The 133,032-nt window shown below is 48.7% G+C and overlaps 3 protein-coding genes across 6 annotated transcripts in view; 1 reads left to right on the top strand and 2 right to left on the bottom strand.

Moving 5' to 3' along the window:
• Window positions 1-13,198: 13,198 nt before the first annotated feature.
• On the top strand, window positions 13,199-47,238 carry BMERB1 (bMERB domain containing 1). The gene is made up of 6 exons (XM_044433748.1): window positions 13,199-13,304; window positions 35,985-36,108; window positions 42,176-42,249; window positions 44,102-44,216; window positions 46,799-46,881; window positions 47,117-47,238. The coding sequence occupies exons 1-6, from the start codon at window positions 13,199-13,201 to the stop codon at window positions 47,236-47,238; spliced, it is 624 nt and encodes a 207-aa protein (XP_044289683.1).
• Window positions 47,239-55,436: 8,198 nt separating this feature from the next.
• On the bottom strand, window positions 55,437-90,318 carry MARF1 (meiosis regulator and mRNA stability factor 1). 4 transcript variants are annotated; one of them, XM_044433305.1, is made up of 27 exons: window positions 90,188-90,318; window positions 87,508-87,709; window positions 85,366-86,037; window positions 83,895-84,069; window positions 82,667-82,893; window positions 81,899-82,016; window positions 80,178-80,350; window positions 77,938-78,372; window positions 77,119-77,291; window positions 76,876-77,034; window positions 75,859-76,048; window positions 75,003-75,181; window positions 74,300-74,380; window positions 73,902-74,138; window positions 73,003-73,122; window positions 71,101-71,276; window positions 69,762-69,982; window positions 68,867-69,009; window positions 68,128-68,261; window positions 66,635-66,837; window positions 65,884-66,111; window positions 64,760-64,990; window positions 63,090-63,299; window positions 61,492-61,552; window positions 61,258-61,392; window positions 58,541-58,717; window positions 55,437-57,926 (listed from the first exon to the last, which is right to left on the bottom strand). In XM_044433305.1, exons 2-27 carry the CDS (start codon window positions 87,649-87,651, stop codon window positions 57,706-57,708), a joined length of 5,223 nt encoding a protein of 1,740 aa, XP_044289240.1. In that variant the 5' UTR covers window positions 87,652-87,709; window positions 90,188-90,318; the 3' UTR covers window positions 55,437-57,705. The 4 variants fall into 4 exon arrangements, with proteins under 4 accessions (XP_044289240.1, XP_044289241.1, XP_044289242.1 ...); XM_044433306.1 differs by lacking the exon at window positions 90,188-90,318 and having other exon boundaries at window positions 58,547-58,717; XM_044433307.1 differs by lacking the exons at window positions 87,508-87,709; window positions 90,188-90,318 and adding an exon at window positions 86,655-87,479.
• Window positions 90,319-95,941: 5,623 nt separating this feature from the next.
• The window catches only part of LOC123025172, a 91,899-nt gene continuing 54,808 nt past the window's right edge, over window positions 95,942-133,032 (bottom strand). Inside the window, exons 41-70 of the mRNA XM_044433686.1 lie at window positions 133,020-133,032; window positions 131,663-131,794; window positions 130,079-130,228; window positions 128,366-128,482; window positions 125,839-126,012; window positions 124,690-124,894; window positions 124,143-124,303; window positions 122,910-123,022; window positions 121,183-121,264; window positions 120,075-120,212; window positions 118,782-118,944; window positions 117,469-117,590; window positions 116,521-116,661; window positions 115,630-115,743; window positions 114,018-114,146; window positions 112,601-112,762; window positions 111,483-111,638; window positions 110,308-110,473; window positions 109,804-109,988; window positions 108,226-108,318; window positions 106,061-106,265; window positions 104,111-104,298; window positions 103,758-103,855; window positions 103,456-103,640; window positions 100,428-100,630; window positions 99,835-100,027; window positions 99,350-99,459; window positions 97,639-97,761; window positions 96,655-96,796; window positions 95,942-96,018 (exon numbers count right to left, since the gene is read on the bottom strand). The exon at window positions 133,020-133,032 is cut by the window's right edge and continues 347 nt beyond it. Of these exons, the coding sequence (XP_044289621.1) occupies window positions 95,942-96,018; window positions 96,655-96,796; window positions 97,639-97,761; window positions 99,350-99,459; window positions 99,835-100,027; window positions 100,428-100,630; window positions 103,456-103,640; window positions 103,758-103,855; window positions 104,111-104,298; window positions 106,061-106,265; window positions 108,226-108,318; window positions 109,804-109,988; window positions 110,308-110,473; window positions 111,483-111,638; window positions 112,601-112,762; window positions 114,018-114,146; window positions 115,630-115,743; window positions 116,521-116,661; window positions 117,469-117,590; window positions 118,782-118,944; window positions 120,075-120,212; window positions 121,183-121,264; window positions 122,910-123,022; window positions 124,143-124,303; window positions 124,690-124,894; window positions 125,839-126,012; window positions 128,366-128,482; window positions 130,079-130,228; window positions 131,663-131,794; window positions 133,020-133,032 (4,240 nt within the window). The remainder of the gene's footprint in view (window positions 96,019-96,654; window positions 96,797-97,638; window positions 97,762-99,349; window positions 99,460-99,834; window positions 100,028-100,427; window positions 100,631-103,455; window positions 103,641-103,757; window positions 103,856-104,110; window positions 104,299-106,060; window positions 106,266-108,225; window positions 108,319-109,803; window positions 109,989-110,307; window positions 110,474-111,482; window positions 111,639-112,600; window positions 112,763-114,017; window positions 114,147-115,629; window positions 115,744-116,520; window positions 116,662-117,468; window positions 117,591-118,781; window positions 118,945-120,074; window positions 120,213-121,182; window positions 121,265-122,909; window positions 123,023-124,142; window positions 124,304-124,689; window positions 124,895-125,838; window positions 126,013-128,365; window positions 128,483-130,078; window positions 130,229-131,662; window positions 131,795-133,019) is intronic.

The following is a 133,032-nucleotide window of genomic DNA, read 5'->3' as shown; positions in this document are numbered from 1 at the left end:
GAGGAGGCCGTGCCTTTCGGAAGAGGCCACCCGCACGAGGAGGCCCATGGATCCTGCACGTGTCCCCAGGTCTCTGCAGGCCTTCCCAGTGCAAAGGCTCCCGGGCTGGGAAGCGCCTCTGCCTTGGACGCCACGGCCTTTCCGAAGAGCGTGGGTGGATGATCAGACTGGGCATAAAGCCAGTGTGGTGCAGTGGTTAAGAGCATGGAACTGGGACTCAGACAAGCTGGGTTCTAGTCCCCGCTCAGCCATGGAGCCAAATGGGTGACTTTGGACCAGTCACAGACTCTCAGCCCAACCTACCTCGCAGGGTGGTTGTTGTGGGGATAAGCTGGAGGAAGAGAATGATGTAAGCTGCCTTGAGCCCTTTGAGGAAAAAGGCAGGATATAAATCCATAAATCAAGCAAGCAAGCAAGCAAGCAGCTTTACGGCAGGGTGCCGAGCCTTTTTCAGCCCAAGGGCCACATTCTGTGTGTCTCTTGTGTTTGCAAATACGTAGCTGGGCTGTCACGAAAGTCCCCAAGCCACGCCTGGTAGGGGAGTCCACAACTGCATAGAGTGACGGACTGTTTGGGGCTGCATCCCCATGGTGGGATGGCGACAGTGCATGGGGCAAGGCCAGACAAGCCCACATGCTTTTGCTTGCAGTGCTCATGGCCAGCAACTAAGCCTTGGGACAGTGTGGGGGATTGCCCACCCTCCCAAATCCCTAATTCCTAAATCAAATACACACATTCCTTGGGTGAACCGACATTTAAGAGCAGGATTTTAATTGACATATTAAATGTCTGGCTCACATGTGAGTGACTGATGAGGCAATTTGGGGTCATTCTATTGAGCAAGATACGCAAGTTTTGTTTCTTTGATTACTGTGCGACGGAGGCCAGTTTTCAGTCTTTTCCATGCAGCTGGGGGATTTCTCATGGGACCAAAGAGGGTGCTCATTACAGGGCAATGCAAACATTTGCCCATCGCAAGCAGCCAGCCTCACTGTGGAGAAGTATTAACTGTATAATTTAATTTTCTGGCGATGTTTAATTGCTAGAGAGGCGGGGGAGGGATGGAATATGAGGAATCAGTGACTGTGCTTGTTAATGATTATTAAAATTCTTTATGGGTTCTGTTTCCTGTATCCTGTTATGCTTACACAGGCGGGGGGGGGGGGGGGAGAAGACAGCACTGATGGTGTGCAAAACTTTTGAGAGCATTTTGTGTGGGCTAAGAAGTTGTTTACTCTAAATCTGCCTCTGACAAATCCAGTGTGTGGTGCGGTGGAATGAGAGAAGAGGGACTGGCTGGTTGTAGCCCAGGATCTTCCATGCGTCCAAAAATGGTAGCCAACATAATAGCTTGATACATGACCCCTGCCCTCCTGTGGATGGATCAAGCCAGTGCTGAAGCAAATGAATCTACCTAGACTAGTCCTGAGTTTTGTAAAAGGATTAAGAGGGGCGGGTTTGGCTTTCATTACGATGCAGCATTTCTACAGCATGGTCACATCGACTCAGGTGGCACCTGAAACGGCCATTCCGTCAGGTTGCCCGCACGGTTTCCACCTCCACTGCCCTTTACAGCTTTCAGAACGGGTGCCTGCGTTTACGTTTCTTTCCCCAACTCCACTTCCCTTTTGTGATCTCTTTGCAATAGCAGCCCGAGAACTGTGACTGCCACATTGTTTTTTAAGGACAGAAAAGCCACTCTGGAAGCCCTTTGGGGTTGAAAATGGGATGAAAATGCTTTAAATAACTCCTAAATACTAGGTAGAGTGCTCAGCCAGACCTTGGGCTAATTCTCCCTGTGCATGAATAGATGCTCAGAAATGTTCCTCCTTGGAAAGAGGTGCTTTGCTGTAACTTAAGACAGGAGGCTGCATAAGATGAGGAAATCTTTAGAAAATACAAACAGCCTGTAGTTATATCGATTCCAAAGAATTGTTCCCCTTAACAACAATGCACGGAGAAAAGAGAGCAGCAAAGAGAAGAGCCCAGAATGAGATGTATACTTATTAGTGGCATTTACGTATCGTTTTTCAGACTGACTTCCCAAAGCAATTCACATGAAATCAACAGAAGAATAAAAATCCATGAAACGATGCGATGAAGGAAAAACAGCCCCTTGTCCTGGAGAAGCCAGTTCTGGTTCTTCTCTCAGGGCATGATGAGGGCTTGCTTGCCAGTGGCACCATGCTCGAATGGCACATGGGACCTGGGGCTGATCTGCAGTGTCCATAAAATCCCCACAGCCTGGGGATTTGACCAGTAAAACCAGTGAGACCCTCCATCCTGCACTGGTGGGCTGGAACAAGCTACCCTGGCTGGGCAGGAAGCCCAGGTGAGGTGAGCTGCACACAGTGTTCACCCCCCTTTCTGGGCCATACCCAGCGAGGCAGGATCCAGAGACGAGAGGGGTGAGGTTGGAGTTTGGAGAGAGTATTGCATGGAGTGCAGCCTTCAGTAGAAGGTTCTCCCACCAGGATCGCTTGTTCTCCTGAAGGTCTGCAGCCAACAAAAGCCTTAAGGTGGCTCATCCTTTCTGGCCTCACCGCAGCCCCATCCCTTTGTCCCCAAAGGGCGGGCATTTCTGTCTTCCTGTGAAGAGCAGGGGTCATGTCAGATCCAGAAGATGGGGCCTTCCATCCTCTGGCTGAGAAAGTATAAAAGGGGGTGCTGCGGCCTCCCTCCAGAGTTGGATGACCCATGACCTGGCTGAATCCAAATCCCCAGAAACAACTCTTAGCTGCAGAAACGGAGGACTTGGCAGCACGAGGGAGATGTTCATGTCTCGGCAAACATGCTTTGCATCACTGGCTGGCTGGGTTTGGATTTCTTCCACACTCAGGGCTGCAGAAGATGACTCAGCCCATGATGCTGAGCTGACACATGTAGGAAGCAGCACTCCGCGATCCCAAGAGGGCTTGTTGCCAGCTCAGGAGCTTCCTGGGGAAATGTGTCAGCAAGCGGGTGGAGATGGACCTGCCATCAGCAGCCTGGTGAGCAGGAGCCTTGGGCTTCAGGCAGACGGAAGGCTGAAGGAATCATGGCACATCTGCGGAGGAGTCTGAGCCATGCATATACCCCTGTGTGAACCTGGGCAGGGGACTCGGGCCCTGATCCACAGCTGGCGCGGCGTCTCTGGTTTGCACCTCCCTTTCGTTCAAGGTCACAGCTAAGGGTGTCCTGTTGTTTCATCTCTGGATGGTCCTGGATGAGGCACATGAGAAAGAGGCCGAAACCAGACCAGGGCATAACTTTCTGGGTGTCCTGCCAAGACTTTTCTGCACAATTTCAAGTGCTGGAGTGAGTGAAGGCAGGATACTATGCAAGACAGGCTCGGTTTGCCTTCTACTGTTCTCGCTGCCCCCTGAACTGATCTCCAGAGAGCCAGCTCAAGCTTGCTTCCCAGCAGATGTGGAAATCTTTGATTCTGAAGCATGTCGGGTTGCTAGCAAAGCAACTGATCTCTCAGTGGTGCGTGCCAGTCCCTGCTGTGTGAACCAGGCCATTTTGTGTGTGTGTGCCTGTGTGCGTGCATTTAATGGTCTGAAATACTTCCAAAATTGCTTTATTTATGGAACGATGGCTGGATTTCACATGAACTGTTTTTCTGCTACTGTGTGGCTGCAGATACTCATAGTGATTACAGAATACTTAAGTTAAAATGATGTTGTGAATCATTTTAATGGTTTTATGAATGGTTTATTAATTGTGTGTGTGTGTGTGTGTTAAATCCCATGTGCCTTATATGTACTGTGATTAATTGTATTCATTTTAAAATAAACTAGGGAGGTGGTGTCGAAAATGGCAAGGAAAATAACCCCTTTGGATGACCTGTATATTAGAAAAAATTTGGATAATCACCCAAAGAGATACAGCACTGATATAGAAAGGAACCGTGTGAGCAGGTTGACCAAAGTGTTTTCATCTGACATGACAGCCCAATAATTGAGAATTAGTATGGTCCAGTGGTTGGAGTGTTGGACTGGATCTGGGTTCAGGTCCTGACCCAACCATGAAGCTTACTGGGTTATTGTGAGCCAGTTTCTTACTCACAGCCTAAACAACCTCACAGTGTTGTTGTGAAGATAAGGCGGAGAGGAGGAGAGCATCAGGGAAACAGCCCTGGTGGAAAAGGCAGGATATGCATGCAAGGAAGCGAGAAACCAGTGAGAAGCCATTTTCAGCCACTCTTGTGCTCCGCCAGTGATGTCAAAATGCAACCTTTGTTTCATACATGAGAAGCTGTTGTGCAAATGTGCCCTAGAACGATGCAGGCATCGCATTGTGGAGCAAAACTTACCTTAGGGAGTCGCACCATTGGTGAAGGTCAGAGTGTTGGAAAGGAGGTATCAGCAGGCCTTTGATGCACTACAAAGGCCATGCCCAAAGGTAATGTGTAAAATTCCTCTTCCCACACCTAAAGAAGCTACTATTCACAGGGTCTATTCACTGTTCACAGTCTGGGTGGCACATGCCTCCAAAAGAGTGAGCCCGGAATTCATGAGATCCCAGGCGGGCCTGTTTTGTTTCTGTCATTTTCACAATTTCTTCACAAATTAGGCGACTCTTAAGAATGCCTGACGGAGAGCAATCCGAGGAAGTGTGACACACCCGAGGCTTCCCTCTGAGCTCGTGGCTGAGGTAAGATTTGAACTCTGCTCTTTCGGACCCAATGGCTTTCTACCCACTGGGACACACTGCCTCCTTCTTACGGTAGTGACTCTTGCAAAGGGAAAATGAGCAGTGCGATGGGATGGGGATGCCCACAGCCCTTTGAACTTGGAGGCTTAGGGGCATCCTATGGAGGGCAGGCGGGTGTGGAGGCAAAGGCCTCGTCTGCACTTCATTCCTACAAAAGGTTGCGACAGCTAATTTCAAGAGACAGCAGATGTCTTTTGCCCAAGAGCATGAAGAGGGGCTGCAGAAACACTTCCGGGATGATGTATAAGACCAGTAATGACGAGAAATTCCAGAAAACACTGGCACATTCTTTGCACCCTGGCTACAAAAGGACGCGCTAGCTGTGGAGTCTAACAGCTCTAACCTCTGAGCACATCTCTGTGGTCAGGGGTGAGATGTGAATTTGCCCTTGGCTATCTAGACCAGACTTCCCCAACCTGGGGGCCTTCAGAGGTATTTGGATGGCAGCTCCCAGCATTCCCACCCAGCAGAGCCACTGCTAGGGAATTCTGGGTGTTGCAGTTCAAGTGTGTCTGAGGAAGGCAGGTCTAGACTCTGTCCAGCAATCATAGGATCGCAGTCAAAGAGTTTTATGACATTTAAAAAAGTAAGAAATCTATTATAATGTCCACTTGTGTTGTCTATAGCATCCTTGACCAAATCTATGAAGAGTTATCTTGCAAATAAAAAGCTGGTAACATGCTGCGAAGGGAAATCATTGATTTCAGAGAAAGGGAAAAATAGAAACTACAGCCAGGGACAATCCAATTATTGACTGCAGCCATCCACAAAACAGTTGCTGCCGATCAAAGACAGACATCCTGGTGTTAAGAAACTTCCGAGGGAGATGCAAATGAGAGACCTCCGAGATGTTTCAGCTACAGGTTTCATTTGGTGTTCTGTGGTTTGAATTGGGGCACAGGCATTATGTGTTTTTAATTGTTTTGTTTGTTTTTAACGGAAATCACAGTATATGTGTTCATCGTCTTATCCAGCCCCAGAGTATGTGTGTTACCCACAGCGACTATTCAGTGCATTCAAGTGTGTGTACTTTCTGCATTTCATAGCCTTCTGACCTCAGTGACTCCTATTTCTGCCACAGAGACCCCTGAGTGTGCATTTAGCCGTAACTCAAGAGAACATTTCGTGTATCTGAGAAAATGGACTTCATTCCGCGAAAGCAATAATGCCAGGATTCTCGGCCTTTAAGGCAGCATAAGCCTTTCTGCTGCGGTTTTCACTGCCAGACTAACATGGCTACCCACCTGGACACGCTTCCGATACAGGAAGGAAAACGGTCCTCCTTGATATCAAATTATGTGTTGCTCAGAGTTTGGGAGAGAGAACCGCCGCTGTGTGTTGCTTGTGGGTCGATGTTATCGTCCCTGCAAATGAATCTGCCCCGCAGCATGGGCTGGAGCCAGGCTGGTACTGGATCAAGCCTGCTGATGGGGGTGGGTGTCTGGCCTCCCCCTACAAGTAAATGCGGCACTGAGGATCAGGCAACCTGGATGGATGGAGGGGACGGAGTGATGGCTGGGGGCCTCCTCCAAATCAGGCAGCGGGACCTTAGGTGAGCTCACCCCTCTTTCTAGCGGAAGGCAGATCCCAAACGAAGGAGGCTTTCCCAAACAGCAGTGGTGGTGGTGGTAGGAGGTTCCAACTCTGCCATCGAGGCAGGACTTGCGGGGGATGTGTGGGCCCCCTCTGCAAAATGAGCGTGAGGCCCTCCTGCCTCGAAAGCAGGGCACCCCCTCTCATTTGGAAGACAGAGAAGGAGCACCCCTTATCGGCTAAAGTGGGGAAGGGGGGGGGGCATGAAATCCAGAGTCTCTCATTACCTAACTGCAGCACAGAGCTAATGACAATCAGCAAAACCTGCCAGGCAATTTTAGAGCCCTCCAGCTCAGGAACATTTAACAACTGTGCAAAATTATCGTCCTCACGCCTGGTGTCTCGAGTGCTGCTAATATGGAAGGCGTTGTACTTCTGGGAGCCTGCAGAGCTGAGCGGTTTGCTTCTACCCCAGTATTGCCTCCGGCTTCCCCTCTGGTCTGGGCCTGGGCAAATGATCAGTCCGGGGCAGGAGAGCTTTCTGTGCAGAAAGTCCTAGATCCCTGACCAGAAGGATGAGAGCGCAGGCCATGGGAGAGACCACCCTGGGGCAGTTCAGGGCTCCCTCTGCTGGGCAAGGGCCAGCACAGCAGCCCTGGTAGTTGCAGGACCACTGCCCCAGTTTCCTGCAGCCTCCCGGACCCTTGTGAGCCCCGCCTGGGAGCCCTGAGAGAAGCGCTGTAGAAGGACCGGCTCTTCCCTCCGGAACGTGCCTCAGCAATGAAGGCCTTCTGAAGTGCTCCTTGTTTGCTGGACTTCCTCCTGGACTCTGCCCGGCTTCCCGGCCCTTGCTCCTGCTCGTGCTCCAGCTCTCAGGGACCTGCTCCCCTCGGCATCGTCCCCCCGGTTTCCTGACTCCTGGCTCGTCCGGCCACGCTTGCCTTGGACTGACTCTCCGTTGCTCCCCTACTCCTGGCTCTGACCTCCGACTGCTCGACTGTGGCTGGACTGAGCCGTGGGCCCTCCCCTGGTTGCCTGCGTCCTGCAGTCCCCCCCGTTAGTCAGCCACCCATGTTCTGGACACTGACGCTGGGGAACCACTGCCAGCCAGAGGAGGCCGGGTTCAAATGCTCGCTCAGCCATGGGGCTCACTGGGGTGCAGCCCTTTCGATCGTGCTTGTCAGTTTGCAAACCAAGAGGCCTCGGAGCATCCAGCCCAAAGCGGAGGGAGCAGTGACGGTCAGCGGTGGCGGTGTGCTGCTTGATCAGCGATCCTTCAGAGGGGCAGAAAAGGAAGCTGGAACCCCCACAGATTGACTTGCATCCTCGGGAGCCCCGTGTCCCCTCTCTCTCCCCCAGTCTCTGGGAGCTAAGCCGCCGTCTTGGAGATGTGGGGTGGGTTGGACAAGCGACCCCTGCCTAGGGGTGACCTCCGACTAAACTACCTCTCCGGGTTGCTGCGAGGGTGAAATGGAGAGGACCACACAAGCCACAAGAGTTCCTTGCAAAGGTGGGATATAAGAAGACATGTGGGGAAGAGCGGGTGGCCTTTCCTTGCCCCATCCAGGTGCTGTCTGCACCAACCGATCTGGCCTGGATAGATACGGCTTCTCAGTTTGTCCAACAGCAATCACTCACCCCGTTGACACGAGCAAGCGCCATTTGTTCTCCTTATAACTTACCCAGGGCATCTGCGCTGTAAACAGTTCAACCTGGTGCCAGAATGTTGACAAACAGCCTTCTGATTCATCTGCAGGAATCCTGCAGGTCAGCTTAGTCCTTGCTGCTTTCTGTTGCTCAGCGAAGGCTCAAAAGAAGGGGTTATCCAAGGAAATGTATTCAGCCAAGTCCATTTCGCGCATCACCTCCTTTTATATCTACAGCCAAAGCCCAGCAGGGAAATTAGTGGCAGAGCTGCCCTGGGAAGCCCGTGACGTTGAATGATGCACACGCGTCACAGAGAGTGGCCAAAGTGTGCCATGAATGGTCCTGCTTGTACGCAGAGAGCCGTTATTCTGCCTTTCCGCTGATTGATTGGACAGGACATAAATACAGGGTAGAGGGCAGCCTGAGAGAGAGAGACGAGGATGAAGGGAACTAAGGCATGAGACCAGGCAGGATCTTGGCCACTTCGGCTGTGAGCGCTTCCCTCTGGGCCAGGGACGGATCCTCCTTCTGGGCAAGGGCTGGATTCCTTTCCTGAAATGCCCTTGGAGGCCACATCCTAATGTCGCTTGGGACCAGAGGGAAAAGAGAGCGGTGCCATGGCAAAGGGGTGGAGCCTCAGCATAACAGCATAAAGCTCTTCCTACCAGCGGCCGAGGCCTAGGAGAAACATCTCAGCCCTTTAGAAGGAGGAAAATGTGGGAAAACCAGAAAAGCACCAAACAACTAGAGCTGGGACAGGTGGTGCAGCCATGAGAGGGACTTCAGAGGACCGAGGTGGCCAGTTTCGGCCAGAGGCTGGAGGTTCAACCCCCTGGCCTTGTCCTGCAACAGCCTTCCCAGCTTGGTGCCTTCCAGAGGTTTGGGAGCTTCAACCCACATCAGTCCCAGCCAAGCCCAGGGGGCACTGGTGACACCCCTGTCTGAGGGACTCCTTCCCATTGCAACTTTCATTCTGAGCTTTATCGGAGCTCTCAGTGGTACTCCATGTTGGTGAAGTAGTTTGGGGATGAATACAGGACCATGGACAGCCCTCCCCAACCCTGAAGCTATACAGAGCAGGTCGCAGCAATTTGGAGCATAACCCTGTACAGGTCTGTCTGCAAACAGTCCCGTTCAAACGTTTGCAGCGCTGAACCCCAAGCACAGGAGAGAGCTCTCAGCAAGCCTGAGGGTGCCCACAGTTTGCAAGGGTGCAAAAAACTTTTAAGGGAAAAAACATGTGGCGGGTGAACCCCACAATTGCCCAGTAGAGCCTGAACATACCCAGCAGATACAGAATACTGACTGCCTGCTGGCATTGTGGGAATTGCAAAAGGAAACCAGGGAGACAGACAGAATGGCATGGAAGGACAGGAATCCGGACGTGCGCCGCTCACTCCGTGCTGCAACATTTCATTACAGCTCTGCCTCGCACGCACGGTTGCATTGCTATTTGTGAACTCCCTGCAGGGAGTTTGACAAATTATTCTGTTCTGTTTTTAAAATTATTTTCAGTGAGGGAACTTTTAAGCCATCTGTTTTTATTATTGCTTAATTATACAATGGTTATTATTTCCTTTGGGAACAGCTTTTACAGTTTTTGATGCTGGGCTGCTCAAAGGGCAACGAACACTGAACACTCAAATGAATAAATTCAAAAGCAGCCTCCTACACTGAAATCTTGGTGCCTCAGCTCCTAGAAATACTCCTGTTGAGGGTTCCTGCCAGCTAGTTGTGCCAGCATTCTGACCAATGACCTTCCCCAGCCTCATGACCTCCAGAGGCGTTGAACTACAGCTCCCAGAATCCTCTGGCCAACAGAACTGATTGGGGGATTCTGGGGGTAAGAGCCAAATACCTCTGGCTAGTTTTCTTTTCCGGTGGATGCTCCTCATTCCTTGTCCGCTGAGCAAGCTCTGCCCATTTTGGGACGGTCCTGGTGCATGCGTGCTCTCTGTCTGGGTCCCAGCTTTTTGCTTTCCCTCTTCTATTTCTACAAAGGCCATTGTTTCCCAGTAGTGCCTCCTCCAGGCTCAGTAGCCCCATTGCGGCCCCATTCCTCACAGCCCCATTCCTGCCACTGAGTTCACTGTTGGCAGGAGAGAGACAAGTCGCTAGTCCATAACATCATCCATTCCAGCCAGTTCTGACGGCACGTTTTGTGGAGCATCGGGGAGCCTTGCGGCTCTTCAAGGCAGCACTCGCCACCCCCCATCCTGTCTCAGATGGGCTCACGTTTGTCCTCCCACTCCCGGGCTCTCGGTTGCTCCCTGTGAATCAGCCCAGCCCTTTCCAGCAACTCACCGCAGCGTCATCACCCCCAAATTAGCAGTGAAACTGCACTTGCCACCTGCTACTTCGGCTCGTGAGTCATCGCGCTGTCTGGCCTTTTCCTTCTGGATGTACAGCAGCAACCGCGAAGTTATCATTATCGTGTCTCTTGTCCTCTGTGATGCCCAGAGGAAGCTCCATGGCCGGCAGAGCAGGCGAGCAGCCCAGGCGCAAAAGAGTGGCCGAGCTCCCCACTGTGGCCAGTGACGCGAGAGCTTGGCCTTTCCCCATGTCAAGAAACAGTGGCTTCATCCGGCAGCAAGTAGATTGCTTACCAGTTCGCCGATGCGGAGAGCAATTTTATTCTCTTTAGATGCATTCCAGAGACCCTGGACGGGCACGCAGAGCCCTCTCTGTCGGCGCACGAGCCAAGTCGCCCCAGCAGCACCCCAGCAGCCGAGCATCGGATAACAGCGCACGCGGGGGCCACGCGCATGCTCATTAGCTGTGACTCGCCCGAGCTTTCGCATGGCCATCCGTGCGCTGCCAAGGAGATATATATGTTTGTATCACTTAAAGCCCTGCTATTGTGCTTTTCTTTTAAGACAAAAGATGTTAATGTATGAGTTGTTTTTCCTAAACTAAAACCTCAGTATTCAGGTTTTATTGCAGAGTTGCGATAAAGAAGTGGGTTTGGGGTTACAGTTTGGGCACGCGGTCTCTCAAAGGTTTGCCATCACAGGCCTAGGAGCACCCTTTGGAGGCTGCAGCTCAGGAGAACAGAGGCTCTTATAGTCCGCGGGCCTCCTGCCATTTTGGGGAAGCTCTCAGGGGGCATGTCCCAACCATGGGCAGGGCTGAAGCCCACAAGGGGCAGCTCAGCACATATCCCTTCCTGCAAGTAACTCAGGCTTGGGGAGAGCAAGCTACCTTTTAGGATTGGGGGGGGGGGGGATGCACAGGTGCTGGCGAAGCGTGGCATGATGGGTGGCTGGTGGGAAGACTTCCAGGCCTCCCGGAGGGGTCGAATACGACCCCCGATTTCTGAATTTGGTCTCTGGGCCTCAGTTCCTGCACTCCTGCCGTAGAGATGGTGAGGACCTCAGAGATTCCTTTTAATAAAATTGGAGCCCTCTTTCTGGCTCTTTGTAGCCAGGAAACGACAGAGGCCTATATAAGTCCAGAAACTGGGAATTCTGGGGCTGTGCCAATAAGCAGGCAGGAGAAACTGAAGATCTAAGGGGTCATTAGCCTTCCTATCCCTCTCAATCAAACCCTGACCCAGAAGCTATTGCAATGCTCCAGTGTCATGTCTGTCTTGGCCTCACTCTTCCTGGCCTGTAAAATGGGAGTATTAAACAATCATCATGGCTTTCAGTCTTTATGCAGCTCTGCGGCTCAGTTTAGAGTTTGGTGTTCACGTCATGGATTTAGATTAAACTCAGATTTGTTATGGATGTGCAGGGCTTGGCCCCAGGTTGTTCCTGTGTCTCGTTCAAGGATGGATGGTTCCTAGCAACAAAAGCAGATTCCACAGGCCTGACATTTGTCTAGCCCTGATCTGCCTCAGCCAGACTGCAGTATCTTGTCCAGGTACTTCAGAGCAAGCCCCTTTGAATTGAGTGCAATCTGCACATACCCGTAGGAGTAATTGGCACATCTGAGCTGCATCCGCCACGGGCTGAGACCGCAGATCTGAGAGAGAAGGTGAGCGAGCGAGTCTGACCCACGGAGCTGCTACTTGTGTGCTCAGCCTCAGACGGCTCCGGACATGCGCACTTGGCCGGCCATCTCCCACAGCACTGACCGAACTGGGTTTCATGATCAGCAGGGTGGGCTCTGCGAGGATGTGGCTTGCACGGCTGAGGCATGAGGGGCTTCTTGGAGGCAGCCCCCCATCGGTGCGTTCAGTCCCCTCCCCACTTTTGCCCTGAATGTGGCCTCGGGGTTCTTTTCCATTAGTCTCGCCAGACTGCTTTCTAGCACCTTCCATCACTGTTTTGGGACCAATCCTGCCTGCCCTGGCAGCCTCCAACCCACAGAAGCCATGTTGTGAGGGTGCCTACGAGACACTCTGCGAGAACTCCAGGGGTGCCCAGGGGTGCAAAACGTCTGAGGACCCTGGTGTGATGCTTTGCATTCTGGAATCTGCTCCAAATCTAAGTGTTTTTGCAGGCTGATGGAGCTAAGGAGTGGAGGACAGACAGAAGGACAGACCGGTGGCAGCCGAACATTCGTTATCCTCCCAGCGTCTGCAAAATCAGCGCAGAGGCCACTCACCGCAGCAGTAGCTGGTGCTCCGACGATCACCAAACTCATGCCAGGCAATCTGCAAGCCTCTGCGCATATGCAGAGTGATTTCCTCACCCACGCAGTTTGAACCACAGCAAGTGCTCCACATCCGGAGAGCTGTGGGAGACAGAAGACCACACGGCCTATCCCTGCACCCCTGCTAGCTGGCGCGCCTACATCCCTCATGGCAGAAATTCGCACCCACTTACGGCCACCCATGAGACAACCTCGGGCAACCAGAAGGGTGTGTAGTTCTTATTTCCAGCAGCAGCGCAGAGAAGCGGGAGGGTCGGCCACGGAGCAGAGCTGTGCAAGTGCCGAGTGCCATTTCTGTAGGAGTCTTCCTCCCACCGCCCCCGTGCGCTCCCCGCGGGGCCGGCGCCCTCCCCCACTCCCTCCCCACTACGGCATGTTTGTCCCCATTGTTTGCCTGCCTCCCCTTCTCTCGCCCTCCCCTGCGCTCCCTCGGGCGCTCCTCTCAAGGAGCGTCTCCACACCGAGCATGCGCGCTGCATCCCGTTCCATCTTCCTCCCTCTCCTTCCTCGGTGGGTACCAGCGCAGCGGAGGGATGCGGTGAGGACCTCGCTGCGCTTGCCAGTCCAGCGGCAGAGCCAGGAAAAGGCTGAGCCGAAAGTCCTGCCCCCCCCCCCCGCGCTCCGTCCCTTTCTGCTTCGCTTCATCTGGGATGGAATAAAAGGAGCGGGGAGCCGCGGAAAAAGGAGTAGCGCGGCCCAGGCGGAGATCCGCGCGGAAAGGATGGAGTTGAAGCGCTCCATCTCGGCCAGCATGGAAGCGGAAAAGCCCCCGAGGCGCTACGGGGCTGTGGAGGAGACGGAATGGCGAGCGGACGGGCTGGGGAGAAGTGAGTACTGAGGGCCAGCCTTGTCCCACCCGCCTCCCTTCCAGAAGTCTGGGGCTGAATCCCCTGGCATCGCCAGCCAGGGGATGATGGGGTCTGTGGTCCGACACAAGTGGTCAGGGCGCCAGCTGCCCTAAGGGTTCTTTTGTTTGCCTTCCCTGGCAGGGATTGTGCGTGTGTGCATGTGGGTGTGAGAGGGGGCTCTTCCTATCCGGATTCTGGCACTAGCACTTTAAAAGGACAGGAGCTGGGCAGCTATCAGTTAGCCCTTGACACGTGTGCTCGGACACACACGCTCTCTCTTCATTCAGTCTTCCAGGATAGCCATGCTGGCAGGAAGAGGCTGCAGCTGCTTCCAGCCGACCGAGGGGAGCTGGCCTGTGCTTGTGCTGGGGCTGCCCTGGGCCAGAGAGCTCAGGGATCGCGACCTGCCAATTCGCGCCCCTTCTTTTGTAGGATGGAAATGGGGGGGAGAGGCAGTGGTTCCTTTGTTTTGTCTTTTTGCTTTCTCCAATGGTGACTCAAGTTACTTCATCCAAGCCTTGCAAAAGCCAAGCCTTGGATCAGCACAACTAATTTCCCTGGAAAGGTTGAGCGGGGGGGGGGGTTGGTTGGGGGGTTGGGATGCCACTTGGAAAAGATTAGCCCTTTGTTATCTCTAAGGTGGCTTTGCCCAAGCATTTGCCTTCGAGGGGAAAACAGTCCTGAATGTCACATCGTGTTTTGGTAAACAGGATGTGTGTGGAGATGTCTAGTTCACTTTATGTATTCCGGCGGGTTGGAAGGTGTTCCCCCCAACCCCCCCCCCCATGGTCACATGCCCAGTTGCTTTAAGCTGAACCGCCTGGCTTAACAAAGGCTCCGGAGTGGCAAGTCTGTTGCCAATTCAGCCCCTTTTGCTCCTCCCCAAAATACGGCCATTGACAACCAGGGCTCTGAAAACATCAATGGGAAGTAGCTTGCATTTCTGCCGCAGCCTGCAAGGCGGCCATCCGTGCTGGCCGAGCACCTGCCTCCCCACGCAGACAGCAGCGGTGGCCCTTTTGCCGGGAGGAAGAGCGCATTTTAGCGGATTCCATACCAACCTCTGCGCTCTCTGTCACTGTCCGAGGAAACCAAGGTGTGCCCAGAATCCCTTGCGAAGTCTCTCTGAAGCCGTGGCCGAGGAGGAAGAGCCGCATCTGTGGGGAGTGGGACAGCTCCCGGGGAGGGGGCAAGGCTTTCCTCCTTCCAGGACTGTTATCAGAGGATGCTTCACAAGGACACCGGCTCCACAGACGGCCAGAATGAGGCAGTCTCTCTAGGTGCCAAATGGTGGGAGGTTGCCACCAGGCACGCCGAAAGAGGGACCAGTGCGCCACGTGCCTTGATTTGCACTCCTTGAGCCAATTCACTTGCCATTTCCAGGTGCAGAGAAGTCCAGCTGGCTCTTGTGCACAGCACGGAGGGAGTGGCGGCCCTTGCCTCCCTTGCTTGGGCAGCAAAGTGTCTCGGCCCGGCAGAGCCATGCGCCGCACGGCTCGTCGCCTTCCCGTGTCGCCTTTGTCCCGGCTGAGAGGCAGGACTTTGCTTATCGGCCTCGCGCCCCGTGACTCGGTGTCGCCCCATTTCCAGGTGTGCTGTGGCACTTGGATCGAACCCTCCCACAGACCTGGTGTTGCCGTTGCAGTCGCGGTTTTGTTGCAGTGCTTGGCATCGGTTCAGAACCCGGCTGGCTCCGGCTTCCCAGCAGAGATGAATGAACGAGCAGCAGGACCCTTGGCATGTCCCGTCCAAAGGGAGAACCACTGAGTTCTGCGGGGTTTGCTCCCTGGTAGATGGAAACCAGACTGCAGTCTGAGGCCACAGTGGTGAATGCTGCACATACCCGGAGTAACGGCTCTTGCTGAACTCAGCGGGACTTACTTCTGAACAGAGATTGGGCTGTAAACACCTTGCGCTCAGCTCGGACCAGCATTTCCCGCTTCTGTGCCATGTAGCTGTGCTCCTCGTTGCACAAGTCGGTTTCCCTGCTATTTGCTGAAAACCCAGAACCGATTTTTCTCACCAGCGACTTAGTGGTCAGCGTGGGTGTCTCTCTTTGGACACATGGATAGCTGCTGGAGGAGCAGCATTTTAAATTACAGAATTGCAACCTGTTTGGAAGTTCGATCCCATTTAAATGGTTCCTTGTCCCACTACGGGTGGTGGCTAGAGCATTTTAGGATGACCTGCTGTTGTGAACGGGTATTGGGCTTATTTTGTACTAAAGTTTAAGCTTTAATGGAATCATCATGAGCTATTGTCCTGGCACGTTTGCCCTTTCACTCCACATAATGGTTCTCCGTGTGTATACATACCTATCGATTGAAGGTTATTTTCATTACACTGCATTTATACCCCAGCTCTTACGGGGAACTCAGGGTGGCTTATTTAGGCCCCCTCCCCCCATGGTAGCCTCACAACAACCTTGTGAGGTAGGCTAGGCTGAAAGTGAGAGACTGGCCCAAAGGCATCCAGAGAGCTCCATGACTGCATGGGACGCTAACCTGGATCTCTCAGGTCCACAATCCAACACTCACCACCACGCCACACTAGCTCTCCCCCACCCCCTCTTCACAGCAACCCTGTGAGGTAGGCTCAGCCGAGAGAAAGCAACTGGCCTGGAGTCACTCACTCACACTGTGCTGAGTAGGGGCTTGAACCCTGATCTCCCCGGTCCCCAGGCCAGACGCCCACACCGCTGCACCACACTGGCCCTCCACTCGTACACTCGCCTCGCGTTCACAAGAGTGTGACTGCTGCTCACTTGCTTGGTCTTTGAAGGGGGAGGAGGATGCAGAAAGGGGGCAGGCAGAAGCAGGGGCCACCCTGAAAGGGAAGGATCGGAGAGAAGGTTCCCGTTTGGGTTCAGCTCTGGCTCACACAGCGGAGGCGACGGCTCAGCTCGCTGGAGGGCCTTGAGCGTCTTCTTGCCTTGCTTGCTGTGAAGTGGCAACAAAGATTTGCGTGGGAAAGGACTGCCTGGCGGCGGACGAGAAAGGAAGGCTCTGGCCTTCTCAGTGGGAAAGGCCTTCTCGGCTTCAGCTCTTGTTCAGTGGAAATCGGGTTGCCTCCTGGAGCTGTAATCTGGTACAAACCTTTCAGTCTCATGGAACCCAGTGTCCAGTCGGTGAGGGTGATGGCTTTGCGTCCGCCGAAGTCTAGGGACCTTTGGGAAAAACATGCATCCAACTGTCCTTAGACTGATCCATGTTGCACACCATGTTGCAAACTAACACACTGGATACTGCCCACGAGGGATGTCCATGAAATCCAGGCTGGATCCCACAGCTGAGCATTTTTTCCGCAGGTCACATGAACTGTGCAAACGTGAGGATAGGTTATTATTTACTTTGCGATGGAGGGGGACTTTACATTAATTCTCATATGCACTGATGCACATTAATTAATGCATGCTGGTTAATGTGTGAATGGGTGCTTGTGCTATTGTGCATTGGAATGACTGCATGAATGTACAAAATGTGCATTCTGAATAATCGGTCACTTTTCAATAATCTACTTCAGTAGATTAACCCAGCTGAAAACCTCTGACGTAAGCAGAACGTAATGCTGATCAAAACCTGAATAAATTCAGTTCCATCAACAAGCAGATGATGAAACAAAAGGTGCTTGACAATCCTGGAAAGACAAGGGAAAATGGATTGTATAAAATCTGCCCGTCTCTACTCAATATATTTCCACTCCACCAACACTCACATCAATTCTGATTCAAGATAGCTCATGAGTCAGAGATACCCTATTCCTGCATGTGGATAAATGCAGATGTGGATTGGTTTCCTTCACATTCTAGTTTAATTGCAAAAAGATCTTTTTATTGGATCCCAGAATAACAGGAAGTTCTGCTATTTATAAAGGACTGAGCTGTGGCCACTTGAATAACCGATCGTTGCTTTGGTAGGTTTCTAAACCGACTGCCAGCAGCCATCCCTCGAAGGCAGGGGTGGGAAACTCCTTTCAGCTGGAGGCCCAAATCCTATTTCGGACAAGCGGTCAGGGCCCATGTGCCAGTGCTAGGCAGAATCAGAACCAAATGGACTGGGGCCACGATTGCAAACAGGAAACTCTATCACCTGAACCAAGAGCAACCCATGGCAAGGAACCTATCTTTTGTTGCCAGGCTGTAAACTGTGGACTGTTTGCCACTATAATCTTGGTGGAGTTCAGATGACTTGATAACCCAGGTTCCAACGACAATGCCCTTGAGCATGGCTCTTCCTGTGGTCTGAGCCCAGTCACTGCAGGGCTTGAGGCGCCTCCGAGGACATGCCCGCCATTGTCAACCCAGTCCTTTGAACCTGCAGGGCTGTAGCAGCTGAGTTGCTGATGCAAACTGTACGCCATTCAGTGCCAGATTGGTTTGCACTCGATGCTTTGCACTGTGCAATTGCGGTTCATAAATTCCTTGGTTTTCTCTGTGGGGTGAAGAGCAGGAGCGTGTGTTCCCCTTTGCCATTTGACAAAAATTTAAAAACCCTCAGAAACTCCCCTCAGTTTGTCTGTGCTTCGCTTTCTATGGCTTGTCTGCACTGAGTTTGCTAGTAGGAGTGAAGTCTAGAAAAACAAAAGGACAAACATGATTATGAATTAGGAAGTCCCACTGCAGACCAGAAGAAACTTGGGGCACTAGGCACAGTTTTAAAAATTGCCGTGGGTGGTTATTGTACCCTGATGGGAAGGATAGCAAGATGAATTGTATTTTTTCATTATCCATCACGTTATTCCTTCCTATCCTCTCTGACCATGAGGATACTCCGAGCAGATTGTGAAGATCAGACAGGCATGAACAAGATCCAAGAAACACCGACCCAGTAGAGACATCCAAAAAGAAACCGGACAGCCCCCTGAGTGGGATGGTGTGATGTGGTGTCCTGCAACAGCAGGGGGCTGGACCCGATGGCCTGCATGGCCCCTTCCAACTCTACTATTCCAGGATTCTATGACCCTGACAGCTTAGCGGTCTCCTTGTGAACCTTCAGTGGTGTTGCAAATGAGGCATCTCTCCTAGGGAGTTTGGCTGCATTGCTGCGGAACCGGTTGGGACAGAGAAAGGCCTGCCGTCCCTGCATGCTCCAGACAACAGTCAAGCCAGCTTGCTTCCTTCATCAGGAATGAATGGGGCCTCTGTGGCAGCTGTGCTCCATGGATATCGATGGCGCTTGTGAAAGGGCAGAGTTGAGGCTCAAGGGTGGCCCATTCATCCACAGGACTGCCTCCACTTGAACCTGATGGACGTAGGGTGGCCAGGCATCTCACTTTGCAGAGGGGAATCCTCAGGGAGCAGGAAAGTAAAGACACTTCCTGCCCAGCCCGGGATAAAGACCTGTAAGGAGGAAGCTGGGTCTGGAAGCAGCACATGGGCAGTTTGCACTCTGGGAGCAGAAGGAGTGAGGCGAGCAGGTCCCGTGCTCCCCAGCATGTGGGGATGTGCTGCATTTCCATTTGAAGGATTTCCACGTGATGCTTTCCCAGTTTATGTCTCAACATGGGCATTTGCGCATGCCAATTTTTCTCGACTGGTGGCACCTTTCACCCTCTGTCTTGCGGAGCCTTCTCCCTTTTCAAAAGCTCCCTCTCCCAGTCCCCTTGCGATGTTTGATCAGCTCCGACTTGCTTCCGCAGTGATGCCTTTTTCCCGCTCCATGAGGCGCTGGGGGTGGGGAAATAGCTGTGCATGACATTTCCCAAAGTCCCTGTGGATTTTGCAGGAAAGTTCCAAGGCAGCGAGTGGGCAAGGACTTTCCTGATCTTGCCAGTAAACCCCCTGTGGATGTTGCATCCGCTAATCGTGCATGATGCCTTGTGCGTTCTTGGGTGGAGAGCAATGCCGTATTGGAACCTGTCCTTCCATGCCAGCCCTTGGAGAAGCTGGCGCTTCCCCTTAAAACGAGGACATTTCCTTGCAATCGTCAGACGCTTGGTTTCGCCCTTCACACTCCCCAAACAACAGGCCATTCTTCGGTAAGTCCTCTTATGCTCCAGTGTACATCCAGTAAGCACAGTCGGCAAAGGATGAGTCTCTGAGCATGCACAGAGTAGTTTGTTGAACACAGTCTAGCAGCTACTTCTGATAACCCTCCTTTTGAGTAACCCTGGGCCCCCTTCCTCCAGGAGCTTTTTTGGAGACTCGCAAGACTCTTCTCTGTACGCTGCCCCTCTAGTTGGCCAGCTTTTTCCTCCTGGTGGTGCTTCATGGGGCCAAGAGTGTCCCAGTTTCCCTGGCTCCTGGCTCCTGCTACTGAATGGTCAGTGGCAGATCCTGGCCATTCTCATGTCTCCCTGAACACCTGGAGAGGACGGCCTTGAGTAGCCCCTCCGCCTCTTCGTCTTGATACCTGTTTCACAGGGCCCATCCTCCCCATCGGAAGGGTCCAAATCTCCCTGACCTTGAAAGGTGCACCAAGAGCACCTGCCCCCTAATTCCCACCAGCGATACCGCGATACCGCATGGCTCACCCTAATTGTGCAGGGGTGCACAGGCACCATCTTGGGCACGTGCCCGGGTCCGGGAGCAGGTGCCTGCAGCCCAGATCTGCATCCAGGCCAGGCGTGGTGCAGCATCCCCCAAGGGCCTGGACTGGGTTTGCTGCTCCTCTTCAGCACCACGGCCCACTCGCTCACCTGCCTCCTGCTCGGCCGTCAGCACTGGCGCTGGCGGGAGCAGGAGACGCCCCAGCGGCATGCTCCCGCCTCTCTGCCCCACAAGCAAGAGACACCCATAGAAGGAAAGACACGGAGGAGCAAGGCTGGCTGGCTGGCAGTGGTGGTGGTGAGAAGCTCGATGCACCCAGGGCATGGGGCCATTCCGGGAGCTTTACTGAACGCTTCTCGAAAGCCTGGAGCTGGCACCGTCTCCAGCTCTAAAAATGAGGCTATGGGGAGAGGAAGAACAGTGCAGACCCCCAGAAAGTGTAGGCACCCCGACATCAGAGATCTTGGCATGAGGTGAGGCTGGGAGTTGGGCCAATGGGGTGTTCTCAACAGTGGCATATTTGGGGGTGAGAGAAGCCAGATGGGCTTTGGTGGCATTTTGCGTGTCAGCGTGAGTCCCATTTCCTTTAAGAAAGCTTGCAAAGTGAGCAGAGGAGTATTTCAGGGCCCAAGCCCTTGCGTACCTACACAGAAAAAGGGATCCCCACTTGGCTGGGGAAGCTGCTGTGCTTATTTGCGTTGAACTGCATCGTCTTTCTTCTGCCTGGATCTTCCTCGGATTGCGTGATGGAGCCCGTCTCTGTCTTTTGAAGGCAGGGCAGTGGCAAAGGAACTAGAAGGACAAACTCAATTTTTATCTTAAACCAAAAATAGATTTGTTATGGTGCTGGGGATGGGGCAGTGGTGGAAAGCACTTAAAAACCAGCAGAGATTTTTCAGAAAATGAAGCATACATCAATTCTAAGAGGAACAAGTTCCTTTTGCATGCTTTTAATTTTATTTTTGAAAAGCTTCAATGTGTGGCTTGTATACATTCATTCACGCCGCCTTCAGCGTGTCACAGAGTTGTTGCTGGGTAGACAAGGGTGTGTGTTTAGCTTGCAGTGAATATGTACATTTTATCACTTTATGAATTATGTTTGTATCCCACCTTTTCTCCTCTTGCAAGAAATCATGGTGCCTCACCTAATTCTTCTCCTCACCACCTTCACAACAACCCTGTGAGGTTGAGCTGAATGTCAGGGACTGGCCCAATTTCACCCAGTGGAGCCTGGAGCCTAGAACCTAGATCACCCATGTCCCAGCCCAACGCTCCAACCACTACACCACATTGCCCATCCTCCCACTCCTGCTTTGTCCTCAGAGCAACCCGATGAGGTGGCCTTAGGCTGCGAGTCAGAGACCGGCTCAGGTCCCCTGTGAGCTCTGTGGCCAAGTGAGGACTAGAACCCAGATCCCCGGGGCTCTAGTCCAACTCTAACTGCTCCAACCTCTTGGCTACACCGTGCTGCATACAGAGGAGACCCGAGGTCTTATCAGGCTCCGCAAACCGTTTGTGCACACGGCCCTAAGAATCCAGGATCATCATTTCCCTGGAGAGATCGACAAGCGGAAGCTGTGTCCTGCGTCGTGCGTTAAACTAGGAGCCAGGAAACCTGGGCTCACAGCCTTCCTTGGCCACAACACACAACCCGGAGCTCTCTGCTTCAGCCTTACCCACCTCACAGGGCTGTTGTGCTTGTTAAGTCGAGGGGAAGGGTGACTGCACTGGTTGCTAGTCCACAGTGAGACACCTGGCTCTGATGTCACATGTTGGAGCGGTGACTTTTTTATTTAAAAGTTTAGCATACCGTCCACTACCGTGTGATCTTGGGATGGTCTTACGATAAAACCAAGTGGAGCACAGCATCTATTGTATACCATAAACCCCCCACTTACATCATAATCTAAAACTTGGAAAATTAAAAGGTTTTGGCCTGGCGCCAAAAAGAATAAAGTGCTGGTGCCAGGCGGACCTCTCTGGGGAGCATATTCCGTAGCCAGGGTGCCACCACAGAGAAGACCCTTCTCCAAGAACCACCCTCTTCATCTCCTTCAAGGAGGGCTCCTGGAGAAGGGTCTCCAGCCCAGATCTTAAGAGGTGGGCAGGCACATAGGTAAGGAGACGCTCCTTCAGAGAACCAGGCCCTAAGCCGCTTAGGGCTGTAAAGGTCATCACCAGCACCTTAAATCGCACCCGGACTCCAATTGGTAGCCAATGTAGACACCAACTTGGACCCTTATGTCCGGCAGCTGTGGGAAAGCATCCCAAAAGAAAAAAATCCATAATAGCAACCCCTGGATTGTTGCAAAGTCGGTCTCTCCTAGGCACCAGCTATAAAATGCTGGCAGCCGGGTAGAGTTTATCTGCCACTCCATTTATCTCCAAGGCACTCAGCACCTGCAGTTAAATGAGCATAATTAAATCTTGCCTAACACCACCCTCAAACGGAGGCATCCGTGATGAAATGACACCAATTCATATTCCAAGGAGGCAGCCGCTGTATCAACAACACGAGTCAGAGTCTTTCTATAGCGCTAATTCCCTCACAATGCAGAAAATGGAAAAACCCACCTCGAACAAACCAGCCAAAATAACTTCTTTCTTAGGGCAAAACAGACAAAAAATAGTTTAAAAAAAGATCAAGCAAGGGCATCTCAGCAATCCATGGGATGCTCTTAATCTTATGTTACTGTTTTATAACAGGGAAGCTTTTGCGGGGAAATGTATATTTTGAGAAGTGCTCTTGAAAGAGAAAGGCTCAGTTGGCTCTCTGGAAGCCTGAGCAATTCAGAGTGGCTTGGGGAGTATTGGGGTGTCCTTGCCAATCCGTGATGATTCATTTAGGGGGCAGAACCCCAAATATTATTTTACTGGGGGTGCCACCTGTTCTATTAGCTGGGGATGTAAAAGCTCAACTACAGGCACTGATATTGTCAAAATGTCTCATTTTCCAAGTTATTTTCTGGTTGTTTGACTTCTAGCACCTTCTCATTCTTAACTTAGAAAGTGCAAGAAATTGAAGAGGGGAGACAGCCATTTGATGTTTTTCCAGAAAGGAAAACCTAGCTTTTTATTCTGGGTGCAAGTTACATTCCGGGTGCAAATCCATTGAGAAAGATTTATCAAATCCAGATCCAGGATCTTCTTTCCTTCAGTCAGTGAGACCCCCACAACAATTTATTTATCATTGTCTCACTTTCCCAAAAGTGTACAAGCAAACTCAGAGTCCCAACAGTAAGGAGAAACAACAAAGAATTCTGTGACAGCTTAAAGATGAACTAGTTTAGAGAGCCAGTGTGGTGCAGTGGTGAAGAGCATGGGACTGGGACTCAGGCAACCCGGGTTTGAGTTCCTGCAGCCATGGAGCCGACTGGGTGACTTTGGGCCAGTTGCAGGCTCTCAGCCCAGCCTACCTCGCAGGGCTGTTGTGCAGATAAGACTGAAAGCAGGAAGAGGAGAATGATGGAAGGTGCTTTGAGCTCTTGGAAAGAAAAAGACAGGCTATAAATCTAATAAATAAATAACGTGATTTATGTAGCACAGCATAAAACTGTTAGGATGCAGTTCTCCGGCCTCCCAACGTTGACTGGTTGGGATAATTTGTGAGGTACTGTGACTTCAGCTCTGGGACCCTGAAGCCCAGGCCACGCACTGTCTGTCTCCCCACAGCCAGTGTAGAAGGAAGGACTGCCTCTCCCAGGACGCAGATGTGCTTTGGCGAGGTGGAAAGGGGCATACCGGGGGGCAAGAAGGGAGGGGGCTGTGGCTGATGGATCTTGCCACTTCATAGCATGCCCTTCCCTCCCATACCTCATTCTGTGTGCTGGCTGCATGCAAGCATCCCAGGGCGGAAGCTCACATGCATCCAATTCAGAAGTCTTTATCCTTCAACATGCCAAGAGACTCTCCGTTGCTTTTCTCGATGCTGACATGCTGACGTTGGGGAGATTTTGCGGCACCTGTCTAGCACAGTCAAGCCTCTGGGCACTGTAGCAACAGGGAACAGTCTTTAAAAACCAAACAAGCATAGCCTATCGGTAACTTACCCATCCATAAAAGCAATTAAGAGACATAAAAGAGCAGACATAACCCCGCCCCCCATGTCAGAATAACATAAAAAGATGTTCCCAGGAAATAGTCCAGAACTGGGGAAGGCACCCTGGTTCTCCTCTGCTGCTTTGTATTACAATTCCCAAAATCCCTGACCATGGCAATGGGCCAATGGGATTGGTTGTTCAAAGCATCTTGACACCATCAGGTTGGGGAAGACACCTGGTAACATATTTAAATTTAATTATGCCATAGCATCCCTGAGACAACAGGAATTAAGTGGGCTTCGCTTCTGCTTCTCTGAAGCTTTTGAATAAGCAACATTTTATGAAAGGGCAGAATAGCATCTTTTGCAAAATGAATCGTAATAAAATGAACATCTGTAACTTGAGCGTGCCTGGCTTGCCACACCCGATAACATATTTTTAAAAACAATAAGAAGGATGGTTCTTTATAAACATAAGCAGCAGCACTGTCTGTTTCTGGTGGGCCACACCTGTCTGCCCATGCCGTCGGCCATGAGGGGCCTATGGCTTCCTGTGACAACTGGGCCTATTCTTCCCACCCTCTGGGTAGTCTTTTGGGAGCTCCTTCATGGCAGGGCCCTGAAGTTCAGCCCCAGGTCCAGCCCTAGCTGCTCCACTGGGAAGAGTTCGCAGCAGTGGGGAGAGGAACGTAAACGGGACCTTGGAGAGCTCCGGAGAGTCAGGCTAAGATCCCGGTGGGCACAAGCACCGCAGTTCCGGCTCGGATGCTACTCCGGATTCAGAGCTGTGCTAGGCATTTATGGAGGCACTGGAATGCATTCTGCCTGTGTTTCTTTCACTGAGGGTCAGGTGCCTCCTGTTCTGCTGGATTTTTTCCAAGCGATGGCCCAGCATTTCATCCCGCTTGTGCAGGAGGACATTGTCTTGGCCCTTTGAAGAGCACTGAACAGCCCTGCTGGAGCAGAGTCAAGGCCCACCAAGTCCAGCATTCTGGTCACACAATAGCCAATCAGCCGCCTACAGGGAACCCCAAAACAGGGCTTGAGTGTAACAGCACCCTCTTGCCCATCTTCCCCAGCAACTGGTGCCCATGGGCCCCTTGCCTCTGGGGGCAGCACAGAGCCATCAGGGCTGGTAGCTGTGGATCTCCTTAAGCTGCATGCATTTTCCGGTCCCTTGTACTGCTTTCGGGTGCATGGCCACCCCTACATTTCTGGGAGTGAACTCCACTCCTTCCATCTGCCCTAAATCTCCCCTGCATCAGGTCCATCAGATGCCCCTTTGCTTTCCAGGATTATGGAAGAGGGAGAGAAACGTCCTCCTGCCCCCTTTTGAATCTGCCCCTTCCCGCACTGGGAGGCTACTCTGGGGATTCCCACAGAATTGAATTTAGCCCTCAGGCTGAAAGAGGTTGGGCACCCCTGAACTTGAGGATTTTGACAGATGACCACTGAGGCTCTGTGTAAAAGCCTCTGATGAAGGAGAGCCCACCGCTTCCCAGGACGGTCAGTTCTACTGTCTGACAATTGACACTATTAGGGGATTTCTGCTAAAGTTTCACCAAAATCTGTTTTCCTGCCAATTCCATCGATTGGTTCTAGCCCTGTCATCCCTCCAGAGAAGAGCAGTCTCTTCTGTCCTTCTGATGACGGCTGTCATATCTCCTATTAATCCCTTAATCACCAGGCTAAAAATACCCCGCTTGTTCAACTGTTCCTCCTAGGACTAGATTTCCACAAGCATCTAGTTTCCTCTGCTCTCTTCAAAAGCTTTTGCTTTTGGGGATGCAACTGGGAAAACGTCAGGATCAATTTTCTTTATTCCTTTTTTTCTTTCCCGGAGGTCCAGCCAGAGCAAACTGCCCAGCAATTGGTCCTGAGTACTGGAGCTGAGTAGCATCCATGGCCCTTCCACAGAGAAATCCACTCAAGCCAAGCATTTTCAATTTCAGTGAGAATTCGGAGGGGTGAAAGTCCCATTTAAACCATTTGAAGTCAGCAATCCCCACCGATCCATGCATCTCTGGTGTGTTTCTGACCCCAGTTTAAAGCCCTGGTTTTAACCTTAAACACTGCAAACCGTTTGGGGCCTGATGACTCAAAGGAGCCGCTCCTGCTGCAAGAACAGCAAGTGAGGGCTCCTCGCTTGCCCAGCGGTGAGAGCAGTTGGGTGGGTCTTTTCTGCATGGACCCCACACCTGTGGAATAGGTCGCCATAGAAAGGTCATCAAGGTCCCGAAAACCAGCTTATTAAGGCTGATCGTCCCTTGACAGTGTGCATGTGTATCTTTGAGAAATTTGAACTGTTGTTGTGAAGCATTGCAAGGTTATTCCTTGCCTTGGGCTTCTGCCCCCCAGAGCAGTCTAGATATGGTTTAGCTTAGGAAGCAGCTTGCTGAAAGAGCAAGCCCTGCTTCAGCTCCAGGGCACCGGCCTCCCTAAAGGTACCAGCATCGCCACTGTACACAGGATTGCCGCAAGCAGTGAGGCAGCGGGTTCGATGGCTGGATGGAGGATCCAGGATCTGGTCTCCATGCAGCCATGAAGCTGGGTGACTTTGGTCCAGACTCTTGCCCTAACCCACCTCACAGGGTTGTTGTGAAGAGAAAAATGGCCGTAAGCTGCCTTGTGTTCCTCACAAGGGGAAAAGAGATGGGATATACGAAACGCAGTGTGACGACGACAACGACAACGACGACAACAAGAGCGTCATTTAGAGCTGCAGTGTCAGGATTCTAGCGATCGTTATTCCACTCAACCCGGTGCAGCCATGCGGATGCATAGCTTGAAGTATTTAATAGCACTGCACGAGAAATCACGATTGCAATCATCCAGTCACAGTCAAAACACCTCTTCAGATGCACTCGAGTGCACGAGAAGCCACGCGTGCTTGCACACTCCTGCGGGAGACCCTGCTGTGCATTTGCAGGATTTCATTGCCCACTCAGAATAAATGAGATCAAGGACCCCTGCTCAGAGCCACCCCGCGCTGCACCTGCCAATTTCCACCTGTGGATACTGTGCATCCTGAGCAGTCATGTGCGGCCCAGGGCCACGTGCAGAGTTCAGATGGGGTTGGGCTTTTTCTTGTGCTGCGCGCCTGCAACCCTTTCGGAATTGCATGAGGACGTGGGGAACGCCAACGCGCGTGGAAAGCTGCGTGTCACCTGGGACACTGGACCGGGAGGGGCTGAGGCTGGAAATGGCTGTGCTCACAGGATATGATGTGCGATTATCAGAACAGGCACCAATGGTGTGCGCATGGGTAGAAAGCAGGAAGAGCTTGAGGCTCTCCTGGAAATAGGCGGGTATGACCTGATGGGGGAGCACGGAAACTCGGTGGGATGAGAGGCAAGACTGGAATGCGAACACAGAAGGGTAGCACCTCTTTAGAAAGGACAGGAAGGGAAAGAGGGGTGGCGGCGTGGCTTGATACGTCAGGGAAGGGATAGGGTGCGATGTGGCACAGATGGGGATCCGGTGGAGGCCGTCTGGGTGGAAGTAAGGGGTTTTGACAGGGGGAGGGACCTGACCGTGAGGGGTGTTCTTGCCCTCCAAGTCATCTTGAGACCCCGGACGATGCCCGGACAGATCAGATTCGAAGGATATCTCAGGGGAGGGATGCAGTAATTATGGGGGATTTAAATCTCCCAGATATTAGTTGGGAGACTCACTCGGCGACCAGGTTTCTGTGTTTCCATGAACCTGCCATGCTCAAAGGACTGACTAACCAGGAGGGCTGGAAGGGCAACCCGTGCCCCTCAGCTTAGTTCCTCGGCAAGGTTCCTGGGGTGAATTTCAAAAGCCACCTGCGAAAGGCAGTGGCCCCACACAGTGATGGCTGCAACCTCACCCACTGCCTGCATGCGCCCCTGACAGATTGTCCCCAAAGGTCTTTAGGCTCTCAACATACATATTCCGCATTCTCCACCAGACACACTTATGCTTCCCCCCCCCTTTCTTTTCCTCCCTCACTTTTAAAGGAAGGGTATAGAAGACATACCAGTATAACGCTGGTATGTTTGGTCCCACCCTTCTGCCCTGCCCACCATGGGATGCAGCCTCGGAGTGTTTCTCTGAAATGGAATTTGGTCATCTGTGGAAAGACATTTGGCATCCCTAGTTTAAGTGCTACACAAGATGGAGAACTGTAGGGGTGGGTAGGAAAGAAATGGGCAAACAGAAGCAACATTTTCCTCTTCCCTCCATGTTCCTTTTTCCTTGTGTGTTGTGCCTTCTTTGATTGTATGTCTGGAGGGAGGGACTGTCTTGTTTTACTGGTTATATGTAAGCCATTTGGGGATCCTTTTTGGGCTGAAGAGCAGAATAAAAAATAAACAAATACATAAATAAATGCATTAGAAGGGTGTTTTTTTTTTTTTTTAAAGTGGCTTTCATGCCCTAGGAAATCTGAAGTGCAATTATAGAAAGTAGCAGATGAAATTACACTGTGGCTTGTCACTGAATGCTGGAACAAAATAATTTATTCCTAGCAAATGAGAACCACTAAAAGCTTTCTCCTCTTTGGCAGGAAGGTGATGGCGGGCTGTACAATTAACTACTTAGCAGAGGAAAGATGTTAAAAATTGACAAACGCACCAAGCCAGGAATAATTACATGCCAGAATGCTCTTGCAAGGAAGACAGCAGAAATTAGCAGGTAATGCCAGCAGCTTAAGAGAAAGGTGAAAAGGGATTATTTTTGACATTCCAGCAGTTGGAACAGAAATTGATTTTTTTTGTACAGTACTCAAGAGACACTCCCAGACAGGACTGAAGTCAGAGGAATGCATCAATGGGGAAAATAATTGCCTCGGGTTCTCATTCCTCGGTCCCGTCTGAGAGCATCAACCCAGGCTATGTGAGGTTGTGCCTTTACCTGCCACCCTCCTGCCCAGACCCTGAAATTGATCTCAGGTGCCCTTTGCAAGCGCTTGCCATTGAGGACGGGCATGCGCAAGAGATGGGGCCTTCTCAGTGGTGGCCCCGTCATTGTAGAACGATTGATGTGAACCGAGTCTCTTCCATACAGGCTAGAAGTGTGTGTCCTGGGGCCCTTGGCTACTCCCAATGTGGGTCCCAAAGGTGGGAAGACCCTTTCCCTTTTCCTCTGCAGTCTATTGCCATGCTGGCTGGCAATGATGGAACTTGTAGTCAATAGTGCATTTGAAGTGTACCAAGTTTTTAGGGGACATGGATGTGAGGGTGCTGTGGCACCCAAACCCTACTTGCGGGTTTCTTGTGGGCAGCTGGTTGACGACTTTGTGAACTCTGGTCTGATCCAGCCAGGTTCTTTGGATATTCTTATGCTGGGCCCAAATGACCCTCCAGGGAAAGCAGGCAAGGGAGCAGCTGAAACAAACCCTATTTCAGATCCGATCCCTGACCACAGTGGCAGTATGGTTCAAGAGAGTTTCAAAAGGGTGCCGTTTTGGGAGATCAGGAGCGCTGCTCTTCTTGTTCTAAGGTAGCAGGAAATGCAGCAGTAGTTTTAAAATAGGGAAGGACGGGGGGAGGAGTGGGAGCTGGGGTGAGACGGCCATCTAGGCCCATACGGATTTCATCAACTCCATTCCATCCAATCTATTAAATCCTCAGATCAGGATTTATTTCCCCTAGGAAGGTCGGAGAATTTTGTTCTATTTACACGAGTGTGCATTTGGATGTGTGTGTGTTTGTATAAATGCGGTTTTGTGCAGATCTCCCCAAAAGGTAAAAAAGGGCCCACTTGTCCACCTAACTGTGAAAAAGCCAGTCCACTGTCAAATCCACTGGCCAGATCCACAGATGTCTGAACTCACTGGAATCCATGGTGGATTCTCTGCCACAGTGTGCGGCCCCATTGAATCACTAAGGGCTCGGTCCTATGACCTGGTGAGGTTTTCCGGAGGCTGCAGGGCTTTCGGAGTCCCAGCACTGAGATCTTGTGATGTTCAAGCTGGGATTCCAAAAGCTGCCCCCCCACCCCACAAAGAATGATGCTGGTTCCTTCCTCGGAGGTTGAAAATGTACCTGGAGGGGGGGGGTTGCTGTGGGGCAGGGACGGCAGCACTCTGGGGTCAAGCACTCAGGCCAGTTCCTATTAACATCCAGCCCCCCCCCCCCCGAACCATTCAGGTGCAAATCTGGGTGCAAGGCATCATGATAGCATTTCCGTTCAGGGCATGGGATGCATCTAAGCTTCTGAGCTTCCAAATTTGACATCTCGCTTGCAATTCCTCGAAACCTCCAGGGGCTGGTTCTCTGCGGCTTCAGAAGTCAGGAATAGATGCTCTGGTTGAAAGCTGCAAGAAGCCTCTAGATAGAATACAAGAGGCACAAGAGAATCAATTACCTAGAGCGGTGGCGAGGTGGTTTGTCCTTGCTGCATCCCCAGAGGGATGGGATTCACCCCTAATTATCTGTCCCCCGCTGTCCTCATTTAGACAGCCATAGATTTGCCTGAGAAATCCACAGAGCTGGACGGCTGGACGTGATCTGGCCCTTCATTTTCTTACGGAGCAGTGAGCTGGTCCAGACGCTCCCCAAGAATCCTCCAGGTTTTTGACTTTGAGGAAGCAGTTTTGAATTGTTTGGTGCTGTTCTGTTCCTGCATTGTTTTTACAGTGGTGGCTTTTTTTAAAAGTATTTGTTTTAAATTTAAGATGTTGTTTGCTACTGCTGACAGCCCCGGGTGTCATTTTTGGGTGGAAAGGCATGACATAAATAAACAACAGATTTTTAAAAACTAAATACTAGGACTTTTACTCCCGCCAGTGTTGAAATGGGCAGCTGTCTGCCAGGGACTGGGTGGAGAGAATAAGGGGTCGCGGGACCACTGGGAGCAATGTAGCCTATGAACCACTGCATCTCCCCATGGTATTCCAATCCGCAGAGCGAGGTTATTAAATGATATGACTTACGTATGACATTCTGTAATTAATGCACCATGATAAATGTTCCATGGCAGGCTGAGAAACGAGCCAGAAACAGACCTGTTTCTTTGCTTGTACACACCCTGAGCAAACATTCCTTAAGGCCATGACGGGCACGGAATATTATTCCACAGAAAGCAATGATGTGTCCAGTTATTATGCACCTGTGCAATGAATTCAAGTCCTTAGCTCCACATGCATAACTGCAGAACAAAGCCCTGTGTGTGTGTGTGTGTTTGTGTGCGCATGCAGAATTTCAGCTTTCTATACAGGTGGAATGAAAGAAACAGGGTTGGCTTGACGCAACATGCAGAGGTCTAGAAGCACAGGCCCGCGGAGCCAGCCCAGCCCTGCTTGGGCCTCAGCCCAGCCTTTCTTGGTCCCTGGAATGCTTTTATGCTTTTCCGCCATTCAAAAAGGTTAAACTGCCTTTTCTAAGGCTTGGTTGGTAATAGAGGCTTTCGTCTAAAATATCCTGGGTTGCTTTGGATTTTGGGCCCCACCGCTTCAGCCGTACCAACCATGGATTTTGGCCCCAGGACCTTCTTCCCAATGGACCCCGACCCTCAGGCTGAAAGAGGTCCCACACACACACAATTTGGACTTCTGCATGAGGCACCAGAATTGCCGGCACAGCAGGATAAAGTCAGGGAAATCCTCCAGCTGGGAGACATGTGCCGTGCAGAGAAAGTGGGCAAAAGGTTTCTCGCAGAGGCCGGATCCCAGAATCAGAAAATGGCATTGATTAACGGTAGAGTCAGGCCAGGAAACATTTTTAAGTACTTTGCACAGCGCATAATCAATGAATGGGATTTCCTGTGCCAAGGCATGGCGAAGTCCATCTGCCAGCTCAGAGAGCTTTCAGAGGAGATGAAGCGTATTCATCGAGGTTCAGTCTATCAATGGCTAGTCTCACGACTGCTGTTTTGGAGACAAGATGCAGACGAAAGCAGACGGGGACGGACCTGGCTGGGCTGCTGTGCGCAGGAGCCTGAACGCCGGAAGACAGGTCTGCCCTAGCAGGGACCTTTCGACCTTCCCGTTGGGTCATGTTCTTGTCTGTGCTGTCCACTCATCGCCGACATATGGCGACCCTGCTCAGCTCTGACAGACTCAAGGCTGTGGCTGGCTTTCTTGAGCCGGTCTAGCTTGCATCTGGTCTTCCTCCTCTTCCTCTTCCTCTTTCCATAGCAGGATGATCTTCTCCAGCGAATCTTGCTTTGTCGTGATGCGACTGAAATAAATAAAACCTCCAGGTTTAGAAGCAGTATACCAGGTGGGAGCAGAGGTGAAGGGGCTGTTGCCGTGCTCACCATGTCATGAGCGTCTCAGGGACGTCCATCTGGTGGCTTGCTGGGCTGGGTGGACTCTTCGTCTTATCCCGCATTTGTCATGCTGAGAGGGAGATGAAGAAGGAGGAAGGCCAGTTGCACACATCCTCTGATGAAATGCTCCTTTTTATACCCCTCTTCCTTTCCCACTGCTTCTCCCTTGTGTGTCATCGTAGGGTAAGGACTAAGGGGGCAAGAACTGATTGTGTCCATGTCCTGGTTGGGGGGGCTGGATTTTGTTGGATAGGAGAACGTATGCAAATGTCCTTGTTAAGTGGTGACAGCTAAATCCAGGTACAGTGACGGCGTCTCCTGAAAGAGCAGGTGGTGCAGGAGAAGCAGCCATTGCCTCTCTGCCTGGCTTGTGGGCTTCCTGGGATGCATGTGGCAGACTTCTGAAGGAAACAGGCTGTGGAGTGCGATGGACGTTTGGCAGGGTCCCACAGTGCTCTTGCTAAGGTCTCTCTCTCCGCCTTCTGGCTCCTAAAGATCCAGGAAGTCTGAGCAGGCTGCAAGATCCATTTCTGCTTAGCCATGGTGTAGCGGAACTGAGATGCACAGGGATGAAGTACCAGGATTGCTTGATTAGCAGGGATGGGAGAAGCCTTCTGACACTTCCCTCCAGGTTCTCCAGTCTAGCTGCATCCTCACAGTAGCTGGTGGGGAAGTAGTTTTTCCCCCAGCAACGACACAATATTGTGAGAGATCCCTCTTAGAGTGCCAAGTATTTGGGGTTGGCTTGCTTTGGAGTGGGAAATTAAGACCCATTTGCTCTACAAAAGGCCTGCTCCTCAAGGGAGGGAGCCGCTAGAACTGGTTTGTTGATATGAATCCCCATGGATGCCTTTGGGATCTTCGGGGTGTGGCTATGGGCCTGCATTTCAGAAGCTCCCCCTGCTGAGTAGGTTAGCAATACAGACTAAGTTAGCTCTGAGTAGGACCCACTGATCTGGAAAGCCTTTTCTGAGCTCCGCCGTTTTGAACTTAGAGGCATCATTCCCCCTCTCTTTCTTCTCTTATGAAACCTTTTCTCTAAAAGGTTACTTTTGTGTTGTTCCAGGGAATACTCTCAACCATTTCTGTGTTTGACAAGCAACATGGCTTTGAATGGTACAGCTGATTCTCCTCTTTCTGCCTTTAGCCTTCCGTCTGCCCCTGCACTGACTGATCAATTATAGCTGAACTTAAAGGTCTCTGGTTTAATTCTGTCTGTGTTCAGAAATGCACAGCACCCCTGTGCTCTAGAGAAGTCTCAGAAACGTAGGTGCTGAGAGGGGCTTTGAAGCAAGTGACTGAATATTTAATTTTTTAAAAAAGGAAATAACAAGCTGGGCGGTATTTGGAAAAGGAATCTTGGCGTGATTTATAAACATTCCCCTGGGATGATCTCTTCCCATGTAAAAACAAGGAACAGGGCCTTCTCAGTCGTGGCCCCCAGTTCTGAAAAAGGTCCCCACTGGGGCCTTCCTGGTGTCAACACTGCTATCCTTTCAGCACCAGAGCAAGATTGTCCTCTGTGGTGCGCCGTTTAGCAGCCCTAAGAAGCACATGAGAGCTGGAGTTTAACTGGTCCAGTTGCATGAACCTGTGTTGGTTCTAAATTTCTGCAGTGGCATTGGATCGTTCTTCTGGCTGATGGCAATTTATACTATATTTTATTGCATTTTATGAATGGTGACCTGCCCAGACAGCTTTGACTCTTGGGTGGTATGGAGATGAATGAATGAGAGAGTGAGTGAGTGAGTGAAAACTCATCGGGATTAGAAATAGGCAGCAACAGACTTGCCGTGTCTGATAGGGGAATTGTTCGCCTCCTGGTGCCAGGTTATCTGGGAAAGCCGCATCTGTTGATAACACCCTGTCTTCTCTGCGCCAGACCTCAGTCTATCAGCCCGAGGGAGGTTGTGATGCCGTTTTATGCTTTATCTTATGAAGCTCCCGTAATTCAAAGTATAGTTAAGCTCAGTGTGCTTACTCCGTGTGTGGAGGGGTTTGTCGGATCCCCGTGGTCTGATGTTTTCCAGATGGGGCACCCTCCATCCATGCAAGAAAGCTGTCAGATCCTAAAAAGAGGGCATCCCAGAATATTCTGGCTATGAGGCTCATAAATCTTTTCAGCGTTGTTGGCATAGTCCTTTTAAAAAAGCTCTGCCTTCCCCAGCTCGAGATATGTCGGACTATGACTCCCATCACTCTGCCTGGGGATCATGGAAACTGTAGTCCAACCCATTTGGAAGTGGTGCCCAGTTGGGAAAGGCTGTTCTAACATCGGAGGATGTCAGCACACCCCGGACTGGCATTTTCTCCCATTTCTCCTTCCACTGCCTTTCCCGGCCCTCTGCTCCTGGGGTGCTTGAGCCAGGCGGCCTTTGGAGTCTCGCTGCTCCCCAGGCTTGGAATAGGCTTCCGGGCTGCCGGCGCACTCTGCTTTGACACGTGATTCCCGCACTTCTGCTCCGGGAGTGCCCCGAGGAGCAGCGCAACTTGCACGGATTTACCCTGCAGTCTTTCTTATTCTAAGCAGCAGCTTTAATTGATTGCTGTGTTTTTCTTTCTGATGAAGTAATTATTTTCCCATTAGCGCTGGGTTCCTCACATGGCATTAACGCTTTCCCCATTCTCCCCTGCTTCATGTCTCTGGATGATTCTGACTGCAGGCCAAGCAAACCATCTCACCATGTTCATTTGCACCAATTAATTTTGGCGGGGGGGAGGCGGAAGCTTGTACTTCCCCCAAGAGAGATTCCGGGAGCTCCATCCTTGGCATCTCAAGTGCATCCCCAGGTTTGGGGGGCCCCGGGCCATGGGCCTCCCTCCTCAGTGCAACACCCTTCTCACTGCCCTTGTAACCAGCCGCTCTTTCCCGTCTTGGCCACCACTGGCTTTCTTGGCTGGCAGCAGGGAGCAAGCTGGCGGGGTGGAGGGGTATCGACCGGGCCTTCCCCTCCACAGTGGAGGGAGAAGCGGGTGGAGAAGCCAGCTGCCATGGCAAAGAGGAGGCACCGCTCCAGGGGGCCCCTGCTGGAGCCTGACTCCTTGGCGGGTGCCCTATCGTGCCTACTCTTGGCACTGGCCCAGTATAGCGCCCCACAAGAGGACTGTCCTCAGACAGCCCTTCGAATGGAGGACTGCCTCTGTAAGGGTGGACACACAGCCACGTTCATCATGAGAGAAGCCCTCAGCGCAAGCCGTGCTTTGCTCCACAAGGTTTACAGCCACGGCACAAAGTTCCCGGTGCCCCGATCCAGACAGCCTTGCCTTCTTCAGGAAGAGATGGTGAAGCCCCCTTGTCCAGCATCGCTCACTCCTGGTCCATCTCTGGGGAGTGAGAAGGGCTGTTGCTCTTGGTATGCTTTCTCCAGGCCTGCTCCTTTGGATTGCGGGGGGGGGGGGGGAGGAGGAGGATGGTGCCTTGGAATGTGGGCCAGCTGCAGACACTGAGATGAGAGAGGCGGAGGTGCTGATCTCAAGGCCAGGCTCCCCAGGTGGACAGGGGAGTGACCACGATGAGCAATCAGCGGAAGGGCACTTGGGACGGGGAGCTCCCCAGACACAGATGGGGCCGACTTGGCTCCTGATCCTGCGATGCATCAGCAGCAGAGGAGGGCAGCCCAAGCAGAGGATCTGCGTGCAGAGCGGAGGCCGGCCCGTTTCCAGAGGGCCCCTGCGGAAGGATGGGGCCAGGCAAGCTCGTAAGGAGAGTTCCTGGAGGTGAATGGTAGACTGGGTTCGACAAACCAGCTCTGTGCATGCTCAGAGACCCTTTCTGGGTGTTTGTGCTTCTGGGAGAGGCTTTGGTCAATCAAGAACACTTTGCAAGGAAGGCCTGTGGCTCTGAATGTGCGGAGGGGGGAAGCCGGGCTCACGGCGTTGTCTTGTGCTTGCGCAGCTCAGCCGGACGTCGTCTCAATGGCTGAAACCACCATGATGCCGGAGGAGATAGAACTAGAGATGGCCAAGATCCAGAGGCTTCGGGAAGTCCTGGTCCGAAGAGAGTCTGAACTCAGGTTTATGTAAGTAGGAAACAGGGGGTCCTATGGGGCTGGGGGGGAGGTGGTGGGTCGGCCCTGCCATGAGGCAAAGAGAGGCGGCAGGCTCAGACACCCTTCTGGGAGAGGGCAGGGAGAGGCTGTGATGTGCGGCAGACGGAACCCGGCGGGTCACGTCGCTCGCCCTCCCTCCCCGTGCGGAGAAGGGATGCGGCTGCATGGTCAGCGGAGGGGGAGCTGTGGCTTGCCAGCCCCTGGCCCTGTGATGAGGCGCTGGGAGAGAAGAGCTGGCCCGATGGACGACTTCCGTGGGTCTTGCCAGCTGGCTGCCCACCAGTAGGGGCCACCCCAAGGTGGAGCCCACCGTGTGAATGAAGGGGGAGGCCGGGGAGAAGGTTCTTGTTTGGGCTCAGCATGCACTCTTTACATGCTCAGAGGCCTGTGGTTCAGCTTGCTAGAGGGCACTTGGAACTGCAGGTGTCTGGAGTCCCTCCCCTTAGTCCTTGGCTCCGCCCATCCCTGCCATGTGGCTGAAAGAGGTTCCGCACCCCATTCTTCCTGCTGCCGAGCCTTCTACCGGCCCAGGCTCCACGGCGTGCCGTCCCGGCCGAGCCCGGCTGCTTACGAAGGCGGCTGCAAGGGCTGCTGCTTGGGGATGAGGCACGCTTTCATCGTGCAGCAGATTTATTGCTGCTGGACCAGAAGCGTTGGGCAATTAAGCACCTTGTCAGCAGAGCCGTGACAAATGCCACGGCGGAAGAGGAGCTGGGAGGGATTGCAGGGTCTTAAGCGAGGGGGGAATTAGCGTCCTCACACCTGGCGCTGCAGAACCGAGCAAACACTTCGCTGCGTAGACTCCGAGCCAGAATCCGAGCCTTCGCCCAACCGCCCCAGATTTCCCTGGGCAGTTTTCAACGGCAAACAGCGCAAAGGCTTTGTAATAAATCCTCGCTCCCCGTTCCAGGAAAGGGTACGGAGGGCGCCATCTGCCCATCAATGCTGCTTGTCGGCTTTTTCTCCCCGGCCTGTTTGTTCCTGGTTTCCAGTTTGCCCTTTTAATTTCCCCAGTGTTTTTGGCTGTTGCAACGCCTGGTGTGGCTCAGCAGCACTTGGCTGGCCAAACTTAAGACGGACTCTCTGACGCAAACCCTCCAGGGAGAGTTTGGCTCACAGTCATCCTCTTGATGAGGGCTTTGCCTCGCTTCTCATAATTCACTCTCCCTGCGAAGATGGAGCCCTCTGCTTATTCGCTTCAAACAGCTGGAAAGCCTTGTCATCGCAAGGGGGGCACACCAGCTTATGCAGCGGCCAGAAGTGGATGAGCTGCTGGCACGGATCCTGCCACGGTCCTTCGCTGTAGCCACCCCCCACTAACATTTTCTGCCCACTCCGTTCCACTGAATGTGGGGGAAACTGTCCCAGGACAAGGCGGAGAGAGAAACCATGCGACTTGGTGACCCGCTCCGCATGCCTGTCGTAGCCCTTGGTGGCTTACGGAGGCCGTGGTCAGTTGTGGCATGACCTGGTGGCCATTTTGACTGTTCAGCCCTCGGTGGGGGATCGATCACTATGGCTTGGTCGTGTCATCTGGATGTGGGTAGCAGGGCTCCTTGAGGATATGGTATCCCTAAAATGGACCCTGGGCTGCTTGGGGGTTGTTTAACCCTCAGACAAATGTACTCCAGGTTTTGTGAGAGCTGACAACTCCGTGTCGGCATCGAATGTCCAAAATGGCCACTAGCATGGGCCAAAACCCACCTGAGGGGACGTTGTGACCTGGCCCCGTCTTTGACTCTCTTCGTCTTCCCTGGTCTCAAACTAAATCACACGCCAAGTTCTGTATCGGTTAGAGAGTCCTACCTTGTTTCTATGCGTGGCTGATGCCATTCAAGCTACATGAGAAATCTCACTCAGAGAAGAGTTTCCTGCATCGGATTTGGAACCTGCACAGATGCTGAGCCTGGAGTTGTTTCTCGCCACACCTTGGATTTCTTTCCTAAATGTTTTTGTACTTCTGTAAACTACCTGGGCTTCTCCCTTCTCAGCCTGCTGACAACATCTGTTTCTCTCTGCCCCTGCTTGGGCTTCCCAGTCAGCATCCCAGTTTGCCGCCCTCGCCACATCGCATTCCCGCCCCACCGTTTTCCCTCGTGTCGTCGCTCCCCACTCCTTTCTTAGCAGCAGCCCTGCGAGGTAGGCTTGGATGAGAGTCCACAACTGGCTCGAAGCCACCTAGTGACTTCCATGGCCAAATGGGGAGTAGAACCTGGATTTCCCAGTTCCTCAGTGCAAGGCCTGCAACGGCCTGCCCTGCCGGCTTAGAGGGCACTGTGGAAGGACGACGGGGTTGCTGATAGGAAGGCGGCTTGTGCCCGGCTGACCTGGGTTCTGCATCAGGGCTGATCATTCATCCCAAGCATCACTGATCTCCTCCCGTGTCAGGGGGTTATGTATCCACTCCATGCTTCAGCCTGAACTGTCAACAAAAACTATCCACAGTGTTGCACCTAATTTGGGAGTAGGATTTGGCACTGTGGGCCAGAAGTCCAGAGAAAAACCCAGAGTGGCTACCCCCTCCCCCCCACTGGTCATTTCAGTCTGCAGGCGGGAGTGAAGTCAGATTCCTTTGCCAAACTGCTCCTCCTTACAAGACTGCACATTGAAAATCTAGTAGGGAAGGCAAAAAGGAGTAGAACCTAGCAAGAAATGCCATATACTCACCTCCCTCCAGCCCAGATCACATATTCTGCAGTTCTGGCTACTGCCCAGGAGAAAATAAGCCTCATTTGGGTTGGGGAAGGGAAGGGGGAAGGGGGAAGGGGGAAGAAAAAGGGCAGGCTGCCAGTTCTGATCTCAGCAACTGCCTGGGTACATGATGAAGATGCTCAAACCGCCAGCTGGTGACGGCTGCTTGTAACATTGCTAGGTTTCTACTGGAACTTGCACGGAAGCTATTGGATTCCACCTTGCATTTCTGAGTTCGCCATCCAAACATTAAGCAGAAGACTCATCTGCAGAGCCGTCCTCCAGTAGGAATATTCCAGGCTGCCTTAACCTGTAAAGCGCTGGCAATGCTAATGACCTAGATTCAAAGCCGGGAAAAAGAATAAGAAAAGACAGGGAACATTAGAAGAAAGGCTTTGCACAAATGCGACATGGAAACACGCTGAGGAAAAGTGTCTGATTTCTCACATTAGGTTTAATTGGTGCCGATGATGTCTGGGAAATGAGTATTGTGAGACCAGCCCCAGCTACCCCGGCGGCCATTTTGTGAATGTGCCCATGACAGTCTCTTAAAATTCCAAATGTGCTCCGCTAGTCCCAAAGTTTCGAGATTCCATCTGCTTTTACCTCCACTTCTTCACTGAAACTATTTCTACCCACCCTCTCCTGATGCTGCTGTCACCAGAGCCGGAACAACGGAAACTCACAATCGGGACTGTGGGAAAGAGACCTGATCCTTTTCACCCCACCATCAGCCCAGAATAACTCCACCAGCAAACAGACAAACACGCACGCTGCTCTTGGGCTGCTGGAGAATCTGCAATCTATCCAGATGAGTTCAATTTTCTGTGAAGCCAGTTTGTGCCGTCTGGAACAGGCTGGCCTTTTCTGATACATGTGGGTTCACAGAATGGCAGGCTCTTCCTGTTCCCGTTCCCGTTCCTGTTCCCTCTTTCCCTTTCCAGTTCCCCCCTTCCCCTTCCCCTTTTCTTTTCTCTTGAGGGGGTGGAATCTCTGGTCATGAATATTCATGCAACGTGGAACAACATTCTCGTACATCCCCAAAAAAGGAGAACATTAAAAGATCCAATTCTGTTGATTAGGGGATGACAAAGCGAAAGATGCCTGAGGATCTGTGAAAGCAACAGGGGCTGGAAACCTGAAAAAAGAATGAAACTGGCATCACTTTTTACGCTTGCAGAGCACACGGTGTGGTCTTTTGGCCCTCGCTGACATCCTAGTATTTGTCATCACGCCGACTGCGATGACAAATCATGGCAAGGCAACATGTTCCCTTCAGGACGAGCTGCTTCTCTTAATTCAGCACTGTCACTTTGATGAATTAGCATCCCGATGTTCTTCCACGGAGCTCACAGCCACTGGGACCCTCCTATAATTTCTGCCTACAAACAAAGAGTATTGGCCCAAGCAATTCCCTGGACGTGCCTGATTCCCCAGGAAGGGAGCTCTTGCAACCATCGCTTCAAGAGTGGCCTCCATGATCTACCCTCGAATCCTGCACAGACCCTTGTGGGAGCTGTAGGTTTCTAAAAGTGGAGGACCCGAAGAGGGTCCATTGCCCTGCAAAGGCTTGAGAGCCATTTCTGGTTGCCCAGACTGGGTACATAAGAACTTTAAAACTCCCTGCTGGATCAGACCCATGGTCCATCGAGCCCAGCACTCTGCACACACAGTGGCAAGCCAGCTGCCCGCAGGATCCCTCCAGCAGGAGGGGGGCAAGGCCTCCACCTGTCCAGCAATTTAGCAATGGGTGCGTGCAAGCAGGCCGCCGCTGGTGAAGGAGGGAACACACGGCCAGCAGGGCTAGTGGCCACAGATGGCTTGTCCCGCTGGAGTCTGTGCAATCCCCCTTTTGAAGCCATCCAGAGCGGTGGCCATCACCGCCTCCCAGGGCAGTGAATTCCGCACAATTTAAGGATAAGCGGTGTGAAGAAGCACTCCCTTTTATCTGTCCTAAACCTCCCAAAACTCAGCTTCATGGGGTTTGAGTGTTACGGGAAGAGGAGCACCATGCATTATCTTAAACCCTCTGTCCTCTCAACCCTGACTCAACCTTTCTCTAAGCCGAGCAGTCCCATTCATCATCGCTGCTCCAGCCCCCCGATCGTTTCTGTGGCCGTCAAGACAACAGAGTGACACAAGCCCAGTCTTGCTGGACCGAGCTCTGCTCCTGTTCTCCCCGGGCCGGCCAGCCAGCTGCTGATGAGGACCCCATAAGGTGACTGTCATCCTCAGTGCCTTTTTTGTAAGGAAAAATGGTGCCGGAACTCACGTCTTGGGGTCACACTTTGGCACTAAAAAAGATTTTCAGCTCACCAACTCTACACACACATAAACATAATGGTCGCCGCGGCAGTAAGCACTCAGAGCGCGACCACACGACCGATCCCAAGCCGAGCAGCGTCCCGAGCCGAGCAGCGCCCTCACAATTCCGCAGGCACCATGTTAATGATTTCTGCTGCCGACCTGCTACGCCCAACAGGGCGATTCACAATCCCTTGGAAAAATGTGTCAAAAAAAGGTGCCAGAACGCCGTTCCGGTGCGTTCTGTGACAAAAACGGCCCTGGTCTTCATTCTCTCTCTCTTGCTCTTATGCTCCCATGACTGGTATTCGTGGATGCTCTGGAGCCTGGCCACCAAGACCACTAGAGTTCAGTGGGCGAGAAACACATGAACCCTCAACACTTAACGCAAGTTCTAGAACACTTACTTTTGACAAAATACACTGAGATCGCGGCTGTTCGCATTTGCTCAAACTTCCCTGCTGTTGGTGTGCTGAATCAGGAGGATCCTCTGACTGGGTATTCCAGGGGTGGGCAGAAAGTAGATCTCCAGATGTTTTGGATATCCACTCACAGCATTTCTGACCAGCAGCCATGCTGGCAAGGGCTTCTCGAAGTCCCAAACACCCACAAGTCTATCTTAAGAGCAGAAGAGCGCCAGAAAAGGCCAGCTTCTGCCCACCCTTGGGGTGCTCAGACCCAGGAGGCGGGCCGAATACCAGCAGCTTCTTTCGGATGCTCGTATCTTGCTCAGGCTACTTGAGGGGGGGCCAGAGGTGGTGGCAGGGGAACAAAATAACAGCCTGTTTTCGCTTCGAGCTCTTCCTGCCAGAACTAAGCCTTCAGAAAGGACTTTCAACCTTTAAGAATGATTTAAAAACTGCACGGAAATCGGGGAACCAACAAGGGATCTGTAGCTGGGGAAAGGGAAAGGGTGAGGCCAGCTGGGAATCCCTGGAGGGCTGGCTTTGGGCACCGGCCCTGAGATTTTGCATTGCTGAGCTTGCTGTCCGATAATGGACACATGTGATGCTCTCCCTTCTTGTTGTCCCTGGTTCCTTAGGATGGATGACATCCAGTTGTGCAAGGACATTATGAACCTTAAGAAAGAGCTGCAGAGTTTAGTAGCGGTGCCAGGTAATTTCTCTCTCATATTTCTTGCATGCAAGTCAAAATAGCATGTTCCCCCCAGCCAAAAAATAAAATAATAAAAAAAGAGAAATCTAAGAACATCCAAAATCCAAGCTGTATCCTACTGGAATGCCTTTTGAGCAGCTTGCAATCCCCCTGATCCCCTGAACAGAGGCTGTTGAAAAACGAAAATGCAACTGGATAAATCGATAGCAACGCTAAAGGAATACAGACCCCTCCCTTCCCCCAAGTCTGGGGGTCCCTTGGGGCTCTCCTAGGAATAATCACTCCCCACCCCCTCCTGCTGCAGAATCACAGAGTATCTTGGCTTTTGTGAATTTCTTTTGCCCCACTTTTGAAGCTAAGCAGATTTATTGCCAGAATGCCTGACAGGCCTTGTTGCCTCCGACCGAAAGATTAAGCTGTAATAAAACAACTCTTCCCAAAACCCTGCATTATTTAAAAGCATCTTAAAGGCTTGTAAAATTGGGCATAAAATATATACTGGTGGCATCAGTTTGCACCTTGCCTGATACTTGATTTATGCCCACCTTCCCAGCAAAAATGGGCAGCTGGGGCAGCTTACAAAAAGAACTTACGATGGATTAAAACAAAAGAAGATATTAAAAGTGCAATTCAGTTCCACAGCAGCAACCAGCATTTCATATGATTATTGTGTTGTAAGCCGCCCCGAGGCTTCGGCAAAGGGCGGCATAGAAATGTAATAATAATAATAATAATAATAATAATAATAATAATAATAATAATAATAATAATAGTGAAAAGAATGCAAGCCAACTGCAAGCACAGGATTAGGTCAAGTTGGCTGATGTCATTCATGATTTATTATTCTGTATTCAATCATACACGTTTTTAAATGTAATTTACAGTGCAAGCCAGCATCCAGAGAGCCTGGGATGGTTCTTAGGTGTAAGGTTGGAACAACACTCCCAATCTCAAGCTGGGGATTTGCGCTTAGATTCCCTCCCTTTCCAGGGAGTCAGTGTAGGAAGAAACATGTCTGCCTCTTCTCCAAGGCTGCTTGGAGAAGGGCATTTATTTATTTATTTATTTAAACATTTTTATGCCGCCCCATTCGCCGAAGCCTCAGGGCGGCTTACATCACTAAGTTAAAATAATTATAATATAAATTAAAAATATAAATATTAAATTAAAAATACAACAATACAGTATAAAATAAGCCTCCCTGGCCAGATAAAATCCAATAATATTAACAGTTAAAATGCCGCTTGAATAAAAAGGTCTTCGCCTGGCGCCGAACAACAAATAACGACGGCGCCAGGCGGACCTCTCTGGGGAGCGCGTTCCGTAACTTAGGCGCCAGGCGAACTTTTGGGACTGTCTTGTGGGATGGGGAGGGGAGGCAGCTGGCAGCTTCCAGAACTTGCCCGTGTGTCCCACACGGAGACCCGGAGCACAGCCATGAGCTGCATTGTGCTTTTCATATTATTGAAGTTCTAGTGGATTCTTTTCACGTGATTCTCCCCAGCATGCATGTGTGTCCCAGAGTGAAATCGACCTAATAAATAGTGGCAGCAGAACTGAAGGTGCCTCAGCTCCTTAGTTATTGGGAATAGAAGATTTAAGCTGAAAGAGGTGATTATTTTGGGCCCGGTTCCACTGGTGTTTGGTCTCACCCCATGCTGGAATGTGCCTGCACAACCAAGGAGCATCTCCAAGGTAGAATTTGGCTCTTTGCCCAAAAAAGATGCTTGGCAAATGTTCTGCCTTCCTCCAAGCGTTGTTGAGAAAGCCAAACTTTGCTGTAGAACCGGAAGAAAATGCATTTAACTGCTGCTAACCTGCCCACTGTTGCCTCCCCTTCTTTCTTGGACAGAAAAAGACAAGACGAAGCTGCAGAAGCAAAGGGAAGATGAATTGATTCAGAAGATTCACAAACTGGTGCAAAAAAGAGACTTTCTTGTCGATGATGCAGAAGTGGAGCGATTAAGGTAGGCAGACTGAAGGTTGCAGGGAACTGTGCCCCTCCAGATGCTTTGTTGCTGTTTACTCAGAAAGTCACACCCCACTCTTCCCGGTACTCAGAGTTGCACCCGTCTCATGGACAACATTCCTCCAGGCTCTCCTGTCCTCCGCCAACCCCTGGAGTCCACCTAATGCCACACCGACTGCTTCAGTGACTCCATCCATCCAGCCACCTCAACCTCTGCCCTCCCCTTCTCCTTTTGCCGTCAATTGTTCCCAGCATCAGGCTCTTCTCCAGGGAGTCCTTCCTTCTCATTACGTGGCCAAAGTCTTTGAGTTTCATCTTCAGGATTTGGCCTTCTAAAGAGCAGTCAGGGTTGATTTCCTTTAAGATTGACTGGTTTGATTTCCTCCAGATGCTGATGTACTTCAATTCCCATCATCCCTGACCATTGTCCATACCATCTAGACTGGGAATTGGAGATAAAGCATCAGAAGGGACACATGCTTCCCACCCCTGGCAGAGAGGGAACCTTTTATTGAAGGACAGCAAGTTTTGTTTGTGGTAAGCATTTCTTTCTTGCTGATCCAAGGCAAAGGAGAAAACAATCACAGCAGCAACCCAATGAGCTACAAACCAGAGAGGGCATCAGAGCTGGACTTCGCAAAGCGGAGACACAAGTCACAATGAAGAACTTGTCAGCATCCGGGGCAAGGGCGGCTGCCTAGCAGGGTAAAGGCACCGGGACCATAGGCAGACAGAGCACAGCAAGAGGAAGCCCGATACTCAGTCCAAGTCCAAGCCGGAGGCTGATCTACTGGGCGAGTCTGTAGAGATGGCAGTGGAGCCCAGAGCGAGCCAAGGGTCAAAGAGCCGAGGAAGGGAGAGAGACTGGCAGGGAGAGAAGAGGTGCAGGCAGGACACAGGAGCGGAGTTCCAGGTCTAACAGAGCTCCAGGTCAGCAACAACAGGAGACCCTCCTCACCGAGGCAGCTTCTGAGGGCAAGAACTGGTTCTTATATAGCTCTTGCCCAGGGCTCCCCAGGTGGACCTCATGAGCGCCCTGGCAGCTACTGTGGGCTGGGGACAGAATCCTGCAACCAACAGAGCTGCTGTGCCAGCCCTTGGCCAGCAGAGGGAGCCCTCAAGCTGCCTCGGGTCTTGACAGAACTCCATTGTAGTCATTCCAGTAATTAGCTATAAGGCTTACTGTCCTGATGAAGACCTCCAGAGAACAGATCCACCGCCTTGGCCAGAATCCATTCATGAGCATCACAACAAAAGGCCCTTTCAGCCCTGGGGAGAGCACTCGGAATAAACACCAAGTCCCTGTAAAGCTAGAACTCTTTGCAGGTTTCCAAGGCATTGCTTTTCATCGTTCTGATTCAAACAGAGGGCAGCTGAAGCTCACTGTGGGCCATTTGATCCCGGCAGGCACACCTGGCTCCAGAGTGGTTGCCATAGGCATCCATGGATGCCTTTGTAGCATCCTTTTCGGTTGATGACGCACCAAAGGAACGGCCTTTCTTCTGATGTTGTGTTCCCAGGGAAGACATCCCTGGTCCAAAGGCAGGCACCTTGCTCAAGAGCAGGTCGCAGCTGCACAAAACAGGCCGGATCTGCATCCAGAAGGAGGCTGCTTGTGTGGGACTCACCAGGAATGGAGCTCGCCAGGGATGGAGTCCCGTGTGACGACTGCCCAAGCAGCACTCCTCTTCCACCCCACCTGCAACAGCCTTTGTCTCGCTGCTCCGGATGCAGAAGAAGGTCGCCATTGTGCAGCCTTCATTCCGTGAGCACTTCCTCTCGGTTTGGTGCACTTTCCAAGACTGGGCTGAACATGAGAGGAAGCCTTCAAATGCTGGAGGGATGGGTTCCCATGAGTGCCGTCCCAACCCTAGATCCAAGTTCTCCTGGCTGCAAAGGCAGCGGGAGGCATGGGAGAACTCGGACTTCTGAACTGGACTGGTCCAGCATTACTAAAAGTTTGTTTGGATTGCAACTGTTCCCTTCACTGGACTGGCATTTTCTTTCAATCGCGAGTTTTTCTTTCCGCAATGATCATCGTTTTTGTTTTGTCTTACACATCAAGCATAGAGTGGAGGTATGGAGACAGAGCAGAAACATTGCCTGCTTTACCATGGGAGGAATACATACGAAAGCAAGAAGGGCACAGGCCTGCGTGTGGATCCATCCTGCCATCTTTCGAGGCAGACAAAGGTTCTGGGACTCTTAGCAATTCTAACTTGTGCATAGTGCTAGTGTTGCGACTTGTGTGTGATGGAAATTGTACAGCTCTGCCTAAATGTGCCTTAGGACAATTCAGTCCAGGGTCTAAAATAGCCCAATGGTGTCAAATATGAAATTGGGGATCTCTCCCCTCCCACCCTGTTTCAGGCAGCGATTCCTTCGTCCGACCCTGCGCTGAGCCTTCTGCGGACTTCGTTGAATTTAGTCACTCCTTGGGTGCAATATAAGGATACCCTTCCTTCGATTTGTCCTGCAACTTCTGCTGCTCCTCACTTCCACTCTCTCTCCGCTACGCTTTTTAAAGCTGCTGTTGTTTTCCAGGTCCCAGCTAAATTATTGTAATTTTCTTTCAAACAGGGAAAAGGAAGAAGACAAGGAGATGGCGGAGTTCCTCCGGATCAAGTTGAAAACTTTAGATAAAGTCGTTCGATCTCCTACCAGTGAGTGCTCTCTTTAAAATATCCTTGCAAAAAACACTGAATCAAACAATCCGGGGATTGCCTGAGGTTGGGCACCAACCCTGCATGAGGGTGTGACAGCTTTGGTGCAGAAGCCATGTGCATAGGACCGTTTCACCTTTACCTGCTGACAGGATGCCCGGTGTGTGCATTAAGGGCTCGGTGCCACCTTAAAACTCCGATCAAGCTATTAATGATGTTCTCCTGACCCTTGCAGGTACGCCCACAGAGAAGAAGGCGGAACCTCCTCCGCTCCCGCCCGACAAACCCACCATCGCCAAGACAGGAATCGCTCTGATCAAGGATTGCTGTGGGGCTGCCCAATGTGCCATCATGTAGCACCCCGTTCTCTGGGGCACACCTTTTTGACACACATAGCTAATGGATGAAAAACTGCAGGGGGTGTGTGTGTGTGGGGGGGAGAAAGGACGCAAGCGCATCCAAATATCTTGATAGTTGAGTTTCCCGTACAGTTTCTTACAGTAACTGTTGTAGTGCTGAATGTACCACTTGGTCAGTCCTTCACTGTTGCATGGATCACTCAGCAAGCATGCTTAGGTTAAGACAAGGAGTATATCTAAATATAACTATATCCAGGGAACAGAGAGGACTTGTAAAAAAATGTTACTCTTACACATACGAGAGGGATGACTCGCAGGGAACAGGCAGTGCCGATTTTTATCCATATTTACCTATCAAGGTTGGGACACTTCAGGCCTGTGGGCAGACCCCGCTGCCTGGGACTCTCCAAGGCCACATCTCTTCTCTCCTGCCCACCAGATATTTGGCAGTTTCCTTTGTCATGGTTTCCCTCCCTGTCCAAGATGGTTGAGCTGCCTTGTCTAAGGCACAGTTGCAGGCAGTAAGAGCTAAAATGTGCTTGCATTTTTGTCTCTTGGCCCATCCTCTTTGCCTTTGGCTCCTTCCAGCACTGGAACGTGCCCCAAGAGCTTCTCCAACATTGAATCCAACGCTCAGGGGGGAAGGCTCCACACCCCGATAGAGGTCTCTATAGATATATCGATATTAGATAGGTGTACATGGGGAGCAAACATCCCCTACCAGCTGTGAACTAGAAAATCATACTGAGTAATATATAGAATAGCAGTTTTAATAGTCTGTGTGTGTAGGATACATTCCACACTTCTTCCCTCGGCAAGCAGTGTTTGAGCGGTGGGCCAATCAAGTGGGCCGATCAAGCTGTGGGCCAATCAAGTGGGCCACTTGTTGCAACTACAGGTGTGTTAATAAAGATTGTAAATATGTGACGCAGCTAATAGCTGACCGGAAGCTGCTGAAGAATTCCCGTCTGTCTCTTGTGACTTTATTTATTAGACTTGTCATGCTTGACATGAGCAAGCCACTGGTGGGGGTGACATGCAGAACAAACGCCAGGAACCCAGGCCCAGAAGCCAAACTTTGCCCAGCTGGAGGCACATCTGGTATCTCAGCAATGTTTTAGTATCTCGGTGGTCGGTCAGTTGTCTTCTGCTAAATGCATGATGCGTCCAGCTCTGGGGGAGGACAGCCATCTGTCTGAGAGGCCCTTGGCACATGTTGCTCTCTGGGGGGGTGAACCGACAGCCAGTGGGTGGGAAGCACAAGCCAGGCGCTCATTAAATGGCACTTGTTCTTCAGCCTACTCAGGATCATGCCAGACAGATGGGAGGTACCCCAAATACTGAGATACGGATAGACCTTCATTCCAGGGGAGGGGCTTGGATTGCGGAAGGTCCCCCCACCTGATTGTTGGGGAGCTGCTTCTCCCCACAGTTCGCTTCATTCAGCAGGATCCCTGGATTCCATGTGCTGCTTTCAGGAGTTACCCTAGGAAGGCGAGGGGGCAGACGCCACCTGCACCCTCACAGCTGATCCTGCGTAAACCCGGATCTAACCTCCTGAGCAGACATCTTCACATGCTTTGTAAAGTAAGAAGGAAAATAAGCAGATGAACCATGGCCATTTTAGTTCCAAAAAGGGTAGGCAAAGATGGACACCAGCCCCCTTCCTGCATCCTTTGCTCTCTCTGATTAAACACGGCCCAACACAACTTGGAGATGGACGTGAAACGTGGAATCACCTCTTCATCTAGTGCTGAGGAATGGACTTGTGCTTGGAACGAAGGTAGCTCCAGGTCCAATCCCTGGCAGGACTGAGCAGCAAGGAGATGCTGGGAAAGGCCTCTGAAGAGCTGCTGCCAGTCAGAGCAGCCAGCACTAGACCAGGCAGACAAGCAGTCTCACGTGCCGAGAGGCCACGGGGATGCAGCTGGTGGTGGCGACGTGGTGCCCTCCGGATTCTAGCTTCCATAAGCACCAGCGATAATGGGATACGGGGAAGACAGTTCCCCTGGGGACAGAAGAGCAGGGTGCTTTCAGCTCCACAGCTGGACTTGGGCAAAGGCCCGGAGATTGGGACAAGCGAGCAGCTAGAGTCCTTAATTATGCCCCGAATCCTCATTCAGCAGAAAGGGGGTCCCTGCCTCAGCAGAAGAACTGCAGCTGGGAGCTGCACCTCCTGCTTTGTGCAGAGAAGGTCCTTGGTTTAGGCAGTGGCGTCTCCAGTTGAAAGGACCCGGCAGCGAGGAGTAGGCACATCTCCACCCGAGACTTTGGAGAACCGGGGCACGCTGGCATTCCGGGACTGCGGACTGTGCCCCAAGCAAACCTGTCCTATTTAGTTTGAATGCTAATACTGATTCAGGTTTTACTCAGCCACAGGATGTCTTGAAAAATTGCAGTTAGAACAAAAACCGTGTGGTATCAAAAATGCATGATTTGCTTTTAAATTATAGATTTGAGAAAGCCTGTAAAAAGCCACGTGCTTAAATGGGGCTTGGTGAGTCTAACATCTTCAGAGAAACAGGAACGTATCTTCGGATTCTGTACTAACATCTGGTGACCAGTAGGGAAGGTAAACATTCTAACTGGAAGGCCTGTTCCAAGTGATCTGGGAACAGAGTTCCTCCTTGACATGGTGTCTTCCAGCTGTTTTGAACTATAACTCCTAGCAGTCTGGACATCCTGGCTAAGGCTGACCATAACTGAAGTCCAAAACAGCTGAACAGAAGCCCCAAACAGCTGAAGGGCATCAGGTTAAGGAAGGTAGAGAAGGCAGTACTGGATTAGATGGACAAATTGCCTTAATTTTTAATTGTAACATTTCTACACAAGGGAAATTCTTTCTTTAAAACAGTTCTGTAAAGAGAGGGAAATTGTAGCTATGTAGATTTGAATGTATGAATTTGCTGTGAACCATGAAGAGCACTTTGGCTTTTGGACTGTATAAAATTGAAAATAACAACAGCAGCAGCTATTTCAACTCATAGATATGAAAATACAATTTTCTAAAAATGATACATACATTTCAATGAAGATGGACCTAGTATCCACCAAACTTTCCATTCATAAGCAGTGTCTGTATAAGTTCAAATGCAGAAAGTGTTGTTAGGTTCTCAATCCATTTCATTGCAAGGGTGCGTGTTTATCCTTCTGATGGTGTAAGATGGGTCTTTTGCTGATATAAAAAGACATGGCGAGCAATTTTGTGTGTTAACTTCCAGGAAACTAGCTGACAATTCAATATTTACTGAGGTACTTGTCTTCTCAAAGAGTGCTCCAATACAAAGTTTATTTGTACAATAACCTCCTTCCCCAAAGAGGCAACTATTGGGCATTGCAAAAAAATATGGTTAAAAGAATCAGTAGTCAGTCCACTTCCAAGGAGTTAATGCATCTCCAAACAGGAGGTGGAATGACTCCCTAAAGGAAGGCAGAGCCTTGAATTTACAGAAGCTCAGCAGGGCTGTGCTGGGCAGGACACTGTGGAGGGCATTCATTCATGTTGCTGTTGTTAGTCGCGAAGTCGTGCCCGACCCATCGCGACTCCATGGACAACACTCCTCCAGGCCTTCCTGTCCTCCACCATCCCCTGGAGTCCACTCAAGTTCACACCGACTGCTTCAGTGACTCCATCTTGCCACCTCATCCTCTGCCGCCCCCTTCTTCTTTTGCCACCAATTGTTCCCAGCATTAGGCTCTTCTCCAGGGAGTCCCTCCTTCTCATTAGGTGGCCAAAGTCTTTGAGTTTCATCTTCAGGATCTGGCCTTCTAAAGAGCGGTCAGGGTTAATCTCCTCTAGCACTGACTGGTTTGATAGCCTTGTGGTCCAAGGGACTCGTAGGGGTCTCCTCCAGCACCACAATTCAAAGGTCTCAATCCTTCGGTGCTCAGCCTTCTTTATAGTCCAGCTTTCACAGCCATACATTGCAACTGGGAAAGCCATGGCCTTGACTATACACACTTTTGTTGGCAGGGTGATGTCTCTGCTTTTTAGTATGCTGTCTAGATTTGCCATAGCTTTCCTCCCCAGGAGCAAGCATCTTTTTAATTTCTTGACTGCAGACCCTGTCTGCGGTGATCTTGGAGCCCAGAAAGATAAAATCTGTCACTACCTCCATTTCTTCCCCATCTATTTGCCAGGAAGTGAGAGGACTGGATGATCTTAGTTTTCTTAATGTTGAGTTTCAAGACAACTTCATTCATAGGGTTGCCTTAAGTCAGAGATGGCACGGAACAGAAACGAACATTTTGTGGTACTCCTCCAGCAATTAGTGAACTTAGACAAACCCTTATTAAAAAGACAGTGCAGCATCCACTCAAGACAGAACAAGAGTTTTTGCTGAATAAGACAGGACCTAAGATCCAGATGCTCAAACAGTAGTCCATCGATTAGACCTAATGGAACAATCGAGTTCCCTACTCTATTCCAGTAGAATATTAGTAAATAAGTATTTATTTACTTATAAGTATTTATAAACACGGATCATGGATCAACTTAATTGATCAGCCTCACTAAGTGTTTCCAACAGCAAAGGAGAATGAAGCTGAAAAAGCAACAAGGCCAAACCGGCATCTTAACAAATGTTGCAAGTCCAAATATTGGTATTCATCCGTAGCAGCCAATCATATACAGCTTGGAAAACTGAGATAGACAAAAACTCATAAACACCCATGAGCTGATCCAAGGTAAGAATTAACTTATCTATCCAGGTCCACCAGAAAAACATTTCCTTACCTGTTTTTACCACAGAGAGTCGGTTTAATGTGAGAAAATGGATAAAAATGTAATGAACTGGAGGCTATATATCATATACTGCAAACTGCTTTAACTGTGGGGAAAAAAAACAATATGCTTGATGCACTGAGAACCAAATGCCATCCAGTTAGAGAGAAGATCCAGACAGAAAGATTCGAAAACTGCCCAAGGTGGAAAACGTGATTTAAGCGGAAAAGACGGTCATTTTGTAGAGGTCAACAAATAGGCCCAACGATAAAAAGCAAGATCTGGGAATCCCACCTTTGCTGACTGGAAGTTGCAACCTTTTCAAGGAAATTCATGGTGGGGAGGAACAGCTTCCCCCCAGATTTAGGAAAGAGAGCATTGAGTTTCTGAAAATATTTGCTAGGCATAGATAGTTGAATCCCATGTGTAACAAACAATGAGAGTGCTTACCTTACCCCAGAACCTCAACCTTTAAGATGTCCATCTACCCGTACCCTGTGAGACTTCATTAATCAATCTGTTTAAATTTAGCTTGATCATTTGAGATTTGTCCCTGGAAATAAATGTTCTCAAACATCTGGGCACCACCAAAATCACCAATTAGCTAATACACCGTGACAATTGTATTAATTCAGACTTTGATCAATTAATAGGCAGACAAATCACTAAAAATATTAAATACATGCCTCAAAGCTGGAAGAGATTACTGGTGTTTCAAGATAAGCAATAAGCAGTCATCAGTATAACTGATGAATAATTTTAATTCCAAATTTTAAATGCACAGAACTGTGAACAATGCTGTATCTCTGTCTGCTAACTCTCCAATGTAAAAGAATGCAGAAAAGAGATGGTTAGTCATAAATATAGTTCTTGGGGTTGAATGTAAGATTTTGCCCAACATGACTCAATGTAGCAAAAATAAATTTTCCGTGAATTTGGCCCAAGGATTTCTCTGAGTCTAAAGAAAGAAGGGCACCTGGACCCATAAACTTTATGCCTACCCGGCAGGCAACTAATCTAACATGATCAGTGTTATCTAACCTGGCATAAGTTCTTCAGCAGTCTCTTAGAAAGAGACCTTTTGTCATACTGCCAGAAATGATGTTTGTTCACTTTGTACTAGCAGCCACAGTGCTAAGACCAAGGTCTCAAGGACCATCAGACCCAGCCAAAGTGAGTCATGATTTGGCACAGTCACAGAAACAAGACAGCATGACTGGTGAAGAGTCTTTTGGTGGACTTCCTTGATTGGTGGCATGAATATCCAGAAACGGAGAAGATGTCAGGGCCACATCAAACCCACCTCAATCCATTGGTTGTATAGACGTCACCACTCCAAACGTTGTTTTGATCTGGTTAGAATACTGGCCTTGCATCATTTCTGAGTAGGCAGTCATGAGTTTTGAACTTCCTAACGATGATGAAGGAATGGACTCCCATTTAGCCTCTTCTCATAAGACAAGGATGCAGAACTTCAGACAATGGGCCAGGTACGACTCTGACTCCTGGTTGTTTGGTTGCCTGCCTTATGCATGGTTTTGTTTCCGTTTTAAGAAGTTAAAATGCCACCCCTGAGGAGCACTGGCAGGTAGTAAGAGCTTACACAGATCCTTTGGGTACTTTAGCCGCACCCCTTTGCTTTCGGCCTTGTTCACTCTTGGAATGAGCCCTTTCCAAGAGATTCTCTGAAACTGAACTTTGCCTTCAGGTGGAAAGTTATGCAACACCCCTTTCTTAAGACGTCGTCCTCTCGACTCAGACCCCCTTCTCCTGAAGCTCTTCCTGTTTCTCCTCCAGAAGGGGGTCACCTTGCACTACCACCTCACCCAACATTTCCTGGACAGGCTGCAAGGTTCAGCTGCAGGGTTTCCTCAGCAGGACTGTCCTCTGTTTGGGTTGTTCCTCCAAACAAGGGAGAATTGTTCACAGGGAGGCTGGAAAACTCTCCCAGGTGTGGGTTCCAGAGTGGACCAACCTTTCCGGAATCATGGACTTGCAGACTTTGTCAATTTTTTGTGGGGTGGGAGGTGTTAATTGCATCTAATGTAGATTAGTTCATTTGGGACCGTGTGTATTAGCACTAATGTGAATTAGTGCAAGAAAGAAAAACTTGAGTAAAAACCCAATTCTGTCAATGAGTAGACAGCATGAAAGATGCCTGCTAATCTGTGAAATGCAAACAGAATGGATTTAACAAAATCCATACACGCTTCATTGCTCATCAAGATTAGTCCCCTGTCAAAGCCTGAGTTTACTTCCCTGACTGTTAAGGAAGGCAAGCGAGTGCACAGGGGTGGGCCTGCCACCAGCTTAGTCCTCTCTTGCTGGCCTTTCCCCACACACGGGCTCTCCAGCTTCCATCTTTCCCAGTTCTTCCAAATCTTCTCTTGGCTCCATGTCTGCCTTTTCCCTTTATCTTTTGCTCTTCTTCCAGCACTCCTCATGCCATCCCTACACCTCTCTGGCACCCTCCTGTGTGTGTGACTTCAGGGTCTGACAATTCCCACCCATCTCCATTCACTTTGCAGCTGTAACTCATCCAGGGAGTTAGAACAGGCCACAGAGGCTCATCCATCTTGCTGGTCAGATTGAACCATCCCTACCTGACCCTACTGCAGTGGGAGCCTGGGCGAAAGCGGCAGCCCAGGAAGATTCCCATAGGAGAGTTAAGAGGCTGGATGTTGCAGTGCCAGAATTTCAGCCTAGCGAGGCAGCAAGTTCCTGCTCACTAGACTCTAGACGCAGAGTCCACTCTTCCTTCTAGGAAGTGCAGACAGTCCTCATTTTATTTTGACAACCATCCTGCAGATCGGTTGGGCTGAGGCTGGTGGTGAAGCAGGCGGGAATCCAATGCGGGTCACTTCAGGACAAGCACAACAAGCTGTCCCATATACCGTGCTGGCCTTAGTCTAAGCCACTGCTGGGAGACGAGATTGTCTGCCCAGCAAGACAGAGTGCGCCCTGTGAAGAGGCCCACAGGGACATGGCATGCAAATGCAGCTGGCTCAAGTAAGCGAGCAAGGCCAGAGGCCGAATCAAAAAACAGAACAAGCTGAATGAACGCTTTCCAGAATCCATTTGGTCATGGAAGGATGGGCTGTGTTTTCAAAAGCAATCAGTTCAGATGTCTGGCAAGAGCAAATGGTCTGTACCCCATCTGTGAAGGAAGTGGTGGAGAGAGAGAGAGAACAGGGGATCAAGGGAAAAAAAAAAAAAGAGAGAGGCATGGGAGCGAATGAGGGGAGAAAGAGGCCAATTCCTAGTTTGGACCACCTGGATGTTTGTACCATGTGAGGAGGCTGAGGGGTTGGGGTAGTTTTCTGTACAAACTTTGCCAGCCTGTTACAGTGGGAAGTGTTGAAGACTTTCATTTTTATGTGGGTGGGGGTTCTAGGGCATGGACCGAACAATATGACTTTACATATAGTACATTTCGGCATGGTTATCAAAAAAAGAGGAATGCTTCTAAAAAATTTACATGCTTGCTTGAAAATTTTATTGACAACTGTTTGGTCCCAACACACAGAACAGAATTTGGAGCCACAAAGGTCATCCAAAGGAATTAGACAATGCAGGAGAAAGATGAGTGCTTGTCTCCTACTGTATCCCATCCAGACAGTACACGAGTCAGGAGCTTCAATGATACTTAAAAAAAAAAAAAAACCACACACAGCCGAGAAATCTAAATTAGCCAAGTACAAATTAAAGAATTTAATTGTCTTAATTTTCAAATCTGTCAAGTCACATTATTTCTTCAAGCCTTTGTAAAAAGAAACATTGAATTGGATGGCCTTGTTCTGTGAAAAACAAATTTCTCCCAAATCGTATTCTCACTTTCAATCAGCAATTTTGGTCAGAATTACACATGAATCCAGAAAGATTTCTCATTTTCTACAAAGGGCATAACCACATCTGTATTTCAAGTACTCGGGAGTACCATAGTTCTCTAGGTTTCACCCAAGCCTGGCCTAGCACATAATTTTAGATGACTTGCAATTCAAAATGATGACTGATTCTGCATGCCATGACGAACACAAAGTGCCCAGGTTTTCTTTTCATGCAGTCTACACATCAGGAAAATGGAAAGATGATCTCAAATAAATTTATGTAACGGCTAAAATAACTAAGCATTTATTCCTACAAACCCCATGTCTGCAGAGGAAATGTAAGGATCTGAAACACACTGTGCCTTGCCATGATATCAGAAAAACCTCCAGTATTTCCCTGCATTCACAATGGCTATATAATTTAGTACTGTTTAATACTTGCTTTGTTTAAAAGTCTTTTTTTAAACAAAATCAATTTTATTCTTTTAAAAAAGGTTGTCTATAGCCATCGAGTGGCATTTTTCAGTTGCTGACCATTGGATCCAAGCCTATTTCTCGATCTCTCATGCATTAGAAAATACGGTTGAAAAAAAATACATATCTGTCCAGCCAGTGGAAACCTGCGCTGCATAGTTTCTTTCTTTTAACAAGCGGTAACAATCCATGCCTGGCAAATACAACCCATTGTAAGTGCCAAGTTTACCCAACAGGGGTATAAAGCTTCTGAAGACGTTTTAGCTCAATAAAAAAGAAAGTTCGAGGACTCCACTGACTTGTCTCCTTCAACAAAGGCTGGCCTTTCTAAAAGCCAACAAAAATACCACCAATAGGAATTGGAAGCAAAAAAGTACACACAGAAGAGCAGCTTTGAACACTCGAAGAAAACTTCAGAATAAAAACCAGACACAGTTAAAAACATACTAACTCGAATTAAGCTTCCCATTTACTACTTTAAAAAGTTAGAAAACAAGGTTAAGTACAGTAACCTTGGCCTTTCCACTCACTGCTCTTATTTTTCTGCTAGTGGATGCAGCATTGTTACCTTCCATCTTAAAAAAGCTCCTCTAACCCCTGGTTGTGATTCATAATTTATGCACTTAAATGCATATTTCTGAAATCCCAAATACTCCTGTAATCCCATCAGCAGAGGCAGCAAGAAGCACCTGAACATCTACTTCGAAACGCATGCCATTTTTCTCAGTCCAAATCAGCATCAACTTGGAGCTCTCATAAAAGGGAAGCTTAAAATATCCTCAACTTCCTGCAAGATTCCTCAGTGGTACTAAGTTATTACAGAAGGCATTTAAAAGGGGTTTTGTAATAATCCCAACATAATCTTCTACAGTCATCTTTTGATAAGAGTTAATTACAAGTCATCTAAAAAAACCCTACATTTTGCCCGTATCAATTTAAGGCTGAAGACCCCATATTTCAGGTGTTATTCCAGCCTTACAATGACAGGTTGTAAGGTTGGAATAAAACCTTCCTGAACAAGAAGAACTCTACGGGCTGGTTCGCAGGAAAGATTCAACAGTGGGATATTATTGCCTGCAAAAAATTCAAACTAGAAACAGCCTATAGATGAATATGTTGTATGTAGGATTATATCACTTAGGAGGTTTCAGAAACTGAAGATTTATCGTTTACTTTCTGCCGGCATTCAACAGAATGAAAAGGAAATGGTAAAATGCTAAATTATCCTTGACAAACGCTTGAAGTACAAATAAAAATACCTGCCCAGCTGAATTCAGTGTAAATTGAACAAAATCCTCCCAGAAGGCAGCCAACAGTGACAAGCAGAAGAGAAGTGACCACCCTCCCGCTCCAGAATTGTGATTAAAAACAGAAAGGGTAGCCAACAGCTTCATTTTCTGTGCAGTCGAACAAGGTGTTGCCTTTCATACCACAGCAGGACTTAAAGCTTGGTTACAGGTGCAAGTGAAAATTTTGCTGCCAACTTCACCCGGTTTTTATGCTGCTTTTTGGCTGGGCTGTCCGTGGCTTCTTTGCTTGCCTGGGAATCGGGGGATGGGTAGGGACGTGTTGAAGTCTTTTCTGCAGACATGTGGCTCAGTTCTTCTTTTGCTTGTAACGAGCAACCGGCCTTCTCTTCTTCCTCCGTTAGAATCATCATCTCTAAACATGAAAGCAAGTTTAGCCTTTAAAAAATATTACTCAGACTACAGCACACATTAGTCCATTTTTTTAGAAAGCTGGGGAATGTCTGAAAACCTTCCACTTTCTCCCCCAAGGGTGCTACTGCATGTAAACTGCCCAGAGAGCCTATGGCCTGTGGGATGGGGTATCAATCAATCGATCAGTCCCAAAAGCAGTATTATTTGAGCGCTTAGGTGAGCTTTATATTTTGCTGGTCTACACATACCGAGAAAGAGGTTGTAGCTGGGGTGGGTTTAGGGTTTGTTTTTTTTTTAAGAAAAACAAGTACATTTCCTCCTGTAGAAAGCAAACAAGCTAGAAAAAAGAACAGGCCAGAATCTTGTCTGTCTGATATGCTAGCTTTCTGCTTATAAGGTTATTTATCTAGGAAAGGATTCAAAAAGCGACACCAGCAGGTTCAAGTGCCGCACTCTGTGCATGAAGACCGGGCTTCCTCATTTAGCCTTGGGGGTGGGGGGCGGGGAGTGATCGATTTTGAAGCTCATGTGATAAAGAACATCTTCTAATGAAGACACTCTTGCCCTGAACTTCTACGAGCGCCTCAAGGCAGGCATCCTTTCAGACAGACTCGCCTTTACCGGAAAGGGTTGCTGGATGTTCTTCGAACTGAATGAGGTCTGCGGATTCAAGGATGACCGGGTCTGGTCGCAGCTGCGGGGAGGGAAGGCAGGACGGGACTGGCTCACACAAGAGATCAACAGCTGACGTGTTCGTGAGGCAAAGGAGCTCTTCATCAGTTTGATTAGGAACTGCAGGAAAACAAAGGGGAAGCAAGACGATCTTTTTAAAGTACTGCACATCCCGTGATTCAGGGAGCTGTTCTAGGCACCTTGTGAGTTGCCATGGCTTCTGAATTTTCCCTGAAAGCAGAAGCCTTGCGTACGCTGCACTATTCTTGGAACTCACTGGAAATTCTCTGCCGCAGCTCAAAATAGAAACCAAGTCATCCACAAGTCCTTCTGGATCATAATCCCAGAGCTTACACTTCTATAAGGTTGTGACAACAGTGCCTGAGCGAATCTAGTTTTGCAAGTTGTCCCCGAATCATTGTGCCAAGGTACTTGTGACGCGATTTGTCGTAACAACTATGAAACCATGGAACTGCACAACTCAACAAATTTAATTCTTGAGTCATTCTAAGTAACAGGGGAGAATACATAATCTGGAAAATTCTCTGCCATACGTCCACCAAAAATACGGACTCTTAAGACCGAGTGGGATTCTTTAGGCATCGGGAACATCTCTTCAAAATAAAGACACTGGCTTAGAAGAATGCCCGTGAAGATTTCCCCCAAAGCCTTGATATGGCTGGGAGGGGGAAGCTCTAATATTAGCAGACTTAGCTAAGCCCAACCGGATAAAAACATCCTTGACCATTTTAAAAAATGCTGACATTTTGTCACCACTGAGGTCACATCAGCAAAAATAATTAGGGGATAAACCACCGTGAAAAAAGAGTAGTGATGAAAGAAATACCTCCTGTGGGTTAATTCTGAAGAAAGACTGGGTGGAGCACAAACGGTATCAAATGCAGCGATGGCAAAAGACTGCCATTTGACAGTGATGCGGTTGGAAGCCACACAAACCCAAGCAACTTGGTTGCAAATACACCTACTTTATTTATTTATTAAAACATTTTTATGCCACCTCGGGGCGGCTCACATCACTAAGTTAAAATTACTTTACAAGCAACTCCTCATCCACTTTTTGAAACAGGGCAGCAGCAACGTCTTATGAGACATGAATTTACTTCCAGCCAGAAGCAGCCACAGCCTAGCACACCGACGGCCACCTGGGTTCATGCACGCCCAAGGCCATACTCCTCGCTGAGGAGAATCGACAGCAACAAAGCTGGGGAGGTGAGAACACCCAGCAGCAGCAGAGCTGTCTCAAAGCCTGAGTGGGACCAACCAACACTGACAGAACCACTGCAGTCCCAGGGCCGCTGAGCCGAGCTGCAAGAGCATTAGATTGGGACTCGCCCCACTCGGAAAGAGGGCTCACCAGGAAACCTCAGCACAGTATTTGATTCTTAGCCTGCCATGCCTCACAGGGTTGTTGTGAAGATAAAATGGAGGATGACAAGCACAGACACTGCCTTGAGCTCCTTACAGGGAAGGCAGGGTTTTAATGTAAAATGGAGTGCCGAAATTGACGGATACGAAACCAGCAAAGGAACCTGAACGGACTACATGGGAGCAAGGAAGATACGGGTGCATCTGCCATGGGCAAGGAACGGGCACAGCAGGTTCATCAACGGCTCTTGCATCTCAAACCCACTTTTTCTTTAAGCAATTTCCATCTTGATCCAATCAGCTTCCTCTGTTTTGTAACACCGAGTTACATACTTCCTATACCTCTGACACACTTTCTTTCTCCATTTATTTTGTTGTGTATCCTAGAATTCCGCTAATTTCAAATCTTTAAGCAGAGAATGGCCAGCTGTACTTAAAAAAAAAACAACAAAAAACAAAAAACTGAGACATTTTATAAACCCGTTATAAAAAACACGGGTACAAAATTAGATCTTTAAGAATGCACATATGGTTATAGGCCAGGACATTCAATCCGGCACCCCATGTAAACCTACTCCTGTTGACTCATTTGAACAGCCAGACTTCCTGGCTTGTCATGCCAGGCAAAAAGTGGGCAGCATTTAGCACAAGGGTCTCTACACCTATGGCGGCAAGTTGTGGGTTTCCCCCAAAATAGCTGTACCAGGTCTGACAGGGACACTGAGGGAGTGGGGGGATGGATGCAGGCAGGGCTTTTTTTTGTCATAGAACGCACCGGAACGGTGTTCCGGCACCTTTTTTGACAGATTTTTCCAATGGAGTGATTTTGAATTGCCTGAGGGCTGATTGTGTGTCCGTGCTGATTGTGAGAGTGCTGCTCGGCTTGGGACACTGCTCGGCTTGGGCTTGGTGTGTGTGGTCACGTGCTGCGGCGGTGACCATTATGTTTATGTGTGTGTAGAGTGACTGGCTATGTGCAAAAGGTAATTAAGTTCTTTATTTCAAAAAAAGTTGGTGAATTGAAAATCTTTTTTCGTGTAAAAGTGTGACTCCAAGACATGAGTTCCAGCACCTTTTTTTTTTTTTTTTTAACAAAAAAAGCACTGGATGTAGGGCTGGGCGGGGAGAAGTGGTGGCAACGACAAACACAATCCTAACTGCAGTTAGCATGTGAGAGATCATAACTTCCTCAGACGGCTTGGCTCTCAACTCTCCAATTCATGTGCATTAAAACCATTTCAACATGTACAGCAAACTGGCCAACAATGTATTACCAGCAGTTGGTGTTTCCAGTTTTAATTCCAAGGATTCACTTGCTCTCGCTGCCTCTGTAGCTCGTCTGTCGCTATCGGCAAGCTGACCTCCGCGATCTTCATCGGCGAGGGGGAGACTGGGTGAGCTGAAACGAGCTGCGGGAAGACGGGGGGGTTTGCCATGTTGGTCCTTGGCCAAGAAGCCTACTAAACTTAGTGCAAAAAAACTTGGGCCAACTCAAGACTGGTACTTACTTTTCATGTCATTCTTTAGGACAACAATTCTCTTATGACCATGGCCTTTTATCCATACTACCTAATTAAAGGCAACAATGACAAGAAGTTCGAAATGAGGAAACCCAGTTAAATTCTTTCTATTTTAAAGACAGCACTCGGCTTTTTTCTCCTTCCTACATCCTTCCTTGATAATAACAACATTTAACCTTACGCTGGATTCCAGCTATTTCTTGTTTTAAAAAATCACAAGTATTCCACCCACCCCAAAGAAACCTGAATTAGGCAAAAAGTACTGCTGTCTTTTTAATCCCTTCATTGTATATCCTCTATGGCTCCATGGGACTCCCAGCAGAAATTAATGCTTATGAATGGTTATTCGAACACATTAAGACCAAGGAGGGTACTTTTGCAGGGGGCGGGATGGAGAGCACAAGAGAGAGAACTAGATTGTGAGTGTCCACAGAAATATGTTCTCAGGCATAAATCTGGGATTGCTCCTCTAGCCCAGGAGTGGACAACCTACCGCCAACTCTTGTTGCAGGTGCAGGGAAGGTGCAAGCCTGAACCAGCTGGCTGGGCATGCCAGGAGCTCTAAGCCCCTTTACTGCCTAAACTTGCACAGGGCAGTGGCCTAAAATAATAAAATTTCTCTTTTATTAAATAGCACAGATGAACCTTCCCTTATTGGAAAATTCTTTAAAAGCCTTGGGTGAGCTAAGAGATGCTTCCTACACCTGTCACCACGGACGATCTACAGGTGAGAATTTGTGCCCCCCCCCCCCCAAATACTGAGTGGGCCACGCTGCATTTATGCAAGAAAAACCAGGACGTTTTGAACAGATCAGGTACATCACAACTTAAAAGATAAATGTTCTCCCTCTAACATAACTGCCAAAGGCGTAAGAACAAAGCTGGTAATCCTAACTGGGTTGCCCAAGCTCCTAGTTCCCTACCTCTCATCAGAAAATTAGGACTTCCAGCTTGGAACCAAAAGCCATCAAGTTATTCAGCACATGCCCAGCAAAAATATCAGTGAAGAGGACACACAACTTCATCTTGATGCACTTAAACAGAACTTAAGTGGATCCAGCTTCTTTTGGGCTGCACCCATCAAGGGTAAGACAGAAGGAAGGAAGTTGCAGGCTCTCTTTCCCCAGGAGAAAGAAAAGCCTGCATATTAACTCGTGTGTCAACACAAGCGCTTTCCCAGCCTGGTACCCTTCAGTTGTTTGAGACTGCACTGCCTATGCACCCAGACCATCTACCACAGTGCTGGGGAAATTGCAGTCCAGACACCTGAAGGGTCCCCGGGTGGAGACAGCTGCGACGGATGCACTGCACTGGTTAGTGTCTGGCTGACCACAGCACTGATCCCTCAAGTTCCACCAAAAGGGGGAATAGCTTTGCATTTAGAGAGGCATGATCAAGTTTACCCATCCAAACCAAAGGGAGGTGTGCTAGTGAGTCAGCAACTTCACTCTGACAGCATCTTCCACCAATGCTGTAAGCGCTGGCACTCCACGGCATCATCCGTAATAACAACACCTCCAAAGTGACAGCTGGGAATCTCAGGATTAAATGTAATTATACTAAACACAACCACAGCAGCCACAAACCGGTGGAATTGCTCCCAGGAGTTCTTCAAGGTTATTGTAGCCATATGCTTTGGGCTGCAAAACTTCGCCTGTGTATTTGCTATAGGCAGTGGAGAACTCGTGAAGGAAGATCTGTTGATAGTGGTAGGTGTGAAGCAAAGACCTCACTTTCTTGGCAAACACGTACAGGCTTGTCAGCTTCACATATTCCGCCTCGCCATCAGTAAAAACCTGAGGGGGGAAAACAGAGGCGATCAGGTGGCATTTCCAACACCTGTGTGCAGAGGGGCATTTAAGAATGTGGATCTGCCCATGTAAGCCAGTGCTTTATGTCCCAGCAGGTGAGTCAGTAGTGTAACGTTAGACTGGGACAACCACAGACAATAGCCAGATAGGGAAAACAGTGGCCCAGAGTGGCCACAATGGCTGCTGCTGACTCTCCACAGACTCAGTTATTGGCCACTGGAAGTTTACTCCATTCCCTTCTGCTGCAGGGAATGGCCCAAATTAATTAATTAATTAATTAATTAATTAATTAATTAATTAATTAATTAAAAACATTTCTATGCCGCCCCATTCACCAAAGCCTCGGGGCGGCTCACAACAAAATTAAAATACATTCAAAATATAAAACAAATTAACAATATAAAATAAGTCGCCCTGGCCAGATGAAGACTCAATTCACCTGGTCCAGGCAATACACTGAAAGGCAAGGCAAGGGGGAACTGCCTTGAGCAACCTACTCCAAGCCGGAGGCCTTCCAATGCATTTGGGCCGCAACTCCCAGAATTCCCATCCAGCAGGGCCACTGACTGGGAATCCTGGGCGTTGCAATCCAAGTGTGTCTGGAAGGCACCGGGTTGGGGAAGGCTGGTCTTTAGAGCTGTCTCCCAAGTTGGACATGTGGCTCTGGGCTGGAAATCAAGGCAGTTTGTCCCTGCATCCTGCAGCTACCAGGAGCTGCCGAGAGAGAGACTCAGACTCACCTACCTGGATCCTTCCTTCCCTTGCTTCGACCCTGGCATCATCCATTGCTAGCCAGAAGCCGTGCCTCTACATAAATTACTGGCTAACTTTTGACATCGGTTTCATGCCTCCTCATCTTGTTTCAATGCCTCCAGGGGCTAAAGACATCATCTGCTGGGGCAAGGCTGAGTACGCCCCACTCCTGCCATGCAAAGGGCCTCACACTCAAGACCCAGCACATGCAAGTGGAAGGATCCAGTGAGTGGAAGCTGGGAAAATCCCTCTGCCTGAAACTTTGGGGCAGCCCCTGCCAGTCAGGAGAGACCATACGAGCCATATGGAGAGAATCCCTGTCTCCTGTGTCCAAAATTGCGCTTTATGGTTCGGCTGTGTGATCCCGTCCCCATGGACCATCACAGGAGGCCCTCCTCTGTATCAGGCACGGTACTGGCAAAGGAATGCTTCCTCCAGTGCTTTCTCAGCCTGTGATCTTGGCCTACCAGTCTGCAACCAGCAACTGCTCCGCCCACGGTTTCCTTGCTTTGCGTGGCGCTTATTTCACTTCAATGGGATGCCTCACTTCCGCACGTACTGCAGCGGATCTTTATTTTGAAGGGGGGGGGGGGGGAACTTAAGTCATCATCAACAACCAAACTGGAGAGAGTCACGTGGGGAGAGAGCGCGAGAGTTATGCCGGGCATTGAGAGCCACATCACCTTCCTTACCTCAATGAAGTAAGGCACACTTATCAGCAGGTCAGTAAATGTGATGAAGCCATATTCACATGGATTAAGGGCAGTCCCGTGGGTGGTTTCATAATGATTTTTAAGCTCTTCAACAGAAATAGAGGTGGTTTCATCCAAAGTCATCAGGAGGACCAGCAGCTGTGCAGTCAAGGCCCGGAGAGACTTTTTATTTATAAGCTGAAGCTGTTTCCCGGATTCTGTGTCAACAACCTGAAGAAGTTTGAATAATGGTGTTTATAAAAAAGCTGTGCCAACGTATATTCAAGGTTTCCTTAAAATACAAAATGCCTGTTCTCCCTCAGGATTTAAATGTTATACAACTGCCACAAAGAAAGGCTGTGCACCTCTAAATATGGCTGGAGTGATACCTGGTCCCCGGCAGCTCTCGGGAAACCCGGACAGCGGCTGCCCGTCAGCGTGGACCAGACAGAGCCAGGTGAATCGGTACCTTGCCTCAGTATTAAGGCTGCTTGCCATGATCCAAAGGATTCCTGGAAGCAAGAGGCAAGCTGAGGCGGATCCTTCAGGGGGGTCCAGCAGGGAGTGCAGCTGACAGTGCTGGACTTGGCTGGGCAGATACAGGATTGGATCCCCTCCAACACTATCAGGGTGGAAACAGCCACATCAGTGACCTGCTGAACACCACAGAACCCTGCAGAAGAGGCCCTTCAAAGGAGCTAATAAAAGGGCCGGTTTATTAAATTCTGCTGCAAGGTAAGCCATATATTGGACACGCTCTCCAAGGGGTTTGACAAAGAAGTATTTCTCTGCACTTAGTACAATTTCTTCCTATCCAACTGTGCACCCATGAAGCCAAGATGTTACTCATTAAGAAATCTGGAAGGAATTCATTTTAAACGAGATTCCTGGGTTTCTATGACGATCCTATTTCACGGGACGTGTGTGTTCTCACACGGGCGCACACAGACCACATACTGTGTATGCCTTAGGCTGAACAAAAGGAGAGGAACATTAACGAGCTCTTCAAATTAGCCAGCTGTTTCAGATCTTGGCACCACTTCATCATGTTCTGGAGATGGGACAGCTGTTCAACAGCCCCCTCCCCTCAAGTCCTTTTTCTTATGGGCTGCACCAAAACATACCTTGATAACATGGCACAGTTTCTGCAGCAATGCAGGGACAGAGCCAACATCATAGTCCTGGAGGCGCAACGGGTAACCAAACGTTTTAGCGTATTCTGTGAGCACATCCGCCATCATAAGGCTTTTGTCTTTCTGAGACCGGAGCAATTTAACAAACTGGGCAGCTAAAGCTTTGACCTGCTCCACATCTGTCAGCGCAAGGATCTTCTCTTCTCCACATTCCAGTACCTGGGGGTGGAAGTCAGTTCAGTTAGTGAAATTATCTCAGAAGGCCTTTTCTGGCCACCGAGGCTGGCAATACGTCGCGCTCCCCCTCACCAGTCACAAGATACAAGCTGAAAAATCACGCGCGAACCATTTCTCCCACACTGTTTACGTGAACAGTTAGTGGCCCATGAAAAGAAAACAAGAGCTCAAGGTTTGCGCATGTGGGACAGGACTATACCGCACCCTCCCTAAAACGAGGAACCGAAGGAGGCTCACACAGTCCCCCTCCTCTTCCCTATTTCATCCTCACAGCAATCTTGCAAAGTAGGTTAGGCTGAGAGCTGGGGACTGGCCTGAAGTCGCACACGGAGCTCCATGGTCGAGCAGGCACTAGCACGCGAAGCTCCCGAGTCCTGGTCCGGGGCTCTTAAACAGCCAAAGTTTTGACTAGTGCTGCTATGATGGCCACAAGTATGAGATGCCTAGCATGGAGCTTTGGGATGGCTGACGGCCCACTTCTGCCCTGAAGGACCTGCTGACTGACCTGCAAGACCTCTGGTATGGCTTCAAAGAGTTCAAGTAGTTTGGTGAATCCATAATAGGCCAGTTTGCACTGGCGCCCAAAGTGATGGTGGTAGGATGGGATAAATTTATTAAAAGACATGCGAAAATAGGGCTGGTGACGCAGCAAATCAATGACCTCCTTGGAGAACTGCTTTGTCCTTTCGATTTCCTCCTTGGTACGTTCTGAGGACAGAGAAGAGGGGTCAATAAAGAAATCACTTAGAGGGGGAAAATGGAATGTGAGGAGGAGAAAAGACAAGATGCTTGGCTCACTGTCAACTAGACCACCAAACAGCTAGTCTATCCCAATGGTCAGTGAAACACTTGCGTTGTTGTGCAGTGTTTCTGGGACTTCATCCTTGAAAAGAAAAAGCCACATCCTTTTTCCAAAGGCTCGCCTTTGGGGAATGTAACCGTTTAATTTTCCTTGTCTTCCCAGGAGCCTGGAACTGTGGTATTCTTCTGCTCACCTGTGATTTGGAAGCACAGGGAAGGCTTCACACTTGGTAGCCAGGTGATTTCCAGGTGACCACGTTGGGGGATTCTTGCCCTCTTTGATAGCCCCTCCCCACAAAAGCCTATCTAGTCCCTTCTGCTTTTTAAATATTTTTATGCAGTTGATAATCTGGAAACCTGGATGGAAGTGTCATCGGCATGCTGAGGTTTAGCTCTATTCCTCCTTAAGGACTCCATGAGATGAGGCTGATTCTGTGCCTGGACTCGTAGGTTGAATAAACTGAAGCTCAGTCCAGAGGAGACCATTCATATGTCCATGTGAACGATGTTGTCGCTACACGGGACTGCACTCCAAACTCCCCTCACCCAAAGGCTCAGGCCCACAGCTTGGGAATGCTTCTGAATGCGAGGCAGCCAAGTAAACACCAAAGCCTTTTATGAGAGGCTAGTTGGCAACCCAAGCTTCTCTTGGACAGGGGCTGCCCTGACTCTTGGGGCTGCTTTTGATGAGATTTCGGAAAGAGCAGGTAGTCCCCAATATCACTGCCTATCATCCTGTTCAGATGTGCCAATGCTCTTCTTCAGGTCTTCCTGCTGCATGCAAGAGAGGTAGAAACTAGGAGTTGGATTATCTTCAGCTACAGCGTGCTGCTTATGGAACTCCTTCCCAGAAGGGACCCACCTGGCACCAGCTCCGTTATCCTTTAGGCATTAGGGCAAAACTCTTTTGATCTCTCCCAGCATTAACTGCTCTTAATTTGATGCTTTAACTAGTGCCCTGCTGTTTTCATGCCTAACATTTTTACTTAATGTTATGGAAACCTCCCTAGACTCTGATAAAGGGCTGCATATACATTCTCTAAAGCAACAAATAAAATAAATACAGGTCATAGCTTGTAAAACAAGCCTTAATTCACTCACAAAAGTTACATGAGCCAAATGCCCATCTGGCACTGGTGCAGCAACAACCGTCAGACTGGTAAAAAGAAGCAGAGTTCTGAAAAGTGGGGACATTACCTCTTTTGGGAATACAAATTACCATCTCACTATCTTGCTGAGACAAACAGATGGTTGTGTCTGGAATTTCTGATATTAGATCTACCAGCTCGCACACTCCGTATTCAGTTACATCCCAGTCTTTCGAGAAACACCTAGGCATTGAGAGAGAAAGCAGCTGCAGAAAACATATCATCAAGAGTCCCACTATCCTAAGTGGGAGCACAAAAGGTACAAAATGAAAGTCTTTCCCACTGCCAGTATCCCCAACATGAGAACCGAGAGAAAACCAAAACATTCTCAGGGTTTAGAAACCAACACTCTGGAAGATGTTCTCCATGAGGTGACCAAAAACACCAAACTTCTCTTCTTATAGGGATTTTGCAAGAGATCTTCTGCAAAAAGACAGCACAAGGGCAAATAGCTCTCTGTGCCTGGGAGTTCTTTGCACAGGCTGTAGGACTTGAGGAATGACTGGGGTGCCAAACAGTCAACAGATTTGGTTAGTAAGACATTTGTCTACCCTTGCCTCAAGGTACCAGTCTAGGAAAGCCCCATTTCTAGTAATAAATTTTAAAAACCATCTGGTTTAAATTCTACCCTATCCCTCCATTCTGAGTAGTTTCAATTACTACTCTTCAGATGATTCTGACTCTTCTCTTCAGAATTGCCCCTCTCCTGTCTGTGGGGAAATACTTTCACTGAATCCACAAAGCATTAAATTAAAAAATCTTGAAACTTCAGTGATCATGATACATACCAGTGATAAGCGTGTAAGAAGTCTCTCACAACAACTTGCTTACTGGCTTGGGACTTGAGAAGCTTCAATAAATCTTGAGTGAATCGCTTTACTTGGGCCCTGTGTGTCAAGGTTAATAAACGCTTGGTGCCTATTCCGAGTATCTAGAAGAAAAACAAACATGCATAAAATGTGCGTTTCCTGAACGGTCCTAAGATGAAGCCACATTAGAGCTGCATAACCAGAAAGGGTACGGGGTGTGTGTGTGTGTGTGTGTGTGTGAGCACAAATGCATGAACGCAACCCAGTGAGGATCAGAACAGCCCCTTGCTGGTTCTTCACATCAGTCCTGACGCTTTTTTGACAAGCAGCCATGCAACTCAAACAGATGGAAGTGACCTGGATGCCCCTGGATCACAGTAATAGAGCTACCTACCAAGTGGCTAAGCAGCAGGCAAGGTAACAGGGGCTTTCTCCCCTCCTCTTGTCCTAAGGAAGTTCTGTGTGAATTAAATTTGGACAGCAGCTTCCTCAGAAGAAACATAAAGAAGAGTCTTGTGGCATCTTAAACACTTGCAAATTTATTCTGGCATCAACTTTCGAGGGCTCTGCCTCTGTTAATGTGCCTGTCGAAGTAGACTATGTCCACAACCTGGACACTTTTCTTAGTGTTCAAGGTGCCACACAACTCGTGGTTGTTTTTGCTGCAGCAAAATAACATGGCTACCCCTCTGGAAACCATTTCTAAGAAGGGAACCTGTAATGTTCTTGGCCAGTGAGAGGCTATGGAAGAGACTGGAGACATTTACAGGTATTAACCTTGCATGCAAAACCCCCTAGCTTGGCATCACTTGCTCACGGAAAGGCCTTCTCATTCGAAGCCAGCATCTGGACAAAATGGCGATGCTAAACTCACTTGCAGCACATGAGGCACGGCTTCCAGCAACTCCATTAACTTGGAATACCCGTAGTCAGACACACGACACTGCTTTGCAAAATGGTGATGGTATGTTGGGATGAATTTACTGACAGGTATGATACACGATGGCTGGTTTTTAAGGAGATCGATCACTTCTCTGCTGAACTGAATGAGCTGTGGGTTACCCACAGGACTTTTAGAACGTAGAAGCCAAGGTTCTAGAAAGGGAAAGAAACACACACGTGCTCGCTTAGAAGAAAGGGACACAAATGGAATGGGATGAGCACTACAGCAAAAAAGAATAAATCGGAGTAGGAACACTGTGGAATTGGGCAAGGCTATTACATTGCTGCAGACCAAAAGCCACTAAGATGAAATGATAGAAACAAGACCACCAGTAGCCTGAAGGCCGCTTTGCATCCCAGGGGAGGAAAAATATAACCGGCATATCCAGGAGCTTGCAAACACTTGGTGGGGATTGTCTTCATCTTTGAATGATGGATTCCTTATGCTTTCCTACATCCAGCTTTTGAAACTATCTCTGCTTCAAGAGAAACATTCAGATAGTGAGGGGGAAGCTGTTGTTTACTATATACAGTAAGTGCAAACCCCTTTGGGTGCACTGGATTAGTTGTTTTTTAATACCCTGAAAATGGGGAGACATTTACAGTGCAATACTAAATATGCTTCCCAAGAAGTGCCACCTGTTTTCATCCAAACTACATTCCTACACTGTAGCTTCAGAAACTTCATAATGGATGTCAGGTGACTCTAAAAGACACAAAATTAGTTTGTTGCTTAGTATTTTTAATATTAGTTTTTCCAAAACTCTAGACCCAAGCTCTCCACAGGGACCACAGTGTTCACAATTTATTGTGGAATTTATGAGTTTTGTCTCCACAAAATAAGTTCAATATAGTGTTTGGTTGATGTAACTATGTGAAAGATATAGAGAGGTTTAACATTTGCTTTCTAAAATTAATATGACTGATAAAAGATTTTGAAGAGGCTCTAAGCCACCTGAAGTTGGATCGTACAAATGTGAGTTTTGCCCTTATGGGTGCGTGTCCCAATCCTAGCATGCTGGATTGTTACTGGTTAAAATACTTCAAGGGTGTAAATCTCAGACTGGATCACTTGGCTTCATTCCAGCAGGAACAGGAAGCAAATAAAGGGAAGACAATATAATTATGTCCTGTTTTCTACATCTGGCAATCTCCAAACATCATAATTATTTAAACTATTTATACGGCACCCTTCCTTAACCACACTGTAGGTCCGGAAAAAGTTTCCAATGAAGAAACAAGTTCTTTAAAAAAAATAATGAGATACGTACCTGCAGTAGGAGGTGGTGGTTTGTTATGTATCCATTTTACAACTTTAATACCATTTTGTGCAGTGGATATATTAACACCAGGAACACAAGTGATGAGGTGTTCCAGAGGAACTCCACCCTGGCCTTCTTGCACGACTTCTAGATTGCTAAATTCAGAACCATAGCAGTCTGGAAAGCTGCAGGACCAAAACAGAAAAGTGTCTGACCAGTCTTTATAGGTGCTACTTCACAGATGGCCAATTAAGCCTCTGGTAAATAAGTAAAACAGATGCAGATATGTATTAGCAACCTTTAAAGATGTTTTGAATGTGGAGTATACTTATTTGATATCAGTCTGTCTTATTATAGTTTATGGTGGTCACAACCTTAATTTGGCATGGCCAGCAGTTAACTCCTGAGTCAACGAAAACAAGCAATTGGATAGGAATTTGGAGTCAGATGTGAATCTGCAAAAACCTAGGACAACTTTGCAACAGTTAACACAGGTCAGTATACATTTTAAGATCTAAGGACCAAAACAAAAAGCAAACAAAACTCCTACAACAAACAACAAAAAAACCCCAGTTGCTACAGATTTTCTGCACAACTTGATATGCCCAACTCATGCAGTTTTGCCATGTTGTGGATTATATATGTCCATAAGAAAACTGAGAGTTTTATTTCTATTTTCCAAACAAACTTCCTTTGCAACACCTAATGCCCATGTCTGCACTTTATCACCTGTAAGAGAACATGTGGGACCAGAACACTTAAAAGGAGTGTTTCTCCCTCACCAGTCCGCCCAGCCACTGAGGTGGCACCATCCTGGAAGCCCTCCAGAGCCCTGTGGCAAGGTGTGAGTCTACCTGGAGAAGAACCTTAAGTGCAGTGCTCCTGTTTTGTGCCCCTGGAGATCAGGCAGGTACCAGCACTGTACTATTTCAGGCACCTCCTGAAAGCATTACTTCAGGGAGCCGCCTTGCCTGGCCCACCACCACTTTTCCTGCTAGCCTGTCTCTGACAAGTTCATTCTTTTATCTGTTTGTACTGTCTATCTTTGCCCTGCTCAGGGCTCCAGGATATGTTAGCTGTGGAGCAGGATGAAGAGGATGATGCTCACAAAGCATCAGGGGTGTAAGAACGCTAGCTGGAAATGGCCTTGATGTGAACAAAAAGGAATGGGAAACCTTCATGCCTAAGTCTAGGCACAGCACAGACTATTACAGAGGAACCAACGCTCCCTGTGGCTTGCTGTTTAAACAGCACGGTCATAATGTGGAGGGAAGCACACTAAACAGGATGGGAGGTGGGAAGAGAGGATGAAAGGTCAAAGGCTTCTGGGGAAAGGTGGCAGTCTCAGAACTGTTTGAACAACTGCAGATGCAGATGCCGGGAGACAGTGAGTGCAAGGGAAAGAGTGGCACAGGCATGAAACAAAGGAAGAAACCTGGAACTCAGAAAAGAAGAAAGCACCTGCAGTGCAATTGGGATGACAAATGAAGAGAAAATCAGAGGCCGATCGAGTTTAGTCCTTCACGGTTTCTCACATGCTAAATATCAGTATCACGTTGCCCTGAACGGGGCTGCAGTACCCTGTGTTTATGTATTTATACTGTGTGAGGCCAGAATGCTCCATCTGCACTGATTAAACTGTCTTTAAAGTCTCCACCTTGTGTTTTCAAGCACACATTTCCAGCCCTTTCAGCCAAAAAGTAACCTCAAAATGTGCAAGCAAAGTTTGAGTGAGGTAAGACTGATTTTTCAGGGAAAATGTTTGCTCGAAATGAGAAGCAGAGTACCTAAGTTCAACACATACACACACACACTCAGGCCCTAAAAAAAGATGTTCTGTGGGTGGTATGATAAACGATTTCCCCCAGATGCTTACTTTGTGTGCTAGCAACGACAACGGAACCATCTTACCTAAGTAACGGCACGGTCCCTTCATGCGTTTGCAACAAGCTATGGACTTGCGGTGCGAACGTCTTCAGAGACAAAACCACAAAGGGAACTTTGTAGGAGTCGGGATCAAAGTCATGCTCGCTAGAGAAGCAACAAAACAGTAGTTAAAATTGACACCAGGCAAAGCGAAATATTTTCTCTAGCATAACTTTGGCCAGTTGGAAAAAACAGCATTGTTACGTGCCTGCCGTTGAAGAATCATCTCATGTTTACAGCCAGTGGCAGGAGGTATACGGTGCAGTATCGCTGTAGTGCGACTGCTAAGCAGACGAGTGCGCTCTGTGGTCTAGCAGGCACAAATCAGGGGGACTGTATTTAATCTGCACAGGTCTGCGCTATCCTTCATCCCATGGAAGAATTACAGTGGCTGTAGCTCGGAAGCGAGAAGCATGTTTTGCACGTGGAAAGACCCAAGCATCTTCAGCTAGGGTTGGGAAGCACCCATGTCTGAAGCCATGGAAACAAGACCAGGCAGGACAAGCCAATAGTTTGACTTAGCATAGGGCTTATTCTTAAGGACCTAACTCAGATGCGGAAGCCAAGGTCATGTTGATAGCAAACATGACAGAATAAAACTCGCCACACAGTTGTATGGGCTTGTCTTGCCACCGAACCGAGCCCACTGATTCCACAACGATAAACCCAAACAGCCTTTCCAGACTTAGGGTATGATTGCAAGCATCTTCAGACCTAAAGAATCCTGCAACTCCCAGCCTTCCTCAGCTGGCATTGGTGGCTGGGATTGTACGGCTTCTTCTGTCCAGGTAGGCCTAGGACGGCACCTTGAATTAAAGCACCGTGTGCTGGCATGCTCAACCTCAATTCCAAAGTAAGATGGAAGACCTGAAAATGCAGCTTACTTGAAGTCTTTATTCATGCAGTGCTGTTTACAAATAGGCTCATGATACTCCAGTTCTTCAAATATGATCGGACTACAATTAGCAGAAGAACCATCATGGGACTGTGAGGATCCCAAAGGGCTTTGTCTTGCTTGACTACTTGGTAAGAGACATACAAGCCGTCCATTGCCTTGATCGCGGACTGCTACAACTTCAGTTAATTTATACAAGTCAGATACATTTATCTTATGTCCAAATCTAAAAATAAATAAAACAAAGATTTTAGGAGGAGAAGAAAGGGCTAAGGCAAGCTCTATTCTTGCAAAGAAGATCTGTTTCAAAGGTACTACTAGTTGCAAAGGATTGAAATAGAAACATTTATGATTCCTTACAATTAAAGGGGCACATTTCAAACCTACTTTTTCTCATAGATCTCTGTGAACTTGAAAAGAGGGAGACAACACGCAGGAGCATCTTGAAGGATTGACATTGCTTCTGAGCTGTGGATGGAAAAGTTGTGGCATGTTAGAAAAGCACAGTGGATCATGGTATTCTCACCCTTGTTCTGGATTTACTCTGGAGTCACCAGTCTTCCCTACAAAGTCGGACCACTGCCATAGCCCAGGAAAGGCATTTAACTCTTTGAGAGTATCGATACCACGTCTTAGGAAGACAGAAAGCTCATGGATTAAGTACAGCTGAGGCCACAAGTTGAAATATTACTTTAAGGCTGCAGGAGTTCCACACGTGCAGTGGGGAATACATTTCGGTAAACCAGTCACTCTTATCTTGAGGGCTGGTTCCCGCCTAAGTTTACAGAACCAACTTGCCTGGACAGTTGCTCTAGTGCTTATGTCTGTCCTAAGTATTTTTGGCTATTCCCAGAAATCATTACTTCTCATCTTCCCTGGCATACAAAGAAAACACACCATTTTCTCCACTTTCCTTTTAGTAACTATCTGAAGACGGGTGAGGCCCCTCTCACTACCATTCTCTATGCACCCCCCCACCCCCCGCCTGGATATATCCTCTGAAAATGATCCCATTTTAAGAACGCTCCATAACCCACCTCCAGTCAAAATTACCACAAACCGACGTTTACCTTTTGCTTTTGTGCTTTACCTAATTAAAGCAAGGGATTTATTGGTCGCTCCTGTTGCTAGTGAGACCTGGATCCTCTTGCCACCAATTTTGCACCTGTGGAGGTTGTTGACGGCACTAATCGCTTCTTGCAGATTCTCCATTTGAATTATTGCCTTCAGCTGATAATCTGTATGTGGACTGAGTTCTACAGTTTTGACCTGAAAATAAGAGATTAAAAAATAATTGCAGAGCAGAAATGCTGAGCTACTCAGGACATCCAGGATACCCAAGGAGGATATGAAACATGCATTGGCCATTATATGCATTACTAAAATAATATGAAGCCCCAGCCACCACAAGCTTTGGGTCAGAGGCATGTAAATGCTTTAAGAGAGCCAGTGTGCTGTAGTGGTTAAGAGAATGGGACTGGGACTCAGACGACCTGGGTTCAAGTCCCTGCTCAGCCATGGAGCCAACTGGGTGACTCTGGGCCAGCCACAGACTCTCAGCCCAACCCACCTCACAGGGTGGTTGTTGTGGGGATAAGATGGAGGAGGAGAACGATGTAAGCTGCCTTGAGCCCTTTGTAGGAAAAAGGCAGGATATAAATCGAAAAATAAACAAATAAGTAAGAGCAACTACTTCAGAGTGCAATGCACATGTGGCTTCAGATGCTGCAAAAGGCACTGGCACAAAGCAATTCCTTGGCCCTGCATCTAAGCGTTCTATTTTTGATTTCACTGTCGCACTGGAAGTGTCACACATGCACTCTGTTCATTGGCAGCTTCCACTCCTGAGCTGTGATTACAGCGCTGCTGCCTTAGGGAAGCCGCCTGCATTCATTCCGGCGATCTCATGAACTGAAACAAGTGGGTGCACGACCGCTTTGGCTTACCTTCCCGTGCTTGGAGAAGGTTTCGTGCAAGGTCTGTTGCAGCTCTTTCCTGGATAATCTGTAGTCAATGTTGCTAATCTGAATATCCACCCCGTTTGCAAAAGGATCTGGACAGTCTGCACTGCCCGTATGATTTAGGATGTTCAAGGTGAGCGGAGAAGACCTGTTCGAAATGTTTGGAGACACACTCCTGCGGAAACAGCATGGGGAAAAAAGAGAATTTCAGAATCATTCATGGTACTGCACAATACACACATAGAGCAATGATAAACCACTTTAGGCATTTTCAGATTTGCAAGTGAAAGCATTTTTGTCCTCAGGAGAACATCTTCAATCCAGTGGAGTAACATGTCAGACATAGTCATCTACCCTCTTTGTTTTGTGCCGGATGGTTTGAGGTTGTAAATTTTGGTTGCAATGAACAGATTAAACCCTGTTTGTTTGAAGATCTTCTCGTTCTTGTGCCAGTACTATTACAATCATCATCATCATACACTGGGGTAACTCTGCCTCGCTAAACCTGTATTATGCAGGCGCAGACCACTGGTCCGTCTCGTCCAGTTTGCCAACACTGACTGCCAGCAACTCTGCAGGGTTTCAGGCAGTTTTTTCCTACACTATCTGGAAACATCGGGGAACAAGCCCGGGGTCCTGCAAATCAGGCACACTGCGACTGAACTGTGGCCCCTCCCTTGAGGGAGCAGGGAATGCGCACCAGTGCTCACAGAATCTGCTCCAAAGTGGGACATACAAGGCATTCTGTGTTGTGTTATGCCCAACACATTTCCAGTGGTGAGACAAGTTGCCTCAGGTGAAGGATATGCCCATACAAAGGAAGGAAGGAAGGAAGGAAGGAAGCATCAAATACCTCCTCTACTTTCCCAGCATCTCCTGTCCCACTGACTTTGGTGTTAGGGCAGATTCACAGCCGTGCAAAAACATTCACGTAGTGCATTCGGAGCCATTCTGGTTCCAGGCTCTTCCCCAGAGTGCTTTGGCTTGCAAAAAGCTGCTTACCTTGACGACCAACAACTCTGAGAAATCAGAACAGGGCTGAGCTGCCTTGATGCTGTGAGCATGCTGAAAGCGGACGGGTAGCTAACTTGGAACATGTCATCCTTCTCTTTTCTCTCTATTGGGGAGTTGCTGACACTTCTGGCTACAGACAAATCCTTCCTGCATAAAGGAGAATGACGGCATCATTTAGATTTGCTACTTCGGCTCCTGCTGTGACAAAATTAACTCATGCTGTTGACATACTTTGGATTGCTTTTATGAATGGCGTCTCCTCCTCCTGTTTTTCTGGTTGCCAGAGGTGCAGAACTAGCTGCATTAGAATTATTTTGCAATGGCTGGTCTTGGCAGTTCTCTCTTGACTGGTCTTGGCGGTTCTCAGAGGTTCTTGGATTTTTTGACTCCATACGACACAGTTCCTGGAAGGAACAAAAAAAATAAGAGAGAAGCAGAGAAGATGTAGGAAATGAATTCTAATTGAGGGAGCTGAAGGGCAACGAGCCATTTATAGTTTAGTGATGCAATATGCAAAAATTAAGAACATTAAACATTTCCAGTGAGTGGGATGGCACACTTGTTAAATCTAAATCTCAGATCAAATACAACCAAAGTGTAAGTTATAAATCATAAAGGCTTGGATCCAGAGAAGCACGAGTAAGAAACTTCTTGCTTGATTGTGGTTTCCTCATGTCTTCTTCCTGATGTAACAGCCTCAGCACCATTTCAAAAGTCCCAAGGAGGCACAGGAAGAATGGGGGGATGCAGCTAGAGGGAGACAGTGGGGACACACCTGCACAGAGGCCAGCAGCCTCTCTGGCTTCCATCTTCTTTTTCAGATTGCATTCCCTAGAATGTTTTCCTTTTACTTCCCAATTTCAGTGAATCTATTGGAATGTTTATGCAAAGTTAAATACATGCCTCTAATGATTAAGGAGAGCACAGAGCACACTAGTGGATTAAAAGAGATTGGTAAACCTGAATTGGTTTTAGAGCAACCTGACGATGCTGGTGAAGATCAGTAAGATCAGAAACTAACACTTTCAAAAGATGTAACAGCATTCATACCTGTAGACTCTTTATGCTTGTGTTCTTCTGAGCTGACCCATATGCTTGAGAACCTTTTCCTGAAATTGCTTTGTTGGTGGAAGATTGATCATTTGATTCTCTGTTCACGAGGCACAGCTTTGTGTTCTTGTTGACTTTTTTGGGAGACTTAACTTTTTCTGCTGCAGTAGAACTCGTATTCTTGGTTTCAGAAAGTTCTTTGTTTTTGGGGGTAAAAGACACAATGATCCTATTGCCAAAGACGTCTTCATTCTCCATTCGCTTCTGAGCACGTTCAGCACTATCTTGATTTAAGAAGCGGAGGATTGCACTGCTGCCAGAAATCGTCAGTACCTTCCCACCACAGTTGTCTGACAAACGTCGGAGTCTGTAGCAGACACTTTTGGTGTCTCGGTTTGTTGGCAGGTTGTAAACATATAACAGGGTATGGCATGCCTAATTGTTAAAACAAAAGGTTTTAGTTGGCTTCCGGAGAAGCCAGGACACAGAACCACAACTGAAGATTTTGACAAGACTTTTGTATTAGACATTAATGCAACCCATAGCTTTATGGACTTGTCATGTCATTTCTATACCACCCAATTTCCAAAGCTCTCCAGGGCATTAACAATTTATACAATATAGAAAAAAAATACAAAAACACAACACAATAAAGCACAGAATTACAATACAAAATTTAATACACGCCTTAAGAAAACAAGCAATGACAACAAATTCAGACCTCCCCCCCCCCCCGAAGCAGCTCTGACCTTTCTGAGGAGGTCTCTGGAGGGGGAGAGCAGGTGATGGGGTCACCCACGGCGGGGCAGCATTTCTCCCCTGAATTAGTGCTCAAGACAACACTAAAACCTGGCCTGTAAGGGCTCCCTGGTTTGGCCCTTCTGCAGGTACCACTCCTGCATTTGCAGGCAGGCGGCATCCTTGGGCAGCCACTGCACTGCTGCCCCGGACTGCGACAGCCACAGGTGTGGCTACCCACGCTACCTCAGGACTATCTACCTGGAATGCCCATACACTAAGACCATGGCTGGCTCAGACAGCACAAGAAGCCACAATGTTTTTGTTTACCATTGTCAGTCTGTTGTGCTGTCTCAATCCAGGTGCGGTGTTTCACCAGGGTACACCTGGTCACTAGAAACCATGAGAAACAATGGTTTGTTGTATGGTTTCTTAATACCACCATGGTCTGCTATGTTCTCTAAACCCAGGATTGATGTTTCCACAGTCTTGGTAGGCAACTAGCACAGTGTGCCCTAGAAAGAGAGGCTACTTTAGCAGCCTTTTCAGCCATACAGCCTCTATGATCTCTCTCTGCCTACAGAGATGTGGACCAATGAGGAACTGGCAGGTAATTTCAGGCATGGTGATGGTCTACATGCCACCAGTGAGAGGCCTGAGTGGGCAGGATGGAAGCCATGATAACACAGAAACTTGCTTATCTGGCAGGTTGATCATGGTAAAACTGTGGTAACCACATTTGCTGTGTTGTGTGAACCCAGTCGAGGTGGGTAATCACAATGGCACTGGCCTTGAAACTTGCTGGAACTATTTCCTCAGAATTATTAAAACTGCACATTATTCTGGATCAGATTCTATTCTATTCATTTATTTAAAACTTTTGTATACCCTTCCAACACAGACATCCCAGGATGGTTCACAACAGCAACACAACAGAATAAAAATAAAAGTAAGAGCAGTACAGCATCCAGTATTAAGTGCATATCCACAGATTAAAACAAACTGGCAATTAAAGTAGTGGGAGAATAAAAAGGGTTTTGCCTGGAATTGGCACCAAGCGAACCTCTCTGGGGAGCGTGTTCTGCAGTCGGGCTGTCACCGCAGAGAAAGCCCTCCTCCAGGAAGCCACCCTCCTGATCTCTTTCAAGGAGGGCTCCCTTGAAAGACTTGTGTGAATGCACAAGAGTTTTACGTTCAACACCTGTTTTGACAACTGACGCACTTATTTCCAGAGTAAAGCTAGTGTATGCATTTACTGGTAAATTAAAAGGATCTGGAACACCGGAGGCTTTAACTGGTAAACAGTGATATCATAATAGCAAGAAGTAAAGGGAGAAGATACCACGGTCTGTTTAATCATGGCGCAGGTAAGTGGCTAAAGAAGTTCATATTGAGTTTAGTCACAGGTGATTTAGCTAAACTGAGAAATGCCTTGTTTTGGCTGAAGGGAAACAGAGCTCCTCCAGTTTATTCACCTGAACATCTCAGAGGAAAGCACTCACCGGTTTTTTCAGTGGTAATCTTGGAGGCAAATCTGAAATAAATTCTTCAAATCTGATGAGCTCATGGGCATGATGCAAGAGCGCTTCAGAAGCTTGGTTTTTGTGCACCAGGATTATGTGGAAACCATGGCGGTGTCTCAGGTCACTGAGTTCTAGTGCAAAGTTCACATCAGCTGAAAATACAAACTCAACATCAAGAAAAACCATTGGTTTAGCAAGACTGTTTCAACAAGTTCACCCTTATGTGGGCTGTTCTCTTCAAAATTACCAGCAACTCCTGGCAAACTTCTAGCTAGATTACTTCCCAAACAGAGACTCGGCTCCAATTAAGCCGCACACTAAGCAGAAAAAACAGAAGGCACAAACGCATCACTCACTGGCTGAGCAGAGGATGCTGCAGAGAGTAAAGAAGAGCAAAGACATTATTATTGCCCGTGTGCAGTGGGTTGCAAAGACGACAAGGTGTCGGGGACTGGTCGTTATTCTCACATAACTCCAGTCCTCTATCAGCTCCATTGGCTTCCCATTGACATCCGGGCTCAATTCAAGGTGCTGGTTATCACCTATAAAGCCCTAAACGGCTTGGGACCAGGATATCCAAAGGAACACCCTTTTCCCTATATGCCCTCCTGCCCCCTAAGATCGGCAGTAGAGGCCCTCTTCCAATATTTTAAAGTTAATTAATTTTAATTGTATATTTATTCATTTAATTTATTTTTAACCATGTCATTTTATACTCAGTTGTGGTGTAGCCAATTTATTTTGTTTAGAATAATGCATTGTAAGCCGTCCAGAGACGACAGTAATGGCCGGCCTAGAAATTTCCTAAACAAACAAATTTATTTATTTTATTTTTATTTTATTAAAACATTTTTATGCCGCCCCATTCGCCGAAGCCTAAATAAATAAAAAAAAGGAAACCTGAAGAAGTCCAGTGGAGTTTCTTTAGTCCACACAGAGTTCATGTGAGGTCCCAGGTCTCTGCACGTCCGACCTCGTCTCATTCTTGTTTGCACAGCTTTGTTTTCCTATCCCATCCCATCTCCCCACCAGTAAGTCTAGTAGCAAAAGCCTTAAGAGTGACGCTACTCAGAGCATCTCCTTGTGAAAGCTCCACAGACACAGAGGCATGAGGAGTTCTAGAGAAATCCTTCCCAATGTGTGCAGACATACCAGGAGTTGTCCGAGAGGCAATGTAAGCAAGGCAGCTGCTATTACAGACAGATGCCACACAGTCCGCATTGCTCTGAACCAAGGCGCTCACAGAGGGCAAACCAGTGGGAAGGCACATGAATGGGGCATTCACACTCAAGGGCACCTGCGCAGGGCACTCTCGGCAGGCAGCACGACATCTGTCTGGAGGACAGCGCTGCTCCGCAGCCAAGCAGCTGGCTTCATTTGCTTTGTGCAGATCCACTCAAGGTGAACACAAGCAGCTTTCAGTTGATTGCATAGCCAGAAACATTTAAACCCTAAAGAAATACTCTAAATCCTGAAGAAATACTTAACTTACAATAATTTAAGCAAGGTAGAAAAAAAAAAATCCAGCATCCAGCTGATCAGACATCAGACTGAGCCAGAATTTGAGTGAAACACTCTGTTCCTGCGATTGGCGTAATTTGTCTCTGATAGCCAGGTATTAAAATGAAACTGACCTGTCTGGTCCTTAAATCTGGGCAATTAAAACTCAAAGCTATATATGAAGTATTTCTTACACATACTTGATACAAGGACCACAGTGGCTGGTGCAGCGTGTGTATCGGCAAATCTTCGAAGACTCTGTCTGAGTTTGTCATCTGCTGCATTCTTCGCTGTGGCATTTATGTGTGCCACTGTTACCTGAAGAAAAACAAGGAGTCATTTCAATTAAAGCCAATGCTGTAGGGACTTGGTCCACAGTTGGTACCTTTCGCAGAAATGCAGCCAAGCAGGAGTGTGAGGTGGGTGGAAAAAAAATGGCTGCGTTAACAGAACCAAAGCCTCCCAAGTCATGAAAAGCAGTTCTCCTATTTTATCCCACACTGGCCAGACCACATCTAGAGAACTGTGTCCAGCACTAGGCACATCATCTTGAAAACAGAGACAAGTTGCAAGAAGTTCAGAGGAAGGTCGTGAAAATGACTTTGCATATGGAAAAGAAATCATACGCAAAAAATAGAAGGAACTGGGTGGGAGGACTAGATTTAACGGGCATAACTGAGAGGAATGTAGACTGCAGTAGAGCATGAGGAAACATGTCTCAGTAAGAGAAGTTCAAACACAGAACCATTTGCTCTCCTTCATGGAAGGGTCTTCTAGTAAAGGCTTGACAGTTGTCTGTTCTGAATATTCCTGCTTTGGATTTCCCACAATACACAGAGCTTGAGCAGCTGAAACAGATAATTTGGTGGCCTACAACATCCCCTCCAACTCTATATTCTTGTCTGCACTGATCAAAATATGAACTGGAAAGAGACTTATGGAAAGGCGCTAAATCCCAAAGAGCTTACCTGGCAGTTGTTCAGTTCTTCGATAACCTCTTTATTCTCCTTACTAATATCACACACACAAATGAACTCTGCCTCTCTGTGGCCTTTAAAACACTTCTCACGAATTCGCTGTACCACTGCTACAGCCGAACGGCCGGAAGGAACAGAACAGTTTTCAATGTCCCAAAAGACTCCAATGGGAGGCAGGTTTTCTAGCACTTGGTTTGTTACGGCAACTTCTGGAGGTCCTTTAATTGGAAAAGGTTAAAGAAACAACTCATGTGAAACACTATTGTCAAACGTGCTGCAGTTTCAAATGCAAAATTAGAAGAAGCTAGAACGTTCGTAACAATTGCAAAGTAATTGTGGACATTAATTGCACGGATAAAATGCTAAAGATCATTTAGTGGGAAGCGTTCAGTTCAGCACCAGTAAGTGACAACCCCACCCCCACATGATCTATGATCCACACTCCGCTTCAGAGTGCTTTCCATGGTCAGTAGAAATGCCAGAAGGGAAAGGCACTATTGCCACCTACCTGCTGGCATTACATGTTGCTTTGCCTTGAACTAGCTCCTATTTTCAGTAAGTTGACCTGGATGAAAAATAGCTTAATGAGGTTGCTGATATTCCAGGGCCAGAAGAGAACCGAGACTGAATTCAGGTTGTAACCAAGGTCTGCTCCTCATATTATGCAAAGATAAATCCAGGTCTGCCACTGAATATACTAGCCTTCGCCCCACAGATCTTTTAAATGACAATTTCCAGTATTTCTGGCCACTGGCTACAATGAGAGTTGACACAACTAGAAGGCTTTGGGAAGGCTGGAATATGTGATAAGAGGATGATCAAAACATTTTCCCCACACGCTTACTTCATCTTCCCCCAAGAGCCTAGATCAGATCAAAGACCGAACTGATTGGCCTCGGTTTCTCTGAGTAGCCATTCAGGTGCCTCTGAGAAGACCTTCAGCAGCACTATTATCCTGCTGTTGTTTCCCACTCTGGCTAGTAGCCATTGCTAGCCTTTATCTGAAATTACTTAACCACAAGCATTATGACTGGGTGGAACATGAACACAGAATTACTGAGACATGACCTGACATGCCATCCTCTCATGGCAAGGACAATTCACTTCTAAGAAATGCAGCTCTCATGCTGTTAGATGAAAACACAACACTTAACCACTGATGCGAAAGGCTCCAACTTTCACCACTGTAAAGCTTATCTGCTAAGACAATAGACTTTACCGTATTTCTGGGGCAAGTGGCCAAAGCTGCTGGCCAAAAGTGAACTCTTCTCCTTTCTGGCTCCTTTGGTTCCGCAGCCATTACATACCGGGAGGGAGACAGGTGCAGCCGGGGCATTTGGAAGAGGAATATTTGGCCATATTTTAGCTGCATCAACCGAACTCTCTCTGGTTTGCTGTTGGGAAAATGTGCAAAACTGCTTAGTGCATTCATACACGTGAAGAAAGAAAGAGCATGTTACTGATCCAACCACATTCTCCCTGGACTAGAAGAGCTCCTCTGGTTGAGGGGGGCTATTTAGGTTGAGTGCCCACTTTTCGGCCTTGAGTTGGCATTTTTGAAATAATATGGCGCTTCCCACTTTCAGGAGGTGCAGTAAGATTCTCCATCCTGCTTCTGTAGCAGCCTCCTGGCAAAAAGAGCCGGGCGTACAGCAGAGAGGATATGCTCACCAAGGCCAAAGAACGTAATTACTTCATTGGATGCAGACCAATGTTCTTCCAGCCCGTCCTCTGTTACCGACAGGCCAGAGAAGTGCAGAAAGAGCCACATACTAAGAAAATAATCTCAATGGTGCTGTAAATAGAATTCTATGTAAAAGACAGCCTCTCGTTTTAATGGACACTTAATACCAAGATCACAGGCTGCAAATAACCGATTCCTCATGTTTGTTCTAGGGTAGTGGAGCCTGGAGAGCAAAGGAAGCAACAAACCACGAGCCTTCCCTTCTAAAGTGCTTAGTTTTCCAGATGGCCCAAGAAACCAATGCTGATTGTCTTTGTCTTTTGATGCCATCCAGGCAATGGGAGAGTAGTTAAAAGCATTTAAGAGTTATTCTCAAGTCTATGAAACTACTGTATTTCTTCAGCCTGTAACATCCCATACATGCTTAGACAGGGGGAAAAAATCCTACAACGTCCCATTTTTCAGTCAACCATGAGGAGTATTTGTTTCAGACAATCAATTTCACTTACCCTCCCTCTACTTTTTTCAGTCTACTGTTACTAATCCCTGTGATGGCCCAAACAATAATATACCCAGCAAAAAAATCTCAGAAATACCTTTGATTCAGTGATGCTGGGAGGGGAAAAGCAAACAAACAAAACCACTTGAAGAAAAATGCACATCTCTGAGTAATCTTTTGTTTTGAATTTGTCACTTAAAATCAAAACTTGGTATGGTTCCAGATAGATTGGGGTGCAAAAAGTATCTTCCCCTAAAGCAGTCAGCAGAGAGATGCTACTTCTCCATGAACTGCGGGACGTAACGAGCAGACTCAGCAGATGCCTGCTACATCACAGAGAGCCTGACCATCCAACCTGGATCCACAGAGGGCTTGCGCTACTGCTGACCCTGAGATAATTGCCAAGCTGCAGGATGAAAACCGCACGCCATCAAACTCTGCCTCTTTCCCGTCAACATCCCACTGAAAGTTCCATGAAACACATTATAAATATGCGGAGGTACAAACCTTACTTAAACACTCAGTGCAGAAGTGAGAGCCCTTTAAACAAACGGAAGGTGCTACTTTCAGGTGCGAGTTGGTGCAAACACAAGACGCTCGCTCGGATTGTGAGAGGTGTTCCTCCAGAAGCCCTGCAGCCCCACTTCTGCATTCAGAACAGGAAAAGTAGCCTGAAGTTGTGCAGCTCTGATGTGCCGGGAACTGTTGCAGTTTGTGCATGTTACTATGACAGGACTGGAAGTGGAGCTTCCCACAGCACGGGAAGTGTGGGCAGGAAGAGAGACTATTTTCCAGGCATGCTCCAGACAAGTCACTGGCAACGTTGCTTCGAGCGGGAACATTCTTGAGGGAGGATGCGGACTGGTAAGTAAAACCCGACCCTATTTGACAAGTGATTGTGTCAGTGCCTTGCGAGTCTAATACTGTGCCAGTGTGAATCAAGCTACCACCACCGCTGCCGCCACCGCCACCGAAATGCAGCTGAGGAACGCGAGTGGAAGAGTCGGGGCCATGAGGACAGCAGCTTACTTTAGAACCAGAGGGAAGTGGCATTTGCTTTTGCTGGAGAGAGTGAACATCGGAAAGGGGGAGAGCTGCAAAGGGTTTCGAAGCAGCATGGTGAGGGGATGGAAAAGCCTTCAACTCCACAGCAGGTTTCTTCTTCTCCATGGACTCGTTCTGGGGAGTAAAGAGCCAGCACAGCGATCAGTGCCATGTAATACCAAACACCTCATCAAGTTACAGCTGTGATAGATTAATCTGATGGAGTACAATGCAGCTTTGCCACGGGGCAAATACATGAAGAATGCAATTCTGTCTGTGTGTAGACAGAACAAGGGCCTAAAGCCATCACCGACTGGGACACACTGGGTTGCATTTTCAAGGGTCCCTGATGCCAAACGCGGTAATAATCTCAGTCCGTTGCAGATATTTGCTTTCTTGACTTGGGTTTCCTCTTTTTGGGATTTTTAAACAAGGCAAGAGGAGAAACAGGATGCAGCCTGGATTACAGTGGCTAGCAGCAGAGATGGCAAATGCTGCAGAATTCAGGGAAGCTCTGTGCAGCCTTGCTCTGCCCTTCTCCACGGTCTCATCTAGTCAGAAACTTCATTAGACTCTTTCTTTCTTTCTTTCTTTCTTTCTTTCTTTCTTTCTTTCTTTCTTTCTTTCTTTCTTTCTTTCTTTCTTTCTTTCTTTCTTTCCTTCCTTCCTTCCTTCCTTCCTTCCTTCCTTCCTTCCTTCCTTCCTTACTTACTTACTTACTTACTTACTTACTTACTTACTTACTTACTTACTTAGAGTATTTGTATGCCGTCCTTTCACATAACCTCAGGATGGCTTACATAAATAAGGACGGCAGGACCTTCTTTTGACAGGACTGCTCTTGCTAGAATTTCACACCAGGGAAGACAAAGGTTTCTCTAGCAAACAAGACATTAGTTTAGAGTAAGAGAATAGACAGCCAAGAGTAATCTTGTCTGTTCCTTCACAATACAGAAAGCTGTTTCAGAGTTCAGTAAAGGCATTTTAGCTTACAATTTGGCAGTCAATTACCACCATCTGGCTTTCTCATCAAGGGAGCAGTAGAAGTTGTATGTAAATAAACCAACTCTACTACCTTCCCAGTTTTCAGCTTTATTTGACCCGGAACCAAAGAACATATTAATCACGTTTATCGAACAATCTTTCTCTCTGTGAGTATTCGCTGGATGCCTTATCAGGAAAATAGTAGGGTGGCTTAGCACATCAGCCCTTTTAAAGTTGAAATAAGGGTACTCCACAAACAGGGAGGAAAAACTGAGCAGGTTGAAGTCTGGACCATGAAATTCAGTGCAAGCAGAATTATACCAGAGACACAATGGAATTAATATGATGCTATCTCACTGGACTATGCCAACCACTACAGGGACGAAGACTACCGAAATTATTGATTAGAGCTAGCAATGAATAAGACATGAGAAATCAGAGCTATACCAAGCAAGGGAAGTATATATGGGGATCTTCATGCAGCAGTTTTTGGGGATGGAACAATGCTAAACAACTTTAAATACATGGTGCGTCCCCTTTTAGATGATATGAACAAAATCACTTATTACCCTAAGCGTTCCAGGTAGCATTCCATTCAGAAAATGTTTGTGCAAATCCTACCGTTTTTGGACTGAGAGGACAAGTCTGTTCAGTACCCGAAAAACAATTAGAGAATTTCCAGAGCCATGGTTTAGCATCATTATCTTGTCTCTGAAGCCATCCAAGCGATCTAGTACAAACGTCCTCTGTTATGTTTCCTTCCATTATACAACCAAACAGAGGTCAACATTCTTATACCTTCCCTTTCTTTCATTCTTTCTACCTGTGAAAGAAATGCACATTTTAAGCAAATATCTAAATATAAAATTTAGAAATACATGTAGATAAGGTAAAAATGATTAAGACATGAACAGGCTAGTTAACTTTCCATTGCAAATGCTAAATATTGAGTGTGGAACTAAGTCTACAAGCTCATACAATATTTTATTCTGTTTGTTAAAGTAATCTCCACAAAGTCTGTCTTCTCTAACTTAGCCCAAATGCCCAAAAGCATAGAACGAAGCAGTCTGACCCTGTGGGAATGTTGCTCAGACTTCGCATACATCCTGCAACTATTTGCCTAGGAGTCTGTTAGTTAAAGAAATAACAGATAACCATTGCTGCTTGTAAAGCAAGCACTAAGTTGGGAAAATATCTTACTGTCAACATGTATTATAAATGAGTAAGCTTTGCTTCTTTCTTTATAAGATACAATGACACTAGACAATATGTCCTCCGGTGTGCAGCAAGTTAGAAACGAAACTAAATAAAAAACACAGGCTTCCTGTCTTCTGATGATTTGCAGCAGTTCCCTGTTGGAACTATGTCCTAAAAATTCATCTGGTTAAGGTTGTGCTAATTAATTCTGTTTGCTACTAATTCATATGTCCCCTGCAGAGAGCAACCTCTTCTTAATATCATTCACCTTGAAAGGTTTATAGCTTTTAAACTTTAAAAAAGCATAAAGCAACATAATAAAAGCTATATTTGAGTCTCTTCCCTGTTAGAAAAGCAAGTTTACACAAAACAGTTTAAGCATAGCTTTTTTCAACATTCCTACACAATTCCTTGATCTCTAATCTTTATCATATTAGCATTCTTCTGTGGGCTATCAGTAAAATTTCAGATGTCCCACTGGCTATCACAGGGTCACATATTTCTATATAACTTATGCTTTGAGTATATGCCTCCACTTCACAAGAAAGATTAGGAGAAGTCCATATTAAAGGCACTGTTAATAGACACAAATTGCTATCGAACCAGTTTGCAATTGTGAACGGCCTAGAAAGCATTAGCAGAAAAGTAGCTTACATGTGGAGCTAACAAGTCACTCCTTTTGTTTTAAATAAAAAGAGGAAAAATCTACTAGAGTCTTTCCTTTGGGCCCTAGAATCTTCTGTAAGGAAAGAAGACTCCCCCATATGCTGGTAAGTGAGAAAACAGAAGAGGGAGGCCGTGAGGGCCACAAGAGTTTTAGCAGGAAGGAGAGGACAACGTGCAGGAGGGGCTCCAGGGGATAGTGAGGAGTTAATGACAACAGTAAGGAGGGGACTATCGGTCAGAAAGGTGGCTACTACACAATTATGAAGGGAATTGGAGGCATTAATGGAGGAATATGTTTTTATTTGTCTTCAGACTCTCAATGGTGTTTCTGTTTTCAATGTATATGTCTTGCTTCCTTGCTACTTCTGTGCTACATACAGCTGCTCAATCTAGCTTACAGAAATCACAACCAGCAATTTAAAAAAGTAACACATCACATATAAAATGTATTTGTGTATTTAACACCGACCCCCCCCCCCCCACACACACACACTTACTGTTAGCAACCATTGTTCCAAACTTTTCTTGCAAGCCACTCTGGGCAACTCAGTCTCTGGAAAATCTGCTAATAGTCTAACTATCAATACCTCAAAAGATTCTTAAAGTTTACACACAGAGAAAAAATAAATCAGTAATGCTGAAGAGAGGGGCAAGGAGAGGAGAAAGCACAGAAGGGCGGGCTACTCCTCCCTCCACATCCCTCCCTTCAGGCAAGACACAAACTGGGGAAAACGCTCTAGTAAAGATGTCCTCTGTGCAACCTCTCCAGGTGACACATCACCCCATACGCTGCATCACACTGGGTGCAAGAAGTACATCTGTTCTGAGAAAACGGCTTGGCTGATTTGAGTGGAGGAAGTAACAGAAGGGTCCCTAAGCACATACAGAGTAAACTACCCTCCAGGCAACACACCACGTATTCACCAGTACACGGGAGTGTACGTGAATGGAAACTGGCAGAGGGGCTCGGCTGACCGGGCAGTGGGTACAGAAGAAAACACAGAAAGGGTCCCTGAGCATAGGAAGACCAAAAATGTAAGTGAGGAACTCCCCCAGGAGAAAAGGCACTGTTCCAGTGCCTACGAAAAGGTCATCCTTACTGAGAAGACAACTGGGCTGACGGAACGGGCGGGGGTGGAGAAGAACAGAAAGGGTTCCTGAACATGTACAGAACAACTTAGCAACCCCTCCAGGGGACACAACACAACGTGCATCCCCACACACGCATGAAGGGAAAACTGACCGAGAAATGGGACGGGAAGCGGGGCAGGGGTTCCTGAGCCTGTGCAGACGGCACCCCCTGCTCTCGTCTCCCACACGCCTGCGGGTGGTTTTCTCCCCCGTGGGGCGCCAGAGGGAGGGGCAGCTCGCCCCCTCAGAGCCCCGCCACGCTCCGGAAAGGACCCCCTCTTAGCCAGCCCGGCCGACCACCGCTTACCTCCCCTCCTGGCCACCGCCTCACATTCCGCGCCCGCCGCGCCCCGCCGCCGCCTCTTTGTTTTGCTCCCCCTTCCGCTTCCCCGCGCCTCCTTCCGCTACGCTCCTTCCGCCGCGCAGAGCCGTCAAGCAGGGCGCGCGCGCCGTCGTAAAAGCGCGCGGCCGCGGTCGCAAACGCCGCCCGCCCGGCCTTGGCCTCGTCGCGCTCGCGAGACTTCGCCCAGGCGCGCGCGAGGTCGGAGCCGCGCGCCCGGCCCCAGCGGCGTCCCACGGCCCTCCTGGTCGGCTCGCGAGGGAGCGCGCACGCGCACTAGGCGGGGCGGTTGCGGACGCTGGAGGCGCCTCTCGGCCCCTGAACTCGCGTGTGGCCTAGTTATTTGGGGGGGGCGATGGGGGGCGCTGTACAGATATTAAAAGATCCCCTCGCCATGTGCAAAGCAGCCATGACTCTAAATCCGCGTGTCTAGGAGCCCTGCTTCCTTGCTTCATGTTTACTCTAGTGTAGGGGCAGGGTCCCTATTTTGAAAGCCTAGTCCTCACCCCCACCCCGCCGCCCATGTTAGGGCCCCGAGCTGACCCCAAACCAACCGTGGCTATAGATGTGGATGTAACAGGTGTGCCTTTTCCCCTGCCATTTTAGTTTCGATATGGATTGGGAGCTTGGGCATGGTGGGATATCACCCCCCCCCTAAAATATAGAAGAAAGGGTATGGGGAAAGCTGTATCATCTAGACACAGATTTAAACTCATGGCTTATTTGGATTCTCTTAGGAATGGTAGCTTGTAGTGGAGGGCGGGCTGTGAAGGTTTGGATAACCCTGCTTTGCATCTGCTCAGGAATAAAACTGAAAGGGGGGAAAAAGCAGCTGCTGGACACCTATAATAATGGCTGTTCTGGCTCTCAAAGCACACTCTTGGAAGTAAGTGGCACTGCCCCAGTTGATTCAATGGGGCTTACACCCCAGAAGGTGTGTGCAAGAGTGCAATTCTGTATGGGTCTGTTCAGGAAAGTACAGCTCCGGTGAGTTCTGCAGGGCTTACTCCTAGAGAGGTCTCAAATTTCTGCGCTATGTGGGAGTAAGTCTCCGTTGAGCACACTGAAGCTTAATTCTGAGTAGATGCGTATAGGACTGTTGATACATCTATTGCACAGAGGGCCATATCTATTAGGAGGTTTGGGGTTTGAGGAATACAGAGTCAGTAGTGAGGGTTCTTATATCTCATGCATTTGGCCAGTCACCAGTCAAAGGGAAATGAGCATCTCAGAGCTTCCTGTGCTTCCATTGTAGCAAGAAAGAGTTTCAGTGGCTGGAAGAACACAGCGGCCTGGTTTATGTGAGCACAGCAACTTGAGCCAATTGCCATGGCTTGTCTGTTTCCATTACCCTAATTATCCCTTCAGCTGTGGCTTGTTGCCTTGTCCAAACCTGGGTGGAATGGACTGTTTGAGGGGAAAAGTGTTCTCAAAAGCTGTGGTTGCTTACGCTATAGGGATCATGTGGACCAGGTTCTTGAGATGTCAGGAAGTACTTTATCATTTATTTAAATAATTGCCTACTTAAAAAAAAGCTTTCCTTCAGTAAATTTTAATTCTCTTTGCTGGAAATGTTACCTAAGAATTTTTAACCCTTTAAAAGAAACCAAGATGATTTGTATTGAACCTTATTTTGCTCTTTTGTTTGGGGTATAAAAGTACCCCACTGAACTATTCTTAAGGAGATTCTGTGAGCCTTTTAAACAAGTCCCCTCCCCCGGGGGGGAGTTCCTCTCTATCTTTCCATATGTTCCTATATGTCCTATTATATAGCACAAGGTGGCACTGTGTGGTCAAGTAGAATTTAGAGTTTATGTAAAGCTTCCATAGCAAATCATGGTGCCATCCAGGAAAATTCTGCATTATCCTTGCTCTTAAAAAACTCATGAAGATGGCTGGAAAATACAGGAAAGGCTCTGGGAGGGGGAGGAGGAGGTTGACAATGACATATTGAGGACCTAAAACCCTTTGTGGACCTCTGAGGTAGCCTGTTCCACTCTCGGGCAGGCGGGCTCAGACAAAATGGGTACTGCTGCAAAGGACTCTGGGATACATGGGTTACAGCTGGAGGACTGAGGGGGCAGCAGGCCATGCTGGGCCTGATGGTCTGTCTGGTGTGCCAGGGGTTGGTCAGTGGCAAGCGGAGCATTTTCAAGCTGACTTTCAACATGCTGGGGCTATGGAGCAAAGTATAGAAGCATCGAATAGTAGATGTATTTAGGGATGTTTTCCTTTTCCAGGTGTAGAAGTGATTGCTCTGGGTGGGCAGGGAGCCATCGTTAAAATATGCCTGCAATTCCCTTAATGGCATCTGTTGGAAGAGTGCTGGTGTTGGGTAAGCAACCCAAAGTGATCCATGGCATATGAATAGTCTACCGGCAGGTACTATACCAATTCATGCCTGACATAGGTAGAGGGGGAGCAGCAGACCCCGTCCCCACCCTTCATTATCTGAGGAGATCTGTTCAGCTGTTAGAACAAATCAGCATATGGACACTGTCATACTTCTACCTTCTCTTCAGGGGTGGTTCTAGCAGCCAAGCCCAAAGGAACAAATCCAAAGTACCTATTTTATATTTGTAAATCAATGCATTTTTTGTATTTTTATATTTAATGGTAATTTATTATGTACTATTGTATTTCAATGTATTTTATCATGTTGTAAGCCGCCCCGAGGTTTCGGCAAGGGGCGGCATAGAAATGTTATAATAATAATAATAAAATAATAATGTGCCAATTTACTTACACTCTAAAGGCTGTGCACACACTGGCACCGGAGGTCAGCCCTGTTTCTAAAAGGGGGTGCATGGTCTGGGGAAGAAGGCATTTGATTTCAGAAGAACAGCCAAGCAGAAGGATGTTGGTGTGGGGGAGGCAGCAGGAGGGGAAAGGTGGGCCAAAAGCCAGCTGATCCAGGGGATGCACAAATCAACAGGCAGAACTTTCATAGGTAAAATCAGGCCATCACTGACACATAACCATGCCTGAGAAAAACCCTCTTTTCTAGAAATCGGCGTGTGCATCTTGAAATGTAGCTGACACTGACCCCACGCATGCCAGTGTAACTTTTCGCTTATGTAACCTGCTGGAAAATTTTAACTGTGTCGTATGTAACCCTCAAATAATCCATGTATAAAAGGCCCACCTGGAATGATTCATTGGTAGCTGCTGGTTCTTGAGAGTAAATCCTTTAAAAGAAAACTTTCCCCTGTTGTGTATTTTGGCCATAGCACACGAGGACACGGACCTTTTGGTCAAAATGGGGATCTGATGCAACAGCTGGGACTCCCGTGTGCTTATTCCAGCAGGTGTCCATGGGCAGCAGGAGGCTGGCAAACGGTCTCCCAAGAGACCGGGAGGTGCAAGTGACGGATTTGGCATTCCAGCTATAGTGAGCCATGCCCAGCGCCACCTCTGCTTCTCTCATCCTTGTTCCCATATCAGATACTGTCTGGAAGCAGGACATTTGACCGTCACCAGAGTAGATGGAAAAGGGAATGTGGCTACACGATCTTCTGCTCCAGGGCAGCCCACTGATAATCCTTGGATCATCCATTTTTAGCTGAATGGTTTTGACATGAAGGGCTGGACCATAAAATGAAAGTAACTATCTGCAACTGGAAAAAGAGAAGGTTGATTTAAACCTTTTCAAGAATACAAAGAATGACCTTGTATCAGCTCCATCTTGGGCAATTTTACGCTCACACTTGTTCACAAGCCAGCATGGAAAAAAAGTTGTCTCTCTGATGATAGTGTTGTGAGTAAGTCAGCCTGATCATGGTTGAAAAAAGAAAAAACAATTGGGGAAAGTCACACCTTGGAGGGAGAGCACTCATTAACCGGGTTTAGACATGATAATTGACGGCCAGTGATTCTATCCTAGTTGAGTATAGAAGTATAGAGGAGACTCAGGGGATATGTTGGCGACATACAGGTATGTGAGGGGATGTCACATGGAGGTGGGTAGAGACATGTTCTCCCCTGCAGAGGAAGGCAGGACGCGCTCCAACGGAGCAAAGCTCAGGGAGCCAAGGTTCCATTTGGATGCCAGGAAGCACTTCCTGACAGTCAGGACCCCGAGGGTGTGGAACGGGCTTCCACGAGAGGTCGTTGAGGCCCCATCGGTGCGGGTGTTCAAGGACAGGCTGGACGTGCACATGGTGGGCATGTCGTGAGCGGAGCCGGCTGGTGCCGGAGGTCAGACTAGATGGCCCGGGAGACCCCTTCTGACTCGCTCTGTTTTCTATGTTTCTATGAGTGGGTTGTCCCTGGACCCATGTGTGGGTCATGGCTGGTTGTTGAAATGTAGGTTATTGCATTGTCTGAACTCAGCACTAATAAACCATTGTTTGCTAACCACAAACAATCTGAAGAGAATCCCATTTGTTGTTGGGTTGTGAACCATGGTTTGTTAGCCTACTGGGTTCAGACAACACAAGAAACCATGGTTCACTGACAACCCGTACTCAGCCCAGCAGTGAGGGTTATGTTGGCTGAACACGACAACTTGGTATGCAGAAGGTCCCGGGCAGGTTCAATTCCAGGTGTTGCTGGGTATATGGATGAAGGTGGCAGGAGAGAGGAAAGGCCTCTTTCCTGAGGAACCTGGACAGCCGCCAGTACCAGGCAACACTGGGGCTGGTGAACCTCTTTCAGCTCAAGAGCCGTTCTCCATTCTAGAGAAGAAGCTCTTGGGAGCCGCTTTCCAATGCTGGCTTGGGCCAAAATACGCAAAATGCTGGCATGTTTTAGATTAAAGCTCTTAGTGCTGGTACCGAAGCCTCAACGTGCGGGATTGTGCAACAGCCACGAGAGGGCGGGAGGAAGAATTTTGGGGGGTCAGATCGTGATCCCAGCGGGGCTTGGACCGACCTCTGGGCTAGGCGGACAAATGGCCTGACCAGGTATAATGCAGCCGCTTCTCTAAACATGTTGTGAGCTGCCCCGAGGCTTTGGCGAATGCGGCAGCATAGAAATGTATGTATGTATGTATGTATGTATGTATGTATAAATAAATAAATGTTTCCTTTTGCAAGGCAGCTGCCGTCAAACATTCCACAAATATTTGCCATGTCATCAGTGAATACAGGCGACACAATAGAAGCTGAGCTGGCTGCTCCAGGACCATGCGCAAATCCTATGAATCGATTCTGATTCCACAAAGAACAAGGATGTCTAACTAAATGGATATCCTTTTGGCTTGCGAGCCTTTGTCGGTTTATTAGAAATCCTACTTTGCCTGCTGCTGCTTTTTGAGCACAAAAGCATCAGAAAAAAGACAGTGGCCACGCAGAAGCAAATTGTGATGAGAAGGAGATGGAGCCAGTCTTAACTATTCCCCAGATCTCTTCACTAAAGCAACATGGAGGAAGGGGAACACACCATTTTAAGTAAATCAAGACCCAGGGTGCAGCCCGCTCATTAGAGAGCTGACTTTCACGTGTGGGAGACCGTGCTGGAGTCTCCTTTCCACCATGGACTCTGTGTGTGGTCTTAGGCCAAGCTGCGATCTCCCAGCCTCAGTGTCCCACCTGTAAAGTCAAAATGAAGCAATCATGAATAAGACATTGCAAAGTCGAATGCAAAATAATATTGTACAGTCTGGCTGGAACAGCCCCAAGCTGCAAACATCTCGTTGGAGATCGTTGGTCGTCAAACCAAGACTTCTCCAGCGTTCCCTGGTCAACTTCTTTGAATTTTTATTTCGGCTACTGCCAAAGCTCACCAGATCTCCATCTGGACCAGGTGGCAGGGGGTCTTTTTCTGCCCGAGGGCTGGATTATCACCCAGGAAACCTCCTGGGAATGCATCGCAAGAGCCCCGAGTCAGTGTGGCAATCCCGCTTTCTCGCTCATGCACAATTGCATGGTTCACTCAATACTGCTATTAAAAGTTTCTGGGAAACAGTTATGGCAAAGCACCTAATGGCAAACAAATTGATTCATTATCCTGATGAATAAATATGGAAAGGAATACAAACAAAGGTTCTCCACCACTGAGCAGCCCCATTCCCTTTGTTGTCAAAGATGGGGGCATGCCAAAGCAGATTTTCTGTTGATTTTCCCACAGACTCCTCACCCATGATTAAAAGGACAATTTAGATGGAAACAGTTCACCTCTAAGATTGAGGGAGAAGGAAGCAATGGCACCAAACAGCGCTCTACTTCCGGGCATAGCTGCCACTTTAAATTCCCACAACTTCCCTGATGTTGTGTCTTTCTGTGCCATTGTGAGAAATTAAAATGACAGCTATTCTCAGCCTCCCAGTGGTGATCAGGGCTGGGGAAAATTTAATGGGGAGGTTACTCTACGTATCAAGTCTTCTGGCAGTAGTCCGGCACGGAAACAAGAGTTTGTATGTGCTCGGGTTGTCCTGCCTAGGAGATCTCGACTCTAAACCCCCCCCCCCACTGCAAAACGCATACGCAACCTACCACATTGAAGTGGCATCTGCAGAGGAACAAAATTTCGGTTGCACAAGTGCACAAACGCTGCAGCCAGGGAGCAGGCTTCCTTTATGCTGTGCGGTTCACACATGTCAGTTGTGCAGAGTTCATAGAATGGTTCAGGATCCACCTTGACAAGAAAGATGAGAACTGGATGGAGATCGGTTTGGTAATTGTAAAAATTTTGTTCTCATGCGGGCTCATTTTTCACTACAGCACAGAACGATCACAGAAAGAAGGCAACAAGTTACGTAATGTTCCTTGGATGCAGCCCTCACTGCCTGCACACTGTGTGAGCTAGTGGTGGCAGAACTGGACAAGGGCCCTTTAAGGAGAAGACAGCTTCTCCCAGGTTGTAGGAGGTCCCAACAGGTCCAGGCCTAGTGGACTTCACAAGGCCTCTGCATGTCGCTGAGGCAACAGCTATTCCTGAGCAGGTTTGTTTGTTTGTTTGTTTGTTTGTTTATTAAAACATTGTTATGCCGCCCCATTCGCCGAAGCCTCGGGGCGGCTTACAACAATAGGTTCCAGCTAGTATAGATCTGTCCAGGGTTCTGAAAAGCCTTGGCACTGCTTTCTGGCATGGTCAGTCTTGACTCTGCCTTGCCCTTCTAGGAAGTGCATCTTCTTCAGATGCTGAAGACTCATGGGGAACCTTGAACTGAGCTAGTCATGACCGTTTCAAGCCAAGGCTCGAAACACGACTGCCAGTAAAAACAGACAATACTGAACTGCATGAACCAATAGGCTAACTTAGCATCAATTTGCTTCCTAATATTTGCAGAGTTACCTCTAGATAAGGAAGACCTTTCCTTTCCTTTCCTTTCCTTTCCTTTCCTTTCCTTTCCTTTCCTTTCCACTGTCCTATACTACAATACAACTTTCTTTAGCAGTCTTCTGCAGAGATCTGGCCACACTGGCAACCCAGTGCCCAAACAGCAGCAAATTCATAATGTGTATCATGCCACTTACTACTTTGAAGCAGTTCCTAAAGAGGGAGCCAGGGTCTTGGAAAAAGGCCTTGCAGGTCTGGGAGCCTGGTATATTGAGACACGGCTTGTCAGTTCTTGTCACCTGGCTGCAGGTGTTGCTCACCTGGAACAATGAAGCAAACGTATGGTGCCAGTGTTCCTATGCAGGATCTTTGGTTTTGCATCCTGCATGGTCCTCACAGCTTGTGCATCTGAGCTGTACTACTTTGGAAAACAGGAATCTACAGAGATACTTTGCTGTTACTAACAGTTCATTAAATTGTTTTCATTTCCCAAAGCATGCAGATAGGAAGCCCCTCCTTTCCCTGTCTCTCCTCAATGCCTTCTTCCTCCGTAACGTTTCCCATACTGTATGTTGTTGTTCTTATTATGTTGTATTCATATCCCTCCTTTTATCTTGTAAGGAACCCAAGGCAGCTCACACGGTTCTCTTCCACTCCATTTTTTGCAGGGTTTTAAAAAATGAACGATGGATTTATTAGATTTATATCCCACCTGTTTTTCTTAGACAGAACTCAGAGCTTACATAATACCCCTTCTCCTTCTCTCAGTCTTCTCCCTCACAACATCCCTGTGAGGTAGGCTGAACTGAGAGTCTGTGACCGGCCCAAAGTCACCCAATTGGCTCCTTGGCAGATCTTGTGAGGATAAAATGGAGCTATGTAACAAAAATGCCATATTTCTTCATTTCCTTTCTATACCTACAGCCGAAGCTCCCTGGGCAGTTTGCAACAGTGAAATAAAATAAAGGTATCATGAACAAGAACAAAGAATGACTCCAATAAAAACCTGGGGTGGGCAATTCCTTCGAGCCCCTGGTATCCAAGGCCTTCAAAGGCTTCAGCTGCCTTAACCTGATGCAGATACTGGGCAGGATATAAATGCAATGTAGTGGTAGTAATAAGAAAAATATGCTCCATTCTTTAGATAAGAATTAGCCAGTTCAGGTGGGCCATGCCCATTCACCTCCTTGCCTAGCAGCACTGAGTGCTTTTTATGAGGCAGAGAGGTGTCTGTAAAACTCCTAACAATGCTGGATAGAACAGACTTCCTCCTTGAGATGAAGAGTGCACCAGCATCCAGGTCACCCAGCACCCCCAGAGTGACCGCCATCGTACAAGGAAGTCCCGTGCTTTGAAGGGACACATATGTGAACCTTTCTTTGTTCACCAACTGCTAATCTGCTTCTACAGGTCATTAAAATAATCATTGCCGGCAAAGCATTTACCATCTGCAGCACAAGCAGCTTTGCTTCTTCCTAAGTATCTTCAAATCTCAAGTACGGTGCCTTGGTTGGAGCGGTCCTCTGGGGTTAATTCAGCCATCCCTCGGGGTGCCTTCTCGGTTTAGCTGCAATGCTCTCCATGGTGTGTGTGCGTGTGCGAGGATTATCCAAGCAACAATATATTGCTGGTTGTAATGCAAAGTAGTTTAGGGTGGTTTGAACTAAAGTGGTCAACTGGGACTCATGCACTTCACAAAAGAGCTCTTCCCGGTGGAAAGGAAAAGTTCTAGGACTTGCTTGTGGATATAGTTTTGCCTACATTTTGATCTCTCCCTGAGGATGCGGCTACCGTGGCTATCGGGATGAGGGCCTTCCGCACACCCCTGGCTTAAGGAGGGCGTCGCTTTCACATCAGACCGCTGATACTCAGCGTTTCCCCCACAGCGCACTGATGTCGCTGGCGTACCTGCCATGCATCTATGAATTCCTGCAAGCTGTCAGCATTTGAATGATCCGGCAGCATCCATTCGTTGCCACCTTCATTGTCATTGGTACCCAAAAGGCCAGCAGAAGCTCCTAAAACAAGACCAGGAAGAACAACTCTTAGAACCTGGAAGGGCGACTGGGCCAGAACTATGAGATGCCCCATGATGCCTTTTGCAGGGGATGGGATACCTCCTTAGAGGCATTTGGAGAGGACCTCTTAAGTAGTGCTGCAAGCTTGAGTTGCCGAAGGTAAAGTGGAGATGCACGACCTCAAGGTCTGGAGAGCAAATCTGGCCCTCTCAATCCATCCCTCTGGGCTTTCCTGAATGGGTTTGGAAAATCTGGCCCTTTCTTTGACCCCACCCCCCCATCACTTGGTGGCCTCCCAGCTTTTGGGCAGTCTAAGGATTCCAGGTGCTGATGCAACCCCGAGTAAGTGGCTGGAAAGACCAAATGTTGACGAACCGTGAAGCCGTCCATCCAAGGTAAGAGTGCAGAGTTCATAACAGAGGTCACATGAAAACAGAGCCCCTTTGCTTGTGACAGACACTTCTGTGTGGTCTGACTCTCTTTGAGCTGCAATGCCATTTTCTCTGAGTGGAATACCAATGTGCTGGCAGCTGTCCTCCAACAGGGAATAGTTGTACTTCTTGTAGATCTATTTTAAAGCAGGAGGGAGCAGAAGTTCAGATTACACAGAGGGAGACTTCAAGAATTCCATGCAATGGGGGAAACGCAAAGGCATCCACACCATGTTGATGGCTTGGCTTGGCTTTCCCCAGCCTGTGCCGCCCACCACCCCAGCCACTCTGGTTCCAGGCTGTCACCCAAAACACACCTGGCTGACACCACATGCTAGAAAGCTGAGTTTTAGGTCCTGTTTTTAGCATCTTCCTGCCAAAATGTCACCTGTAAGAACCCATTCCTGGAAGCCCTTGGGACAGGCCCCTTGTTCCCTTGCCCTGCTGCAACCTTCTCCAGTCTGGTGTCCTGCAGATGGTTGGGCAGCAGCTTCCCATCAGCCCCAACCAGCGTTTGTGGTGCGTGCCTGCTCTTACCTTCTCTTCCGGGTGGATAATGACAGCTGTTCCATTCATCTCGATGTGCAACAGCTGCTCACCACCTCTGTTCACGTTTAAGATCACCGCGAATGCATCGCGAAGGAAGTCCTTGGCCAGCAGCACACTGCAGTTGGAGCTCAGCCTGTACATCTTCCCGTCAAACGTGCGCAGATGCTTGCTTCCGATCAACAGGGCATGATCTGGAAGGATGGAAAAGGAAGTGCCGCTCGTTCACCCAGGATGTAGTTCCTCAGTCGGGTGTCCACAGAGGGTCACAACCTTTTCCCATGCTCCCCCTTCCCCATTCTAAACCCCCCACACCACATGTTTTCAAGCGGGATTTTCCCAAGTCATTTGTATTTCTATTTGCTGACAAACGGAAAGAAAGGTGTGCTCTGGTCTGCCTCAACCTGGTGCACGTTTGCAGATTTCTTTGTGCAGAGTTTCTTTGTGCAGTGCTAGGTACCAAACGACTCTAGGGCTCAGGCCCACACATTTGCATAAGTTCTAAAGACTCTGGCTTGAAAGGACCCCAAGGAAACCCCCGCTGTGGAAAGGGATGACAGGACAGGGGAAAGGACGGCTTGTGATTTCAGAAAACTCCTTAAGAGGAACAGTTCAAAGGTGTGGGCAGCAGGCAGTGAAGTGTCTGCAGCCCAAAACTCAGCACATCCCGTGGGATCCAACATTATGGGGATGATCAGGGCACCGGTTCCCTTCTTTTATTCCGCAAGTGCCCACGGAGAGCAGGGCGGTGGGGCACATGGCCCCCCAGAGATGCAGGGCTCCAGGTGGGGTGGCCCCAACCCTGCTTGTTGAAATGCCTCTCCCAGGGCTTAGTTACAGGCAGCTGGAGCATTAAGATTTGCTGGCCCTTCGCAAGGCCAGATCTAGGATGGGGCCAGTAGCATGGCCTCTCTCTCTGGTAAATGCAGGAAGCACCCTTTATATGCTTCCAGGGCGAAGAGGGCCAGGGATGGTTCTGTTCCTGCAGCAACGCTTTTGCTCTGCAGGGACACTGAAAGGTAGTGAAAACTTCCAGTCAGTTCCTCCCAGTCTGTTCTCTAGCCTGGCTTTCTTGATCTTGGAAGGGCCTTGAGATGTCCTAATCCGGCCCTTGGTAATTCTGTATCCTCACAGGGAGGTGTCTATGAACATCCAGACCATCTGGTGAGCTGTGCCCCGAGGGTCTCAAGCGAGCTCTGTCCCATCCCACCAGAACCTTTTTCAAACTGGGAGTGTTTAGGATTGGACCTGCGAATCTCAGCAGACGGAAGGCAGCATTTTGTCATGAGGCCGTAACGCACGTCTCCAATTAACTCACACAACAGCCGGCAATAAAACTAAAGACTTTTACTGCTATTTGCTACAAGATTTATGATGCAACAGATAAGCTCTGGCGAGGAGCTCCTCGCAGCTCAGCTGCCCCCTCCTTTCTGAACCCTACAGGGAAGGTCACGTGAATTTCAATCTTCTCTCACATCTGTCTGCGCATGGGTGGGACAAACTTCTCTCTCATCGTCTCAATTGGTCTAAGCGACGCAATTTCCTCCTGAGCTGGGCGTCCCCTAAATCACCTGCCACGTCTTCCTGTCTCCAGCACTCCGCCCAGCAGCTGCAGAGTCAGGAGGTGGGGAGCAACTTGCTCAAACACCTCAGAGTCAAGAGGACGGGAAGCTGCACCCTGCTCAAACAACTCAGAGCCAGGATGTGGGGAAGCTACTCGCTCGGAAGCCTCAGAGTCGGGCGGCGGGGGGCCGTTTGAGCCCTGGGCACCAAGTATAAATCCTCCTGCTCCAACGCCCGACTCTCACTGTGAGCTTCTGGCCCTCTCTCGTGTGCCAGCGCCTCTGCTGAGCCGTTGGGCACAACACATTTCATTGTTGTAAGCCGCCCCGAGGCTTCGGCAAGGGGCGGCATAGAAATGTTATAATATTATTATTATTATTATTATTATTATTATTATTATTATTATTTCTGCTTGCAAAACATGGGAGCAGCCCTGTTTGTAATCCTGGACATGAGTGCATGAAAATGTCCACCCAAACTGCTTGCAAATTCTCAGAGATGCAGTCATCTTTGCAAAGTCCCCCAATTTGGTAGTGCATAAATTTCAGCCAGGAGCAAATTTTACAATCGCCAACGCAGTCGCTTTTCTCAAGGTGGATGTTTCCAGGTCACCCACCGCTGACATTAGTGCAAGTAGAAAGAGCTTCACACTTTAGCCTGGAGGTAATACTGGCTTGACTTCTGAATTTGTGCAAATCTGGGGAACTTTTGCAGACTGCTTCCGTTTGTGCAAAATGAGCAGTGTTTGCTTCTTGATTTGCACTGACATTCACAATAAGCAGAGTGCTCGTGTTCAAAGGATCTTGGCGAGTTCCAACACTGCTCAATCCCCCAACTCTAGACTGAAATACAGATCTGGGCTGCGGCAGTACAAACGAAGTATCCAACCACTACACCATGGATGGATAGCTTCTGGCCTTCTTAGAATAACTCTTTTTTACTAGCTCCCCAGAGTGACATATTGGTTAGTATGTTGGACTGGGATTCTGGGGATCCAGGTTCTAGTCCCCACTTGGCCATGAAGCTCACTAGCTAACTTTGATTCAGCCACTGGCTCTCGACCTAGCCCGCCTTACAGGGTTGTTGTATACATAAAAATAGGAGGAGGGAAATCATGTAAGCCAACTTGGTTTCCTTGCAAGAGGAAAAAAGTGGGATATAACTAACTAGGTTTCCTTGCAAGAGGAACGTAACTAATGTTAGATATATGTAACTAATTAACTAGGATTCTCTTTTATACCTGTCTAGACCTTTCATCTGTCTAAGCCGGGACTGTTGATGTAGATTAGCAGCCGTTCTCTAGGGTTCTGCCACATGAATAAATTATGCAAATAAAGCACATATGCATAGCATGCACATTCCAACGCCTCCTATGATTGGACCCTCCATCCTTCCTTCTGGGAACTCAACAAGAAACGGGAAAAATGGGGAAATCGGGGGGTTTTAGAGGACTTACGCTCAAACGGGCTCTCCACCATGCTTCGCTTGAACCTGTAGTATTCTGCAGCCAAGGCGATGTGATGAAGGCTCCGGAGAGGCTTTATCAGTTTCTCTCCAATGAGATAGTTCGTCAGGTTGGTCACGTGCAACGTGGGCTCCCCTTGGGGCATCACTGGCAGTCTCACCACCACAGAGCAGTTTCTGCAAAGGTATCCAGACTGGATCACCTACAAGGATGTAGGCTATAAGATGGCCTTCCAAAGTGGCCCTCAAAAACCGACTGTGCTGGAGAATCATTACTAGCCTGCTGGGTGTTACCTGGCTGAAAAATGGTACAGGTTCGATAAAGACTTCTGGAGCTTCCTCACCGCTCTGGAAAACTTGGCTTCTGCCCAGCTGAGCATCTGCTGCGTTGCCTGTTCGCAGGTGGAATGAAAGATGGGGGGGCAGGGGGATGGCTGAATCAACCATCTGGCCTACAAACAAGCACTCTGAAATACTGCCAGTGCTGAAGGGCCGTGGCTTTTTAGGTGTTTTCCACCCAGCTTCGAGATCCTGGGGATGGAACCCCTGGACCTTCTGCGAGTAAAGCGTGCCATCTGAGGCATGCTTCCACCCCTCTTCTGAAGCCCCAGAGGGTGCATGCAAAGGGGCAGCTTTGAAATACCAACCATGTCTAAGCCCATCTTCAGTGCTCTTAAGGAAACCCGAACCGGCTCCATCAGCCACGTGTCCTTCACGATCGTGGGCACGAACGCTTGGAGCTTCTGCAGATACGCCTCTGTCTTCTGCTGCCACACTTCATCAAAGCGTTTCGAAGTCACATCGTAATAGACGTCCTTCAGTGTTGCTAACGGCTCTTGCAAAGAGAAAAAAGACAAAATGCACCAAGAAATCAGATGGAAAGAAATCCAGCTTGTCACTGGGCTGCTTCCGTTTTGGTACTGATCACGGATTCTCCTGGGATCCAAATCTGGCCCACTTCTGTTCCCCAAGTGCCCACGCCCCTTCCCCCAACCACCGATCCTTTGGGGGTTTCTTGGTTCGTTGCTGTCCCGCTACCCCACCATTCTAATAGCTGCAAACGCCTCTCTTCTGCATCATTACCAGCACAAAGAGGTTTAATATGCTGGTATTGTTTTTCAGTTTTGGCCTCACCCACTTCAGCACCACCCACCAAAGAAATGCGGCTACCGAGTCTTTGAATCGGAATCAGCGAAACACTTTCCACCTCTTGTTTTGGTGCAGAGTTAAAAAAAAGTTTTGAGACTCCCAATTTCCTCGTCATCCTCCAACAGCAAACCCAATTTAGAAGCAAGGAGAGACGCTGAAGGAGTCTTTCCCACTGCAGTTTGGAGGGTCTCCAAAGTGCTGGTGGGCACCTTTTTCCATACCTGCCAGGCTCTCTGCTCATCCTGACATTTACTAATTTTTTATGATTCTTAAACTCCGGACATCAGTATGCTGTAAAGAAAGGTGCTGCCAAATTTAAACATTAAATTAGGGTCTGTGCTTGGGGTCTTGGCTCCTCGGCAAGTTACTTTTTTTGAGTCTCACTGGCAGTCATTTTGCGGATGGACAGATTTCTGCAGACAGCATTCGTGTAAAGGACCCCTTAACGGCCCCTCAAAATGCCAAAGGTGCCCACTCCCCAAAAGTTTGGTGGGGGTTCTCTGACTTCATTTGCTCACACTAACATCATTTTCAGAAGCCATCCAGAAAAGGGGAAGAGGAGGAGATGAGAGGAAGGGATGAGGCCTAGCCAAACATCTTTTGTGGCCTGAGGTGAAGGACTAAGTGGAAAACATTTCCTTTCACTTCCACGCGAGTGAAGGACTAAGTGGAAAACATTTCCTTTCCCTTCCACGCGAGTAAGTCAACTAGACTGGTGGTTGACATCTGTAAATGGCAGGGGCATTGTCTGCTCAGCTCCGTCCTTCACCCTCAGTTTTTGGAGCCTGATGTGGTCATTGCACTCCGCCTCATGGCTAGGCCAGCCTGTGAGAAAATTTACCTCAGGCAGAGACCAGAAAATCTGGACTCTGCATGGTGGAAACGGGGCAGCCGGAGCGTGGAGGAGCATAGATTTCATTCTGAGTCAACTGCAGATTTAAGTGATGCTGGCTCAGGTGGTAAAAAGCCAAAAAACTGTCTTCAACTAACACTCCACTGGGGCTTGACATACGAGTCCAGAGCTGTGGTCTTGGGAAGAATCCAAGAAAAAAACCCAATCCTATTTTATATGGATGGGCATCTCACTGGTCCTTCCAGCCGGAGGGCTGAGTACCATTTCTGAGAGGCACTTGAGGGCCACATTGCAGGGCAAACATGGTGGACCTTAAAAGACCAGCCTACCTTATTTTAGATCTCCTTCTGCTGGGAACCAAAGCTCAGGAAAGAGATTTCAAACATTTAAAATGAGAAGGGGAAAGAATCGTGTGAAATCTAAACAAGCACTGAACCATCGGTGGTTGAGAGGAACAAGATGTTGCGTGGCCCTCTGTAGGCCAGATTTGGTCCCCTACCCGGTTATATCTGGCCCCCGGGCCTGAGGTTCTGCACTCCTGGCCTAGCCTAAGTCCCAGGTCGTCATTTCAGTCATCCTATCCAGCCCTGCTTACTTCGCAGTTCCATCTGCACCTGCTGCATGATGTCCTGAAGCTTGCCCAGGTAGAGAGGGAGGTAGTCCTGTAGCAGCCGCTTGACCCCGCTCTCCCTCCACACCTGGGTGATCTCCCTCATCCGGCTTTGCAGGCTTGCCGCCACTTCCTGGGAAGCCTTGATGGGCCACCCGAAGGCGGCGTGGAGGAATTCCACGTGTTGCACCTGCAGGCAGCACCAAGCAAGAAGCGGGGTTGGTAGGTCGGCTTTAAACTCTGAGACATTCAAAATGAAGAGTAGGAGCAGCAGGGGAAGGTACAGCCGATGTGGCATAAGGGACAAAGGAGGGCTGTCAACACGCTTTTAGGGGAAGGGTCCGATTTCATCTCCCGTGGTCAGCAGGGCTGAAAGCAAAACCGGATGGGCCAACATGGAAAAGGGGGCAGGGCAAAAGACCAAAAAGCAACACCTTTTAGCTTGGTCGCAGCAATGGAGACTCAAGAAAGACATTTCAGTCTTTGGGAAAGGGAGGAAAAGCTGCACAAAAGCCACCGCGTGAAGGGGGAAGGTCCTCCGGAGCATTCCGGATGGCCGGACTGAGGCCCTAGGCAGGCTGAATTGGGCTTCCAGGCCTAAGCTTCTTCCTCACTCCTGGGCTGGAGAATCTGAGGAAGACGGTGGAGAACCAGTCTTGGTTCTCCACTCAGCCATGAAGCTAACTAGGGGGCCTTCAAGCAGTTGCCACCTTCTACCCTAATGTAAAAAGCTAGGTTGTAGAAACTTTGGCCCACCGGGTATTGTTGGACTAGAAGTCCCATCATCTCTGATGATTGCCTATACTGGCTGGGGCTGGTGGGAGTTGGTGTCCAGAAGGCCAGAGATTTCCCAGCTCTGCTTTAGAGGAAAAGTAGGGACTGGACTGTGAAGAGAAGACTGAAAAAGCAACGCCAACGATGAGATGTTGGATCGTCACAGCCAAGCAAGGTTGGCTTTAGCATGAGGCGTATAGATGTGGCAGGAGAGAGGGAGGGGCAGGAGGAGGGAGCGGCGTGATGGAGGTCAGAGCTGCTTGGGCTACACCTGAGCCCCGAGGCTTCCTGGGAGGTGGACCACATCCCATTATCCCCGTGGAGTAAGACTCAACCGCCCATCCAGCTGGCATCTGCACATGGAATAGGGAGGGCACCATCCTCCTCCACACGCAACCAGATGTTGCAGGCTGGTCCCGCTAGCAAGACACGCTACACTGCCCTTCCTCTTTTTCGGGCAGAACAAAAAGGATGCGCTGGGGAACCTCCCCTGAGGCTTGGATGTGATAGGCCTGGACCCATGTAATGTGGAGGAGCTTTGTTCATGGATTTATTTCATTTTTATGCTGCCCCACAGCCTGGGGGCTCTCTGGCTCTCTGGAAACTCTAAAAGCAGACACTTCTCACAATAGAATGATAGAAACAGAAAGGTTGAAATCATTGCTACAAATGCCTGGAAAAGAAAAAGGGCTTTGCCTGGCGCCGGAATGAAAAAAGGGTAGATGCCAGGGCTACCTTTTTGGTGAGCTGATTCCATACCTGGGTGCCACAATTGAGAAGGCCCTTCTTCTAGTTGCCACCCTCCTTACCTCTGATGGAGGGGGCTCCTTAAGGAGGACCCCAAAAGATGATCTTAGGCCTGGGCAGCCATATATGGGAAGAGGTGTTTCTTCAGATAACCAGGCCCTAAGCCGTCAAGGGCTTCAAATGTCACTCCTAGCACTTTGAATCGGTTGGACTAAAGGAGAAGTGGATTTCTTTCAGTCCTTCCCTAGAACTCTTGAGTTGGACTCCCTGGAAGGTTGACCTCCAGAATCACTCAGCCCCCTGCTTGGATGGTGAGCCAGAAAGGCTGCAAGAGGGGAACCGAGTCCTCTGGATGTGGTCACTTCGGGTTGTGGTGGAGCTACTGACAGAGCCAAGAGCCATGGGATGTCTGAAGACCCCAACATGAAGCTTTTGCCCCCTGATGTGTATCACTAACCTGGCATGCTCAGAACATTGCGGGGGGGGGGGGCTTGAAGGGGAGGGCATCGCAAAGCGTGACTGTGTGGTGGTATCTCTGCTCCATGTGGCATCGGGGACCTTCAAACCGTCACGAAACGAGAGCATTCCTCTGCAATCAGTGTGCACATTGCTTCATGCCACCCGCTTACCGATTTTCGGAAACCCTCGAGGCGATCTTCCAGCTTGTTAAATTTTGCCACCAGTCTTTGCTGGAGATCAGACGCAATCTCTGCCAGTTTTGACTGCAAAAATCAGAAAGAAGGCTTGCAAACTGTGGGCCCCAGAGAAGCTCCCAAATGCGTATGCTTTTTTTCTGTTTCTGTGCAAATATCAGCTGCTAGGAATCTTGTATAATTTTCAGCTCAGTTTTGCTCCTCTGCCTTCACATTTGCCCCATTCTCTCTTTGGTACCCTGCCCTGCCACAAAATGTGTATATTCTTAGCAGTGCTTTTTTTGTAAGAAAAAAGGTGCCGGAACTCATGAAATTATTTACCTTTTGTACTTAGTCAATCACTGCACACACACCCACACATGTCAGTTGTGTAATGAAACATAACGGTTGCCGCCCACAGTAAGCACTCAGTGTGCGACCACACGACCAACCACAGGCCGAGCAGCGCCATCACAACCAGCGTGGACGAAGCACGCACGCATCGGACTCGACACACAAGCAGCCCACATGCACCGTTTTAATGATTTTGCCGCCGACCTGCTACGCTCGAAGGGGCGATTCAAATCCACGTGGACCAAACATCAAATTTTCAAAAGTCACTTTTAAAACTTGGAAAATCTGTGGAAAAAAGGTGCCGGAACTCCATGCTGGTGCGTTCTATGAGAAAAAAAGCACTGATTCTTAGTAATCTGCCTCATTGTCTGTCTTGGAATTTGCCTGATTGAAAACTGCTGTGTGTCCCTCATGCGGACCTGGCAACTCACAAACCACAAGCACGAAAGTGGGGTGGGGTTTGGTGAGCTAAAAATGGCAGTTGCTCTAGGAGGGAAGGAACGGAACTTGAGGGGCAGCTGATCCCACTTCTGCAGAACAGACGCCGTTGCGAGGCTGTGGCAAAGGGCAGCATAAAAATGTTTTACTAAAATAAACAAACATGAAGCCGCCTTTGAAAAGGCTGATCAATAGCAAGGGAAGCCTGAAAGTGGACAATGAAACAGTCAAGGGCACTGACAAGAAGAGGGCAATGCCATGCCTGGCCAATAGTGAGCAGAAAAATGCCAGAGAAAAAAAATGTGAGCGCATTCCTATATTCTTAAGAGCTCAGAAAATGATTTCTTCTTTGCATTCTGATGCAGGAGTTTCCTTCTGGGAGTGCTGGAGGATAAAATTGACAAGAGAAGAATATTTCTACTTTGGGCTCAGCAGCAGACAGGTGGCCTTGTGGTCCTGCACACTTATGCAAACTAAACAAAACAACGCAACACAACGATAATTTTTTTTGTGATCTCATGCTGGAATGGGGAGAATTTTCCTTCAGGAGCTGGCAACCCCTGTTGAGCAATTGCAGAAAAGGGAGTGAGGAAGCCAGAACGAGGGGCTGGAAAGCCGCTGGGGTACGTCTCACCCCATCCTGGGGGAAGGAGGGAGAAACCAGCCCCGGCAAGCCACCAAGTGGGTGGCAGACTCCTGGGAGCTACAGACAAGCCACCCCTGCGGGCTTTTTCTCAGCCAGCTCAGCCTTCCAAAACGCCACGTTTTTCCAAAGTGTCTCACCTCGGTCTGAAGAGCTGGGCTGCCGCAGCCGTGGGCCCTCAAGGCCACGCTCTGGTTGGAGGCCTCCAGGGACAAGCGCCCGACTTCGTCACGCCTTTCCCCATCCGCAAGGCGGTGGACACGGAGAGCAGCGTGCTGCCAACTCTCCATGCAAAGGGCGGCCTCCAAGCCCTCCTCAGAATTCCCTGCAGGGAAAGAAGAAGCACCAAGAGTGCTTTCTCCCGCCACTCGCCTTCTGCAGACGTTTCAGCCCCATGGAAGGGATCCTGCAACATCCAGTACAGCACTGGACTGGGGACCTGGGAGACCCGTTCTGGTCCCCCATCAGCCATCAAGCCTACTGGGCTTGACCATTCAAGCTCAGCCTAACCTACCTCACAGGGTTGTTGTTGGGAAGGTAAAATGGAGAGGAGGAGGGCTACGTAAACTGCCTGGGATTCTTGCAAGCAGGAAAGCATGGCAGCTTCAGCGCCTTCTAAATATGCCGTGTTATCTAGGACTCACCTTTCAGGTACCCCATGTAGTAACGGAGACACCCCTTTCCTCTGAAAGCCTCAACTCTTACTTTCTCCTGGGGGTCCATCTTTCCCTCCACCAGGATTTGGCTTTGAGCAGTTGAGGAGACCACCCTCCCCATTACATCCAGCCAAAGAACATCGGATGCTTGTAGCTGTGGGGAGAAAAGAGAAGGGCTCAGAGAGAGGGAACTAGAGGGAGGCATGCAATGAAGGAAGAAAATCAACATATGGGGAAGAGTTTTGCCAGCAATTTTGCTGATGATCAATCCTGAATCTTAGTTCCAGATTCTCAAAATGTGTTTTTTCCCCTTCAGGTTACTTCTACAGGGCAAGGGAAAAGAAGAGATTGTATTTCCCCACTGCTGTTGCTTCCATCTTTTCCTTTACCAGGAAAAATAATGGGAAAGAAGGAAAGACTGAATAGCTGCATGAGTTGTTTGCGTTTCCATTTGGAAATTCTCTGTCAGCTTTCCCAGACTGAGCGCCCCCCAGAGGCATAGGAGTTAAATTCATGCAGCTCCCAGCCGGCATGCTTCAGGGCCATATTGGCTGGGAGTAATAGGATTTGGAGTCACCAATTGTAAAAAACCCACCTAAACCCATTCTCCAGTTTTTTAATACAATACATAATTATGCACATCAGCAACTTGGCCACTAGGTGGCAGTGTGCCCACGCCAACATTTTCTAGCAGTCTCAGGGTGTAAGAGATACTTGTTCCTGCTACCAAAATATTCAAGCATGACCCGTACTCAATCCCCAAAATGAGCAGGAGGATGCATCCATCTAATATGTTTGCAAATTCTCAAATGTGTGTTCATGTACAATGTGTGCAACTTGGAAAATCTGTGCAAAGTTGCGATGTTTTGGCACAACTTTCCCATTGGTTTTGGTGCATTTTTCCTGTTTGTGCAAAAGACAGGGTTTGCAGGCATGAGCAGGTCAGGTTCTTTTGTCCACACGTATTTTCATCCTTGAGTTGAGGGACAAATCAAGGCTTAAATGGGATCGAAAGAGATTTCACAGCTGAGAAGGGAATGGTTGGACTTCTTTTTAAATATATGGCAGCTTTGAATGTATTCCTGATAGAGAGAAATCAGACATACTTGGTTCAAACAAACAAAGATGGCTCTTTTTCTCATTAGCTTCCCACTGCCACTCACTAAAATTTCCGTTGAATAGTTCTGCACTTTGGCTTGGCTCTGATTCCTTAAAGACACCACAATCAACCCCTCATCACCAGAAAGGGTCAGTCTGCCTTCGGATTGCAAGAGAACATCTCCCTTGTTCAGGTGATGTTTTCCAGAGAGCGTGATTGCCTGGATGGAAAGAAAATAAATAGAGAGAGACTTTTGGACATATATAGGAAGAGCGTTGCTGATGAGACCAAAGGCTATCTAGGCCTATTTGGGTGCCCACAATCCCCAGTGGGGAGCCCACCATCGAGATGCAAGCATAGCTGCTGTGCTTTTCTACTCGTGTGTTCTGCAGCAGATGCATTTAGAAACACGCTCCTCCTGACACTGGCAACAATAAGCACGCATTGTGATTTGTAGCCCCTGTACTCCACGCTTTTGTCCATTTGCCTTTTAATGCCATCGCCACAACTGGAGGAGCATCACCATCCCCCCTGCCAGCCAGTTCAATGGCTCGATCACGCTTCGCGGGGTGGAATACTCCCTTGTATCTTTTTGACTCCTCCAGCCTGTGTTATTCTGTCCGCCTCTTCCACGTTCTCCTTTACTTGCCTTTTCTCCTAAGCCAGATTGCTTCAGACATTGCAATTTTTCCTGGCAGGGGAATCCGTCCAGCCCCTTGATCAAAAGGGCATTCCAGACAAGAAAACTGGCATGGACAACAATGATGATTCTTCTGTATTCCCTAGAAGTTTCTGAATACAGTGCAAACCTATGTATGTCTACTCAGAAATAAGCCGCACCCAGTTCAGTGAGACTTACTCCCAGGAAAGGGTGCAGCAGATTATCCCTGGCAGGGAAGGATGCCTGAACAGACACCAACAGGACTGTGCCAAGGCCACCTGGTGAGCTTCACCGCGACTGGGACCCAGCATTCGCTGGCCCCTTCTAAGCACTAAGCCGCACTGCCATTCCGCTCCCGTTTTCGTCCCACAACAGCCCTGTGAGGTAGACAAGGCTGAGAGCCAGGGACTGGCGTGGACTTATTCAGGGAGCTTTCGTGAGCCAAGGAGGACTCCCAAGCCCTAATCCGACTCCTCGCCTTTCTGCTCACGTGTATTTCAGGGCCACAACAGAGAGCTTACACCTGGAAGGCCGCAGAAGTCGAGGCTCATGTCATGAAGCAGCCAGGCCGAGTAGTCCGTTTCGACTCTTCCAAGAATACGCTGCCCGGCACACGAAGGCACGACGGCGTCGTCCAGGATGACTTCTACCTGAATTTTATCCAGTCGCGACGGCTGGCCTTTCTGCATGGAAACAAGGGGGCAGGGGAAAAGAATGTGGCACATGGGATGAGGAAATGAAATGGATGAGTAATGACTGAGGAAACAAGCAAGCACTTTGGCTGCTGAAAGCCCGTAAACTGTGCCGGATGCAGGAGACAGAAAACGTAAGATGCTGGGAAGAGTTGCTCACCCACAGAAATGAAATAGCTCACCCACCGGTTGCAGGAGAGAGCGAGCAAGCGAGCTCAGTGCTGGAGAACCTTCTTCTGCATGCAGAAGGTCTCAGATTTAGTCCAGGATTTCTGGGCCAGCTGGAGCGGGGGGTCAGACTAGATGGCCTGGGAGACCCCTTCTGACTTACTCTGTTTCTGTGTTTCCAGTTAAGGAACCAGAAGGGCTGGGAAAGATCTCTACCCTAAAGAGCTGCTCCTGGTCACAATAGACAAAGGCCTGGTTTGCCCAGAATGCTAGCTAACACCATACTTTGTTTCCATATTCAGGGTTTGTCTGACAGAAGGTCGAACAAACCATGGCTTGTTTTCTCCGCCTCTGGCTTGTTTGCATCCTCCCTTCTTTGCCTGCTTCCTCCAGGTATTCCAAATGCCTATGAGGTACTGTAATGCACCCATCCAAAATGTTGCCCTTTGGTAAAGCAGGGAGGAAAATAAGTCAATGGCTTCCTGAACTTCAGGTGTTTACCAGACAACCTGTGCAATGCTACTTTAGACACCTGACCCTAATGGCCTGTGCAGTGCAGCCAGAATATTGTTGCCTTGAATCTACCTCCTGCCATTTTTCCTTTTGGGAGGAATCCAAGGTGGCTGGCATAGCTCCATTTTTATCTTCACAACAACCCTGTGAGGCTGGTGTGAGAGTCTGTGCCTGGCCTAAAGACACCCAGTGGGTTTGATGGCCAAGGGGGGACGAGCGCCCAGATCTCCTGGGTCCCCAGTCCGACACTCCCCAGCAAACCTCACTGGGTCTCAGTGTGCATAAAAGCTAAAAACAAATCAGGCATGAGACTAAGGTTCCCCCCTCCCCAGAATCGAAGGAATTAGTACAAGTAGTACATAAGTCTCGCTGGCAGCAATTGCTACTAACAGCAATTCGGACTAGTAGCAGCAACCCAGGTGGCGTGAGTGAGTCACGAATGCAATACAAATTAGACAAAGGTTTGGGTATTTTCTGCCATGCCCTGTGATGCTCCGGAAAGTCCAATTCTCCCTTTGCAGGAAGATCGCCAAAAGGTTTACTGATCGCCGGAGATTCCCTTTACCTCGTAAGTCAGAGTCTGTGCGATTTTCCTTCCGTCCCACTTCAGATCGAGGTGTTGGTGAGACTCGGTTGCCGTCTGCTCCAGGGAGCCGCAGGCCTGGAGACTTGTCGCAGGGAGAATGTTCCGAAGCTGTGGACAGTTAGTCTATGGAGCAGCGGTTACTTTGGGGGGTGCCGCCCCAAGGAAGCAAAGAGCCCCCATCAATTTGATCGGCCCCCTTAAGGACTGCAGGAGGGACACCCCGAAAAGGCGCTCTTTGCATCAGCGCAAAATAGGGTTCCTCCCCACACATCAAACACAAGCTTCAGGAGACGTGGCGTTCCTTGGAACCACAGCAAGGGAGGAGGCCGCTTACGTTCCCTCTCCGTGTCTGCTAAGATCCCGCTGACGATCAGCTGCTCTCCATGGTTTTTAAAGACATTTAGCCTCACCTGCCTAGCTTAACCTAGGGGGTGCAGAATCCATGCCACCGATCTGGCTCTCCCTGGTTCTCAAATGGGCACCTTTCCCCCCTGGAATCTCCAGTCAGTGGCTTCCTTCCCGGCTATTGCATGTTTCCTCTGCACTGCAAAAGGTGGAAATGCTTCTTGCAAGGTGCAGTCAATGTGGGGAGCCTGAAGTGCCCGATGCTGCCTGATCTTGGAAGCTAAGCAGGGTCAGGCCTGGTCAGAATCCGGATGGGTGACCTGAGTGTATGGTTCTATGATTATTGCTGTAATCAGCCAAGAGAGAGCAGCATGTGGAAGGACCCACCCTGAAGGCAGGGTGTGAGCTGGGAGTCCAGCTGGCTTGACCAGGGAGGGCTGCAGTAATCTGGGACTAAAGGCATGTCAACTTTTGCCTGTGAAACTGCAACCGGGAAAACACACAGGAAGCAGAGATGGCCACTAGTCTGGCTGGCTTCGAAAGGGGACGGGGCAGTTTCGTGCTGGAGGAGGTTTCCTGCAGCTGCTGGCCTCGTGGGCTAGTAGCTATGGGCTTGCTCTGAGATCAGAGGCGGTATGTCAGCATTCACCCGTTGCGGAGGAGCTTGGGCAGGAGGTCGTCTTGCACCCATCCTGCTTGAGGGATCCCGTGGGCAGCTGGTTTGCCACTGTGTGTATGGACTGGATGGTCCTTTGGTCTGACCTACGTTCTTATTTCCTACACTGGCTTTGATCCTTAGTTTGCGTGTGGATGTGCATCTGCAGCCTGAAGCGATGCCTGTTGGTTTGCAGCTCCTGCAGAACAACAGCTAATCGACAGGAACTACAACTGACTAGGCTGTCTAACGAGGAGGCGCATCTGGCAGGCAGGAAGGGCCTGAAGCTCATCCATGCAGGTATTTTGGCTCTTTGCCTCTGCCCCATTTTGCCTTTAGGCCCATCCTGTTGATAACCCATCGCTGCAACATGGCTCCCAAGAGCGTCTCCACAAAGGCATTCTGTGCTTGCGCGGAAAGCATGGTTGCTTCAGGCCCAGGCACTGCCTCTGGTGGTCTGGATCTTTGCGCCTCTGTTCTGGATGGGACCCTAGCCAGGCCCACTGGTATGTGGCCAGTGCCTGAGATCAGGAAGCAGGTGTCCATACCTGGCTCGAAGGTGTCCATACCTGGCCTCTCCAGTGCCCATACCTGGCTCGAAGATGCTGCGATACAAGCATCCCAAAGAGTGATGTTGGCCTTAGACTTGTCCCCAAAGCTGTATTTCAGATGGGCTGGCTCTCCATCATCCCATGCAAGCTGCATCTAATAGTGAGCAACACAGTAGGTTTGAGCCAGAGCGTTTAAAAGAGAACTTCATAAAAGAGGTCCTTGGACCGAGGGTCTCCAGGTCCCGGCATGTTGCTTCCATGGGGAGGACAGTGCCCCAGGGAAGTGCGGACCCGTGATGCAGCCAGAGACCGAGAGAGAGAGGATGGTACAGAAAGGGATGGTGCGGGAGGTGAAGTGGAGACAGTGCCTGCCCTGACTTCCATGATGTAAAAGTCACGTCACAAAAGGAAAAGGGAGTTGGGGCGGGAAGAGAAAAATAAGCACACTCAGACATAGGTTCTCAAGGATAGTGTTCCTGTGATGTTCAGTTTCTATGGGATTAGCTCTGCGAGAAAAGGAGAGGATGCCGATGGCTTCTGCTGTCTCCTTTCTTCCTCTGCTGCACGTAGGATGCAATATGCTTTCTACGTTTATATTCCACACTGACATTTACGAATTCCTATTTGGTGCCCTGGGGGATCGTTTCCTGTAATTTCGCAGCCCATATTTCATATATAGCAATCTATTTCCACTGACTGTGTTAACGAGGGCATGCGGAGTATGTTTCCTCGTTTGTATTGCTCATTATGTCTGTGGCAGCTTTCACGCAACCCCATTCACATGGAAAGTTCCGTCCTCCGTTTTCAGGAGTTAAGGCAGCTTGGTTTCCTGGGAGCAAGCCCCTTTGAACTCGAGGGGACTTAATTTGGAGCAGGTGTGCCTCAGAGTGCCTTGCTTTTTGCTGGTTGGTAGCCCCTTGGGTCAACTTACCTGCTGCTTGTAGGCGCCGCTCCTTTGCTCAGTCAGGGAACTAACCTCCACGTGTTTCACCGTGAAGTTGAAAGGGTGTGCCACAGAGGCGTCGTAACTGATACGGTCCTTTCCAAGCTTGAGAGAAGAGGAGACTGACACCTGCCACGATCATCACAGAGAGATGTCACCCAAGGGAACCCCCCCCCCCACACCACTCCGACGAACAATATTCACAAATGCATTAGTAGATTATTTCGCAAGATTGAATGGAACTGGCTTTGCATGGGCTTGAGCAGCCCTTGGTTGGATGCACAGGGAAGCCTTCAAGCAAAAGTACACAGCTGTCAAAAGGGGCCACGGTATGCCTGCCCCATCTGTGTGACACCCCAAGGCACCCCCATTTTATGCTGGTGCTTACAGCAGTCTCGGAGACTTATTTATTTATTTTATTTATTTATTAAAACATTTTTATGCTGCCCCATTCGCCGAAGCCTCGGGGCGGCTCACAACAATAAATTAAGAAAATAACAATTAAAATATATACATTAGAATAAAATAAGCCACCCTGGCCAAATAAAATTCAATAGTATTAACATTTAAAATGCCGCTTAAATAAAAAGGTCTTCGCCTGGCGCTGAAAAACAAATAACGACGGCGCCAGGCGGACCTCTCTGGGGAGCGCATTCCATAGATTGGGCGCCACCACAGAGAAGGCCCTCCTCTGAGTACTCACCCTCCTAATTTCCTTCATGGAGGGTTCCCGAGAAGGGCCTCTCCCGCTGATCTCAGGGGGCGGCTGGGCATATATGGACGTAAGCGCTTCTTCAGGTAACCAGGACCCAAGCCGTTTAGGGCTTTATAGGTCATCACCAACATGTGCCCAAGGGCCTACATGGTTTGGGACCCCTGGCTAGGCGTGTATAGGGTGGAACTCTGGCTCTTATTTCTGCCTGCATCCGGTGTTACCTGTTCCTTGCTGTTCCAGCGGACAACAATCTCATCCCTGTGGGTATGCGCGGAATGCTTCGCGTGCATGCTGAACGCGGAATGCTGAGGGAAAGGGATCAGGAAAGGGTGGCAGATCTCCACTGGGAAATAAAACAAGTGATATTTCTAATTAAGCATTCTGGCCCACATGTCCAAGAAGCAGGAGGCTGTCTTAACTGGTAGCACTTATTCAGATCCAGACCCAGCATCTGGCCAGATTGAGCACCTACTGGGGTCCTCAAAGCGAGAGCCAGCTCCCTGTTCTTTTAAGATGTACTATGAACAGCATTGTACTAGAGCTAGAGCTTGTACAGTCAAAAGTGCTTTGGGGTACTTTATTCCTCAGCCAGCTTTCTAAAGGCCTCTGTGCCCTGCTGAGACAACTGCTCCTTTTGGGAGAGTTCTGACCAGCACCCACCAGACTGATTTGCCACAGGCCTTGCCTATAAAAAAAACAAAAAATAAATCTTCATAACTTGACTCAACTCTCTTTCACTGGACATGGCCTGATCCTTCCAAGAACTGCCACTTTTCCAGCTCAGCCTTCCATGTAAACTGGGAGTCAGACTATGCATATCAAAAAAGCCCGTGCAAGTAGCAGGGCCTGTGGTAGATCATTGTGGTGGGTTCTGGCTGAAACTCACTCAGAGGGGGTTGTTGTCTCAGCAATATGCAGAGGCCTTCTGAAATCTCACTGGTCTGGACCTGCCATTAACCCAGTTCTTTAGCCACTGGCTGCTACAATGTGCGGTAACTGAGGACTGCCCTTTGAGTCTGAAGACCCTAATAAAGCTATAGGCTTGGAAGATCTTGGAGTGGTGGTCCACTAGGTGATGCATTTCCCCTTTCTGAGTCCTCCTCTGAGCCAGAGGGAGAAGTGAGCTTGGAGAACTCGAAAGCCCGTCCCCTTTGGTTTACCATTTCCTCTGCAGTGGCCAGTAAACATTCTATTCCTATTGTACTGGGCTATATTTCAGGGCAGGGGGTTTCTAAAGAATGTTTCTCCTTCTGCAAACATTGCTGATGCTTCCACCTGTGGCTGAGTGGTCTCATTCTTCCCTAGCTTGGAACAGCTCTGTGCTTGTACTAATGGCTCCTTCACCCTGCTGGCAAATACACAGTCCTGGTATTGGGGGAGTGGAACCCCAACCACATGTTTAGGGAACCCATTGTAGTTGAGAACCTACTATCTTTTCCTTCAGTGAGGCCTACAATGCTGAATTTGAAGCCAAGTTTCTGAGCACTGGCTCTTCCTATCACGGGATGCTTGCAAGAGAGTTTTATAAACTTACCCTTTATGTTGTGGCTTCCCAACATTTTTGGGAAGAGCCCAGTATAGATGCCTGTGGCTGAGGCCTCTTGGCCATCCCACAATGCATTGCAACTCCATCCTTGGATCCTCCTGCTCTTTTGGTAGGCTGTTGTGAGAATAAATTGCCTTGGAAGAATTGTGAACTAAGGAAAGAGCAAGAGAGACGGGACATCCTTTGGCATGCTGAGGCTTTTGAGTGGTACACTCCGCTCTGGTTCACACATAATCCAAAGCCAGGATTTGAGCTTCGCACACATGAGCGTGTGTGAACCTCAGTGTGGTCTTAAGCTTGGTGCTGTGCTACCACCTCCTCCTCCTGCAGGATAGGAAGAGGGATAAACTATGGTTTGTTTCCCCCGATTCCTGGCTTGTTGTTATGTATGAACTAGAAATCATGGTTTCAAAGATGGTCTGTTTTAAGAAGGTTCCGTTTTGCAGGGAGGTGGAGAGTGGCCTCGCTTGAGAACGCACACTCATCACTCAGCAACGGCATGCCAGGCTCTTCCCAGCGCTGGCTGAGTCGCTCCACCGCTTGCTTCACCACTCTTACCCCCAGCCTGTAATTGGAAATAGCAGCTGGGATTCCCTCGCTCATCACTTACCCGCGTGGGACGCTGGGACACGGAATGGGAACATGGAGTCTGGCGATGACGGCGGGGAGGACAGTCCCCAACTCCTGGGGGATTTCAGAGACCCTCTCCAGGCTCGGTGGAGACCCTCTGCAGGCAGGCTAAACCAGGGTCACAGCTGCCCCAGGGCTTCTCTCTCCCTTGCCGAATTCGGGGAAGGGATTGCTGTGCTTCCAAGGCAAGGAGGAAGGTTTGCCACTGCCACGCCTGGTGTCCCTTGCCAGCCATTTAGATTCAGCCCCAGGGAGGCGGCACTGACACGACCCCACGGCTCCAGCCTCTTCCCCCGCTTCCCTCCTTTCTCCTGCTCTGAGGTCCAGCTGTAGCCTTGGAGGGGCAGCCTGGGCAGATCTTTCCAGCCCAGCTGTGGGAATGCAGAGCAGAGGTAGCTCTGATCTCATGGGAGCTCAGAAGTGGGACTCTCAGGAGCCTGATGGGCTCCCAGGTGACCTCACGGCTTGCGTAATATCGAGCTGGAGATGAAGGGCCACTCGCCCACTGGGTTATTTTGCTCTTCATACTTCTTCTGCAGCACCTTCTTGCTTTCAAAGGAACGATGCAGGGGTAACTTTGCCCCGCCTGACTTCCTTGTTTGCATGGATAAACATGCTCTAAATAGAGTATTCGAAACGTTTGATACCAACCTGGGGTATAGTGTGACTCAGCTGAAGAACGTGTGTTTGGTTGGTCCCAGTGAATGCTAGTTTTGTCCAGACCTGGAGATCCTGGTTCTCCATCTGAACAGAAAATTTCCCTTCTCCTTCTTTGGTAGCGTAGTTTACCTAAAGGGGTTACAGAATCATGTTCTATATAAATGCAAAGTCTTAATTTGATCTACACTACTTGGACTTACCCTGGAGTAACATGCCAGTTCTGGGACCTGCACTTTAAGGATATTGACCAATTGCAGTGTTTTTGGATTTTGGATTTTTCCAAAGTTTGGAAAAACCAAGCTCAAGGAGGCCAGGCTGAAGGAACCGGGTGCATTTTTAATATTTATTTATTTATAACCTGCCCTTTTGCTTGTCAAGGAACTCAAGGCAGCTTATATAATGCTTTCAATCTTATCCCCACCACAACAACCCTGTGAGGTGGGTTGGGCTGAGAGTCTGTGGCTGGCCCAAAGTCACCCAGTTGGCTCCATGGCTGAGCGGGGACTCGAACCCGGATCGCCTGAGTCCCAGGCCCACATACTTAACCACTGTACCACACTCGCTCTTAGCCTGGAGAAGAGAAGGCCAAGGGGGATATGATCTCACTTTCAAATGCTCGAAGGGTTTCCACACAGAGAATGAGCATGACTCGTCCTCTGCAGCTCCAGAGACCGAGCAGCACATAAATCAGCTGAGCCTGCAACTCTGCACATGTTTGCCTGAGTTGTGGCACCATTAAAATTGAAAGAGAGCATGAGAGTTCTTGATGTGAAACGTGCAAGGTTCTCTTTTAAGAAATCCAAAACATGGATTGAAGTATTCCCCAAACTGTAGGATGCATTATAGCTTCCCACACTGCCTTTTAACTTCCCACATTTAACTTCCCATACATACTGTGTACGTATTTTTCTGATGCTAGAAGTCTCCCGCGCCTTCTCTTATTTTCAGTTATAGCTGGCCTAGGATAGTCCCTTCCCTTACATAATCAGGCCACTATTCATCCCTTACATAATCAGGCCACTATTCACAGCCTTGAGAAATAAAGCGAGCTTAGCAAACATTGCGAGGAAAATAGCTGGTGCATATTGTGAGCGCTCACCTTGGAGGTAACCTCAGCCATGGTGGGGAAATACGGTAGGAGAAATGGCAGATTCTGGAGACATTGGATATGCAATTCTTCTCTAGGGAAAAGAGAAAGACTTCTGCTCTTCAGTCATTCCTTTTGTTCCTATGCTGAGGCTGTGAATGCCATTGTAACAAAATGGTCCCATCCACGCGGAGAACAAAGCTTGGGGGAATTCCAGCATTTGGAAAAATACGGGTTTTTTTCCCTGAAGAAAACCCTCTAAAAGATGAAGGATAATTCCTGAACAGAATGTCAAGTGACTAAAAGTTGATTGACTGGGAGGACAGAGGATAGAAAACAAGGGGTGTAAAGTAGCCGGCATTCTGCAGCGCAACAGTTTTTGCAGGTCCTCTTTGCAATATTGCAAAATATTGCAAAACCCATTATAAATGCACAGAATTATATCTAAGTTTCAAATTCAGGATGCATTGGTTCGCTCTCTCGTGAACGACTCACTCTGCCTCCCCAGTTTGATAGTGTTGATTCACACACAGGACCTAACCAAACCTCAGAGGAAGCTAATCACCTCCTTCTTATCAGGGATGCCCCTGAATTCCCTCTTTCCCCTGAGCTTTGCTTCAGTCCTCACAGTACTACTTTCTCTCTCTCTCCCCCATCCACTTTCTCTCCATCTCTGTGTGTGTGTGTGTGTGATTTTTTTGGGAACAATATATAGTTGTGAGCTGTCCCTGGTGCGATGCAAAATATATGGGAATGGTTTAGTCTAAACATAGGCAATTCACTTCCAGAAATATTACAAAGTAGCTTCTGAGAGATGAAAGTTTCAAGAGTATGTTTGTTCATGTGGATTAATACAGTGGCCTGGGTTTTTTTTACTCTCCTTGGGGACGTGGCCTAGTAGAGTTTAATGCACATCAAAATTTACCACTTTACTGCTTGATTGGCCAGAAACTGAGGATGCTGCTCAATGAGAATTCTGCCAGTGGAACTGGTACGGACAGCAGAGCCCTCTTGAGTCGGCCGCCCCAGTTCTGCTTGCGCATCCCAAGGTGAACTGTGCGAGCCAGACAGCTGTTCCCAGCCTTGCGGGACAGAACATGAACAGGATTGGGACTTCTGGGTATCTGTCAGGATCTCACCCTTCCTGGGGCTTTGAGGTTCAGGTGGAAAGCCCAAGGGCTCTCCCCAGTTCATCCGAAGTGGGGAACAAGCCTCCATCTCTTCTTCTCTAGCTCTGGACTCATCAGCACCAGGCAGGGATTGGGGAGAGATCTGTCTGGCTTGCATTTTCACAACATCATACCAAATGTTGCCATTTCAAACTTGCAGGTGATTAAAAACTTAATTGTCCCTTGATATTTGCACGTCATGGAATTTTTCAGCAGTGTGTGCCAATCCAAAATAAGCACGCCGAAGTTACCTTGTTAAGGAAAAGTCATCCAAAATGCATTGTATTTTCCAAATTTTCCAAATGCATTGTAAAATACCTTGTAAAAATGTGTGTACTGGGAAAAAATCCAAAACGATGCATGTGTTAGCAGAAATGTGCACAAAAGCTCTGATAAAATTCTTGCAGACTTATTTTGAACAACTTTAAGATTTGGGAGGGACAGAACTAAAAATGGGGCACATGCTCAGAGGAGCCCAACGATGGTGCTTATTTTTCATGTAAAAAGAAAAGCATGGGGTGTGTGTTTAATAGGACATTTACCAGAGGTGTTTACCCTGCGCATTCCTACCTTTGCCATTTACTTTTGGCAGTGATGTTGAATAAGACATTTAGGTTTGGCTCACAAGACAGTTTCAGGGAGGATTCCACCTTGTTTGCAGAAAGAATCTCACGAAGTGTCAGCTGAAGGAATAAACAAGAAGGAATCAGCAAGAAAAAGAGCAAGACTTGGAAAATGCATTGTAAGGTCTTTCCACCCTTCATTGCATTACTGCCCAATAGCCAAAGGGTGCCTGAGTGGTTCAAACAGCTGCTCATTTATTTATTTATTAGATTTATAGCCTGCCTTTTTCTTTTTTTAAAAACTCAAAGCGGCTTGCATCATCCTCTTCCTCCTGTTCTCAATCTTATCCCCACAACAACAACCCTGTGAGGTAGGCTGGTCTGAGAGTCTGTGGCTGGCCCCAAGCCACCCAGTTGGATCCAAGGCTGAGCGGGGACTCAAACCTGGAACTCCTGAGTTCCAGTCTCGCGCTCTTAACCACTACACCACACTGGTATGGTTTCCCTATGTGCCTTCCCAGCGCGCCCTTTCAAGATGAGGTTAGCTAAATTCACGGAGGATGGGTCTATTGGGACGGCCATGCTTGGGAGCCACTGGCGACGATAGCGTCATGGCTTCCATGCCTATCTATTCAAGCTTCCAGAGATACGGCCATCTTGCTGGCTGCCGGGGCCTGATCCAAACAAGCTCTTTTTATAAACACACATCTTTCTTAAAATTATCCGTCTTCTGCCTTCTCTCCTCTGGTAACCAGGTTGGTAGCACCTGCATCCCCAAAACTCAAGTTGCTGCAATGGGCTTTGGATGTCTGGCTAGGAGCCACACCCTCACCGAGAGGTGTGGCATCTCAGGTGTGGCCTCGTGGGATCCCCCTGAGGCCACACCGATGCCCCCTTCCATGGCCGCCAATGTTCTGGTGGTTCCCAGGCCTGCACACCACCCTCCCACTCTAATGGTGGAAATGTCCTTCCTCAGAGCCAGCTCCTGGCAGGAAGAGCTTTAAGCGAAAAGGCGCTGGCGTTGGGGGCATCTGGACCCCAACCGTTTGGCCATCAGCCGCTGGTGCTTCCTGGGGTCTTGACAACATGCAGCTCACCATAGGCCTGACAGGAGGCGGGCTCCTCCCCGAACCCCGACTGGTCCTCTGTCTGGAAGGGGCTACACACCCCTGCCTCCACGGGCTGCCCACCCAGATCCACGGGGGCAGATAGAGCCTTGGACGGAAACGCCCTTCCTCACCTTGAGGGCAAAGGGGAGCCCGAGTCGCTCAAGGTGATGCAAGGAATGCTTGGCTTCCGCCACGAGTTCAAAGGGTCGAGACAATCCAGAGCCAGCAAAGGTGTCCGTGGTCACTGCTGCACTTTTGGTATTATTCTGCCCTCGAAATGCAGCTTTGTTCTCTGGCGGGGAACAAAAAGAACACATTTTCCAGAGGCAGGAGTCATCCATTATTCAATTCTCATTTGATCGAGAAAGGAGTTATTTTACTGTGGCTATTCTGTCCTCCGTGAGCTTAGGTGGACTCCGGGGATGGTGGAGGACAGGAGGGCCTGGAGGAAGGTTGTCCACGGGGTCGCGATGGGTCGGACGCGACCGCGACTAGCAACATTCTGTCCTCATTGGGCTGTTTTGCCTGATTTCCCCCAACTTAAAGCATCCACCCAAAGATTTCTTGGACTTCTGGAAAAGTTGGGGTTCCCCCCAAGCCTGGCAGCATGTCCCTCTTTATGGCTGAGCGAAGATAAGAACCCAGGTGTTATTGCTATATGAACAGCATAGGTCCTACCTAATTTTCGTAGGGAGAAGCTCAAATTGATTGCATTAGGGTAGCTAGATGCTGGCACTGCTGTATCATTATGCAGACTGCAGCAGAACATGTCATGTCGCCGGTCCTCAGGGACAGAAGGAGCGGTATACGCGATCCATGTGTGTCCGCTCACAGCCTGCACCCATCTCTGCAGAGTGATGTTACTTTCCAGGGACATCTTCATCTAGGAGACAGTGTGCATCAGGAAATACGTTCTCGAAGTCACCCGTGGGATAACTTTTCCTTTTAATTCCTGTGATGTTATTCTTTGCACAACGTTATATATGCATCCCGCCTTTCTTAACAATGGCAAGGTGGCTGATCAAAGTGGGGAAAATACAAACCAAGTATGGAACCGATACAAAGGCACAAAACCGAGGTGCTGTCGACAACCTCTGGCCTGCGGAGAGTCTCACAGGGGCTTCCGTCTCCCATCCTGTCACCTCCACCAGTGCTGTCCCCTCTGCAAACCTGACCTCTGATGGGACTTAGAGAACAAACGGGGAGCGGAACGCACACCGCTGTCTCCGATCTGCCAGCAGCACGTACCCCCTGGCTGCTGCCATTCCTGGTGCAATGAGGGATGATCTCACGGAGATGCAAAGCTGACTGGGCCAGCCTGGCTTGGCTCGCCCGGCGTCCCTCCGAACTGGCGGGTGTGCAGTGCAGGCAAAGCTGCTTCCGGGCCAGGGGGCCTTGGGTCGGATGCGGCTTTCATTCTCGCACTGTTGTGCCTTTAGTGGAGTTTTAACACATTTGCTTCCTTATTGGTTCGGCCCAGTTTTATTTATCGTAATAAGCTTCCTCAAGTGCCATTTTGCACTAGGAAGGCCAGCTACGAATCCTATCGATGGAGAAGACAATCCTGCTAGGGAAAGTCGAAGGTAGAAGGAGGGAAGGACCAGCTCCGGGATGGATCGGTTTCATCAAGAAAGCCACAGCCTTGAGCTTATGAGAGCTGAGAAGCTGCCAAGGACAGAGCAATCTGGAGGGCCGCCAAAAGTCGGAGATGACTTTACGGCACACAACAACGAATCAATCAATAATTTTAAAGTAAAATCGACAGCAGAAATTCTCTCCTTCCTCTCTCTCTCTCTCTCTCTTGCACACCTGCACACACACCCTTACCTGGATGGCTTCTGGGATGTCAGATTTGAGCATCCACGCCCATTTGTGGCGCAGGCCCCCTGTGAAATCTAGTCTTTTGCCAGTCTTTTGCATTTGTCCTCTGAAAATGACCCAGCACGAGCCATACTGAAACTTCGCCGTTAGGTTCTTCACAGGCAGCAATGCAGCAATAGCCTGGTTGTGATAGGATAAGTTCATTATTTATTTTGCATGGACTGATCAAGTATATTCTCAATCTGCCCGAGGACCCACATCCTCCAGGTGGATTGCAAACAGGCAACGGACAGCCAGCGCAGCCCCATGATTCCTAGGCAGCTTTTGGGAAGACACGGGATAATAGTGGACCTTGCAAGGGTCATGCGTTAGTCACCAGTTCTTGGGCCTGGAAAGCAGCTTTCTCTGCCCCACATTGGGCAAGCAATGGGGGAATGATCTCCACTTTCCCCATTGCAAGATGAGCCCTTGTAAATGCGCTGATCTGAAGATGCATGACTGCTCTGGTCTCATGGAATCACAGAACAGCAGCACTGGAAGTGGCCTTGAGGGCCAGTGGTCCAACCCTCTGCTCTTGTAGGACACCAGTTAATACCATCCCACTCAGAGGGCTGTCCAGTTTCACCTTGAATGCCTTTAGTGTGGGAGAGCCCATGGCCTCTCCGGGCAACTGGTTCCACTGTCATATCGCTCTGACCGTGAGGAAACTTTTCCTGCTATCTAGCCTGAATCTGGGCTGATAGCATCTGATTGTTCTGTGTCTTACACTCTGGTATCAGCAAGAAGAGATCTTGACCTTCCTCTTTTTGACAGTCTTTGAGGTACTTCTAGAGGGATACCATGTCCCCGCTCAGTCTTCTCAAGGCTGAACATGCCCAGTTCTCTGTCTCTCCTCATACATCAGTGTTTCCAAGCCCTGGATCATTTTTGCTGCCCTCCTCTGGACCCTAATTCCTCTGCAGCTTTCTTAAGTCTTAGTGCCCAGAACTGGACGCAGTACTCCAGATGAGGTCTGACTAGTGAGGAGTATAGGAGGAGGCAGAGAAAATTTATGGGGCCCCATCCCAGCTATAAGACTGGCAACAAGCCAGTCTTAGCCCTTTTTATCTTCAATAGGGACCTGTTTTTGCTAAAGAGAATGCATTCCATGTGCCTGTTCAGGACTGAGCCACCGCAAGAGACTTGGCATTGCAGCAGTTAATAACATACTGCTGTGGAAAAATGATCCCCCCTCCCCCCCGCCCCTGCCCTTGTCCCCGTGAAGACGGCAGCTGTGCTCAAAGGGAAGCAAGAATCCCGGGCAGATGGAGGTCAGAGTATCTGGATCAATAGCTGGTGAAGGGTTTGTACCATCAGTTCCCCGTGTCTGATGCAGGCCTTCAGTGCAGCCATAAAAGCACCAAGCAGAGCTCCAGCTATTTGGTGGTATAAAAATGTAACAGATAAAATGGTTGATTCAGTGGCTGCAAGAAATCTGCAGAGCCCCTGCAATAAGACTGCGGATGCAATCCCCTTTGTGTCTCTTCTTCTGGCAGCTTTTATCACCTTCTTGAATTTGGGGAAACATCGGTAAAATCTATATAAATTAGTCATTTTTGGCTTGAGTTTTGGTAGATTAGTATCCAAGCAACTCAGAGCTCCAGAGCAACGCTTAGGAAGCCCTGGAACCAGAAGGATGTGTGAAGAGTCATGCCTGCGGTGGGAGTGCCTCCGATTTCTTCTGCCTGGCTCCTTGGACTCTGTCCCGCAAACCTCAGACCGCCTTGTGTTGCGTGTTCACGTGGGCGCACAGGACGACGTGCGTTCAAGCCGAATTCTGCTCCTGCACACGTGACTTGCGGGCTTGGTGTATTTTGCACAAGGATTTTGCACGCTTTGTGCAAAGAAGCCGCTAGCATTCCTGAGTGTTCATGGACTAGATCTCAACTTGACTTGCCACCTGGGCAGGGATGGGCATGGGAAAGCGGTCTGGTGAGCACAGGAGAGCCAGCGTGGAGTAGCGGTTCAGAGCACAGGACTGGGACCCAGGCAATCCGGGTTCGAGTCCCCACTCAGCCGTGGAGCCAGCTGGGTGACTTTGGGCCAGCCACAGACCCTCAGCCCAACCTACTTCACAGGGTTGTTGTTGTGGGGACAAGATGGAAAGGAGCATGACGCAAGCCACTTTGAGATCATTGTAAGAAAAAAGCAGGATATAACTCTAGTAAATAAACAAATACATACATACATAACCCAGCCAGATTTCAGCATGATCTTTGCACCCCTAGTTTAAGCTTCCCTTCACCCGTGAATGAAGGACCTGCGGCTGTTTTCTAATTTTGCATTCAACAAACTGTAATGTTATTTTTCACCCAAGCTGTTTTGTTCCTCCTAAGTATCCTTGAAACCAGAGTGAGGTGGCTTTGGCAGGACTACCACCCCACTCCCAAAATAATGTGGCTGGCTAATGAAGAGATACTAGCCCTGTGCCCTTGAAAGCCCTGGCTTCGAGGACCTGATTCTGAAAGAGTGCACTCAAGCATAAAATGCATACCTGCAGCTCAACCCGGTCTTGTATCCACAGGGCCTGCAGAGTCTCTAAGTTATGCAAGAGTCTGTAGTTGAGAGAGATGCGATCTGACTCCTGTGTAAAGCTCAGCTCCTCTGCGATCTATGGGAGGGCAAGCAGGAGTGGGGGAAGAAATGGATTAATTTGAGTCTGCTGAAAGGAGACGTCTGCTAGGAGAGGAAATAGTTCTCTGTTGCAAAGTCTGGATTGCTTACAGGCAGCAGGGCAACGGACACCGGAGGGAGTGAGGTGGGGTGTGGGGCAGGTATCTCCCCCAGAATCGTCTGGCTTGATTTTAGATGATTTAACTGGATTTTATGATTTTAAATGAGAATGATTTTTAACGAAAAAGCAGGGAAATCTACGCAGATGGTACACACAGTTCTTCCTTGCGCAGCACGGTTCACCTGTGGAATTCTCTTCTACAAGATGACCGTGGCTCTGGACGACTTTAAGGGCAGATTGGACTAATTCATGGTTCCTAGCCCTCACGGCTCTTTCCTACCCTCAGTATTAGAGACAGTGCATTTTGGGAAGTATGTAGGAAAAAATGGACAAATGAGAGAAAAAGCAGTTTGGGCTGAAATAATTAACAATTACATCTTATAATACTTCTTTGTTTTTGCCCATATTATCATCGAATCAAAAACTGATCTAAGCATTTACTTTCTTGTAATGCATAGGAAAAACAAATAGTTCAGTTCTTGGTGGGATTTTTGGCGTACGCTAATATCAAGCCATCGGTGTCATAAAAGCCAAGCCTCGTTGCCTTTGATATGGGTGCATTTATTTATGACTGTGAACCCAGAAGCTTACTTGTGTCACTGGTGCCCCCAAGACCACCCCTCACTCTTCCTCTGAAGTCACACTTCCAGCCTTGAAGGAAGCTTATCGGTTCTCTCCACGCTGGCTGCCATGTGGGAGGGTCTGTGAACAGCCTCAGATCTAGGAATATGAAGAACCCTATGCCAACCTAGGTGCTGTCTGGGGGGCCATAGGATCACTCTGTTTACCCACAATCCTATGCATGCATGGATAGGAAAAAACAGTGCTGGCTGGGGCATGCTGGGAGTTGCAAGCCTTTTTTTCTGCCCTAGTCCAAACGTGGATAAAACCACATCCTTAATTGCATTAAATCAAATCATTTCTGCTGATTATCAATCCCTGATTGCCAAAATGATTACGAAGTGCTAAGCTTCTCAGTAAAAAGTATTCTAAAATATGTCTTCACCAGGAATCGATTAATTGAACTATTTATTTTGGTTATCCGAACATAAGAAGCAAATATATAAAATACAAATATATATGGCTATGGTGTAGTGATTTGGTATTAGATCAATTAAAGCCAGAGAGGATATTATGCGATGAAAATTCCAAAGCAAACTTCAGTGTTTGCACTGAAATAAAAGCCATGGTCAACTGAAAGCCAAGAGAAGGAAAAATGTACACAAGTAAAATCCATGGTCATCCATCAACCAAACTGTGTTCTTTTAACTTATCTCAGCTTTAGCAGTTGGAATCTAGTTTTGATGGGCACAGCTAGAAATCTGGCTGCCTTCATGGAACCTGCAGATTAAAACATCAGCCGGCAGAATCAAAGCATAAAACTGGACAGTCTTTTAGGGAAATTAAATGGGGACTCCATTCTCTATAATATTCACAGTGCGGTAAAACCAGTTCAAAGGGGGATGCGGTTACCTGTTTTTCATCCACACTGAACTGAAGCAACCTTTTACAACTGGTAGCATCCCTTTCCAGAATTAAATCCACCACTGTCCTTCCAGGAATGCCAAGCAGGGCGGCTCCTTGGACATTGTGGCCCAGCTGTGCGTGAAAATCCTGAGTCCTCTGTGAGGAACGAGATCAAAATAAGTCGGGGAAGACCCTCAGAAAAAGCCAACTTGCTCGCAGCAGAGCCAAGCTGCTCAGAGGTGCTTGGAGCCCAGTTCCTACCAGCCACAATGAACTAGCCAGGCACAGTCAAATAAGGCCTGAAGGGCCATGGATCCCTCACCCTGGCTCCTCAGTTAAGGTGCAGAATGTCTGCCAGTACAAATCCAAGTAGGATCAGCAACATGTTGTAGTACGAGGACATTATTTTACTTATACAGTAGATTTCTAAGCACGTGTTCTCAAGCTACCAGTTAAATAGCTAATATGCCATTTGAAGACACAGTTAAAGGAATACAACACAAAACAAATATGTAGAAAGAATGAAAGATGATATAATAGAAAATAATACCCAACACAGAAATTGATCAAACAGTATAATCACCTGGGACTACATCTCTGTTTAGCTAAACACGGATCCCGTTTTGGAGAATGACTTTGCTGCTAGTGCCAAACCGGCCCCAGACTGATGCCCGCCAGGTGTTTTGAACGATAACTCTCCCAGTCAGCACAGGGGAAGACTGGTGCACAGGCATGTGATGAAACCCACGTACAAGAGGGAAGAGTTACTAGCACTGCCCCAGGAGGTGCACTGGGAGAAATTAAAGCTACACATTCACAATACAAAACAGGCAAGCCACAAGACCATGCGGTAATGGAAAGCGGTACAAGCATCCTTCGGAGAGGAGAGAAAATAAGGAGCAGCAGGCTGGAAGAAATCTCTCTTCACTGAGAAACTGTCGATGGGGGCCAGATGGATTTCTCTTGGCCTGCTGTTCATGCTTGATTTTTTCCCCGTTTTAGCCTTTGAATCTGTATTCAAGACCAGCTCAGCCAGTGATGGGACAAACTCATTTTCCAGGCTTTTTTTTTTTTAATCTGGGGAGGAGCCATAGACAGGGAGGCAGGTGTCCTATTTTCTGGGGAGAATCCTCTGTTTGAAGAGCTGGGATCAAGAGTGGGCATAATTGATCACCTGCCAAGGCCCCGAACTTCAGCAGGGCCCATCAGCAAAAGGTGAGTCTTTGCAGCGGCTTGCTTGCTGCCCCTTGCGCTGGCCCAGACCTCATGGAGGTGGGCAGGAAAGGCCTGGCCTGCTTGCTCCCTGGATCTTTGCCTGTCCAGCGAGTCAGTGGCACCCGTGGCAAGAACGAGGAGGAGGGGCGAGGACAGTGGTGAGCAGGGTGGCCTGGAGGGCGACTCCTGGAGCGAGAAGACCCATCGGGAGGGTCCTTCCCAGAAGCCCTCCAAAACCTGAAGCTGGCCACTGGCTGTCAGGGAGGGCAATCCTGCATCTGAAGGCCGCCCAGTCCTGGACTGGTGGAGAGATCAGGGAGGAAGCAGAAGAGCCAGACCTAAAAACACACTGCACACACCAACATGATTTCTTACATTTGTGACTTTCAGCAGGAGGAGTCCATGTAGAGTCTTTTCACCCAAGGTAAGCATCACCTGGCAGTCCAGGTGCATTTTACCCATGGAAATGTGTCCTGATGCATCTATTCTAGTTGGGACTTCAAGCTCCTGTGATAAAAGAAGAAATCCAAGACACCATCGTGAAACATCCACTTCTTAACACTGCCAGACCTGGCATACTGCTCGTTCTGGGTTCACGGGGTTGTTCTGCTAGATGAGGGGGGTTCATTTCACCTCCCGATGTCCAAATAGCCTGGAGCTCAAGTAGGGAAGAAGGAGCCATCCTGATAACCATTCCAGTGACGTTTCACAGATTGTCAGACGACCTCTGTCCAGTCGTCTGTGCAAAGATAGACTTTGATGTGATTTGCACAAATTCACACTGCCCCCCCCCCCCACACCACCCAGTGTGTTTTTCCATGCTTAAACCACGGGGGACTTTTGTATCTTTCATCTGTGCCTTTTTAAAAATGTCCCATCTTTTCCTTTGGCTAAATTTCTACACTCTGTTGGGAGATCCTGATGGGTCTGAAGTAGCCCAGTAGCCTCATCATTTTAGCCCGGGCCTTCCTTTTCTAGCCAACACTTCAATCCAGGACCTGACCTAATAAAGGAGGGTCGAAAGTGAGGGTGTCTTGCTCAAAAGCCCTCAAAAAACAGGAAATGTGCTTGATCGGTTTCCAGATGGGCCGAACGTTCAGTTGCTAAAGCTACCTTTGCCTGGTGCTTGGCCCTCTTGTCCTCCTGGAAGTCTTAGCCTTTTCTAGGTGAGCATTGAGGGTTCTACTTGGCAGCTGTCTTGCTGAACTGATCCAGCCCACTGTGAATGTCCAGGGCTGCCGGGGGCTTTGTGGGAGACACAGAACCCATTGTCCAGCTTGTAAACCCATTTCAGGACAACTCATTCCTCCTCCCCTGTCCCTGGAACTTCTCAAAGAGCAGGATGATTGTATTTCAATCACCGGGGTAAAATGAGAGGCTACAGAGGCTCTAGCCCTGTTTCTCAAGAATGCTGGCCAAAGGGTTGTGGTGTGGAAGCTCTGGGGACACATCTCATAACTCATGCCTGTCAAGGGGCACCGTGCCTGGAAGATCTGCGCTGTGCTGTGCGGTGCCCCAGAGCAGCAGGCTTTCCTGGAAGACGATACCCACCAACCGACCCACTCCTGGGTGAGAGATGGCGATGCCGGCTGCACCGGAGGAAACACAGAGGAGGCCCATTCCATCTCGGACCGCCCTGGAGGTGGGACTGCAGCATCCCTGGCCCCTATTTCCAGGGTCTGCATCCAAGGAAGGAAAGGAAGGAAAACAAACAAGCAAGGACATCAGTGACCTGCAAAGCTGTA

Source organism: Varanus komodoensis, unplaced genomic scaffold (genome assembly GCF_004798865.1).
Source record: "Varanus komodoensis strain SLA01 unplaced genomic scaffold, ASM479886v1 scaffold26, whole genome shotgun sequence".
Taxonomy (NCBI): Eukaryota; Metazoa; Chordata; class Lepidosauria; order Squamata; family Varanidae; genus Varanus; species Varanus komodoensis.
The sequence above is the reverse complement of the archived record's forward strand: the minus strand, read 5'-3'. Positions and strand labels throughout refer to the sequence as shown.

Coding starts and splice junctions, on each gene's coding strand:
- BMERB1 (XM_044433748.1), top strand. CDS start 13,199: ATGGAGTTGAAGCGCTCCATCTCGGCCAGCATGGAAGCGGAAAAGCCC. Junction 13,305..35,984: donor AGCGGACGGGCTGGGGAGAA/GTGAGTACTGAG, acceptor GTGCTTGCGCAG/CTCAGCCGGACGTCGTCTCA. Junction 46,882..47,116: donor AGTCGTTCGATCTCCTACCA/GTGAGTGCTCTC, acceptor TGACCCTTGCAG/GTACGCCCACAGAGAAGAAG.
- MARF1 (XM_044433305.1), bottom strand. CDS start 87,651: ATGGAAGGAAACATAACAGAGGACGTTTGTACTAGATCGCTTGGATGG. Junction 68,262..68,866: donor TTCTTACACGCTTATCACTG/GTATGTATCATG, acceptor CTCAATGCCTAG/GTGTTTCTCGAAAGACTGGG. Junction 66,838..68,127: donor AATTTGTATTCCCAAAAGAG/GTAATGTCCCCA, acceptor CTCTGTCCTCAG/AACGTACCAAGGAGGAAATC.